Source organism: Saccopteryx bilineata, chromosome 4 (genome assembly GCF_036850765.1).
Source record: "Saccopteryx bilineata isolate mSacBil1 chromosome 4, mSacBil1_pri_phased_curated, whole genome shotgun sequence".
Taxonomy (NCBI): domain Eukaryota; kingdom Metazoa; phylum Chordata; class Mammalia; order Chiroptera; family Emballonuridae; genus Saccopteryx; species Saccopteryx bilineata.
In genome coordinates, this window is record NC_089493.1 from 47,904,931 (window position 1) to 48,049,109 (window position 144,179).

Sequence of the window (144,179 nt, forward strand, 5' to 3'; positions counted from 1 at the left end):
TTGCATTACAAATATAAAACAAATTTTGAAATCTATTTTGCATTCAAATTTTAGTCATCTAGGCCTAATCAAAAGGATTCAAAGGATTGGCTTGATCAGTTTTAATTAACTAAGTGATTTTTGTCCCCTTTATTGATTGTTTTGTCTTTTAATGTGTTTATTCGGGTACAATAAAATGCATTAAATGGTATTATCAGACTCCATATTGACTGGCCCATAAATAGTCTAGGGCATTTTTATTATTATTAGAACTATTTTAGCCAACAAGTTTAGCTAAATTCACTAGCTTCTTGAATAACTTGAATAATTCAAGCTAAATTCACTAGCTTCTTGAATAACTTGAATAATTTGAATATATCAAATATTTTATTTGATATTGGGGCCATTGTCAGACATATATTATAGATCATACATTATAGTTCAGGAATCTTTATGTAAAAAAATGAAATTTACTATGTTGGACAACTCTTTGTCAGTTACTTTATAAAGAATAGCTTTGAATACTAGGAAAGACTAGATTACTTTGTTCAAGACCAGATCGCATTTTGGTATGGTGAGGACAAGAAGACTGTTTTATTGTTTAAGAAGAATAAACTCAAGGATATCCACTGAGGTGCTGTTTAATAAGGTGCTATTTAATATGTACTAACAGTCTGATCTCCTTTGGTTTAACTGTGAAGGAAATAAATCCCATCCCAGGGAGAGTTTAAAAAAATCATGCAATGATTCTTGCATAGCTTTACAGGAAAGCAATTGGGTCAGTTTGTATAATTAGTCACAGGTCTCCTTATTTTCTGATGACCTTGGGTCCCTTTGAAGCTCTAAAAAATAACAGTAACAGCAGCTAATTTGTTGGGGCCTAGAATCCCATTAAAGCCACAGTTAAATATATATTTTAGTGAGTGTTGAAGCTAATATTTAGAAAGTTTGTTGGTCACTGATATTCTTTGAAAGAGGTAAATTTAGGTCAGAGAATTTTATAGGGAAATATGCAATTGAGAAGAGAGCAAAAATGTAACAAAAAAGAAAGAAAGAAAGAGGAAACAAACAATAAATCTTAAGTCCAATGACAAGTCCTTTGCATTCAAATTTTAGTCACAAGTGTTCACCCAAAGGTACTGAAAGGAAACTGGCTGTACTTGATGTCACCTTTTTCATCCATAGGGCTGGGTATGAAGCTGATGACTTCCAGAAGTTGTCTGCTTCTGGAGGCCTTAAGGTGGCCTTGAGTCCCATGTATCATGGTGTAGACTCTGGGATCCAGACGGAGGACCCTAAGTGCATTTGCCAACAAGCATGTGTCTATGATGTACGCCTTAGAACTTAAGACAGTATTTGTAGTTAAGAGTTCCAGAAAAGGCGCTTTTCCATGTAGGGTTAAGGCTGATTTTCATTGGAATCAGTTTGAAGGTATTTGATCTTCTAAATCTATGTCATGTGGTGGTGAATTCAGCCATGTGCCTTTTGGAATTTCAGCTCACATCTGTTGGACCTAGGACAAATGTCAACCTGATAATTTCTGCTAAGACCAAGATGTTTCAAATGGCATCTGTCAGAGAAACAGTCAAGTCAAGACTCACAGGGCTTTATTTAACAGTTTTATACCATGTGAATTTATGAGGGTTTTGACAGATCCCACTGACATGGAAAACCAGGATAGTTTTCTTTTTTTTTTTCATTTTTCTGAAGCTGGAAACAGGGAGAGACAGTCAGACAGACTCCCGCATGCGCCCGACCGGGATCTACCTGGCACGCCCACCATGGGGCAATGCTCTGCCCACCAGGGGGCGATGTTCTGCCCATCCTGGGCGTCGCCATGTTGCGACCAGAGCCACTCTAGCTCCTGAGGCAGAGGCCACAGAGCCATCCCCAGCGCCCGGGCCATCTTTGCTCCAATGGAGCCTTGGCTGCAGGAGGGGAAGAGAGAGACAGAGAGGAAAGCGCGGCGGAGGGGCGGAGAAGCAAATGGGCGCTTCTCCTGTGTGCCCTGGCCGGGAATCGAACCCGGGTCCTCCGCACGCTAGGCCGACGCTCTACCGCTGAGCCAACCGACCAGGGCAGGATAGTTTTGATTATAAAATACCATTAGCTTATTTTATGTTCTTAGAGTTTCAAAAAAAGTATGTCACTGACATATATCTTTAAATATTTTCTTAAATTATTTTGACTGTAAAGTGAGGTTTTTAAAAAAATCACCCATTTTTTTCTGGGTTATGATAATCATAGATAAGGTAAGATTTGATCACCTGTTGAATATCTCAGGTAAGTTTTTTTCCACCCATAGTTTTCTAAAGTCTGAAACAGTTTGAACCTGCCACTATCCCTTGGGTTATTTTTTAGAGCATATAAATCTGTATAAAAACCTACAGATGTGGGTTAGAAAGACATCCAAGGATGTAAAAAGAAATTGAAATAGTCCCTATCTTTTCTTTCCAGTGGAGTAAATTGTTATATTTGACTAAGTCCATTTTATTCAGAAAGCAAATTGAACAATTGTCTTTTAATGATAATAACAGCAGTTGGAGTTATTTGTTTTGTATAATAGTTGACTATCTTTTTTTTTTTTCAGAATGAGCTTCAGTCTCAATTACTGAGATTTTCTTTAGATGTTGGATTATTCCAATAGACATTAATTTCCTTTTAAAAAATTTGATTGGGATGTCCAAAGAAGCTAGAAAAACCCATTTTAAAAATATGTCAAAATCACGAACAAAAATACAACATTAACAACATTTCTTAGACCTGTCTTAATTGAGGAGGACTCATGTCAGAACTATCTGAGGGGAATAAGCTATTGGTAACAGAATATTTAAATACAGCACAAAATATACATAGACTATTATTAATATGTGAGTAATTATCAAATAATATAATATTAAGATTTTTGTCAGGCCCCGGCCTGTTGGCTCAATGGTAGAGCGTCGGCCTGGCATGTGGATATACAGGGTTTGATTCCTGGTCAGGGCACACAGGAGAAGTGACCATCTTTTTCTCCATCCCTCCCCTTCTCGCTTCTCTTTCTCTCTTTTCCCCTCCTGTAGCCATGGCTTGATTGGAGCAAATTGGCCCAAGGCACTAAGGATGGCTCCATGGCCTCTACCTCAGGCACTAAGGAGAGCTCAGTTGCTGAACAATGGAGCAATGCCCCAGATGGGCAGAGCATCGCCTGCTAGTGGGCTATCTGGGTAGATCCCAGTTGGGGGACATGTGGGAGTCTGTCTCTGTGCCTCCCCTTTTCTCACTGAATAAAAATTAAATTAAATTAAATTTAAAAGATTGTAATCAGCATTGAGCATCAGTCAAATCATAACAGGGTACATTTACAGCAGCTCTTATATGTCATCAGTTTTGTTTATATTAGGAAGAGAAGATAGGATTACTGGGTCCAGATCAGAGCAGCACTTAATCAGCATGTGGAAAGCATACAGCATGAAGAGTTTCTGATGATAATCAACTGACCTAAAGGGTTGGCTATTGTTGGGCTGCCTACAGCAGATAAACAAGGTGAATAAACTTTAGATGAGGGGTTGAGAGAAACATAAGCAGTGGGCTTATGAGAAGCTCCTGGTGTTGAATAAGTACCATTAAAATATAACCTTGCCCTTAATGCAGATAGGGAGCAGGGGTTAGCATAAATCATAACATCCACAGTAGAGTTAGTCTAGTTTTTGCTTAAGAAAGGAAAAGTCTCATTTGACATCTGGATTCAAAAAGTGGGCATTGACACAATTCTTTCAGTCACTCGTATCATTGGTACAGCTAATTAAAATATGAAGAACATGAAACATACCTTATTATTTCAGTATCGCTCCTTTCATAAGGTAAAGGTATAAATGTTGTTTGGTTACTCAGGGACCACCTGGAAAACCTCAAAGATATTTTAGATGTAAAAGAATTTTAATTTGAATTTGGAGTTTAAATTTAGGAAAGACCAACAACATTTCTATGCATCAGACGAAGCTGTCAGATGCGTTAAGGGTGGAGAAGGTCTGCAGTCAAGGAATTTAGGAAAATATTGCAGTTGTATAGGCACGCGGTGATGAGGGCTATCTATCCCTGAGAGGGGAGAGGAAGAAACAGATCTGCGGCCGCAAATGAAGTGAGAACTGCCAACTTGCGATCACCTGAGAGAGAAGGAAAAGGAGCAGCCAGAGATGACATCCAGCTTTGATCCTGGGTCACTGGGATGAAGAAAGTTTCAGACAGAAATGAGTTGGTACTATGGTGGAACTGAAGTAAAAAAAGAAAAGAAAAGAAAGAAAAAAGCAAGTGTAACCTTGTAAAAGAAGAGATAGAAGGAAAGCTATAAGGACTTAACTTTCATTTATTCATTCATTTATTCATTCATTTATTCATTCATTCATTCATTCACTACATCACCTCATTCCACAAAGTTCTAAAACCATTTATAAAACTACGTACAATATAAGTAGATGAGGGAACTGGTAGATGAGAAAAATAAGCACAGGAAATATCAAATCCAGATGTGCTATTAGCACATAGGGTTGTACTCTATAGACAGTACACTAAATGTTACCAGGGTGATAGTGTGCATTTGGCTCCAAACTTCTTAATGACCTGTGCAGGTCCAGGAGCACTTCCAGTAGAGGGTTCCCAGTATCCCTGAAAGTGAATCTGCTGTTTAGTAGGAGCACAGCTTTTCATGATACTGACACTTGAATATTTTCCTGTTGTTCATAGAAAAAGGACACAACGATGCAAAAGATGATGTATTTTCCTGTCTATTCCCGTCAGGGATATAAATGGATCAAATGTATTAATATATATATGAACGCACCCAGCCTTTCCCTCTCTCCTGCTCCTTAGAGAGTATTTTGGCTTTGCTCACTCAGTTTTTTTCTCCTCCTTCAACTGTTTAAAGGCAGTGTTGCCTTTGCAGACTGTTTTTTTACCCCTGGATTTTGTTGCTCAATAATTGAGAGGAAAGAAAGAGGAATGGAAAGCCAAGATATGTGTGAACTAAGGTTGAGAGAGGACACTTGGAGAGAACACTTGAAAGAGTTTTGGGAGGAGAGGCTGGCTAAGAGGAGCCGCGAGGCATGAGTGAAGCACAGTGAGAACAAAACGGTTTTAAGGAACATTGCGGTTGATTATGTATCTCCTTCATACACTTGGAAAATACTAATCAGGCATGGTTTTATTTTGAAATCTTTGTTAGTTGTTGGAGATTTTTTTCCCTGGGTGTTGGCATCTTTCAGAAACTGTTTCATCACGGATAAATGTGGGGGCTGCCAAGCGAGACTTGTATTGCTGCACCCTAGCTGTGCACTAGACTAACTCATTATTGCACGTATGAGCTGAGAGCAGTTTCCTCTCTGATGGCTAGACAGAGATCTTGAATTGTTAGAACAGAGGCCAAACTTAAGACTTGATCCCCTTGGAGTTGCAGGTTAAGAGAGAGTCCCCTCACATGTGTTCATTAGCATTGTTTTATTAGAAACAAAACCAAACAAGAAGTCTCAAGAAATGGCCAACTTGAAATTGGTTTCTATGTCAATATATATGAATACCTACTTTCTTAAGAAAACTCCAAGAAGAGATCCATGCTCTGCACAGTTGAGATTGTTCTAATGGTCCTAATGGTACATTTAATGGTAAGACATTTCTTTGTGAGGGCTGCAAAAGCTGTGTGTTCCTAGCCTCTCCTTCCCATGTCTCCACCTCACCTCAGAGATGATTCTGGCTTTGGCTGACGAGTTGTTTTCCTCCTCCCCTGTTTTCTATACTGGGCCCTGCTTTTTGGTAGACCGTTCTTTCTGAAGTTCCTGTTGAAGAACTGATAGGAAAGAGTGAGATGGTGAAGGACAATGGGTAGGACTAGTCAGGAACTTTCCTGGTGATTTAGGAATTGAGAGGCTCTGTGGAAACTGTAGAGTATGGGGGTGGAACACAGCTGATGTTTCTTTCTGCTTTATTTATTACTTTTTACAACTTTTTTGAGTTATACTATATTTCATACATACAATAAACTCCACATATTTAAAGTGTACTATTTGATAGTTTTGATATATGTAGACACCCATGAAATCATCACCACAATCAAGATAATGTATTTATAGATGAGATTTTTTAAAATATTGCTGTGAACTGTGTATTGCCTTTGCTATGTTTAAAAAACACAAGTTAAGCCTCACCTGTGGTGGTGTAGCCGATAAAGTGTCAACCAAGAATACTGAATTCGCTGGTTCGAAACCCTGGGCTTGCCTGGTCAAGGCACATATGGGAGTTGATGCTTCCTACCCCTCCCCCCTTCTCTTTCTTTCTTTCTCTCTCTCTCTCTCTCTCCCATCTCTAAAATAAATAAATAAATAAATAATGTTTTTAAATAAATAAAAAAAAACACGAGTTAAGAACTTGAATTATTTTGAAGTTACTTTTAACTTGCTAGATTATGTTCCTTTGACTAGGGCTGCACTTGGATTCTGGGCTATTGTTTCAGTAGGATTATGTATAATATGGAATTTAGATGGTTGTTTCTTTAATATTCTTCAATTGAAAATGTAACAACAAATGTAATGTTACAGCTGACAAGCGACCGGGGAGAGGGAAGGAGGCACAGCGGTGCCGCCACGGTTGCTGCGCGGTCTGCTTGAGCCGAGGGCAAAGTGTTTCGTCTCCAGTAGAACAATGACTTATGTGCCTTCTGGCAACATTCTTATAACTGAGCTTTGGATAAATCTTAGACCACAAAGTTGAAAGTTGTAATATTTAGCAAAAACTTGGAGTGGAGGAGTCAGAGCTCCTAATGAATACCAGATCCAAATGCTTTGGCAATCAATAGAGCTGAGAATAAAATTTTGATCCTCTTACTGGAATTAAAGAGCATGATCAGGACGGTGGTCCGGACAGATGGCTTCCCACTCTTAGGTGGGAGAAGCAAAGCCTCCTCAGGAAACAATTTATTGTTCTAGGTCTATTCTACTTTAGAGATGACTCCCGGACTCTGAAGTTCTGTGGCGTGGAACAGATCGGGTCAGGTTTCAACATTTTTAAAGAAGATAATATTATTTTGACCACAAAAGTCATAGAAAAATCTAAATAAAGTTCCCATGGAACTTCTGCTTTTAAGCATACCTTTCTGGTTTGCTCCCAAGAGAAATTAAATGTAAATTGTATCCCCAGGTAAATCACTTAATTTGACTTGCTGTAATCAGGACACTTGCAACTTCAAATAACAGAGACCCTGATTCAACTGACCCAAACCTATGATGGGTTTATTATCCTATATAAAAAAAGTGCACAGGTTGGACAGCTCCAGAGTTCGTTAGTTTAGTTACTAAAAGACATCATCAACAATCCAGGCAGTGAGGTGTTTGGGCGCCAGCAAGTTGCTCCCGGGATGTAGAGCTGGTGCTGCCCATGGTGCGTCACACGCATCTGGGTGGGGTGGCAAGTGGCAGGGGGTGGGGGTCACTGGGGTAGCGGGAGAAGGGGGCAGTGGCAGTGAATCCTTAGAAATGGCGCCAAAGCAGGACCTGAAACCTCAATTCCAGGAGGGTGAGTGACAGCTGTGTTTTCATGGGCCTCTTCTTTATGAAGCAAAGCGTATAAAGGCTGCCTTCAAAGACAAACAAGTGAAATACTGTACGCACTACAGTGGTTGGAATAATAATTGGGATGAATGGGTTCCAGAAAGCAGAGTACTCAAATATGCGGACACTAATCTGCAGAAACAGTGAGAACATCAAAAAGCCGATCAGGAGCAACATGCAGAGGGCTCGATGAGAAGGGCTGCCCCGGAAAGAAGACATCTGGTCTGCAACAGCTAAGTGGCGGAGAGAAAAACAAAAAAGAATGAACAGAAAACACCTGGAAATGGAGATGGTGACAGTACCAGTGAGATACCCTCCTCACAAGAAATAACTGAGTAGATCCTGCTGTTGAAAGTGAGAAAACACCTGACTAGGCGGTGGTGCAGTGGATAAAGCGTTGGACTGGGATGCAGAGGACCCAGGCTTGAAACCCCAAGGTAGCTGCCTTCAGCATGGGGTCACTGGCTTGAGTGTGGGATCATAGACATGACCCGATGGTCACTGGCTTGAGGCCAAAAGTTGCTGGCTTCAAGCCCAAGGTTGCTGGCTTGAGCAAGGGGTCACTGGCTCAGCTGTAACCCCCCAGTCAAGGCACATATGAGAAAACAATCAATGAACAACTAAGGTGCTGCAACGAAGAATTGATGCTTCTCATCTCTCTCCCTTCCTGTCTGTCTGTCCCTATCTGTCTCTCTCTTTCTCTCTCTCTCTCTCTCTGTCAAAAAAAAGTTAGAAAACATTCATGAACAGAGTTCAAGTTGAAGATTCCTAAAGAACTCAAACCATGGCTTGTTGATGAGTGGGACTTTACCGGGCAGAAACGATCTTTTCTCTTCCTGCTGACTCGAGGGAAAGACAGATAAGATAATAAGGAGCTTACTTTTAATGAAGTTGTGATGGAGGTAAAAGAGTACTTCAGTGTAATGTTGGACACACAGTTACTCTACAATTGGAGAGCTTACAACATGCTGAAATCCTCGCAGATCACCCTGACGCATCATGTCCCAGGTGTGTGAAGTGCCCCATCTACTGAGATTATGTGTACAAATTGAAGTGATGTTGGCCTATCCACCTCTGAATGAGAAGAGCCTTGCTTTATTACTGAATTAACTTCATGATTTCCTAAAATGCCTGGCAAAGAATTCTGCAACTTTGTCTAGTGCCAGTGATAATGAACTGGATGTTTGGATCTCTGTAACACATTTCTGTTATTAATCTTTCTCTTGTACAGATGATATACTTTGAAAATGTTAATGTGTCACAGAATTGATGTTTGTTTCCTGTTTGATTTTTAAACCTAGAAAATAAGAGGTCCCAGCTCCTTTTTCTTTCCTTCTTTTTAATTTCAATTTCAAAGTTGCTACCAGTGCATTGATGGACAACAGAGAGACATACTATAAAGTGTTTTATTGTTTACTTGACAAAGCTGCTTTTGAATGCTGGTGACTCTATTCCTTTGACACTATGTAATTTTATAATATATGTTAATGCTATATAACAAAATGCTCTGATTTTTAGTGCCAAAGTTTCAGTTTAGTGCATATAGCTGATTACACTTATCCATCTGTGCTCTTCTATTATTATTATTACTATTAGTGCTTAAAGTAAAGAGCTTATCCTTCGCAAGCCATCCACATTGTTACTTAGGCATTTTATCTTTGCTCAGATTGTTGAAGAGTAGTACCTTTTTATGGCTTTTGTATCTGTGTCTAATGCACATTTTTTGTTGTTGTTTTTAAATTTTTATTTATTGATTTTGAAGAGAGAGGGAGAGAGAGAGAGAGAGAGAGAAACATTGATCTCCCGTATGTGCATGGACTGTGGATCAAACTGGCAAGTTCTGTGTTTCAGAGTGACACTCTAACCAAACAAGCTAATCTGCCAGGGTTCTAATGCATGTTTTAACATGATAGATGCAATGCATTGTGTAGCTACAGCTTCTGGAAAAGCCAACCTTTTAAGAATTGTTTTTCAGATCTTCAGTAAATTTTTTCTTTAAATAAATAGAAAAAAAGCTTTTCATCATTAGAGTGTCAGCTTCAATTTCAGGTTGATGTTGCTCCTATCACAAGATGGCTGCAGAAGTGCTAAGCATCCTAGTTTAATTTAACAACATCCGGTGGCAATAATACCATTCCTCATTGTTTATCTTTTTAAGATCCTGCAAGATGTTTCCCCAAAGCTCCTCAGCTGGATCCCATCAATATCACACTGACCAGAATGGTAGCACGGATCCTCACCTAAATGAACTACGAGCAAGCTGAATGGAACCACCTTGAGAGCCTTAGACCAATCAGGACCAAAGACTGAGCCATTGGGGCAGAGGTGGCTCCTGAAACAAAATCAGCATTCTGCTAACGAGAAAGAAGGGGGAGCAAGCACATCTGTCATGCAGAATTATGGATATATAAGCTGATTGAATATTGGAAACATATGCCAAAGTTGATTATTTTCATTGGGATTTATTCTTAAACCATTGTTTCTGGCAAAATTTTATTAGCAAGACTAATAGTCTATAAAGCTCAGTCCTAGTATGCTGCAGTAATACCATATTTCTATTTTTTTTAAAAGATTTTATTTATTGATTTTACAGATAGAGGAGGGAGGGCAGCGAGAAGTATCAAGTCATAGTTGCTTACTGTAGCTGTTCATTGCTTGCTTGTCATATACACCTTGACTGGGCAAGCCCAGGGTTTTGAACCAGCGACCTCAGCATTCCAGGTCGACACTATATCCACTGCACCACCATAGGCCAGGCAAACTATATCCTTTGCATAGAGAGTATGTGTTTTGATTCTTAATTGCAACCATTTAGCCATTAAAATTCAAGTTCAAAAGAAGGAGGCATGGAACACCTGTCTTTACAAGGTAGCAAATTGGTTATCTGATCAATTAGAAGATTAGTCTTGTCAACCCTAACCCTCAGGAGCTATTAAGGTATAAGTTTTCTATGAATATGATTACCCAGAGGCTCAGTATTCAGCTTCATGACTATAGAAACACAGGTCAAAGAAAAGTCAATGACAATTGCTAATAACTTTTGTCATTCCTGTCTTTATAAGGAAACAGAGAGCAGACACATGTGCACAGTAGTTGTATCCTACACCTGTAGCAGCTCTCACCTGGTCTCGTTCGAGCCCCCCTGTGGGAACCAGCCCTGGTGTGGGCACAGACAAACATTTTGTACAGCGGCACTCTGACAGGGCCTCACCTTCTCTAGTGTGGTGCTTCTCCTGTCTCCAGCCCACAGCTTCCCTGCTGATGCTGAGCTGGGGGACAGACCCCTATCTGGGACTCACATGTGAACAACCTGAAAGTGCAGAAGGCAGTATGGCTCCAGGGGCAAACTTTTGACCAATAGAAGAAGGGAATTGATAGATAAATTCTTCCTTCCCCAGACACAGTTTATATCATTGGCTTTTTAAAGGACAGTACCAACAATATCAAGGCATCGCTTGAGTTTAATGGCAGAAAACTCTTATCGAGTATCCTTATGTTGGCTTTCCTTCCTGCTTGCCTTACTCCCCTTGTCTCTCATGGCTGCGACCTGAGATTGCACGCTCTAATAAAATAGCAACACATAAAAAGCACCCTCAGGCTCTGTTTGCTGGGGAACTCTGGTTAAATCAGTAGAATAGCTAGACCTGAAATATAATCGCTCCTTGTGTAAAATATGAGGTTGAGAAGCCCAGCCTCATAATTATGGAGAACACTGCCAGTGTTCAGAGGGTAAAGTAATTAACACACATATTTAATACATGTAATAAATAAAAATGTAATTTGAAAGGGAAAACTGCCTTGTTTAAAATAAGACAGTCCTGGCTGGGTAGCTCAGTTGACTGGAGCATCGTCCCAACATGCCAAAGTTACAGGTTCAATCTTCGGTCAGAACACATACAAGAATCAACCAATGAGTACGTACATAAGTGGTAAAACAAATTGATGTTTCTCTCTCTCCCTTCCTTTCTCTCTAAAAATCAATACATTAAAAAAAAATAATAAAACAAGAACCTGACCTGGGTGGAATAGAGCAGGGGTCCCCAAACTTTTTACACAGGGGGCTAGTTCACTGTCCCTCAGACCGTTGAAGCGCCGGACTATAAAAAAAACTATGAACAAATCCCTATGCACTCTGCATATATCTTATTTTAAAGTAAAAAAAAAAAAAAAAAAAAACAGGAACAAATACAATATTTAAAATAAAGAACAAGTAAATTTAAATCAACAAACTGATCAGTATTTCAATGGGAACTATGGACCTGCTTTTGGCTAATGAGATGGTCAATGTGCTCCTCTCACTGACCACCAATGAAAGAGGTGCCCCTTCCGGAAGTGCGGCGGGGGCCAGATAAATGGCCTCAGGGGGCCGCATGTGGCCCGCGGGCTGTAGTTTGGGGACCCCTGGAGTAGAGGATAAGGCAATGACCTGGAATGCTGAGCTTGCCGGTTTGATCCCCAGGCTTGCCTGGTTAAGGCACATAGAAGAACCAACCACAAGTTAATGATTCTCGCTCCTTCCCTTCCCCTACCCACTGCCTTTCCCTCTTTCTCTGTCCTCTTTTTAAAATCAATACATAAATGCTTCAAACCAATAGGATAGGCTAAACTCTGGATTCTTCTAGGAAGAGATGTAGATTTAGGAGAATGGGGTTTGTTCTGTTCATCCTTTTAGCTGTTGCACCTCCTTTATGCTGACTATATAGTAGGTGCTCACTTGACACTTGTTGAATGAAAAGAAGAGAGAAAATAACAGGGATATTTTTAAATGGTGAAGGGGATGTACCATTAGAGAGCAACTTGAAGATGGGGAGTCATGAGGAAGGGGGCATTGCTCTGAACTCCTGGCTGGGTCTATGATGTTCAGCAAATCTCATTATTATCTCTGAATCTCTAACAGGGAGATGACATTTTATTTACCTGCCTGAAGGTAAGGTGTAGGCCAGATAGGTGCCTTGAAGTACGGAGTCCTTGGGTTATGACAGTCTCGACATACGACAGTTCAAGTTTATGACGCTCACTCCCATAAAAACTTAAAAAATTTGATGTGTATTTCAGCTTACACTGTTAATGCCATACTTACAGACTACGTGGGCAAACTAGTTTGGTCTCACGTGGCAGAAGAATACACAGTAATGTGGCATATGAGTGAGGGAGCTGGCATCTCCCAGTGCGCTTACCTACGCCATTTTGGACTGTTAAAAGTGCGAGTGTTCTGTTCTGTTAGGCTAGGGTGTGTTTCAACTTACACCAAAATTTGGGTTATGTCACTGTCGTAGGAACGAAACTGCGTCATAACCCGAGGACCCTGGTACTCATTATTTCTGAGTATCAGTGATCATGAATCCTTCTCTGTAGAATGAGAGTATTGAGGCCTGACCTGTGGTGGCGCAGTGGATAAAGCATCGACCTGGAAATGCTGAGATAGCTGGTTCGAAACCCTGGGCTTGCCTGGTCAAGGCACATATGGGAGTTGATGCTTCCAGCTCCTCTCTCTTCTCTCTCTCTCTCTCTCCTCTCTCTCCCTCTCTGTCTCTCTCCTCTCTAAAAATGAATAAATAAAATAAAATTTAAAAATAAAATAAAATAAAAAGAATGAGAGTATTGAATGGCATACTCTTTGGTGCAGCTACTCATATAGTATGCTGTGGTTCAGAAGTTCTCCAGCAAAGACCTGGCGTAGTCTCAGTGTGAATGTTGGAGGAGGGCACAAACAGGGTTTTTAGTCACATTTAAGACCCGGCTAAGGTCGTATGAATCCAGCCAAGCCCAGCGCCTTGAGACTGCCAGTGGAAAAAGTCAAGGTCTGAAGAAACCCCGACAAAGTCAATAACACTTGGGAGACCTATGAAGCCAAACTCAGGGGGCCTAGCCTCTGCCCGGGGAGAAGTGAATCCAGAAGGAAGCTGGTGTTCATAGAAAATGCAAGGGGAGGGGTCTCACTGTATGGGAATTTGGTTCAAGTTTAGCTTGAAGAACTAGAATTCAGAAAATCAGTTCAGAGAAGGAGACTTGAAGTTGGAAGTCTTGGAGGTGAAAAGTTGCAGTCACTATGTGGACTGGGAAAATTGCACTTGGAAGGGGGTAGGAAAAAAATCTGCGCTCTAGACACACAGCCAATGAATAAGCTGTGCAAGCTCAGGGAAAGGATTCTACCTCTTGGGGTCCTCCCCGTGGAACAAAGTACAATTCAATGGTCCTGTTTGTCTTTCAGATTCCACGGTAGTGGGGCCGTGGTGGTTCAGCTCAAGGCGTGGTTGTGCCAGGGAATTTCTGTATAAGGTTCAAGAGGCAGTCGTTCATATAACATCTCGGTTTTACCCTGCTGGAGGGTGCCTAAGTGCATCGTGTGCTCCAGACAGTCCCTCCAGCAAAAGGAGGAGGCAGATGACAAGATAAAGAGGAAGTGATAGCACTTCCCTAGAATGTTGGAGGACCTGCAAAAAAACATCATTTCCACATTCTCCCTTCCTGAGCTTACGGGGTGCGGCTTCTGGGGCTCCACTCGTGCCCTTCAGTCACGTCTGCTCTCTTCTTTTCCTGCCCCACCCCTGCATGCCCTCGCAGCAGAGTGAAAAATGACTGAAGAGGCCCTGGCCGTGTAGCTCAGTTGGTTAGAGCATCATCCAATACACCAAGATTGTGGGTTTGATCCCCTGTCAGGGCACATACAAGAGTCAACCAATGAATGCATGGATAAGTAGAAAAATAAATTGACTTTCTTTTCTTGCTCTCTCTCTTCCTTTCTCCTTCTAAAATCAATCAATAATTTTTTTTTTTTAACTGACTGAATGGTTCTTCAACCAGCTGCCCAATTGGACTGCCGTGAGCCACTGCAGCAGGCGTCTGCCGAGGGCATCCATAGGAGGGTGACCAGCTACTTCCTCAGTGATGAAGAAACTGAGGGTGAGGCTTGGGAAGGGACCGGGAATCCCGCCCTGTGTTTGAGCCACTCCTGCAGCCTGGCAAGAAGGACCTTAGGGCCAAACCCTTAACCACATGCCTCCAAACTACAGATTTTAATATCTTGAATATTTCTTTCTCTGGGCTCTGTGCATTTGGATATTTGAAGCCTTTTATAAAATGCCAAGTTTTTAAGCCTTTTTTTTTTTTTTTAACAAAAGGTTGAAAGTCTAGGATAGTCTAAGGAGGAAGATTCTCTTGTTGGCATTGTATCAGATTATTTTCTCTGGGGGAGGCCTGCTGAGAAGGTGGGTGGGGTGGATTCATAAAGGTTGTAGCATGTTCTGGTTTGAGACCCAACATTGTTAAAAAATGCTCAGAGGAGACTCAGAGCACTTACATTTTTGGCTTTAAAACTGTCTTTGTTTAGATATTCATGTTTGTTTAAATATTTTCTCAAACAGAAACAATAAAAGAACTTAAATAGAATTTTTTTCCATGGAACAAATTTTTTCCTAACCCAGGCCGACAAGGTCACTCTAAAATCACACTGATGTTTAATATATAAGTATCATGAAAAATAAGTGAACAATATAGGACCCAGCTGAGCTTAAAAATACTCCAGACTCTTTACAATAATAGTAACAACCCCTTTCAGCCACTGTTTGAGGTTAGGTCCCAGGTCCTATTCTAAGTATTTCATATACCTCATCTCACTTAGTCAACAGTCTTTAAAATTGTTTGTTTGTTTTTAATCTTTTCTTTTTTTTTTTTTTTTTACAGAGACAGAGAGAGAGTCAGAGAGAGGGATAGACAGGGACAGACAGAAAGAGAGAGAGATGAGAAGCATCAATCATTAGTTTTTCTTTGTGGATTGTGACACCTTAGCTGTTCATTGATTGCTTTCTTATATGTGCCTTGACCGTGGGCCTTCAGCAGACCGAGTAACCCCTTGCTCGAGCCAGCGACCTTGGGTCCAAGCTGGTGAGCTTTTGCTCAAACCAGATGAGCCAGCGCTCAAGCTGGCGACCTTGGGGTCTCGAACCTGGGTCTTCAGCATCCCAGTCTGACACTCTATCCACAGTGCTACCACCTGGTCTGGCTAAAATTGTTTTTTTTTTTTTTAATTTATTGATTTTAGAGAGAGAGAGAGAAACATTGATTTGTTGTTCCACTTATTTATGCATTTATTGGTTAACTCTCATAGGTGTCCTGATCAGGGATAGAACTGTAACGTTGGCATATGGGTATGAAGCTCCAACCAACTGAGCTACCTGGTCAGGGTCAACAGCCTTTAAATGGTGTACTATTACCCCCATCTTAAAGGCAAGAAACCAAAGCCTCAGGGCTCAAGGAGCTTGCCTAGGGCACACTAGTAAGTGTCAGAGTTCCATTTTGGGTTTTTTTGTTTTTTTGTGTGTTTTTTTTTATTTATTCATTTTTAGAGAGGAGAGAGAGAGGGAGAGAGAGGTGAGAGAGACAGAGAGAGAGAAGGGGGAAGAGCTGGAAGCATCAACTCCCATATGTGCCTTGACCAGGCAAGCCCAGGGTTTTGAACCGGCGACCTCAGCATTTCCAGGTCGACGCTTTATCTACTGCGCCACCACAGGTCAGACCAGAGTTCCATTTTGTATCCACACCTAGATCTGTCTGACTTTAAAGCCCGATGTCTATCAGAGGTATGTTGGTGAATGTTCAACAACCAGTTCTCTGGTGGGGGAGAGGAAGACTGCTTTATATATAGAGTTTGCCAATTTCCCGTAGTATAAATAGTCTCACCGTGGCTGACTTCAAGCTACCAACTTGACCTCACTGAACACAGGGTTGAGAAGAAATACACAAAACCCAGTCTCGCTGGTATCAGCTGACTACAGCACACCATCGCTTAACTTGTATATCATGTTGTCATTAAATACATCCTGAGGCCTGGGGCAAACTTGTGTCACCCACCATTTAATATTATAAAAAGGTCCACAGTCTTTCTAGTCTTTTTATTCACGTACACTTAAAGCAGGGTTCCTTCTTGGCACACAGCCGCGGAGTCCTTGATCTGGCCAGGCACAGCCATAAAGGCTTCATGTGCGTTTGCTCGCCCCGTTTTCCCAACAGCCATTTTGAGGAGACCGCTGTTGTTTTCCTTATTTCACAGAGTGAGGAAAGAGAGGTTCAAAGAGTTTGTTGAAGGTCACACAGTTTACGAGTGAGTGAGGTGTGGCTAGGCTAAGACTAGACCCGAGTCTGGGAATCTTGTAAATGGCAACCTTTTCAGAAGGAACTGGGAAATAAATAAGGAGCTGGAGAGACATAATGTTAACCAAGTAAGATTGGACATAGATCAAGTTCTATCTATACAATGCCAAAAGAAGGGTATTTATTGGTCACTTATACTTGGATGATAAAAAAAACATCAGAATGATTAGCTGTGTTTTTAATTTTGTAAATATGGATAGTTGAGGGGAAACAACTGTGGTAGAGAAACGAATGTGGAGGAATCAAAGAGCCTGGCTTGAGTCCACCCTCACACAGGCAATGGATAGCTGCTTGATCTTGAATGTGTCCCTTGACCCTTCCTAGCTTTGATGATCTCACCTTCAAAGTGGTTGAATAGGCACTAACTGAGATCATTTAAGTCAGTGGTCCCCAACCTTTTTGGGGCCACGGACCGGTTTAATGTCAGAAAATATTTTCACGGACTGGCCTTCAGGGTGGAACGAATAAATGCACAAAATAAAATTATGTGACCAGCGTAAAAGCTGTGGTATTTTTAAATATAATTGTCGAACTTCGAGACAAGCGTTAAGAGTGAGTCTTAGACGGATGTAACAGAGGGAATCTGGTCATTTTTTAAAAATAAAACATCGTTCAGACTTAAATATAAATAAAACAGAAATAATGTAGTTATTTATTCTTTCTCTGCGGACCGGTACCAAATGGCCCACAGACCCATACTGGTCCGCAGCCTGGGGTTTGGGGACCACTGATTTAAGTGAATGATGTTTAGGACCCAAATGTTTATTTAATATTAAATTTGGCGGTTGAACAGACACAGCTGAACAAAAGGAACTTCTTTTTGTTCAGTCTTTTAGCTTTCAGGAAAAATGTTAAAGTTAAGAATTAGCACAGTTACTGTGAAATTTGGGACTGGATGATTTAAAAAAATGATACACATTTTTTCATCTTTAGTTCCATGAAACTAAAATGTTGCAAATTTATGGATGAATATTTGGAGTCACTCTTCTCCAGAAGGACTTGGTCCAATCATTTTATTTGGTTTCATAGACCTCCTGGTTCTAGCTGATTTTAAGGTTAGGATAGAAAACCACCTGAATCCAGATAGAGTGAACTGTGGCTCTAGGTCCTTGTTAGGGCTGTCTCTCTCGACTCACTCTGCACGGAAATGGTAGGTGTATCTAGCCACAAGCTTAGGAAAGTTTTCTTATGCATGCAAGTCCCAAACAGTATTAAGTTAAGGCTTGCTTACGGAATGAAATCCTCTACATTTTCCTTTGACCAGAAGGAATGTTGAGAAAGAAAGAAGTATGGCTGTTTCCCCATGAATGTGATAAAGTCTGAGACTTGCAAAAGAGCTTAAGTAGTACAACTTGTGTAAGAAGAATTCTTTGGGTGCAGTTAGTATAAACAAAGGGTCCTTGGCACGAACAGAGAACTAAGCAGCTGCAAGAGATTTGCTTAGAAAACCAAAAGATTAAATACTCATAAGAGAGAGAGAAAGAGAGAGAGGAAATACCCACTAAGTTCTCTGACGCTGCCTTTTCCTTTGCTAGTTTTATACAGCTTTCTAGGATGAAATATGCCGATCTGTGGCTAGAAATCTAAAAGAATTTTCTACTTAAGAATGACCATATCATCAGCATCTTCTCTACATCTCCCTGAATTTAAGCAACCATACAGGTTTAAAATTAAATCACAAGAAATAAATTATTTACATTCCCTTGTCAGGATATCCATTCCCTATGAGATCATCAATAAAAGGACACTGATAGTAATTTAACTCCCATGAGAATATTATGAGTTAGTGGGAATCATTGAGGCAGAAAGGAACTGCCTTGAAATGAAATAAAAGTACATACCAGAATCAGTTTGATTATTATGGAAAAACCCGGGTGATACATTGTAATAAATTTCTTTGTAGCCTTGCTATTCCTTGTGATACAGCAGCTACCCCTATGCCAAATTTCTTAACACATAAACATGAAATGAACTGGACTCTGTTTCATATTTTCCCATCATTCAACTGGGCGCCTTTTTTCTAAACTAGTCCTTATTGCGGCAACACAATCATTTCAAAGCTGGGAAATATGCAACATATAATTTCATCAGAGAGTCTGTACAACTTAAAATTTTTACTCAAATACTAGAAATACAATTGCTATTGTGTTGAAACATACAGAATTGTCAAAATGTGACTTTTTACCTAAAAGACAAAATTTCTGTTTTGTTAAAATATACATTACAGCAGATAATTGAATAGAGCATACAATTGAATACCATGACATAAAAAGCTATCCAAACTTATTGTTAAGTGATAAAAGCAAGTTTCCAAACAGTATTATAAAAGGCCACCATTTTTGCACTTGTTTAAATACTGCGTATATTACCATATACATGTGAACTATATGGAGAAATATATACTAAGCTGTTAACAGTAGTTATAACTAGGAAGTATGTTTTTTTTGAGAGAGAGAAAGAGGAAAGGAAAGGAGAGAGGAGAGAAAGAAGCATCAACTCATTGCTCCACTTTAGTTGTATGCCCATTGATTGCTTCTTATGTGCCTTGACTGAGGATCAAACTGAAGACCTTAAACTTGAGCCGCCGATCCCCAGGATTGAGCCAATGACCTTGGGTTTTGAACCAGTAACCTTAATGCTGTGGGTTGACACTTGATCCACTGAGCCACCACTGGCCAGGCAAAAGTTAAATTATTAAAGGTAACTTTTGTATTCAATATAACATTCTTGTAAACATTTTTATTTTTATAACAAGCATATATCTCATTTGAAATCAGATAAAAACAATTTTTAAAAATCTGTACATATAGATGGCAAATGAAAACATGCTGAACATCATTAATAATTAGAGAAATACAAATTAAAACCACAATAAGCTACCAAAACACATCTATCATAACAGCTTTAGGAAAAAACAGTGGCAACATCAAATGCTGGAGAGGATACAGAAAACCCAGATTATCATCATCATCATCATCATCATCATCATGACTGTTATTATTAAACCTAATCATTTATATATTGCTGGTAGGAAGGTAAAATGGTACAGCCACTGGGTAAAACGACTGAGCAGTTTCTCATTAAGTTAAACATACACTCAGCAAATGACCCAGCAATTCCACTCCTAGGACAAGAGAAAGAAAACTTATTTTCACACGGACACCTGTACATTAATGTTTATAGCTGTTTTGTTCATAATCATCAACATCTGGAAACAGCTCAATGTCCTTCAGCTGGTGAGTGGATACATACACTGTCATACACCCATGAAACAGAATCCTACTCAGCAGTGGAAGAAAAAACCCCCATGATGCATACAACAGAGATGAGGCTGAAATGCATTGTGCATGTGAAAGAAGTCTGACACATAACTGTAGGATTTGGTTTCTATGACATTCTGGAAAAGGCACAGCTCTAGGGTTGGAGAACAGATTAGTGGTATCCAGGGATTGGTGGTGGGGTTGAGGAAAGTGGGGGCAATGTTTTGGGGGGATGGAACTATTCTGTGTCTTGGTTATGGTGGTTGTTATACAACTCTAAGCATTTGTCAAAGCTCCTAGAACTATACACCAAAAAAAAAAAAGTGAATTTTACTGTATGTAAATTTAAAAATAACTTTAAAAAATAGTATTGGACATAGGTGGGACATAATAGTGAAACTAAGAGACATTGATAAGAGTGTGGTGGTTATGGGGGGGAGGGGGGAATGGGAGAGGGATAGAGGGTGACAGAGGACAATCTGACTTTGGGTGGTGGGTATGCAACATAATTGAATGACAAGATAACCTGGACTTGTTATCTTTGAATATATGTATCCTGATTTATTGATGTCACCCCATTAAAATAATAAAATTATTAAAAAAAATAGTATTGGATAAAAAATCTATTTAATGTTTTATTAAGATAAAATCTCTCCACAAGTCTTAATGCATCCTGTAACTTTTCTGGGTAGAATTAAGAAAAAGCAACTGGCCTGACCAGGCGGTGGCACAGTGGCTGGAGCCTCGAACTGGGATGCAGAGGACCCAGGTTCGAGTACCCGAAGTTGCTGGCTTGAGCGCGGACTCATCTAGCTTGAGCGTGGGCTCACCAGCTTGAGTGCAGGGTCACTGGCTTGAGCATGGGATCATAGACATGACCCCATGATCTCTGGCTTGAAGCCCAGGGTTGCTGGCTTGAAACCCTGGGTCACTGCCTTGAGTCCAAGGTCACTGGCTTGAGCAAGGGGTCATTCACTCTGCTGGAGCCCCCTAGTCAAGGCACATACAAGAAAGCAATCAATGAACAACTAAGGTGCTGCAACAAAGAATTGATGCTTCTCATCTCTCTCCCTTTCTGCTTGTCTGTCCCTCTCTCTGTCCCTGTCTCTCTTGCTAAAAAAAGAAAAAAAAGAAAAAAAAAGAAAAAGAAACTGCTTTTAAATTGACAAAGGTGGTTGCCAAGTATAAATCAACCGTGATATTTTTCCTACTGGAAGAGAGATTGGAGTTCAGAGCCAGAGCTCACAAACTCTCCATATAAATGCCAACTCTCCGAAGTGTAGATGAATGCTCGGTTACTTATGAGTGCACAATAAAGATTGTTGATGATGTCCATTAGGCTTTAACACCAGGCAGCTTCCCCCTCACCCTTGAGGCTTGCTTTTCCTTACCTATCAACTAAGCAGATGCCAAAGATTATTTGATCAGGCTTGTATTAAATTCCTATGCTCCTCTTCTTTTTATTAAAACTATGAGTAAATAAGGCCCTTGAGGGTCAGAGAAGCAAGGCTCTGTCTCTTCTGAGAGCCCTGTGGACCCTAATTGCATATACACCCTCTTGGGCTCCAAAATATAAATTGTACAACCTAGCTGGGCGGCATGAGGCTAATCGCTTTAGCAGCTAGCATGGTATTTGGCAAATGAAAGCGGTGTTTCCAATTATATTATTTTCTTTCAGTTTGCTTGTCTTATGGAGGGGCAATTTTTTTTACTTTAAAAATTTTTTTTTTATTATTTTATTTATTCATTTTAGAGAGGAGAGAGAGAGAGATAGAGAGAGAGAGAGAGAGAGAGAGAGAGAGGAGAGAGAGAGAGGAGAGAGAGACAGGGGGGAGGAGCTGGAAGCATCAACTCCCATATGTGCCTTGACCAGGCAAGCCCAGGGTTTCAAACCAGCCACCTCAGCATTTCCAGGTCGACGCTTTATCCACTGCGCCACCACAGCTCAGTGGAGGGGCAATTTTTAAAAGGAGAAGAAGGAGGATGATGGGGAGAAGGCCGAAGAGGAGGAGAAGGAGGAGAAAACAATAACACAACAAAATCTGGGGCCTGAGGCCAGAAGACTGGGTGTTTTTGGGTATGTCTATTTCCCAGCTCAGCTTAGAAATGAGGTCTCCCCTATTCACGTGGGCTACTAATGAGTCAGGCCTGACAAATTTGGGTTTGTAAATAGAAGAGGCTGAAACAGATTGTTCTGTGTAAATAAGTCTGTAAAGTGGCACCATAAGTAATAGTTATGATGTACCAGATGTCCTTAATGAAGTGACCACTTCACATAACAGCACACCCGAGGGTCTACACTAGGGAAGCTCCCCTAATTGCCTATCTATCATTTTCCTTCCCTTCTTGTAATAGAATACCTTCTCCCCCTGTCACAAAACAACACTGGGGAGCTAGCTTGATACTTATTTGATTCTGTCTGTTACTGTTTACTGTGACGGCCAGACGCTTCAAGTACAGGCTACAAGGTTTTTTCAACCCAAACTACCGTATTTCCCCATGTATAAGACGCGCCTTAATTTTGGGGCCCGAAATTTGCAAAGAAATGTATTAAATAAAGTTATTGAACTCAAGTTGTATTCATCATAAAATTCATACAACTCCTCATCACTGTCAAAACTCCCATCCATTAGCTTATCCTCATCTGTGTCTGATGACAAATTATGTCCTCAACAATGAGCACAGCCTGACCAGGTGGTGGCGCAGTGGATAGAGTGTCAGACTGGGATGCAGAGGACCCAGGTTTGAGACCCCAAATTTTTTTTTAATGTGCGTCTTATACATGGGGAAATACGGTATCACATTAATGCTGCCATATCTAAGTCAAGTGAACAGGGTCTATTCAGCCTGTCCTAGATACTTTGTGTTTGAAGAGATAATAGCCAGAAGGCTCAGGAGAGAGTGCATCACTAGTGCTTTGAACTGATCTGAGAGAGAGAGCTTCCTCTCATCGTCTGTTTATCTCTGCCATGACATGCAACAGAAGGGGCAGGAACTTTTGTTTCAATGATCCCGAGCCCAGGAACTGGGAGACTTGATTCTGGTGCTATGATGCTTGAATGTGTGACTGAATCTTTCTGAGGCAGGGTTGGTCACATTAAAGCCAGGGGATTACATTACAGAATTCCTCCGGCCCCTTCCAGTTCTTAAAGGCCACGAGTCTATGAAATAAGGGGGAAGAGTATATGAAAGCCAAATAGATTAAATCAGTAACAGAGCTCAAGTATACATAATGCTCAGGATTCTTCCTGAGTCATTAAACTCACCTGTTTATCAGTACGCTGCTCATTCAATATCCAGAATAAAAGTGAAAGAAGTGGCAAGGGGACATGGCACTGTTACAGGAGGACAATTTAGAAAGACTGTTTCTAAAGTTTTAGGGCATATAGCATAATGATGTTAAAGACTCAGGTTTTTGAGTTAGCCTGCCACGTTCGAATTTCAGCCTCACTGCCACGTTCGAATTTCAGCCTCACCACCTGGTACCTGTAAATCCTTAGCTAAATTTCTTCTCCAGACCTCAGTTCATCGGACGTTAAAAACCATAATAATATTATTTATCCCAGGGAGCTACTGCAAGGATTTAATGAAATAACGTATGCTTGTCTAGAGTATGAAACATTTGATAAATATTATATTTATATATTGCCATTCCTAGTGCGGCTGCTGCTACCGCTACATATAGTATAGCGAGAATGACGCACTCCAGACCTGCGTAGGACAGTGGACGGTGCTGGGGAGAAGGGACAGCTGTGGTGGAGTGACTAATGCACCAGATTGGCACCAAAGTCTAGGGTTTTAGCTCCAGATAACACCAAGATAAAGAGTTTTCCCACAAACAAACCCACGGTGTGAATCACATTAGGCACATACAGCCTCTTACTAGCTGGGCGACTTTGGGCATGTCACCCAACCTCTCTGAGTTTTGGTCTCCCCGCGAGGATACTAATGCTTATCTCCCAGAGATATTAGAATAAGCTGCATGAGATACTGCATGTGTAAGCATGCATTGGAAACCATAAACCCCTCTGCAAATGCAAGGATAGCTATGAACTAGTAAAATTATGAAGAAAACCTATGACAGTTTTTCTGAAATGAGATATTCATTCTCCTGACATGCTGAAATACTTTGCATTCCTCTTGTTGACTCAAGGGATATCTTCGCGAACAACCTAAAAGGTGCATGGGCTTTTTGTCCCCATTGCGATCCTGTCCCTTAGTTCTAATCAGTGTCTTCCTTCCCAGCTGCCATGGTCTGGCTTCTTATCCCACTTCTCTTTATTTACAGAGTTATTATTGGAAGCAGATGTAAGAATAATTCAAATGCTCAACTAGAATGCCAGGTGAAGGAAGAACTGGAGCAAGAAAGGAGCATAGTCAGGTGTTTTTAAAAACTTACTTTGCATCAGTTGAACTCAGATAGACTGGAACATATGGGCTGCAGTCAGGACAGATAGAGTGTTATTTAGTGACAAGGAAAGGTGGTAAGAGCTTGTACTTATGATGGTAAGGGAGATGGAAATAAACCCAAAGACTAAGAGATAAAGAAGTAAATCTTTCTAATGCTTTAATTTGTTCAATAGTTATTGAACACTTGCCATGTATTGCACTAGGGGCTGGGAGCACATATTAGTCAGACAAAATCTTCATCTGTGTATTTATGGTCTGTGGCATTTGTCCCATAATTGAATGTCAAATAGAGGTGACTGGGGTTTCCAGCTTGAGTGTCTGGGGAAATGGTGTCATTGAAGAGCAATGGGAGGCAGGAGGAGGTCTGCACAGGTGTGAAAAGTGACACATTAGTGTTCCTCACAATGACTTTGAGAACTGATATCTAATTTAAATGCTTTTCTGAAATAGAATGAGCTCTGGGTGTAACTTTTGGGCTTTGTGGCTGGCACCATGTGATCTGTGTCAAGTTGTGCAGTTTCTCAGTGTTTAATTAATGACACAACCAGGTTGAACTGGAGACATTTTTTCCTGGCCCCAAACATTAAGAGGCATTTTTCTTGTAACCTTTTTTCAGAAAACACATTAAAATAAACAATATCTTTGAATATAGTTTTATGGAAAGATACTGAAATGTGTATCAAGTTGATTTATTTCATAAAGACCTCGTATAAAAGTTGAAAGCACCTGACCTGTGGTGGCACAGTGGATAAATTACTGACGGGGAATGCTGGGGTTGTTGGTTCGAAACCCCAGGGTTATCTGGTCAAGGCACATGTGGGAGTTGATGCTTCCTGCTCCTCCCCCCTTCTCTCTCTCTCTTTCTTCTCTCTGAAATGAATAAATAAAATCTTAAAAAAAAAATAAAGTTGAAAGCAGGCCTGGCCAGGTGACTCAGTGGATAAAGCAGTGGCCCGGCACACCAATGGTCATGGGTTCGAGCCCTGGAGAAGCAATCAATGAGTACACAACTAAATGGAACAATTAAGCGGAACAACAAGTTGATGCTTTTCTCTCTCTCTCTTTCTCTTCCCCCACCCTTAAACCAATGAGAAAAAAGTGTTTTTTTTTTAAGTTGAAAGTATAAGATTAAATTTTAATTCAGTCAGGGTAATTTTTTGAAGGCAGGATAAAATAATCCAAGTACACGTATTTCTGATGATATAACAATATAGGGATGGCATGTAGAGAATATATCCTGTAGGCTGTGTTTGGGAAACTATTGCCTAGGGCTAGATTTTGATTAATTTCTGATTAACTTCTCTGCCTGGTACCTGACACAGTGACATTCAGTGTGGCTCACCGAGGAAAGCTCGCAGGCCATAGGTGCACACTGACAGAGCTGACATGCTACTGGGAAATTTAGAAGCTTTACTTTTTATTCTTTCCCAGGCCAGCGATCATTCCACTTCCCTGTAGAAGTGGGCCACAGAGATGGGAAGATCATTTTTTGCCCCCAAAGTATATTAATTCTCCTCAGACTTTTAAAGGATTTGTTAAAACCTTACTGCTTTGTACCATAAGCTCTAGAAGAGACCATTGTATTTTGAAAAAAATATTCAGAGCAGATTCAAATAATTGGTCACCTATAAACGGACTTTTCTTACGTGAGAGTGGCGAAATAGCATAAGCTATCATATATTGAAGGTGTCAGTAGAACAGTGGCTTTTAACCCTGTCTATATTTTGAATCATCTTGAGAACTTTAAAATATACTGATTCCTGAGTCTGACCCCCAAGGGTTCTGGGTATGTTCTGGGTGTGTGTGTGTGTGTGAGAGAGAGAGAGAGAGAGAGAGTGTGTGTGTGTGTGTGTGTGTGTGTGTGTGAGAGAGAGAGAGAGAGAGAGAGAGAGACAGAGAGAGAGAGACAGAGAGACAGGAAGAGAGAGAGATGAGAAGCATCAATTCTTCATTGTGGCTTATTAGTCTCCTTAGTTGTTCATTGATTGCTTTCTCATATGTGCCTTGACCGGGGAGCTACTGCAGAGCCAGTGACCCCTTGCTCAAGCCAGCGACCTTGGGAATCAAGCCAGTGATCTTTGAGCTCATGCCAGTGACCATGGGGTCATGTCTATGATACCACGCTCAAACCAGCAACGCCGCACTCAAGGTGGTGAGCCTGTGCTCAAGCTGGAGACCTCAGGGTTTTGAACCTGGGTCCTCTGTGTGCCAGTCTGATGCTTTATCCACTGCACCACTGCCTGGTCAGGCCCAAGGGTTCTGTTTTAATTTGTCTTTGAGAGTTTAGAATTTTCCCAGGGGATTTTGATGGGAAGCAGTTATTGAGGATCCTGGCTGCAGAGCACCCAATCTGGAGTAAGGCCACATCCCAGAGGTCCTTGTCAACATAAGCTAGCTGAAAAATTAAAGTCCAAAGAAGCTGACTGACCTACTAGAGATACTTGTTTACTATAACCACATGCTAACGTGGTCCTTTCACTGGCCATCCTTGCCATCACCTGTGCCAGGGCTTTTCCAGAGATCGTTTCTGAGGTCTGTTCCAGCCTTTTGCTAATAAAGCCATGCCATCAATGTGGAGCAGGGGGCTCCTTTTCCTCTTTACCTTGGCCATGGAAATGCACTCTAGCCAATTCACATAGTGTCTTTATCAGGTTATATGTCCTTGGTAAGAAAAATAGTGGGGAGGGGCAGCCATGATACATAGACCAATAGCCCACTTTACATCATTCAGAATTTGAGAGCTTGTTCTTACCCATGCTAATCTTGGCAGTAATATTCCAATACGAAGAAACATGAGTAGTGTCTGCTATGGGCATTCCACTGTTTAAGGATATATATATATATATATATATATATATATATATATATATATATTAGCAAGAGAGAGGGACAGAAAGGGACAGATAGACAGGAAGGGAGAGAGATGAGAAGCATCAACTCATCATTGCGGCACCTTAGTTGGTCATTGATTGCTTTCTCAAAGGTGCCTTGACTGGGGAACTCCAGCCAAGCCAGTAACTCTTTGCTCAAGCCAATGACCTTGGGCTTCAAGCTAGTGACCGTGGGGTCATGTCTATAATGCCACATTCAAACCAGCAACCCTGTGCTCAAGCTGGTGAACCTGCGCTCAAGCCGGCAACCTCAGGGTTTCGAACATGGGTCTTCAGCATCCATCCACTGTGCCACCACCAGTCAGGCAAAGATCTATCAATATATCAATGGGACCAAAGACTGAGGAGATTTTGTAGGCTTCACAGTTCTGTCTTTTCTTCATTTATTTGTTGTTGTTTTTGTTGTTATTTCTGATGTTCACATTTGGAGGATTTCTGGATCATTTTGGAGCTCATATCATTCCAGATGGCTTATGGACCAGGTTTCTATCAACAAATGCATGAAGCATAACTTTTTTTGATGTGCATCAGATCCTAGTTTAGCTACTAATAGCTGTTGTAGCCTGAGCATGTCAGTTAAATTCTCAGAATTTTATTTTCCTTACCTTGTAGTGTTGTTGCAGGGATTATGAATAATATGTTACTGTGTCTACTGCATAATAAGTGCTCAAAAAAATAGCTATTACTATCCCCAAATCTAGATTGCAAACTCCTTAAGGGCCATGTTTTCTTTACCAAGTTTAGATGTCTATAATTCTCAAGCATATATGAGGTGGTGCTCAAAAAAGATAACATAATTCCAACTTTATAAATGACAGAAATATTAGAACTAATTGTGTTTATCAGGCTTGCCAAATTAGAGGTACAGTTTACAACCATGTTACTGGCAATATAACTGGTCCTCCAGAGAATCAGATCCATAGTCTTGGGAAGTTAAAGCTCGGGTCCTAACATCAGATTGCCTGAATTTTTGATCGAGTTACTTTATCCTGCTCAGCTAAGTTTTTTTATCTACAGCCTGGGCATGTTCAATAGATTAATGAATTAATACATATACAGCTCTTAACTAGAACTTGGTACATTACAAAGGTTTAATAAACGCTTGTGGTGATTATTTTTGGCTTCATTAGCTTTGTTCTGATTTATGCACTAACTTCTAGAGGAAGCAGCAGTGGTCAGCATGTTACATGCAAGAGAAACAAGGTGACTTAATTTGGTTAGAAGAACAGGATGTCTAGGAAAGAAGTACAGATGAAGCCAAGGACAACAGCCTCTGGAAACACAGCCACAGCCACTACCCAATGGAGACAGCACACACTGAGGTCACTCTTGGGCAGTCACTCAATTCAATAGAAGTTGACCAGCCTTTATTTATTCAACATTGTGTTAGATAGCTGTGGGAGCCCTAAAGGAAGTGAAAAGTAGAACCTTTGAGGAACTTGGAGTCTGGGCAGGGAGAGAAGTCTTTGTGAAGATGACAGAGACTGATGTTATATAATTAAGTGCTATCTTGGTAGCTCAGCATGTGCTTGCTGTAGTACTTAGAAGAGGAGAGAGAGCAATACTGGCCTGTCAACCCTGTCTACACCATTCTTTCTAGAGGAAAATAATGCCATTAGTAATAACTCCTTCAAATATAATCAACAGTGAAGGTATCTTATCTACCAACATAAAAGCCACACTTTTTTTTTTGTATTTTTCTGAAGTAAGAAGCAAGGCGGCAGAGAGACCAACTCCCGCATATGCCTGACCAAGATCCACCCAGCATGTCCACTAGGGAGCGATGCTCTGCCCATGTAGGATGTCACTCCATTATGGGCAGAGCCATTCCAGTGCCTGAGGCAGAGGCCATGGAGCCATCCTCAGTGCCCAGGCCAACTTTGCTCCAATGGAGCCTTGGCTGTGGGAGGGGAAGAGAGAGATAGAGAGAAAGGAGAGGGGGAGGATGGAGAAGCAGATGGGCGCTTCTCCTGTGTGCCCTGGCTGGGAATCGAACCTGGGACTTCCACATGCCAGGCTGACACTCTATCACTGAGCCAACCAGCCAGGGAAAAAGCCACACTCTTTAATTTCTCATTTTCCAGAAACAATCCAGAATATATCACATATGTGAAGAGTCAGGAAGCAGATTATTTAGGAAAAAGTACAGGAGTTATGAAAGCTTTCTTTACAACACTTTCCCCAATTCAAATCAACAATGGTTTATTAGACAGCCCAGAAGGTTGTACCAGGTACTGTGTTAGACCCATGTAATTTAGAATGAAAAAGATATGCTTCTGCCCTCAAGGGTTGGTTCACATTCTCAAGGTCATGTGGGACTATCAGGGGCTGTCTCTTACCGTGCTTGGGCTTGCAGTAGAAATAGCCTAAAACAGAGATCCTGGGGAGATAAGAGTGCATAAGAAAAATGAAGACCAAAGGGTGCCATTACAGGAAAACTAGCCCGAGGCCTGTTAACCAGGTGAAGGGACATACAGAAATAGGCCATTCCATGTGTTTGGTGAGGAGCTAAGATGAGGGTGTGCCCAGCTGTGCCGGCAGCACAGCTGTTGAGGTGGTACAGTTCTCTGGCAGAGCTTGGGGTGGCTGCCACTGTGCTGTGCCATCTGAAATGAGCGCTGCAGAGAATGAGAGATCATCAGGCATGGGCCAGGCTGTTCCAGGCAAGGAACAGCAGAAACAGAGGAACACTGGAGTCAAGCTACTGTGTGGATGGCGAACTACAAACAGTTCAGTACTGCTAAAGGTGTGAGTAGGACAGGATCGGAGATGACAGGTGGAGGTCAACCAAGAAGACCTTTGTAGCCCTACTGGACAGCTTAAATTTCACCCTAAAGGCGAGGGAGATCCACCAAAGAGTCTTAGGAACAAGTGATGGCAAGGTTTGTGGTTTAGACACATGTAGAGAAAAGACTTAGCAAAGTATTAGTTAAGACTGAGTACTGCTACATGGAACAGTGGCTTAAGCCAACTGGAAGTTTTCTCACAAAACAGGAAGTCTGGATGTAGGCAGTTACTCACTGGCTCAGACATGCGTGCATCTTTGCTCATCCCTTTCTGTCTTTTTGCTTTGCTGTGCTTTTGTCCTCACAGTTGTCACGTCATGTTCAGAAGTTGGCTGTCTGAACTTAAAGCATCATATCCATATTGAAAGCAGCAAGGATGGTGAACTATTCCCTTTAATCACCAGTGTAAGAAGCTTCCCAGGGCCCTGACCGGTTGGCTCAGCGGTGGAGCGTCGGCCTGGCGTGCAGGAGTCCCAGGTTTGATTCCCGGCCAGGGCACACAGGAGAAACGCCCATCTGCTTCTCCACCCCTCCCCCTCTCCTTCCTCTCTGTCTCTCTCTTTCCCTCCCGCAGCCGAGGCTCCATTGGAGCAAAGTTGGCCCCGGGCGCTGAGGATGGCTCTGTGGCCTCTGCCTCAGGCGCTGGAATGGCTCTGGATGCAACAAAGCGATGCCCCAGAGGGGCAGAACATCGCCCCCTGGTGGGCATGCTGGGTGGATCCCGGTTGGGCGCATGTGGGAGTCTGTCTGACTGCCTCCCCGTTTCCAGCTTCGGAAAAATGAAAAAAAAAAAAGAAGCTTCCCCGAAACCATCAGCCTTTCAGCAGGCTGCTGATGGTTAGGTCAGGACTATACTAGAGGGCCTCCTCTAGCTGCAAGAGAAGCTAAGAAAGCAATCCTCTTCTTACTTCTAGAGTAGATTTCAGTGGGGAAGAAGGAGGTTGGGAATAAATGTTGGCTAGGTTAGCTTCTTAATAAAGAAGTAGATATTGTTGCCATGAACAGAAACTAAAACCTCATAAACTCTGAGTGGTGCGTGTGGTTCTCCTAGATGTGGATTTGAGGTGTCATTCCAAGGGGATATTCAGCACGGAGTTGGATATAAATTAAAAAGTCAAGTGAAGGCTTAGGGCTTGGGATATATTTGGAGGTGATTAGAATGTAGGTGGGATATAGGGGGGAATGCCCTACATTCTAATGACTCCCAAATATATCCCAAGCACTATTCAGAATTTCTGAGGAGTGCATGGCTTTTCATCCTCCTAACATAATTTCAGTTTTGCCCAAGTTTGTGGGAACATGCTAATTTACACAACTATTTTTTTCTACATGCTCACACACCCACCCTGGAATTTAAAGGATAGTAAAGTTATGCAAAGAATCACTGTGTGAAACAAAAACCAGAACTTTTTCTGCCAAGCCTACCTCCAATGCAAACATGTGCACGCACCAGTCAGTGCTATACCTGGAACCGGCTCTTAACCACCCACATGTATTTGCCACACCGTGGAGCAAATGCAGAGAATGTTTTCATTCTCTTGATTAAAATAACAGGAACTATCATCACACTGGAAGGCTTAGTATTTGTTGCAGAAATATAACCATACAAAAAATACAACTGCGGAGACTCTTGCTGAGGTCTACTGGCAAAGTGTCTGGTGCCATCCCCGGCTTGGGATAAAAATCCTGCACCTAAATAACCTTACCTTTCAAGCAATGCTCAGCTCTACTGTGAAGACCCGGTCCAAGAGGACTACTGAAGAAGTTCTCTATAACCTTTAGTCCGAAAGGGGCCTCTGCCTCTTTAGCCAGTCTGGCTGGTCATGGAAATTCTACTCTGGAACTGTGGATACAAGAGAAGTATTTCTTCAGTATTTACTTTGACCAGTGAAATAGCTATGACAAATTTTTTCTTTTCCCCAAGACACAAAGTGACATTTTAAAGGAGAAACCACTCTTTTAGTGCCATAGACTCTTTTTTAAAAATATTAAAATAAGAGCTCAAAGGAATGCCTGCTCAAGCACAGCTGTCCAAAGCCTCATATTTCAAGAAGAATGCAGCCATTTTATGCAGACAGGGAGCCAGGACTGTTCATTTCAGCCTCTTCCCTGTTGGATCTACTTTGTACTCAGCATCAGATTCAAAACTAGGAACATTTTGGTTCACGGGCCCTTTTTTTCCCCGTTTTGCTGCTAAATCCATGCTACCTTGCAGCATTGCTACCCCCCACCTCCACCCCAATATTTATACTTTTTTCCTGAATCATGAGCTCCTTAAGGTTAGGGGTCATAGTTTGTATTCGGTCAGTTCTTGCAGAGCTATGTCTGTCATGGTAAACCTGCAGGAAATAGTTGTTAAATGAATGAATGAAAGAAAGGAGAGCTGTGGTAGGTGAGTTGCTAGGCAGCCTGGTAAAGAGGATTAGAAAAATCAGGTCAGGTTAGCAGGAAAGGTGGTGCAGGGGAAAGAATGTTTTCCTGAGCCAGCAGACATGGATCCTAGCCTCTGGCTGGCTTGCTTACCTTCACGCATTCAACAAACATTTCTTTAAGCTTCTTCCAAGGAGCCAGGCAGGCATTGCGGCAGACCATGAATAAGACAAGGTCCCTGTGTGGTGTTGGTGGTAAGAAACATGCGTAACAATAAGGAATTATAGAGATATGTGTGATACGATCTGGCCAGCACAAAGCACATGGAATAAGGATAAGGGGCTTCTAAGTCAGACTGTGCTTTCCAGAAGAGTATCCTGAACGAGAAGGATTTTGATTAATGTCTTAAAGGATGAGTGAATGTTGACTAAATGAGATTGATTGGGAAAAGCATCCTAAGTAGAGGGACTAGCATGGAAGAATGTTCCAAACCATAAAATAGGAGGTTGTAATTGAGAACTGAAGTCTCAGCTGAAAGACTGGCTATGGTTAGAGCTGAAGTTAGATAGGTGGGCTGGAGTTACATTTCAAAGGGCCATGTGGCAATCTGATCTAGTGCTTTAGAGCAAAGGTTTAGAAATCAAACAGAACCGAGTTCAAATCTCAGCTCTGTTACTTACCAGTCATGTAACAACTGACTTTTTTTTACCCTTCTAAGTCTTAGTTACCTTAGCATAATATCTAGATGTATCACTTATCTATCACTGTGTAACAAATTATCCTAAACCATATACCTTGAAACAATACACATTTATTAAATTCTCAGTTTTGGTGGGTCTGAAATCTGGCCCCTGCTTATCAGGGTCCTCTGCTTTAGGGTCTCTCATAGGCTGCAAGCTAAGTGTCAGACAGAGGCTAAGGTATCATCTCAAGACATGATTGGGGAAGGATCCGCTGTCAAGTTCCCTTATATGTTTATTGGCAGAATTCAGTGCCTTGCTTAATGTTGTTGGCTATATGCTGCTGCGGTTCCTTGCCATGTTGACCTTCCCAGCATAACAGTTTCCTTCATCAAGGCCAATGAGAAAGAGTCTGCTATTAAGACAGCTGTAGCCTAATCACTGAAGTGACCTCTCATCACTCTGTCTACTTTGTATGGGTTAGAAGTCACTAAGCAAGCCCACACCCCAGGGGAGAGGCTTACACAAGGATATGAACACCAGGAATGGGGATCTTTGGAGGCCATCTTAGGGTCTACCTGACCCACTAGCCTATAGCTTCTCACCACTAAATAAATGTTAGCTATTTTTATTATGTTCAGTTGAGAGTTGGAAAAGCTAGAGAACTAGTGAAGGATTTCATATTGAGGCATAACTTTAGGTGACCTTGAGCAAGTCAAGTTCCCTCATATCATTGAGCCTTCATTTCCTGAATACACTAAAAAAAAAAACTAGCCCCCAAAGAAATGAGAACATTTATATGCAAGCACAGATACATTTTGTAACATCAAATATACAACTTTCCATAGTCTGTGGAAGCAAACTGCTTTGGGCCAGTTTTCCATTTTGTGTTGATTCTGTGACTCTCACAGTCTGATATCCTCAAAGTTTTTAGGGCTTGGCCCTGTGGGCCCAAGAAGATTTGTACAACTGGAATAAACATCCACAAAAAGATATCTATCTTTTGAGCATCCCTTAAGGCAATTCCAAAGGTTTGCTTTTTACCTTCTTTTTACATACTTTCTGCTCCCAAGGACCCCATTGGGAACCGGACAGAGAAAACAGACTATCTGGGAAATTTCAATCTCTTGATAATAAAAATGGTAATAAAATCTTGTCCGGCTCCTGATGCAGAGGGAACGTTTATGGTGTATGGGGTTCCCCCACACCCTCGCAGCTGGTTTGTGCGGGGTTCCAATCTCGCGGAGCCTCTTTGGCCCCAACTCTGTCTGCGGGTGAAAGCAGCACCGACAGGCAGCGGGTGGGGAAACCCAGGGTCCCCTCTCCCCCCCCACCCCGCCCTCTTCACCCTTGCTGCTTGGTGCGCAAACGGGATGCCTCATCCCACGCCCCAAACGGAGCCGATCAGACACAGTCGCTTTTCATGTTCTTCCCGGGTGCGGTTATCCCCGGGGAAGGTAAACAGCGCTCTTGACCCGGACGGAACTTAGGAGTCAGTCCCCCCCTGGCTTCATACAAAGACGCGCTTCTCGACAGGGCGTCTCTGGGTGGAGCAAAGCGGTCAAGGAGGGTGCGACTGTGACAAATCCCCTTTGCTTCTCGGCCCGAGGAACTAGCCTCGGGTACAGGGGGCGCCTGGGACCCCAGCACACATCCTCGCCCTGCCAGCAGGGTGGGGGAGGGCACACGCCACCGTGGGGTCCTCCCTTCGCCCTGGGGTCATCTCCTGCAGCGCCGCTGCCTTCGGACCTCGCGCACCCTTGGGTCCCGGGGGCGGGGCTCTTGGGGACCGCGGCGCAGACCGGACGGGAGGGAGGGAGCGCCCCCGGGAGGCCTCGGGGAGCGGAGGCGGCGGAGAAGGAGCAAATCCGGGCAGCCCCGGCCGGGGGCTTTTACCTCGCCCGGGGTAAAAGCGGGGCCGCTTCCGCGACCCCTGCCTTAGAAAACTTTTAACGAGAACCAGATGTGGTGGCTGCTGTCGAACTTTCTCAGAGCCGGGGATTGGTCCCCCATGTGGGGCCGCAGCCAGTCAGCGCGCGGGGAGGGCGGGGAGGTCCGCCCCGCCCGCACCCGCGGGGATTCAGGTCGGAGGGCCGCGCCGCGCCGCTAGTGGGCTGGCTGGCGGGACGCGCTGCGCGGCAGGGCAGCCCCGGGGCCGAGCGAGCATGCCGGGGGAACGCGCGGCCGGGCTGCGGGCGCGGTGGGCGCCACCGCCGCGGCTGCTGCTGCTGCCGTTGCTGCTGCTGTCCCGGGCCGCGGCGCTGCACCCGGGCGACCTCTTCCCCTACGGGCAGTTGCGGGGGGACCAGCTTCTGAAGGAAGGGGACGACGAAAGCTCAGCCGCAGTGAAGCTGGCGCGTCCCCTGCGCTTCTACGAAGCCCTGTTCAGCTACCTCTACGTAAGTTGGGCCACCTCTGGGCACGGGACTGGGCAGATTTCTCGCAGCTTCTTCCTAGGGTTTCATGTAGCGTGGATCTCACCGAACCCCGGTCTTCTGAGGGGAGGAAATAGTGCGCACGCTTTGCTGTCCCAGAGCGCCCCTGGGGTGAGACCTGGCTTTGCAGTGATGTTGCTGCTGCACTAACCGCTTTTCCTTACCTCGAATGAAAGGGCAAGGGCTGTTTGCGGCTACATATGCATCCTGGGCAGAAAAGATGGTGTTGCTAGGGCAGCCAGTTAGGGCCGTGAGAAGGCAGTGCACGTCTGCAGAGCTGGGGTGCTACCTCCTCGGACCTGGAGGTACCCAGGGTGGTGCGGGTAGTGAGAAAAATATGCGAACGAGTTTTAGGGCAGCTGGACCTATTGCGTTGCGCTGTAGGGTAGGAGTGGGCGGCTGAGGTTGCGCTGGTTGCCCTGAACCGGGAGTCAACCTCCCAGGCTATTCTGAAGGAGAAGCTTCACGCCTGGGGCGGTTCCCTTCCCTCCAGGAGGGGCAGGATGGGCGCGCTAGTCTGAACTTGTGGTAGCTGCCCTTGGGCTTGCAGAGTAAGCGACCGTCACTTTTTGTCCCCCTCCTCTTCCAGGTTGGCACCAATGGCATCATCTCCACCCAGGACTTCCCTAGGGAGACTCAGTATGTGGACGACGGTTTTCCCACGGACTTCCCGGCCATTGCTCCCTTTCTGGCCGACATCGACACGAGCCAGCACAGGGGCCGGATCCTGTACCGCGAGGACATGTCTCTGGAGGTGCTGGGTCTGGCCGCCAGCTATGTGCGCGCAGGCTTCCCGCGCACCGCCGCGGACTTCACCCCCACCCACACCTTCTTGGCCACCTGGGAACAGGTGGGAGCCTACCAGGAGGCCAGGCTCGGGATCCCGCCTTCGGGAGATGTAAGTGACAAGGGATGCTTGGCTGCTGAGCCAGTTGAAGGACAGGCTTGAATTTTGGGCTGGAACCCAGGACTGGCTTAGGGTTTTTTTTGTTTTTTGTTGTTTTTTTTTTCTGAGTCTGCTCTTGGGCTGCACCTGATGTATCGTTTGGTGGCACCAGGACTCAAGTGGCTTAGAAGTCTTCAGGCTTCCACTGAGGATCTGAGAGGTAGTCCCTTCCAGCAAGGAAAAGTGATTGGGGGATGAGGGCCTAGTGCAGATGGGAAGGCCCTCAGAACACAAGAGTGTTTACTGTTTGGTTGTTTATTTTTAGAATCACCTCTGAATATACAAGAATTACTTCTAATTATATGTTCATTGAAAGAAAAACATAAGCAAATACAGGCAATTTAAAAAAGAACAACCTCTCATTTTCCTACCACTCAAAGATAACCACTGTTAAACATTTTCCTGTGTATCTTCCAGACTTTTTTTTGCCTCTATCAATATCTGTATTTATCTGTCAATTTCTATTAACAACGATGGATTCAGAGTGTACATGCTGTTTTGTAGTCTCCTTCCCCCCACTAACTAGTATATTGTGAATATGTTTCAATGTCAGTAAATCTTTTTCTACAACGTTATTTATAAAGTCTGTGTAATATTCCATCCAGGGCATTTACCAGTCTACCAGTGATCATTAAGGTTATTTCTAATTTTTTTTTTTTCTTTTTTTTTTTTTTTTTTTTTTTTTTTTACAGAGGCAGAGATAGACAGGGACAGACAGACAGGAATGGAGAGAGATGAGAAGCATCAATCATTAGTTTCTCGTTGCGCGTTGCGACTTCTTAGTTGTTCATTGATTGCTTTCTCATATGTGCCTTGACTGTGGGCCTTCAGCAGACCGAGTAACCCCTTGCTCAAGCCAGCAACCTTGGATCCAAGCCAGGGAGCTTTTTGCTCAAACCAGATGAGCCCGCGCTCAAGCTGGCGACCTTGGGGTCTCGAACCTGGATCCTTCCTCATCCCAGTCCGACACTCTATCTACTGTGCCACCACCTGGTCAGGCTCTAATTTTTTGTCATTATAAATAATTTTGTGAGGCACTTCTTTAAAGCTAAATCTTTGCACATGTCTTAGTTGACATTCCAGGATTTGGAGTCGGTGGGCCAGAGGGGATGCACTCTTATTAAGGTTCTTGAGCCAACTTGCCTTCCAGCTTTACATGCCCCCTAGTTTACAGGAGACTGTCCTCAAATTGTTGTACAGTCTCTACCTGAGAAACCAGCCAAGCTCCCAGTCTTTAGGCTTGGCAGCAACATTTTTAAAGTACTCCAAATGGACCTCGGGTGGGGCCAGGGTGGCTTGGCAAATGGTGAACTGCCTCATTCTTGGAGTAGGTGAGGACTTCCTCCCATGAAATTAGATCTGAAACACAGTTTATCTCTATTTTAAATCATCGAAGTGTTTCTTAGCTACAGAAAGATGGCACATCTCATCCCTTAGAGATTAAGTCACTGTCACTGAGTAGTTCAAGATGGTGGCCATTCTTATGTGTTCTGAAAAGAAATATTTCCCAAAGGCTGGACTCAGCATAGAAGATTTATAAATAAAAATTGTTTGAATTGATGATTTTTTTTTGCCACTTATTATTTTTGTCAGGCAACATCTAGTTTTGTTCATTGAATTTTTTTAAAAAAAAATACATGGTTTGATGTTTTAATCAATTCAACAGAATACATTCAATTCAAACAGATATATTGAACAGGGCATTGGACTAGGTCATTGGTTGGCAAACTCATTAGTCAACAGAGTCAAGTATCAACAGTACAATGATTGAAATTTCTTTTGAGAGCCAAGTTTTTTAAACTTAAACTAAATAGGTAGGTACATTGTTATTAACTTAATTAGCATACTCCTAAACTGGCCTTTGAGCCACACTCAAGGGGCCAAAGAGCCGCATGTGGCTCTTGAGCTGCTGTTTGCCGACCACTGGACTAGGTGGAGAGTTGGAGAAAGTTGAGTAATATAAGGCCCCCACCAGTATGTTTCATTCATTCATTCATTCATTTTTGTTTCTAAGTTTGAAAAACTTAAAATTAAGTATAATATACCTATAATAAAACATTTGGAAAAGAAAATAAACCTTATTTATAATTTCACTAATCAGAGGTCACCACTGCTAATAGTATATTTCCTTTCAGTATTTTTCTAAACATTTATCTTTTATGTGTCATATTGATATATGTGTGTGTAAGTAATTTATACTTAAACATAGTTGAGATGTCTTTATCCAAGAAACCATTTTTGCAAACTTACTGTATGTCAGGACTGATACAGACACCATGAAAGGACTCCTAAGGATCTCATAGTTTAGTAGGGACATTGATTATTGTTCAATATAATAAGTGTAGTAGCATTTTGATTAAAGGAGACTAGCTCTGCTCCTCCCTGGTTAGGGGACTTAATCAGGGAATGTTTCATTGACGAAGTAGCTTTGAATTTGAGTTGAGCACAGTGGAACATTCCCAAAAGAAGGTTATCGTATGACATCACCCATGTGCTGTAAAGTAGATGTGTTTGGGCATTGTGTGTGGCACATTATTACTGAAGAGGAACGTCGGTGGGATAGGAGGCTGGAAAGGCCATGGGGTGAGAGTTTGGATGGACTCTGTTCTTTGGCAGTAGGCAGCCTTTGAAGGATTTAAAGCAGGGGATTGATATTTTTTTTGGGGGGGGGATAGATATTTTTTGTTAAGAGCTCTTTCTGACAGTATTCAGAAGATGAGGGTACAAAGGAAAGATTGACTACTTAGATACTTATGATATAGGCTGTTTAAGCTATCTTGATAACAATATTTCATCATACTGTCTTCCTACAGCAGTCCTGCACGATAAGTATCACATGACCTATTGTTTGCACTTCACAGATAATGACAAATAGAAGTCAAAGCTATTTTCCAGAATTCCGCTCTTAGTGGGGCAAAAGTAGGTTTAGAATATAGAGATCATGGTTCTTAGTTCTTTTGTGTGTTTTTTTTCTGTCGCTGTTGCTTTTATCTAGACTTTTTTCATTCAAGACCCATTTCCTTGGCACAAGCGATGAAGGTAGACCCAACAACAGTTGTGCCTTTTCTTAAGACTACCAGTAGATAAGGCTGGAGTTTTATTGTCTTGATGTGTGATCTTAGTACCAGAAGAGTCATTGGAACCATATTGCATTCAAAGGAAGAGTGAACTTGGAATGAAATCTTCTGCTAAGGACACTATTGATACACATTAATATTCTAATACTCAAGAGAGAATCGGCTGTCTCTGTCTTACTTTTTCAACACAGAATAGAAAGACAGAGTTGAGTGAGATGGATAGGGGAGATGGGCAGTTGCTCAGAAGCTCCCGAGTGCTGAAACCATGCAATAGCTTTAAGTTTCAATTTTGTTAAGACTAATTTGAAACCAAAAGTTACAATACAAACAAAGTGATTTTAATTTTCTCCACTTTTTAAAAGATTTTTAAAATTGATTTTTAGAGAGAGAGAGAGAGTTTGAGAGAGGGCAAGAAGCATCAACTCATTGTTGCTTCACTTTAGCTATTCATTGATTGTCCCTTGTATGTATGTGCCTTGACCAGGCAAGCCCAAGGTTTAGAACTGGTGACCTCAGCATTCCAGGTCAACGCTCTATCCACTGCGCTACCACAGGTCAGACATTTTTGTCCATTTCATATATAACATGGGAATAATGCTTGTCTTACCCAACTTTTCAGGTGGCTGTGAAGACAATGACAATAAAGATAAAGAAGAGAAAAAGTGTTTTTGAAAGGTTACTAGTGATTTTAGAAACGATGACTCAGTCTCAGCCTTGGTTTCTTAAGCTGTAAAATGGAGTAGCAGTGTCTGCCTTCCAAGATTGTTGTAAGAATTAACTCAAGTGACATTTTTTACATAGCTGTTGTAACCCCTTAGACTTAGCTGCTGGGTGCTCAGCCAGCCTGTGTTCTCCTTGTTGGCTTGATGGGACCAGGTTCTGGTTCTTTTATTTCTCTATCTTGTAAGGACGCTGTGACAAAAGTCCTTCACGCAAGGACTCTTTAAATACAAAGTTTTCCAAATTGCAATTTCCGTCCGGGCTTTTTTGGGGTGGGGAGCATAGGAAGATTTGTAGATTCTAGCTCTCTTTCACTTTTCTAATTAAAATCAATCTGCAGACATTGCCATATGCTGAGTTGGCTTCAGAGTTTGTTTCATTTAGAAAAAAAGATGAGGATTCTGTTTAGAGAGAATGTTTTTTTAATTACCCGTGTTGAAGGTTGTTCTGAAAATACTTTATAAAGAGCTATGACTTGAGTTCTTGTTTTAATAGTTGTTTGGAGGTAGATTTTGGCAAGTTGTCTACTTTGCTTGAAGGGGTTCTACATGGCTTTCTTAAACCTTGGCATATTAACCTTATGTTGCAAAGTTACTGGAAACTTGAAGATATCAGAGGAATGGCATCTTCACCAGTTAAAACAATCTCAGTTGTTGCCCTTTCTCTCTGTGGATATTTATAGTGGGTGTGACAGGATGTTGTAGCTGATATTGCAGGGATGTCAAGGTATATCTGCATCTAAAAATTTGAGGCCCTGGCCGGTTGGCTCAGCGGTAGAGCGTCAGCCTGGCGTGCGGGGGACCCGGGTTCGGTTCCCAGCCAGGGCACATAGGAGAAGCGCCCATTTGCTTCTCCACCCCCCTCCTTCCTCTCTGTCTCTCTCTTCCCCTCCTGCAGCCAAGGCTCCATTGGAGCAAAGATGGCCCGGGCACTGGGGATGGCTCCTTGGCCTCTGCCCCAGGCGCTAGAGTGGCTCTGGTCGCGGCAGAACGACGCCCCGGAGGGGCAGAGCATCGCCCCCTGGTGGGCAGAGCATTGCCCCTGGTGGGCGTGCGGGGTGGATCCTGGTTGGGCGCATGCGGGAGTCTGTCTGACTGTCTCTCCCCGTTTCCAGCTTCAGAAAAATACAAAATAAATAAATAAATAAATAAATAAATAAATAAAAAATTTGAACAAATAATGTTTATCAATTTAATTAATCTGAGATTCCTTGGGCTGTCATAGATACTTCACATAGCAAAGAAGTCACGGTATTGACATTCAAAGAACTTAATTGACAAGAGACATAAAAATGACTGGTGTTTATTTTAACTGTGTTCTTTTGGGAAGGGGGTATTATTTTGTTGTTGTTCGAGGCAGGGGGATTATAGAGAATTAGTTACACAGATCTCTGTGTATGGAGAATGTTTAGTTGATCTGGAATTTAAGTTGGGCTGAAAGAATGGATTTTGAGAATGAGGCAGCAGGAGAGATTGTTCTGAGCTAAGGCGTGGGAGAAGGCTGGGAGAGCTGAGGCTGGAGAAATGGACGAAGGAGTCACGGGGCAGTAACATAAGATGAGCGAAAAGTTGCCCATTGGAGGACTCAGTGTAGGTACTGAGGTATGTTGACTTGTTTCAAAGGTTGATAATCATCGATGGAGGGCGTTGGGTCCACAGAGAATGAGAGTTAAGGCAGGACTTTGTTGTAGCTTTTTGACTTCTGGAGCTGACATCCAGAAGAGAGGGCATCTGCATCTATCCAGAAGGGTTTAACCTGAATCTGAGACGTGGCTATAAAGACATACAGAATGAGACAGATAAGGAAATTGGTTAAAGAAATGCTGAAGTTTTGCTAAAGACTAAGGGTCAGGAAGGATGTGATAGCACTGAGCATTCATCTTTAAATATTGGGAAGGATCTGTAGCATTTAGGGCAGAAGATGAATGAGGGAAAACTTATTCATGTGACAGTATCATACCGGTAATGGGAGATGGGGAATTATAGCCAGGGATGGAGGTTAGTGTCGACACCAGATACTGGAGGTCAGAAGTCAGTGATGCCACAGAAGTAGGGTTACTAGTTGTAACCCCAAGGAAGAGAGAAAAGAGAACTTTATGACCCTGTAGGGATCACTCTACTGATTAAATTTCATTGTAACTTTTGTAAGCCACTATATGTAAATCCCTTTCGGACAGGGATGGCACTGTTCTGATTTTTTTTTTTTTTGCCAGATGATGAAATGAATTAAGTGAATTGCAATAATTAGAAACTCATATATGGGCATGTTTTATATCCGTCACTGGGTTCTGCTGAGCGTCAAGGCGACATTGACTGGCGCTATCCTATACATGGAAGGGACAGTCAGACGGACTCCTTTTGCCTGCTCTCTGCTGAGGGCTCTGGCTTTTCTCTCTTTCTGATTACAGGGTGGCAGAAACCTTGAAGCTCGGCAGCCACTGGCCCTGATCATCTCTGTGCTGCTCCTCTGCCCGTGGAGGCCCCTCTCCCCTCTCTGGGATCCTGGGGGAGCTGGGAGCCTGTGACCCTTTTGTGGGGGTTGGCAGCCCATCTGAGGGTTTCCCTTCAGAGGCAGAGCGTGTGGGGTTCTTGCAAAGGCTTGCTCTAGGAATGTGAAGACCTTTCCGGTCTGGAAACCAGTCAAGGAGTGCTTTGGGAGGAGGAGCAGCTTTTCAGGGCTTGTGAGGGCCACTCTTTAGCAATTAGGTGTAGAATTTTATGGAACTGAGTGTGAGCGAGAACTTTAGAAGCAATCATTTGGTGTGTGGGTGGTTTTTAAGTAGCCAAACTTTTGGCATGTACTTTGGATCCTAAATTCTATTTAAAATTCTTCTTTTATTTCCCTTAGCGGAGACAAGTAGATTAAATGCTTGCCATCTATAATAAGCTCTTGTCACGAGGATGGCTTGTAAAAGACACTGAGTAAATTTTCATTGAAATGAACTTGTTGACTGATTAAAAGAATGAATAAAATAAAGTGCTAAATGCCCAGACCCCACAGTAAGAAGCCAGGCTCTCCCCTTCCCATCTCTGTTTCCTTTTCCCCTCCCATCCTCCCCCATCTTCTTCAGTTCCTTCACAATCTATAGGTCCTCCTTATCTCATAGAATTTCTCTAAACTTAGAACCAGAATTTCTTCCTATCTCACATTTATTGTGGGCAATCAATGCCAGGAGCTTTGAAAGCCTAGCTCTTTGAAACAGGTTCTTTGTCCTTCTTTGAGTATTTTCTTCCCCCCACCCCAGTTGAACTTTATTGATTCTGACTAAAGTAAAACTCGGAAGTTATTGATCAGCATTAATTAATGGTGTAGTATCTATTAGGTATAGACATGTTGCAGAATGGTCTTGTTTATATTTGCCAGAAATACTGGCTTCCCAGCTTTCTAGGAAACATCTCTTGCCCCCATCCCCATTTTAAACTCAGGCTTAGCTGAAGAAACAATTAACAACTACAACAATAACAAATATACTAGCCCCTCCCCGCCCCTTAACTCTATACATTTGCAAACTTAAAGCAAAGCAAAGAGCAAAGCCAAGCAAGGTGACCTTTTTAGTGTTAGAGAACAGAAGGAAAGGTTGTGGATCACTTTGGGTTTTTTTTCTTGAAAAGTATTTAAACACCTGTGTGTCTTTGTCCTATGAGCAAGACCTCTACACTATACTTTGAAATTAAACATTGAGAGGAAGAATTAACATTAAGAGGGAGCTTGAGCACAGTATGAAGAAGGATGTGGGACAGAATGGAATGCAGGCCCATTAATCTTGTTTGTTGATGTTTATTTAGTAAACTGTCATGTTCTTGTCTGGTCCTAATTCTGACGGTCTAGCAAGGTGGGGAGATAACACTATCGTAAGTGATGTTTCTGGGAGTCACATTATTTCAGAAGCAGTGGTATTTATAAATCCCTCCTCAGAGCCCTACTAAATTGTAAAAGGAGTGGGATTTAGTGAGAGAGGTGTTCTCAGAGTCCTAAATATAACATCTTTTTAAGATAATCAGGCACCATTAACAACAGATCATTTTGCTGGGGTGAGAGGAGATAACTGGATGTAGGTAAAGGCAAAAAATGTCTAACAAAATCTGAGAGTAAATTGAACTTTAAGGGGTGATGCTGTAAGGACCCGCCCAGGTGTTGAGTTTGTGGCTAATTCAGCTCTTGGCCTCTCTTTCTGGTCTGCTTGGGCTACTGCTGTGTTTTTTAATGTCCCTAGGCCTTCTCTGCCCTGCCTCCCTCCCCCTACCCTGAGGTCTTGGGCACATGTCCTCTTCTGTAGCCTCTACTCTGTCCTTCAGTAACTCTCCCAGAACTCCAGTCATGGCAGAGGCTGTCCTGGGCACAGTTCTCAGCTCTTTGCTCCTTTTCTTCTTTGGCACCAAACACAGTATCTGGTGCTTAATAGGCACTTGGCTATTTGCGTTACTGTACAAATGAATTAATAAATTGGGTTTATAAACACATAAATGGCTAACCACACACAATGAGGTGAATGCTAACTAGAAATACAAAGGTCTTATGGAGGGTCAGAGGACAGAAATAAACCTACACAGAATCACAAAGCCCCCTCCTAGAGGGGCGGCACTAGAAGGTTAGGAGGGGTTTTAGGCACAGGGGAACAGGAGCAAAAAAAGTATAGGAGCACCACAGTCCGCGGGGCAGGTGGGGACGGTTCAGTAGTCTCATGGAGAAACCGCCCGTCTGACCTGGAGGGAAGTTCAGGGCACATCACCCTGAATGGCATGCTAAGGAGTAGTTAGGGTGGCCTAGTGGTACAGGACACGGACTCTGAGCTGGCCAGTCTGCCGCCAGGTACCAGCTACCTGACTTTAGGCAGATTTGTTAGCCCCTCCGTCTCCTTATCTGTAACTCGGGTGCAGTATGAAAAAATCTAAGGAAGAGAAAAGGGAGCGAACAGCCAGGAGGCCTATTGATCATCAGCCTAACACTGTGCCTGCCCACAATGGCCATTTGATACATGGGTGAATGAGTGAATGACCGGGATGAGTGCCCGGGGCAGTAAACGAGGGTAGTGACAGTGGAAATGTACAGGTAAGTTTGCTACTTGCTCTCAGCTCTAAAAGAAGTTTGGCTGAAGGAAGTTTAAAACCTTGAAAGTTATTATCTTTTTAACCTGTGATTTTTACCTATGCCTCTTTCAACTATTAGTCTAAATTGATAAAAGATGATTACAATAACATAGCTTATAAAATTATGTTGTAACTTGAAGAGGAAATGTAAAAGAACAATTTGGAGAAATCCTAAGAAGGGGGAAAACCCTTTGTACTTTATGATGCTTTGCTTGCATTGTATTTTTGTTTGCTTGTTTTATTTATTTATTTGTTTGTTTATTTTATAGTGAGAGAGTGGGAGAGAGAGACAGAGACAGACAGGAAGGGAGAGAGATGAGAAGCATCAGCTCAGTTGCGGCACCTTAGCTGTACATTGATTGCTTTCTCATACATGCCTTGACGGTGGGGGTGGGGGGCTCCAGCTGAGCCAGTGACCCCTTGCTCAAGCTAGTGACCATGGGTTCATGTCTATGATCCCACGCTCAAGCCAGCAATTCTGCACTCTAGCCAGAGAAGCCTGCACTCAAGCAGCCAACCTTGGGGTTTTGAACCTGGGTCCTCAGTGTCCCAGGTCAATGCTGTATCCACTGCGCCAGCACCTGGTCAGGCTGTTTGCTTGTTTTATTAAGAATATTTTTTTTTCCCACAGCTGAATACTTTCCAGGCAGTTTTGGCATCTGATGAGTCTGATACCTACGCCTTATTTCTGTATCCTGCCAATGGCCTTCAGTTCTTTGGAACCCGCCCCAAAGAGTCCTACAATGTCCAGCTTGAGCTTCCTGCTCGGGTGGGCTTCTGCCGAGGGGAGACTGATGACTTGAAGAGAGAGGGACCGTATTTTAGTTTGACTAACACTGAACAATCTGTGAAAAATCTCTACCAGTAAGTACTGTAGGGCTTAAGCCCTTTCCTGTTGGAGTATAAGGACCCTTATGAGCTACCCAAACCTGAGTGGCCATGTGATCATTAAATAGTATGTTGGTGGTTTCTAAATAAGGCATCAGGTCAAAACCAGGACTTGGCTAGACCCTGGGAAGAGCAAGTTCACCAAATATAAAAGGTCCTTTATTTTTCTTGTCCTATTGGCTAAGGATACCTGAAGCAGAACTGTGTGTGTGTGTTTGAAGAGCCACTGAGGCTTGCTATAGAAAACATTGCTCTTGGAACTGCATGAAAATACCAGTAATATAACTGCCCAGATTGAAGTTTTTCCAGGTTAATTATTTCACAGAAGGAGTTGTGATTTTTAGACAGATAACATGTTACTATTAAAATAAGAGTAATATAGTGTGGGAAAGAAACAAACAGACTGGTAGATGTTTAGAAGTCTCAAGATTTCCCTATGGCTTTATCACCTGAAATCGCACGGACTTCTTTGCCACCGGGTATGAGCACAGCCCTCGGCGCCCCCAGCGCCTACTCTGCTCCTGCAATCCTAAACCCACATCACACCATGATGGGGGTGCGCACCGATTGATATTTGTTAGTTTCGGGGTTTTTAAAAAGATATCCTTGCTTTTATTGCTGTCCTGATTACTGATCTAGAAGCCAGACGGAGCGCATTGGCTGCTTGGCCTCCCCTCCTGCCTCTCGGTTTCACTAGGTTGTTCCTGGGCCCTGTAGCACCTTGCTCATTTGCATGCCATCTGCTCTGCTCAGCTACTGGAGAGCAGGCCCTACAACCAAAGAGGCTTACTTGAGCTAACAATTATGGAGAGCTTGCTGTTTGCCAAACATGGTGCTAAACGCTTTCTAGAAACTGTCTTAATTAAAACTCACAAGAATTCTAGGAGGTAAGTTATACTCTTGTCTCTATTTGACAGATGAGCTTAGGGAAGTTAAGTTGCCCATAATCTCAGTTATTAAGTGGCAAAGCCAAAACTGAAGGACAAGGCTATACACGTATGCTGATTCCTAGTTTTCTTTTTCACTTTATGACTCTTGTTGGGCATCTTGTAGGTCTCCATCTAGGCTGCCTTTTAGTGGGAAAGACTTAGTTCCTTGCTTTTTCTTTCTGGGCTCCACCTGCCTCTTTGACCCTGGAGGCCACAGAGTCTCTGTTCCACAAATATTATGGAGACCTCACATGGGGCCAAGCACTTGAAAGACAATGATGTCTAAGGCACAGGCCCTGCGCTAGCAACTTGCTCTGGATTAGAGTTGACAGACAAATGGATTAACAAATCCAGATCATTAGAATAAAAATCAACATCTACATGGGGGCAGGAGGTGGTGGGGGCCAGAAAGCCTGTAAGAAAAGCAGCTGTGCTTTCCTACCACAATCATGAAGACCCCTAAGAAGGTACGCGCGGGCGCGCGCACACGCACGCACGCAGGCACGCACGCAGGCACGCATGCAGGCACGCGTGCCCACGCACAGTTCCTTCCCATGCCTTCCTCATTTTTATCTTTGATGCTTCCCAGAAACCTCTGAGTTACTTGATGCGAGTTTAATAGTTATGGGGCTAAAGTGATTATCAGAGGCATTTTTCTTTAAGTGAGACTAATGCTCACTGTGAAAAAATAAATAAATTGCAAACAATACAGCATAATGTGAAATAAAAGTAAAAATTATTCAGTATTACTACTTTAAGTGATAAGCAGTGTTAGTAGTCCTTCCAGAATCTTTAGGTATATATTAAAAAATTTTAAAGCCTTTCACTATATATGTGCCATTTTCCCATTTATCACTGTCTGATAGGCCTCTTTCAGTGCAATATCTATTTATATTATTCTTTTAAGGCTATAAAACAGGGCATCACATATATTTTATATTATACATTATTAAGGCAATAAGTTATCGATGAACATTTAATTTGTTTCTGGTTTTTTCTTTTGTAATTATCATTGCAGTAAGTAGCATAATATACAGAGTGGGCCAAAAGTACGTTTACAGTTGTGAGTACGCAAAACACAGAGTTTATTCTTGAATTATTATTTATTCATTATTGTATTATTTTTCCATACAAACAACTCTAAATCTCCCCCCCCCCCACCTACGTTGCTCAGATTCACATTTCTCTTCAAAGTAAAATTGCTGAGAAATGGCATATTATGTTTAGCATATTGATGTGTGTTAACAAACTGCCCTTCAGGAACATTGCACCAACTAACATCCTCACCAGTAACGTAGGGCAGTGATTGACAGTGCTTGTTCCCTGTAAGTTTCCATCCTTTTTAATCTCTGAATCTGATAGCTATAAAAATTTTATATTTTCACTCTAATTTCTTTGATTACTATCTGAAACACCTTTTCATATGTTTACTAGCCATTTACCAATCTTTCTTTGTGACTTATCTGTCCACACCCTTTGCTATTTTCTACTAGGGTGTTTACAAATAACTCTTTTCCATAAGAAAAAAATACGGTATCGCTCTCAGTCTTCTTACATGTGTTGTGAATATTTTTATCTAGTTGTTCATTTTTTATTTTTATTTTTTGTATTTTTCTGAAGCTGGAAACGGGGAGAAACAGTCAGACAGACTCCCGCATGCGCCCGACCGGGATCCACCCGGCACGCCCACCAGGGGCGATGCTCTGCCCACCAGGGGGCAATGCTCTGCTCCTCGGGGGCGTCGCTCTGTTGCGACCAGAGCCACTCTAGCACCTGGGGCAGAGGCCAAGGAGCCATCCCCAGCGCCCGGGCCATCTTTGCTCCAATGGAGCCTCGGCTGCGGGAGGGGAAGAGACAGACAGAGAGGAAGGAGAGGGGGAGGGGTGGAGAAGCAGATGGGCGCTTCTCCTGTGTGCCCTGGCCGGGAATCGAACCGGGACTTCCACACACCAGGCTGACGCTCTACCACTGAGCCAATCGGCCAGTGCTCTAGTTGTTCATTTTTAAAGTTACTTATGATCTAGAAGTTATTTTCCTTTATGATTTCAAGTCTTGGGGTTATTCTCAGAAAGGCCTTCTCTGATTCCAGATTATAGAAATGTTCCTTAATTGAATCTTCTATTTTACTTTCATTATTTAAATTTTCAAAACTACAGAAAAGTGGCAAGAATAGTTAAAGGAACATCTAAATGCTCATAATATAAGTTGACGTTTTGTCATGTTCGTCAACTTTTTTTCTTTTTTGCTTACATATTTTAAAGTAAGTCTCACACATCATGCCATTCACTCCTAAGTACTCCAGAATACAACTCTGAAGAACTCTTACTTTCCTAGTCAGTGGAATCTTTTTTGTCTTCCTCAATCCTGTTTCATTATTATAAGCTCAAAGGTCATAAATTATATAATTCATTCTGTGTCATAAATCTTCTGAAAATTTAAATATGAATGTACATGTTTGCATTTTTGAGATTATACTTTTCTAACTCCTGGAAGACAGTAGTTGTTAAGTACTTATGTGCAAGGCCCCATGCTAGACATTTGATGTGGTTTTCTCACTTAATCTTCCTAATACTCAGGGAAGATGACCCTGTTGTCGCATTTTGTAGTCTTGTTTTCTTTTCTAGGAAATAAATGCTATCACTCCGCTTTTCAAATGACCTTGGATTTTAGAATAAACTCAAATTGGTTACTTTCTCATTGTGCACAAAGACAAAAGCCAAGATAGTGGTTTATATTTAATTAGGTTATTTTATTTAGCTTTTATCTGCTATAATTTATATTTTTCTACTCTGAAGCTTTTATAGTTTTCTGTTTCTAACATCAAGAAAAAATTTCACAGCTGCAACACCTCTGGTGTGATAATAAACTCAGTCTCCTCAGATCTTCAGGGTTCTCTTATCTTCCTTAGTGTTCCTTATTTCCTTGCCAAGAAATACCAGCATTAATTCTTAGCACTTACCAACAATACGTAGCATATTGCACAAAGGCTCACCGTTTTGCTTACTATAGTCCTCCATCCCTAAGTTAATTACAATAGCAGCAACAGCAACCACCACAATAACAATAACACACACACACACACACACACACACACACGGGGGGGGAGATTAAGAGTCATTCTCAGAATTGTATGAAAAATATTATTGCTATAGACATCCATATGAATATGTTGAGTACCTAGCCAATGAGTGAAGTTCTCTGGTCATTATATGAATCAATGAATTTTTTATTAACTTATTAATTCATTAACTCATTCCCCATTGGCTGATTTTTGAGGAAATGCTGGGAGATACTGAGCTTGGTATTTTGTACATATGTCAGAGGACCACACAAACTGATATATTCAAGGTAGCCAGACCCACGTTTGTCTAGCTTTTTCCTTATGTTTAGAAATCTTACATGTAGTTGTTTACTTCAGAATGTATCATTGGCTCTAAAATAGTGGACCATTAGGAAATTTGGGAGACTGACTAGTCCACGTTCTTTTCTAGTGGAGAAGGCAAGTGAGCTCTTGGTTTCCAGATATTTCTAAATACTTCTCGCCTATGTCCCGTGGCATTTTGATTAAACTACTTTCTTATTTTCCCCTTAACTTTGTTTTGCATTTACTCAACCTATTAGACCTGTGCACTTATATTTCTTTGATTTTTTTTTTTTACATTGACTCACCATTCTCTGTGAATTAGTTAATTCAGTGGTCCCCAACCTTTTTTGGGCCACGGACCGGTTTAATGTCAGAAAATATTTTCACGGCCCGGCCTTTAGGGTGGGATGGATAAATGTATCACGTGACCGAGACAAGTGTCAAGAGTGAGTCTTAGATGGATGTAACAGAGGGAATCTGGTCATTTTTAAAAAATAAAACATCGGCCCTGGCCGGTTGGCTCAGCGGTAGAGCGTCGGCCTGGAGTGTGGGGGACTCAGGTTCGATTCCCGGCCAGGGCACATAGGAGAAGCGCCCATTTGCTTCTCCACCCCCCCCTCCTTCCTCTCTGTCTCTCTCTTCCCCTCCTGCAGCCAAGGCTCCATTGGAGCAAAGATGGCCCGGGCGCTGGGGATGGCTCCTTGGCCACTGCCCCAGGCGCTAGAGTGGCTCTGGTCGTGGCAGAGCGACGCCCTGGAGGGGCAGAGCATCGCCTCCTGGTGGGCAGAGCGTCGCCCCTGGTGGGCGTGCCGGGTGGATCCCGGTCGGGCGCATGCGGGAGTCTGTCTGACTATCTCTTCCCGTTTCCAGCTTCAGAAAAATACAAAAAAAAATAAAAATAAAAATAAATAAAACATCATTCAGACGTGAATATAAAAAAATGAAAATAATATAAGTTATTTATTCTTTCTCTGCGGACCAGTACCAAATGGCCCATGGACTGGTACTGGTCCACGGCCCGGAGGTTGGGGGCCACTGAGTTAAATGATTAATCTATGTGAGTAAACAGTGAATTGTCTTAACATTATTGAGTTTTGCTAATTCAAATGCTGATTGATTATGGTATATTGGTTTTCTGACATAAAATACTTCTTATTTTATGATAATGTAAAGCCCAGTCTAGAGCATAGATTTTGGTGTTAGTGCTGAGTCCAGGCTCTGTCAATCATTAAGAAGATTAGTTAGCCTCACAAACCTATTTTCTCCTCTGAAGTTGGGCATGGTCACTGCTCCACCCTTGCAGATTGTATTGAAGAATGTTAAGCACTTGGCACCTAACTAACTCTTAAAATCTTGTAGTAGTCAGTATTTTTTAAGTGTTTGGCAAACATTTTTCAACATGTATTTTCTTAAAAAGTGGAAGATAAAATATTCCTGCATTCCCTCTTTGTTCTCAATCAGCGAGATTTTGGATAAAGCATGTGGATAGTAGAGCAGATTGTAACTCGAGAGTCTAGCATTCTGTGCTAGTCACAACCTTTGAAAGTGAACATTAAATAAGGAATAGTTTCTATCAAAATCCCAGTAAACTCCTTTCAGTTAACATGCAACTGTCATTTTATTTGTTTTTTCTCCACCAGTGAAAACTCTAAATCTGATCTTTTTAAATACTTTATTCATTTTTTAGAAAGGAGAGGGGGAGAGAGAGAGAGAGAGAGATAGGGGAGGAGCAGGAAGCAAAGCATCAACTCCTATATATGCCTTGACCAGGCAAGCCCAGGGTTTCGAACCAGCGACCTCAGTGTTCCAGGTCGATGCTCTATCCACTGTGCCACCACAGATCAGGCCGAATCTGATCTTAATAGCCTTTCAGTTTTAAAATAGACTCCTCACCTTTGTAGGAAGACGGCTGAATGACCATGTTTATTACGATGCACTGTTCTTTTTTATGCAGACACAGCAACATGGGCATTCCTGGAGTGTGGGCCTTTCTTATCGGCAGCGCCCTCCCATTGGACAATGTCAGGCCAGCAGCAGTTACAGGATTCCTTCCCAGAGCCCGCTCTTCAGCTTCCCTGGAACAGCCCTTCAGCCACGCTGCAGACCTGGAGAGCAACTACAGTCAGGACAACTTGGATTATTACGATGAGAAGGAGGAGGAAGTTGAATACCCTCCGAGTAAACCAGAGGAAGTGTTGAAAGACCGCAGCAGGTTGGACGTTTCCTTCCAATCAAGAGCTGATTCGAGTCCTGTAGGAGGTGGTGGCTCTCCTCCAGAGTCTGAACTGACCTCCCCTCTGCATTCAACACCTAGAAATGGACCATTCCACCCTGAAACAGAATCTGCCACCTTGGACCCTCAAACCAAAGAGGGGAGACCTGGAAAGGAGATAGACACCCCACATATGAGAGGCCCAGGTGCATCTTCTGTACAGCCGGGGACCAGAGGCCTGGCTCCGTCAGAAGTAGAACAAAATCCCCCGGATCCTCCCCAGGGAGCCCTGTCTCCCTACCCTGGAAACAGAAGCATCCGGCCCGACCCCGACCGAGGGGCAGCGCCGCCTTCAGAGAGGGAGGCCCCTCCAGCCCACCCTGGAGGGCAGGTGGTTCTGCTCAGTTACGCCTTGCCACACCGCACAACCCCCTGGGACCACGGGAGGCGCGTGGAGGGAGTGGACGACCACAACAATTTTAACACTAGGGGTAAGTGGGTTAGAAACTGGGTACTGAGATTCCATTTTTTTTTTTTTTTTAAATGCCAGCTTTGCAGAAAGTCATAATTTTTTTTCTCAAGCAAGTACGTGGAAAGTTGAGCAAAAAGAAGATTGGAACTGATTTTTAAATGCATGTTTCAGGAGATGGAGTATCTTTCCTTTGCCAAATACATCTTGGCAGGCAAATTCAGTTTGGAATCTCTTGACGATTAATAATGTTTTTTTTTTTTAAAAAAATGGCCTCATGAAGCGAGTGAGGAAGAAGAACGAGGTTGCTCATGCCAGCTACGCTCTCAAGTGTAATGAAGTATTTCAGTTTGAAAGTTCAGCAAAGGTAACACATTCTGGGGCTTCGTACACATTACCGTGATGGAGGGCAGAAGACTTGAGCTTTAAGTGGCTAACATTCCAGCTTCTTACTCTGTTCTGGGACAACCCTTGTGTTCCCCCTGCTTCGAGCTGGTTGGTAGTGCGTGGGAGAGGAGACCCGGGGGGAAGGACGTTGCTAACCACCTGTGTCTTGTCATTTCTGGTTCATGGCTCTGCAGCTGTGGTATTCCCCTCCCTGGAGCCTCGTCCTCATTTCATGACTCACTTGACCCGCGTGAGGGGCCGGGAGAGACATGCCGAGAGGAGGCAGTGGTTAATTAATACAGACATGGAGTCCATGTCGCCTTCTCTTCCTAGTTGAGACTTGTCGTGTCAGCTCTTTCTTCCCAGTCAGGGATGTAAACATGTGAATGGGAAACTGACCACAGAGTCATTCCATTTGTTCCAGGGCCTGCTCATCTGACCTCTAATGGGAGGACAGAGGTCAGAGGGGAAGGCATTCTTCAGGACCTCCTACTTTTTTCCCACCTTCTCTGTATCCCATCCCTTTTGTGATAAAAACATGTTGACCTAGCAAGGAGGATCTTCTGGGTTTTTCTGCTTCTCTGTTGAATTTGCACGAAGGAGTGCTTGTTTCGGGGGAGAAGAAACTATTTTGTGATGAACGTGGCATTGCGTAATGATTAGAGGGGGACTGTTGGTGTCCGACTTAGGTTTGAATCCTGGCTGCCACATTCCTTGTTGGATCACATGAGGCAACTTATGTAACCCTCAGGCCTCTGATTTCTCCTAAATTTGTTGAGAGGGTTAAATGAGATAATGAAGTACTTAACTTAGTTGTCTGCATTAGTTGGTGCCTCCCAAATGGTGGCTGCTGTTACTAATTATAGAAAATTAATAGCCAATGGGAACGGGATGGGGGATGAAGAGAGAATGAAGCATGGGCTTGTGAAATGGTTGTGCCTTAATTTGAGCCCAAGGGCTATGTTTCTGTCCAGCTAAAGATGTGAATGTTAGTGGAAGGCTTCAGGACTGCCAGACCCTCTTGACAATTTCCTGACTTTCAGCGTAAGTTTCATAGAGCCAAAGAAAATGTAAAGCTGAGTAGCAAAGATTTTTAGCAAAGAAATTCGGAGGTAAAGATGTATTTCTAAATGCTGTTTTCACTTGTGAGTTCCTGCCCTGGAAAAGAGGTTGGAATATTAAAAAGTGGCCCCATGGAGGGATTTATTAAAGAGGGAGGACGGGGCTGCACCCCCTGCATTGAGCTGTGAGAGGCTGAGACCACTGGCGTAGCTGTGGAAGAAGCTCGGGCAATGGAGGCAGTCGCCATAACCCTGCTGGGCTGTGAACTGTGGTATTTGTCAGCTGCTGGATGGCGTCTACTGCTGACATCTTGGAAATGGCAAGATGCATATGAAAATGCTGGTTCATATACCGAGACATTTACAATAGAAAAAAAAAATCCAACTAGAAGGTTTTGAACCCAAGAGAAAAAAATCAGCAACCACTGTGTTAAAGAGCAAGAGGGAAAATAAGGGGAGCCCCTGTTTTCACCTCAGATTTTAGGAAGACTGTGTGAAGTATAGAACCATGCAGTTGTTAGATACTTTTTCTTTTTGGTCAGTGAACATTTTTTTCCCCCAAATGAAACATTGGCACCCCAGAGATCTAGCTGGCAAAAGTGGACTTCCCCTGGGAAAGCTGGTGGGTAGCAGAAGCGGGTTAAGGTTGGTTGAGGGCCCTGGGCGCAGAAGAAAATATTGGTCCCCTCACATTAGAAAAAAAGTATAAAGTTGGGGTTTTGCAGGGCCCTTCAGAAGTCGGGGCCCAGGGTGCCTGCCCGGTGCGCCTGCCGTTAAATCCACCTCTGGTGGGTAGGGATAGCAAAGACAGAGGTCATTGCCTCCTAACTGCCCAGCCATGACCCGTCCTGCCTGGCTTTTTCTACCCATGGAGGGAGGAGTATGGATTTTAGTGTTAAGTGGACTTGAGCTTGATTTCCAGCTCTTCTGTGTGGTTCGGGGTAAGACACATGCTCTGTTGGCCGCCATTTTCCTCATGTCTAAAAAATGGAGAGGTTGTAGACCTCACTAAGTCATTGTGAACATTAAAACTGGGCATCGGGGGCACCGTGCCCAATGAATTTTAGTTTCTCCTCCAAGCTTCAGAGTAGTCATCTTGCTAAAACAAGAATTTAAGTTAGTATTTAATTAAAACCCCCTCACCCCCATCTCTTCCTGCTCTTTAATTTTTTTTCTCTTAGAGACTCTTTATATACTTTTCTTTTTGTTGAGAAATCTAGATTCTTTTCAGGTCATGTCTAGACCAGGCAACAATGGCCCAATCATAAGCTGGTTCTGGCCTCCCATATATTATTTACTTTGTTATTTTTTCTCTCCCTCTGTCCCTCCACTCTGTCCTCCAGCAAACCCTGTCCACTCAACCTTTAAAGATTCTGGGTCTGGTCCCTTCTCCTCCTCCCCACCAACACTTCTTGCTGCCCAGGCACCGGCTCGTCCCTGAGGTCCCCGAGTTGGATCCTATATCTCCCGCTGCAAACCCTCCGTCAGCTCGCCAGCTCTCTCGACTCAAGTCCGGATCTTCCCTGTGACCCGAAGGTCCTAGGAGAGCTACAGGGCTACCTCTGCCCTCTCTCCTCTGTCCTCACTCGAGCCCTCCCTGCCAGCCTTCTTCCGAGGCCTGAAATTTAAAGGAGAAGATTCCCCTGCCCCTTCTCGTCCTTTCCTGGGTTAGATTTCTGCACAGCTCTTGACACAATCCTCCATACCAAATAATTTACCTGTCCGTCGACCCCTGCCTAGGGGACAGGAAGCTTCAGGACCGGAATAAATTGTCTTTTGTTCCCTGCTGTAGCCCTGATTCCTAAACCAGCACCCTGCCCTTAGCGAGAGCTCAGTAAATATTTGTTGAATTATTGAATGAATGAAAGAAAATTGCAACAGGCCATTTACTTTTCGCCTAACAAGCCGACACTGTGTTAAGTGAGCACATCTGTTCGTGAAGGTAGGCATGGAAAAGAGGTCTCCAAAGGAAGCCTTGTGTTCGCTCTGATTAGGAGCAAACCTACCCCCGTGCCTGATGTGGCTGTCCTGGGGCTGAAGCCTGAGCTTGTGTTCCTGGCTCAGTAAGTTCCACCCTGAGATTACAATGTTACACACATATACACTGCCAGCCACCACCACCCCAGCTTTAAAAAAGATCCCCAGACCAGCATACCAATAGCTAATTTTACTTACAATTTGTCTCATAATAGCATCTTGTGGGAGCCTAACCGTTATTTTTCATTGTTAGAAAAATGTAGTCTGCGTGCCAGTCAGCTTCAACTCTCACACAGTTGCATTTGCGAGTCCCCGGCTGCACGGTTTTGTCTCTCTTTTTCCCTGTAATGAAAGCTGTGCTTGCACCTACTTTGTCAGTTAAGCTAACCTCATTTTCTATGTCTGTCGTCCTCCTCCATCCCATCTCTCCCTGTTTCCTAATCTACTCTTAGAATGGGAATTGAGTCAGAGAACAAATCTTCACAAAAATAACGAATAGGATATAATACAAATCCATCATTTCCTTAATTTGGGGCAGAACAGTGTTAGAGTTTGGTTTTATTTTTACCTAAATTTCCTGAAAATGACTACCTTTTAGATCTGCATGAGATTGCTTTTTTTTTTATCTTGGTGTTCAGAGTGTATGTATTAAGAAACAACATGATTTCTGGCAGTGAGGGGAGAGGAGGTGTCACCTGGATTTTAGAGATGAGAAAACTGAGAATTGTGCATTTCTGCAGTTCTTGCTGAGCCACCTGAGCCATGTTGTGGTCAAGTTCTAGAGCTTGGGGTCCTCTGCCCCTCCCCCATCACCGCCCTTGCCTTTTGTTCTAGAGGGGTAGTCCTGACAGCAGCCACAAATGTGTCCATCCAGGTGCCACTTTGCATTTTGTGACTTTGAGCTGGAGAAAACTGAGACTTTGACACAAGTTACATTCATTTCTTTTTACTTGAACTGAGTCTTATTTTTCCTCTTTCTTTTATGTTTTTTATTTAGTGAGAGGAGGGGAGACAGAGACAGACTCCTGCATGTACCCTGACTGGGATCCACCCAGCAAGTCCACTAGGGGGCGATGCTCTGCCCATCTGAGGCGTTGCTCTGTTGTAAACGGAGTCATTTTTAGTTCCTGAGGTGAAGGCCATGAAGTCATCCTCAGCAACTGGGGCCAACTTGCTCTAATCAAGCTATGGCTGCAAGAGGAGAGAGAGAGAGAGAGAAGCGAGAGGAGAATGGGTGAAGAAGTAGGTTGGTGCTTCTCCTGTGTGCCCTGACTGGGATTCGAGCCTGGGATATCGGGCCAACACTCTTACTACTGAGCCAACCGGCCAGGGCCTTCCTCTCTCTTAAACCAAAGGTAGACAGTGATAGATTGCTTTCTTCACAGGAACCTTTTGTAATATTTTTTATCACCCATTCTGTTTTGAGTTTTTGTCACTTTTCTGTTTGAGAAAAAGTTCAGGGTTACGCCTCCTTTTCTATTTTTATCAAACTGCAATTTCTCAGCCGTGTCACCAAGGCCCAGTATGAAATCTTGAGTCACCAACTTTATTCTCACTCTATTCTCAGTCAGATGTTCCACTTGAGTCAAGATAATTCGTCCTGCCAACCTCTCAGCTTGCTGCTTTCTCAAGAATCCGTCAGCACACTCAAGTACTGTCCAAAAGTTAGTGTTACTCCTGCTGCTACTCTCGCTTCCTTTTACCTGCGTCTTTCCCCAGAGTTCTATAATATTCAGCTGGGTAATCTCTACTGTCTTCTACCGTGAAGCCTCATTTATAAACTATGACTCAACTCTTCCTTGCTGAGGCCTCTGCTGATGAATCCCAGACACCTGATCATATCCTCAACCTGCTTTCATGATGTATGGATGTGGGTTTCCCAGGAGCGCGGCTGGGAAGAATCTGGAGCCAGAGTTCTTGAGTTCAAATCCCAACTCTCACATTACTCTGCACCTCAGTTTGTTTACCTGTACAACAGGGATCAAAATAGTCCCCTGCTCTTTGGAATTTAAGAATTAAAGTTCATAAGATAGCATCTGGCATATATTAAGCACCATTTCAGTATCGACTCTGTTTTTCCTTGTTGAAACAAGTCTTTGTGGGGCTGTGTTGTGGCATTTGTAGTGCTACCCCCCCCCCCCGTTGGTTTCTTTGTTTCTGTTCTCTCCTGGAATACTGGGTAAATATTCATTTTTCATTGTCTTTTTTCCTATATTTCTTCCTTTTTGGACCTAGACGTGGGTCACAGCTACCACCTCGCTTTTCCTAAGACAGGCTATCTGTCTTCCTCGGGAGCTGGTTCCTCACAGCAGCACGAGCCTACCCCCAGAGCCCTGTGCCAACCCTGCCAGTCAGTGCGCTTCTGGGGTCTCTTCCCGGCTCCAGCTCCGGGTGTGCACAGCCCCTTTGCCTCCGGGTGGCTATTCTTAGGATCAGCATTGTCCCCTCTGCGCCCACGCCGGTCACGTCCCACCCACTTGGCCATTTCCTTTAGGGTCGATGGTATCTGCTCCAATTCCCTTATTTCTTGGTAGCACAGATGGCCCTCTTTCTCTTTCTTTTTCCTTTTCCTAAGTGGAGATGGAAGAAACGGGAGTGTTGCTCTGACTGTGGCTTCCTAGAAGCCCTGAGGCTGTGGCCAGGCTTCTGCGCTGAGTGGAAATCCTGCTTGTGCCCCCCCCCCCCCCCCCAGGAGCCTTGCAAAGGCATGGAGCCTCTAACAGCCGGTTGATTCCCCGGGCTTTCCCCCTCCTGCACCCCCTCAACGTTCTCCCCACACTTTCCTAAAGGGGTGTGTGTTCTTCAAAGCCCTTCTCTCAGAAACAAACAAACAAACAAACAAACAAAAAGAAACAAACAAAAAAGCATTATTCTGGGTAATGAGACAAGCTATAGGTTATTCTCTAAGTTCAGGGTCACCTGAAAAAAAAAAAGAGTAGAATGAATGGTTAGACGTAAAATGACATTTGTTTCTCTCTTTTGTCTTCCTCTCAGAGGGTCATTACTATCAGGTTGAACCAAAATCGCTGGTCTTTTGCCATTTTTTACCCACAAGATGGCAGTTTGGTGCAGTTCAGCCTGACACGTTCTTACTGGTCGCTCTCCTGTCCTGCACTCAAAGGGGAGTGGCCCACCTCATCTTAGTTCAGCACCCCGGCTGTGGGACCAGATGGGAGCAGTCAGCAGTTGTTCTTGCCAGAAGACCAAGCAACTTCATTCCCCGGGGCTGAATGTCATTCCTGTCTTTTAAACTTCAAAAAGCCATGTGTTTATATCATCTAAACTGATTTCATGAAGCAGATGCGGTGTCCACGACAAAGTTGGCAGCATCCAGGATGCTGGAATCGCTCAGTCCTTTTAATGCAAGTTTGTTTTACTTTCCAGGCCTCGTGCATCAATCTTCCAACAAGGAGACCTGTGAACACAACCACAGACAGTGCTCCCAGCACGCCTTCTGTACCGACTATGCCACCGGCTTCTGCTGCCACTGCCAGTCCAGGTTTTATGGAAACGGGAAGCACTGCCTGCCAGCAGGTGGGGCATGCCAACCTGATTGGGGCCAGGGCTGCTCCCTGTCTCTTTCTGCTGCTTGCTTCATTCTAGCTGCCCCTGTGAGCTCTGCTTGTCATGTCTCTGTTGCTTGAATCAAAGCCCTAGCAACTTGTATGTCCTCAATTCATGTTTGAGGCATGAACACATTTGGGCTGATTTCCCAATTTGAGGATTAACCAGAAATGTTTCCTCCTTTTTGCCAGCTCATTAGAATCCAAGTGGATGGGACAGAGGGTGGATGGGAGAACAGAGATCGAAGACAGGAGTATTTTGTACTCAGATGGAAATCTGGTGGGTGAAGGAGTTGTGAAATTAGCTAAAGGTTGAGTCTGGTGGGTTGCAGTGGAGTTATTTTTTCTGTGGGCCCACCCCCAGCCTGGGTGACGGTCAAGGCTGACTGGCTTTGCTGTTTTTCAGGGGCACCCCATCGAGTCAATGGCAAAGTGAGTGGCCACCTCCGTGTGGGCCACACGCCCGTGACCTTCTCCGACGTGGACCTGCATGCTTACATTGTGAGCAACGACGGCAGAGCCTACACGGCCATCAGTCACATCCCGCAGCCCGCGGCCCAGGCCCTTCTCCCCCTCACGCCGATCGGAGGACTGTTCGGCTGGCTCTTTGCTCTAGAGAAACCAGGCTGGGAGAACGGCTTCAGCTTCACAGGTGAGCAGGGCCTCTGAGGGGGCGGACGTCACCACGGCCTGGTGGCCTTGCTCCTTGGATTTTTATTCAGTAGAAGGTTTGCTTCTTTGGTGTTCCAGAGCCACAGGAGTCATTTTCTTTCTGGAGGGAGTTGGGAAGGGCTTGGCTTAGCAGGACTGTTTTTGAAGGACAGTGATTTTATTTCTAAGTGGCATCTGCTCCGATTCCTTTGTGTTTTGGTAGCACAAATGGCTCTCTTGTTTCAAAGGGCAGAAAACGTGGGAGATGGAAGGAACCACTGGGACATGGAGCTAACTTGGGCCACTAGGCTTCCTCCAAGTTGTCCTGAGAAATAGCATGATTTTATTTGGAGCATTTGTATCTTCTCACCTCAATGTGTTGAAGCTGGTTTGTCAGACTTTATTTAATTGAGTTGTTATGCACAGATCTGTCCAATAGGCATGCACAAGTGGTAACGATAGGTCACCTGGAGATGATGGTACTCTGTGGGGAAGGGCCTGCCTTTCCACCCCACCACTCTGACCCATAAGAGTACAGACCAGTGCTTCTCAGACTTATCCAGCACACAATCACCTGGGGTCCTTGTGAACATGCAGATTCTCATTCAGTAAGCCTAGGGTGGGATCTGTGATTCCCTTCTCCTAGCAAGCTCCCAGGAGATACTCATGCTTATGTAAGGACCACCTTTTTTTTATTTTTTGTATTTTTCCAAAGTGAGAAGCAGGGGGAGGCAGACACAGACTCCTGCATATACCCGACCGGGATCCACGTGGCATGCCCACCAGGGGACGATGCTTGGCCCATCTGGAACATTGCTCCACTGCAATCAGAGCCATTCTAGCACCTGAGGCAGAGGCCATGGAGCTGTCCTCAGCGCTTGGGCTAACTTTTGCTCCAATGGAGCCTTGGCAGCGGGAGGGGAAGAGAGAGATAGAGAGGAAGGAGAGAGGGAAGGGTGGAGAAGCAGATGGGTGCTTCTCCTGTGTGCCCTGGCCAGGAATCAAACCCAGGACTTCCACACACCGGGCCTATGATGCTCTACTGCTGAACCAACCAGCCAGGGCCAACCACCCTTTGATAGCAAGAATGTAGAGACTAACTTTTGACTTTTCACCTCCCTACCTGAGAAAGCTTGTTTTCCCTTGGATTTACCTTTATTGCACAGAAAGAGCTGAGGGAAAAGTTCTTCCCCCACATCCAGCTGCCTGGTTCAACAGCTGTTGTAGGATCTGGCTCTTAATCAAGTTTAAATAAAACCTTGAGTCAAAAAGTAGGTAAATAAAGTACAGTATACCCATGAATTTCAGATAAACAATGAATAATTTGAATAATTTAGTATGAACATACCCTAAATATTGTATGAGATATACTTATACTAAAAACACATTCATTCTCTGAAAATGAAATGTAATAGGGTATCCTGTTTTTGTTGGTTTTTGCTAAGTCCGGCACCTTTGGGGGGAAAAAAAGGTCATTGGTGTTCCCTGGAGTTTATTTCTTCACAGAAAACAAGCTCCTACAAAGAGAAGCGGTGAGAGATGTGGCAGGATAAAACCAGACTCTAATAGAAAATTTGAGGAAGTGATATAATGAGCTGCTGGTAGCACTTCGTCTTAGATATCAGATGACCTCCTTAGGCGCCGTCTCCATCAGCTGTAGAAACTGGGAGGTGGACATATACACGGGAAATTATTACTAGAAGATGCAAGATCTCTTTTCATCTCTGTCCTGATTTTTCTCCCCACTCCAGGAGCTACATTTACCCATGACATGGAAATCACTTTCCACCCAGGAAAGGAGAGGGTTCGAATCACTCAAACTGCTGAGGGGCTTGACCCAGAGAACTATCTGACCATGAAGACCAACATTGAAGGCCAGGTGCCTTATATCCCAGAAAATTTCACAGCCCACATGGCTCCCTACAAGGAGATCTATCACTTCTCAGACTCAGGTATGGTAACCAGTCTTCAGATCTGTAAAATGGGAATAGTACGTATCTCCCAAGACAGTCATGAGGCTAGAATGTTACTATGTGGAATGTCCTTCAACTAGTGTGTGGCACATAAAATAAGCTCAATATCAAATATAAGTGAGCAGAGGGCCAGCTACTAGACGCAAGAATCTTAATATTTCTACCCAATACTTTCAAATAATAATAATAATAATGTAATCAGTAAACTTGTTTTCAAGGGTAGGTAGGGATGCTATAATTTTTTAAATTTATTTATTCATTTTTATTAAAGAGAAAGGAGAGAGAGAGAGAGAGAGAAAGAGATAGAGAGAGAACAGGGGGAGGAGCAGGAAGCATCAACTCCTATATGTGCCTTAACCAGGCAAGCCCAGGGTTTTAAACCGGCGACCTCAGCATTCCAGGTCGACGCTTTATTCACTGCGCCACCACAGGTCAGGCAGGGATGCTATAATTATAAATAGTTTTTGACCATCTGTTCTCTGGGACATGTCATAATATTGATTATTGGAATTTATATTTTTTTCTATAACCTTATTTCAACCAGCTTTAAAATCACAGAAAGAGATACTGCACAGCATTGTAAAATTAATGCTAGCTTTGGAGTCAGAAGATAGAAAGTCATATCCTGGAGTTGCCGCTTAAAATATGTGGGGAAAAGGTCACTCGCCTGAGAGCCAATTGTCTCATCTTTATAATGAGAATAATAACACCTTTTCCGTCTGCCTGATATGGCTGAGATGTGTAAAATGATGTGTTTTGTAAAACACCACCTGAGTGCAGGATGTGATTTCAGTCACAGCTGCTATCCTGCAGCATGGCGTCAGTTCTGCTCCGCACCTGCATCTGCGTCTGCCTCTTCTTGGCCCTTGCTTCTCCTGCTGTGTGAGGATTGGAAGCCGGCAGGAGGTGTAGGGAGCAGAATGGCTGCTAAGACCTGCCTATACACTGAGTAACAGTGGATGGCCAGATGACTGGCCCTCACTCCCGACCCCAGACTTAGACTGAGAGAAATGACCCCGTTCTTTCCCTGGAAGCCTTAAGACTTACTCAAATGCAGGGTGTTGGGAGCCATCACATCTGTGTGTTTCCAGCCCTGCGTCTTGGACTACTACTTTTTTTTTTTTTTTGTATTTTTCTGAAGCTGGAAATGGGGAGAGACAGTCAGACAGACTCCCGCATGCGCCCGACTGGGATCCACCCGGCACGCCCACTAGGGGCGATGCTCTGCCCACCAGGGGGCGATGGCTCTGCCCCTCCGGGGCATCGCTCTGCTGCGACCAGAGCCACTCTAGCGCCTGGGGCAGAGGCCAAGGAGCCATCCCCAGCACCCGGGCCATCTTTGCTCCAATGGAGCCTTGGCTGTGGGAGGGGAAGAGAGAGACAGAGAGGAAGGAGAAGGGGGGGTGGAGAAGCAAATGGGCGCTTCTCCTATGTGCCCTGGCAGGGAATCGAACCCGGGCCCCCTGCATGCCAGGCCGACGCTCTACCGCTGAGCCAACCGGCCAGGGCCTTGGACTACTTCTTAACCTCTGTGAGGCTCTGTGCCACAACCACGGGGACGGGGCTCCTCAGGGGCTGTTGTGAGGAATCAACAAGGCAGCGCGTAGAGAGCCCTTGATGTGGCGGGCACATAGTAGCATTTATCCTTCACCAGCAGTGATTTAGACCTCCTCCCTCTCAGCACGTGGGCTTTGTGTCAGCTCAGGTTCTTGGGACTGCCTTGCAGGTTTCCATGTAAATTCAGAAACTGCCCAAGGGAATGTATTCCAGGGATTCCATGAAAAGTTTCCTGCAGAAAAACCTACTCTACATGAAAAATCTCTGCATTGAATATTTTTCAAATTTACCGGTTTGCCTGTGTACCGTGTCTCTTGCAGCTGTGACTTCCACAAGTTCCAGAGACTACTCTCTCACCTCTGGTGCCATCAACCAAACATTGTCCTACCGCATCCACCAGAACATCACTTACCAGCCCTGCAGGCATGCCCCCAGAGCCCGGGGCATCCCCACCACCCAGCAGCTGACTGTGGACCGGGTGTTTGCCTTGTACAGCGTTGAAGAAAGAGTGCTTAGATTTGCTGTAACCAATCAAATTGGCCCTGTTGAAGGTACAGTTATTTTTTGTTATTCTTGGACACAATTACATGTACCCTTAATTCTTTTTTTGAATAGCCTAAGAATGATTCACAGCAGTTACTAAAGGTTACTGTGTCAAGCTGTATGTTATGTGCAGGGTATAAAGATGAATAAAGCATGGTCCTGTCCTTGAGGTAGAGACAGAGGCAGAAATGGAACTTTTAGAACAGGATCCTTGCCAAGCTCAGGAATAGAGCATCATCCAAAGGCTAGTTTGCAGCAACAATTATGAGGGCCAGTCTGTATTGGTGATATAACTGTGAACTAGGTGGGGCCAAATTAGGAAGGAGAATGATGCTGACATGTAGTTGTTATGATTGTGATAAGCACAGGGTGCTATGAACCTAGCCTGCAGAGTCAGGGAAGATGTCCTGTCCCTAAGGCAGTGATATCTTACTTAAAACTTGAAAGAGGAAAAGGATTTCTCAAATCAAAGTAGGACAAAAATCCACTGCCTAAGAAAACAAAACAAAATGGAATTGACACAAGTGAAAAACCCACAGGTAACATCACACTTAATAAGGAAAGACGGGCTACTTTTTTTTTTTTTTTTAAGTCGGAAACAAGACACAGATTTGTGATCTTCCATTCAACACTGTACTGTAGTTCTAGCCAGAGCTATTGGGCAAGGAAATAAGATAAAAGGCCCTGGAAAAGAAGTAGTAAAATTATCTCTGTTCTCATATGACATGTTCTTATATATAGAAAATCTAAGGAACTCACATTAAAAAGACTATTAGAACCAATAAACAAGTTCAGCAAGGTTGCAGGATATAAGATCCATATACAAAAATTAATTGTATTACTATATAGTAAGTAGCAATGAGCAAACTGAAAAGAAAATTAAAAAACAATTTCATTTCAAAAAGAATAAAATATTTAGGAATAAATTCTAAATTTTTAAAAAGAAGTGTAATATGCTTACACTATAAAACACTTTTGAAAAAAAAATTAAAGAAGGCCTAAATAAATGGGAAACCATTCCATATTCATAAATTTAAGAACTTAATATTGTAAATATTGAAGTACTTCCTAAATTGAGCTATAAATTTAACAATCCTGTCAGTGGTTTTTTAAAATTCATACAGAAATTTAAGGAATCCACAAGAGGCAAAATCATCTTCAAAAAGAACAACAAAGTGGAGAACTCATAATTCCTAATTTCAGAAGTTAGAGTAGTCAAGACTATAGAGTCCTGGCATTAAGGATAGACATACAAATCAATGGAACCAAAGTGAAAATCCAGAAATACACACTTACATTTACTGTCAGTTGATTGTGACAAGGAAGCCAAAACAATGTGACAAGAAGAAAAACTAGTCATTTTTAACAAATAGTGTTGGACAACTACTGGATTTTCACATGTAAAAGAATGAAGTGGACCTCTACTTCCACCATTTACAAAAATTAACTCACAATGGGTCAAATACCTTAATGTAAGAGCTAACATTTTAGAAAAAGACATGGAGTGAATTTTTGTGACCTTGAATTTGGCTATGGCTTCTAAGATAATGATGTTAAAAGCACAAGCAACAAAAGAAAAAAATAGATAAATTGGATGTCATCAAAATTAAAAACTTTTGTGCTTCAGAGGACATTATCAAAAAAGAGAAAATAGCCTGACCAGGTGGTGGCACAGTAGATAGAGCGTTGGACTGGGATGCCCAGGACCCAGGTTCAAGATCCTGAGGTTGCCAGCTTGAGCGCAGGCTCATCTGGTTTGAGCAAAAGCTCACCAACTTGGACCTAAGGTCACTGGCTCGAGCAAGGGGTTACTCAATCTGCTGAAGGCCCGTGGTCAAGGCACATTTGAGAAAGCAATCAATGAACAACTAAGGTGTCACAATGCGCAACAAAAAACTAATGATTGATGCTTCTCATCTCTCCGTTCCTGTCTGTCTGTCCCTGTCTATCCCTCTCTCTGACTCTCTCTCTGTCTCTGTAAAAAAAAAAAAAATTTACAAAACATGTTTAGTAAGGGATTTGAATCTAGACTATATGAAGCCCTCTTATAGCTTAATAAAAAGAAATAATCCAAGAAAAAGATAGGTAAGAATTATGGATAGATATTTCTCTGATTCTTCATGCAAATGTCCAGTGAGCACATAAAAATGATGCTTAACATCATTAATTATCAGGGAGACGAAAGTCAGATCCACAGTGAGATACTACTTTACATGCATGTGGGTAGATAAAATTAAAAAGAAAAACAGGTAAGTGTTAGGAAGGATGTGGAGAAATTGAAAGCCTCCTACATTACTGGTGTGAGTGTAAAATGATATAGCTACTGTGGAAAACAGTCCAGCAATTTTCTCAAAAAGTTTAACACAGAATTACAATTGGAGCAATTCTATTTCTAGCTATATACTCAAGAGAAATGAAAACTTACATCCCCACAAAAACTTGGATGTGAATATGCATAGCAGCATTATTCATAATAGCCAAAAGGTGGGAAAAACCTAAATGTCCATCAGTTGATTAATGGATTTTTAAAATGTCATATATTCACACAGTGGAATATTATTAAACGTAAAGAGGGGATGAAGACTAGTACATGTTACAATGTGGATGAACTTTGAAAACATGCCGAGTGAAGGTAACTAGTCATAAAAGACAAGATATTGCATGATTCCATTTATATAAAATGTCTGGAATAGGCAAACCTACAGAGACAGACATAGATTAGTGGTTGCCTAGGGCTGAGGAAATGATAGGGGAATAGGCAATTGATAACTAAAGGGTTCAAGGTTTCTTTTTTGGGGGAGGGAGATTAAAATGTTCTAAAATTGATTGTGCTGGCAGATGAGTGCACAACTCTGTGACTATACTAGAAACCATTTAATTGTGCATTTTTTATTTTTAAAAATTTCCATTTGTATGGAATGTGCACTACAGATGGGTGAATTGTATGTTATATGAATAATATCTTAATTTTTAAAAAGTATACAGGAAAAACCCTAACTCTAAAGCAGTGGTTCTTATACTTCAGTCAGCAGTAGCCTCACCTGTGTCGCTTGATAAAAATGCAAATAAGCCTGACCTGTATAGTGGTGCAGTGAATAAAGTGCTGACTTGGAATGCTGAGGTTGCCGGTTTGAAACCCCGGGCTTGCCTGGTCAAAGCACATACAAGAAGCAACTACTAGGAATTGATGCTTTCCACTCTCCTCCACCCCTTTCTCTCTCTCTAAAATCAATAAATAAAATCTTTAAAATAAATACATAAATAATGCAAATAAAAATATTAGACCTATCAAGGCATCAAAGGACATGAGGAACCTTACCTGCATGTTGCTAAGAAGCAGTCTGAAAAGGCTACATAGTGCATGATTCAAACTATATGACCTTCTAGAAGTGGCAAAACGATACAGACAGTAGAAAGATCAGTGGTTGCCAGGTGTTCAAGGAGGGGAGGGAGGAGAGGGATGAATTGGTGGAAAACACAGGATTTTGGGGGCAGTGAAGCTATTCTGTACTATTCTGTAATGGTGGATACATGTCATTATACATTTCTCAAAACCTACAGAATGTATAACAACACAGTCAGCCTAATGTACACTAATAATAACGTTCCAGTGTTGGTTTAGCAGTTACAACAGAGGTACAAGTATATGAAATGTTAATGAAAGGAAACTATGCAAATTAGAGCAGAAGGGGGGATGGAATATGTACTTTCTGCTTAGTTCTTTTTTGTAAACCTAAAAATGTTCTAAAAAATAAAGTATATTCATTAAAAATAATATTCTAGGCAAGCCAGTGGATGAGCCTGTGAAGTCAGGGAACTCTACAGATAGGAAATGATATTGTCAAATCAAGGGGACATTTTCATTCTGAAAACCAATGGTAGAGCTTTATTCTAGAATGCAAGAGGTTCGTGAGGAGAGAGATAATGTCTCCCTCATTCAGCTCCATGTTGAGACTGTTGAGCCCAGAATTGGTTTCTGGGGCGATTATTATAGAAATGACAAATGATTATGTGATTTATCACTGGAGGGGAGGGCTCCGTGAGCCTCCTCCATCTTTGTCTGCAAGTGTCACTTCGGCAATGTAACAGGAGATTAAGGTCAGAGGACTAGACTCTTATAGGATGACTTGTAGAGGTGACTTAAAATGAGGACCCCGAGTTTGCCGGTTTGGGAAGGAGGTTGGTTTGGTTTTAGGGAACTTGGATGGGGCCTGGGCATTGGGTGTCCAAAGGTAGGACTCTAAGGTAGTGAATTAAGAGCATGAAAGTGTCACTTGATATTAGAGAAACAAGCACATCAGAAGGTTGGAAAAGATTGTTATTGCCGATTTCTCAAGGAGAGATTTAAACAAAAACAACCAGGGAAAACATTCTTCACCTCTGAATGTGCAGTCCAGCCCAGCCCTTCCCTGAGTGTAGGTGTTGGATCTGTGGAAACGGCGATGAACAGAAAGAGCCTCCCAGGCTGCAGTCCTGTTCTGATTCCAGAGTCGTAGGGAAGAGATAGACCTCTGGGTGTATTTTTCCTCGAGACCTACCCCATGGGAGCAACAAAAGGTCAGAGAAAACCAGCCAGCTGGCAGATACCAAGTGGCTAATTTGTCTTTAGGATTTTATATGATTTTCCCTTCCACTACAAGTTTAATAATAACAATAATAATAGCAAAGGATGGTTTACTTGGTGCCAAACACGAAGTGCCTTCATGAATCAACTCAATCTCCACAACAACTTCGACCCTGTAGGGAGATTATTACCCCATTTTACAGAGACTGAGTTGCAGACGTGAAGAAGTTTGCCCAGTCACAGCTGGAGGGTGGCGAGTGGGACTCAAACCCGGGCACTGGCTGCGGAGCCCACTCTTAACGCCTCCTGGACTCCGCTGCGCTAGGGGCTGCTCATAATTTAGACTGAATTTTACAAGAGGGAACATGTATTTTAACCCTGTGTGTTTGTATCCTGCTTCACCCACCCCTACAGAAAACAGCAGCACTGTTCAGCCTCCCTGAATAAGAGAAAACGCGGAGGGGGTGTGCGGACGGGGAGGGGCGGGGCGGGGGTAGACAAAAGAAAATCTAAAATAAAAAGGACAAAAAGAAAACCTCTTTTTCTTTCCCCTCTCAGTACCTAGCAGTATCTTCTTAAGAATTTCTCACTTTTTCTGGAGGGAGCGGTTATCTGGTTGGAATGTGTGTGAAACAGCACAGTTGCCCCTCCCCCATGTGGGAACTCCTGGCTTCCCAGGGGTTGGGGGTGCTGCCGTCTTCCCAGCGAGTGCTCCCAGCCTCCCAGTGCCCCCAGTCCCCAGCCCTCCCGCCCAGGGTCAGAGCTGCAGTATGGGCCAGCGGACTCCTGCCCTCGCTCCCACTTTGCTGCTCCTTGGGGTGAGTTGAGGAGACTTTGGGCAGAGGGCCCCCCCCCCCCGGCACTGAAGCTGAACGGGCTGTTCCTTTAAGGAAAACCGCTCTTCTCTTCTTGATTAAATGAGTAAATTAGTTCCAGACCTACTGTCAGAGAGTCAAGCTGTTTAAGAGAGTGAGGGTGAAATTGAAAATGTCTTAAGAAGGATACTGCTATTCTTTGCTTACTATAATAGGAGAAAAGCTAACAAGCCATAGAGAATGAATAGGCACATGGTTTTAGAAATGTATTTTTAAAATAGTGGCTTTGAAAAACAGATTCAGTAAACAGGGCCCTGTGCTCAGAAGGGCTTTAACACTTGGTTTAATGCCCTGCTGTTGTCTTCTTGAAACAGTTAATTTGGACAAAGGGTTTGACGTTTTTCTTTTGTGCTGGGCTCTGCATATTATGTGGCTGGTCCTGTCAGTGAAGGGGATTTAGATCAGTATCATGTAATTGGGGACCTTTTTTCCTGAACTTCAGGTAAGCCGATGTATCCTGTCCAAGTTTGCAAAACAACTTTTGTGCTGCATTTTTCTTTCTATGCCTGGCAGGGTGCTAAGCTCTTAGATGTTCACTAATCTCTGCTGGCATGTGCCAAGGTGAAAAATTGGTGTCAGCAAGTACTGAACAGGAAGGCTAAGTAATAGTATTCATAAATTAAAACATTTCAGAGCTCACGTGCCCCTTTGGCTAGGCAGGCCAGGCACATTGTACAGAACCCTCTCCTAAAATGGAGAAATAATAATGGGGGAGAATCAGGCTCTTGTTTTACATGGGGCCTCCAGCGAGGACATGACCCTGCTGTTGTTAACTGTAACACAGGCGGGGGACTGACTCACGAGCTTGGTCTCCACTAGTAAGTTAACCCGGTGACCACAGCCTCAGTGCTGCGCGCTCTGTCCTGTCTGCCAAGAGGGAGGGATGAGGGGCGTCCAAGGGGGTCTGCGTGATTTGGGGGGCTGGGCTTACGCTGGCATGCTTAAAGTTCATTAGGTTTGGAAGGTGCTGGAGCCATTTGGTGGTCCTCTTCTCTTGGCAAGGATGCTATTACTCCAGCCAGTGTCATTGAGGTGAACCAAGGATAAATCCATGGCCTTCCTTTAAAAAAAAATTTTTTTTTTTAGGCCATAATATGGGACTCAATACCCTGAGAATATTCTACTATGGGAACACACTGTGATGCTTCTTATAAAGCAGATGAAAGGAGTTCCCCAGAAAGCAAGGCTGCCCCATCAGGGACACAGCCAAAGCATCCCAGTTCACAGCAGAAAGCTGGGAGAGTCCTGGTGCGGGCCATGGGGCAGGGCCTGGGGAGGTGGCCAGGTGTCCTGAAGGTCTGAGAGGAAGTCCATTCTGTGGGGCAGGCGACAGCAGCATGCAACTGGGTCCAGACAAGGCGTTAATTAGGGCGGGCGGGCCCACCCACACGAGGCAAGGCAGGTGAGGAGACGTGGGGGAGATAGAAATGACAGGGAATCCAGAAGGAGCTTGGAAGTGAAAGCAGGCGGTACAGCCGCAGTCTGTCTACAGAAGCCCACATGCTAGTTTCTGGGGAAGTGAGGGAGCTGCTGACAGCCAGGCAGGACTTGGAGTGCACTAAGCTGGCTGTCAAGACAGGAGTCAGGCACAGAAATCTAAGGCAGAAGCCCAAGTTGTCATGACGTAGATGGAGCCCCCTTGGTAGCAGAGATGGCTGGGTATAGAGCCTGGTGGGGCTCCTGAAGTCTTTCCAGTGTAAGATCAGAATTAATTCTAGGGATTGAAACAAAGATAAAACCTCAAGTGGGGAGGAAGAAGGATCACAGTCACTGGGTAGGCCTGCCCGGGGGAATCGCTTTTCATATACATTGTGTTGGGTTTTCTTTATTCTTTTCAACAATTCTAGAGACATAAGCATTATTTGTACTCTTATTTTATACCTGAGGAAGCAGAGAAGTAATGGATGTACCCATGGTTCATGGATTTATCCCATTTAGGCATTTGGGGCTTGTTCCAACACCGTCATCTCTGTACCCTTGGCTTAGACTAGATAACTCGATGACGTTCCTTCGGTTGTGGTTGTAGCAAAGTGCTGGAGAGCATGGTCTCTGGAGCAGACTGCCCGGCTTTCGTCCCAGCTCCACCCATCTCTTCTGGCTGCAGTAAAAATGAAGATGATGATGATACCTTCCTCACAGTGTAGTCATGAGGATTTAATGGGATGGTACATAAAGGGTTTAGAACAGTGCCTGGTACATAGCTCAATAAGCATAACTTATACTCTATCTAGACATAAAATTATTATTATTTTTTTTTTTTTGAGAGAGAGAGAGAGACAGGATGGGAGAGAGAGGGTGAGAAGCATCAACTCGTAATTGCTTTCACTTTAGTTGTACATTCTCCTGTGTGCCTTGACCAGGGCCGTGCCAGTGTCCTCTTGCTCATGCCAGCACCTCGGGCTTTTCCCTGCCAGCAACCTTTGAGCACAAGCAGGCGAGGTTTGGGATCATGTGGACGATTCCCCTGCTCAAGCCAGTGACCCCACATTGACGAGCCTGCGCTCAGGGCCAGCGACCTTAGCATTCCAGGTCGCCGCTTTATCCATTGTGCCACCACGGGTCAGGCTAGAAATAAAATTATTAAGGGAAGATTTCACATGTTAACAGTCATCACTACCCAGTGGATGGATGGGCCCATGGTAAGGTTGATCCTAAAAAATAAACACTGCAAAAGTCATTCCCCTCTGTTTTGTAAAAGTAGGATATTCTCATGAATTGAATTTCGACTTACAGTGGATTTAGTGAGAGACTGATCAATTTAGAAGCAGAAATTTTGGGTCTGAGTTCTTGCTGCACCATTTCCTGGCTTTGTGAGCTCAGGCAGTTTTTCCCAAATCTCTCACTTACTTTCCTTACCTGTGAAAATTACTGATAATGGGGATGACAGCCCATCTCATAAAATTACCCTAAGAATCACATGAAATAATAGCCCAAACATTTTAAAATAAAAGATTGTCATGTATTGGATATTTTCATTCCCTGGACACAAACCTACCATAAGCGAGAAAAGGCTAGTTGAATGTAGAGTAGACAAGAGGAAGCCATTCTGGGACTTTCAGCTGCAACGTGGATCATCCCTGCTAGCACTGGGCATTAATAATTTAGCAAGGTTGCCATGTGGGCCCCAAATACAGACAGGTGTACAGTTAGTTCTAGCAACTCTTGATCTCCTTCCTTTTGTGCCATTCTCTTAGCAACAGCTGAATTGTGCTTTTTGTTTCTATTTCCTCTCTACCCACACAGAGGACTCAGGCCCCACACCAGTGAATCCTTGCTACGATGGGAGCCACGCATGTGACACGACAGCTCAGTGCCATCCAGGGTCAGGTGTAGACTACACCTGCAAATGCGCCTCTGGGTACCAGGGAGATGGACAGAGTTGTGTGGGTAAGAGCCAGACTCTGTGTTCTTTCATGGGGTTCTTCAGCACTGTGTTTATAGAAGACAAATGTCTGTCTTCTTAATGATCTCCCTTGATCATGAGGTGGTTTGAAACCTAAGGTGTATTCTGGTTAGGTTTGAGACGACAGTTTGGAAGTGGGTTTTGGGATGGGAGTGTGAAAAGAAGACCCCTATTGCAATTCCTGCATAGTTTGAGTTTTTAAGTTTTATCATTTTAAGCCTGTATTAAGCATTTCTGACGTTTGCTAAAAAGTGCATTTTTTTTTTCTGAAGTGAGAAGAGGGGAGGCAGAGACAGATTCTCACATGCACTCAACTGGGATACACCTGGCAAGCCCACTAGGGGGCAATGCTCTGCCCATCTGGGGTGTTGCTCCATTGCAACCCGAACCATTCTAGTGCCTGAGGCAGAGGCCATGGAGCCATCCTCAGTGCCTGGGCCAACTTTGCTCCAATGGAGCCTTGGCTGTGGGAGGGGAAGAGAGAGATAGAAAGGAGAGGGGGAAGGGTATGAGTGCTTCTCCTGTGTGCCCTAGTCAGGAATTGAACCTGGGACTTCCACATTCCATGCCAAAACTCTACCACTGAGCCGACCAGCCAGGACAAAAGTACATTTTTTTAAACATATTATATCCCCCAAAGCAGCAGTAGGAATTTCTTGACATTTTAAAAGAAACATTGTCTCAGTGTATTTTTCTTCTAAATGTTCAGTATCTTTTAAACATTTTAAAAAGTTTTCAAAATATTTTTTCAAAATACATTTCATAGCTCATACTTGAAACATTATTTGTAATGATCAGCAACATGCATCCATATCTGGTGCTTGGAAATCCTGCATTTTGACTCCTGTTTAGTCCTTCAGCTGTTAGTCCCATTGAGACCTCATCGTGATGAGAAAACATTGAGTTTTCAGATCTTCTGCTGTGTTAAGCACTCTTGAGTTAAGAAGCATTTTTATGTTCTTATTTCTTCCTAGATGTAAATGAATGTGCAACTAGCTTCCATCACTGTGGCCCCAACTCTGTGTGCATCAACTTGCCGGGGAGCTACATGTGTGAGTGTCGAAGCGGTTACAGGTTTGCAGAAGACCAGCACACTTGCATCTGTAAGTGCCAAAATCATTTCTTTTTTTGGCCAAAATGGCGCTGAACCTAGTTCTTTGATTCAGTGATGTTTCCACGTCTGCTACACAGAAGCTCTGCTCTATGGTTTTTCTAGAAATTATATACTTTTCATTCAAATAACCCAAAGCGATGGCTCAGTTCAGCCCTGAAGGTTTTTTTTTGGAGGGGGAGGGGGAAGAGGTTGTTTGTTTTTTTGTTCCTTTATTTGTTTTTCTCTATGAAGATACTTTTGGTTTGGAGATATTGAGGGATGATCGCCTCAGTTGGGATTCCTGTGTGTCTTGATATTTGGTTTAATTATGTAACAAGACTATGGATCTCCTTAATAAATAACAACAGCTCTAGATAGAAGTCAAATATTTCTCAAGTTAGGATGAAATAGATTTGTAATTGAAAGATGCTTTTCCCAATTGACTAGCCAAAGAGCCCCATCTATAACAAAATACCCTTGTCTAGCATTGCCCCCCCCCCAAAGCAGTAGATCCAAAAGAGCTAGAATTCCACATTCATCCATTGGTAGAGTTAGATGATATTGGGGAAAGCACACTTGTCAGTCCAGTGGGGTGAAGCAGCAGCAGCGATTACAGAGAGCACGCGTGTTTAACGATTGTTCTGGGAAGTTAGCAACTTGAATCAGGACTGTTTGGATCAGGGGTAGTCAACCTTTTTATACCTAACACCCACTGTTGTATCTCTGTTAGTAGTAAAATTTTCTAACCACTCACTGGTTCCACAGTAATGGTGATTTATAAAGTTGGGAAGTAACTTTACTTTATAAAATTTATAAAGCAGAGTTACAGCAAGTTAAAGCATAAAATAATAATTACTTACCAAGTGCTTTATGTCGGATTTTCACGAAGTTTGGCAGAATAAATCTTTATAAAACAACTTACTATAGTTAAATCTATCTTTTTATTTATACTCTGGTTGCTCCGCTACCACCCACCATGAAAGCTGGAACGCCCACTATTGGGCGGTAGGGACCAGGTTGTCTACCACTGGTTTGGATGATCTTCTTGCCTCCTGTTTTAACCACAAACCCAGACTGGCATTTCTTGAATTATATTGTGCACACAAGCCACTAGTGATCTTGCTAAAATTCAGCTTCTGACTCCCTGGCTCTGGAATGGGGCCTGAGAACCTGCATTCTGGTGCTCCAGTACTGTTGGTACGCAGGTCACGCTGTGAAGAGCAAAGCTCACCCACTGGCAGCCTGAACTTTTGGACATCCTTGCCTTCTTCTCTTTTTAGTGATTGCCCCGCCCCGTAACCCCTGTGAGGATGGCAGCCACACCTGTGCTCCCGCTGGCCAGGCCCGGTGCGTTCACCATGGAGGCGGCACCTTCAGCTGCGTCTGCCTGCCTGGCTATGCTGGCAGCGGGCACCAGTGTGCTGGTGAGTACCAGTGGCTCAGCTGCAGCAGCGATGGGACGTCACCTCGGGTGGGACCTGGTTTAGAGGGGGCCTCTCCCTGCCTGTGACTCACATAGCTTCGGAATTGCAAAAAGAGAAAGAGGAAAGGTGTCCTTTGAGTCAAAAGAGGCGCTTAGGGAGAGCTCCCTTGGACTAGAACGTTGTTGTGCATCTGTGGTTGTTCTTGATGGGGACGTGCCTGGCGCGCTGGGGAGCCACACCAGCTGGTAACCTTCTGAAGGTCCTCGGAGCCTCGAATAGGCTGGAGGAGCTTTGGGAAAGTCATATATTCTCCTGGTAGAATGTCTTCTTCTTTTCATCTCTTTAGTTAATGGTTTAATCTAACACTTTCAGTTGTGCCTAGTTTTTAGTTGTTTTCCCCCTCCTTGAAGTAGTATTTTAAGCAATATCTAAACACTCGTATAATTCTTTGTCTCTAATTTTTTCCCACTTTTCTCTCTCTATAGAGATCGATAGATGATAGATAGATAGATAGATAGATAGATAGATAAACTCCATAGGTATAAAAGAATGTTAACACATACCTAAGTATTCAAAACTTTTCTCTCAGAAATCTACCTTTAAGACTTAATACTGTATTTTATAAAATCACTACACCAGAACACAGCACTAACTGTTCAGATTTAACTTAGAAATAATGTGTGAGGTAGTTTCTAAAAAACGAGGCATAACACTATGGGTATAAATGTTCTTAAAACTGGGATTGGTAGTAGTTTAATCTAAGGATTATTCAATGTAAATCTACGTAATCCACTGAAGGTTTTCAAAATATACCCAAGAGCATGTGATTGAATTGAAACTCAACTTCATGCTGTCTGTTCATTAGTATTATATAATATACACAGATTATGGCACAAGCAGACACTGAGAGTGAGAGAGTGGTGGGAAGAGGATCGGAATGGAGGAGTGCCTCTCCTGGGAACATAAACCTGAAAGGCAGGCCGTTCCCCGCTCCTTGAATGGCTGCTTGTGTCTGCCACTGTGCACCTGGGCTCACTGAGTCACGTGCTAAGAACAGACTTGTAACTCCTATAGCTCTGTAACAGGTCCAGACACCCGGGCTCCCTCCCTCCTCACCAGAGGTTTGATTCTCATCCTTCTCCCACTCCTTTCCCTTTGGTTCAGCAGGACTGACTGACTGGACCCGAAAACTGAAGCCATATGTTACTGACAGACCAGATGTGTCAGGGCAGCCCCGCCCTCCTCTCCTCCCCAGATGTGGACGACTATTTGGTCTCGTCTGAATCTCGCTCTTTAACCAATTAATGTTTCCCCTTCTGTACAGAAGCTCTGCTTATGGTTTTCTTAAACACACAGTTTATGTTGGAATGGCCTAAAGCTGTGTCTCCGTTCAGGCCTGCTTCCTCCTATCCCCTCCCCCCCCCCCCAAAAAAAACACCCCAGCTTTAGACAGAGCTCTAGTGTTTCTCAAATTAGAATGAGGTAGATTTGTAATTCACAGATGCTTGTCCCACTTGACCAACCAAAGACCTCTGTCTATAATAGAGGGGCTCTTTATGGATGGGGGTGCCCTGTACAGGTGTGGAGGGTCGGGGTGAGGAGCACAGACTCCTTGCTGAGGCTGAGCGCCGCAGTGGGAATAATGCTTTTTCTGTCCTTGTGGAACTTGTCATTCAGTTCAATTTAACACACCACTGGTTTTGAGAAATGAGACTGCATAGAGAAAAAATCTTGTCAGTAGAATTTCATATTCAAACATCCGGCTGCTCAGGTCAACAGAGATGGTGCTTGTCAAGTATTTAGTTTCTCAGGTCTTTGGTTTAAAGCAAAGTGGTTGAAGCTAATTGCAGCCTAGATGTGATGAGTGTTTATCCACAGAATGTTAATTGAAGTTAGATGCTTCTTTGCTGTAATCCTTCTCTTCTCCTTCTTTTATCTTCTAGTCTGTCCTGTAAGACTTGACTTACTTCTCTTGTTCTCTGCTTTTAGAATTCTCTCAGGCACCCACAAATTTAAAAATACGCCAGACCTATCATTTGCTTTTCCAGTGTGTTAATTATCTATTGCTGTATAACAGAGCACCCCCAAAATATGGCTACTTAGAACAGTGCACGCTTATCTGTAGGTCAGGGGCCTGGCTTAGGTGGGTCTTCTGCTTAGGACCCTCACAAAGCTGCAGTCAGGGGGTCTGGCAGGCTTGAGGTATCATCTGAAGGACCAGCTGCGGAAGGAGCCACACATGGTTATTGGCAGGATTCAGTTCCTTGAGGGACTGTTGGAATGAGAGCCTGAGGTCCTTGCTGGCTGCTGCCTGGAGGTGGCCGTCAGGTTATTGCCACATGGACCTCTCGGACAAGGAAGCTGACTTCATCAAAACCAAGGGCAGAAACTCTGCTAGCCAGATGGAAGTTATAGTCACAAAAATGCCATCCTTTCAAAATTATTTTTGTGTATCGGTTAGAAGCAAATTACTCAAGGGAAGGGGGAATCACACAAGGCTGTGAACCAGGAGGGAGGAGGGAATCTTTGGGGCCACCTGGGAGTCTGCCTCTCACAGTCAGCTGCCATGTGGTTGCCTTCCAAACTTTCAGACTGTGGCCGTGGAGAGCGAATAGTCAGTTTCCTAAAGACCTAGGCTATGCGTAAATCAGACTGGGCTAACCATGAAGGTGACTTGCAGCACAAGGAAGTGTGTGTGTGTCTGTGTGTCTATTTGTGTCTGTGTGTGTCCCAGTGATAATAGAGAAAATAGAGAACAATGGAGATGAAAGCTTTATTTCTTTTTAATTCCACAGAACTAGCAATAAATGGGTGCATGGGTTTTTCTCCAGCTAGTTTGTTTAAAACTTGGTTCCCTGGAGAGGCTGCACTTGGCTTTAGGTTCTCAATCTAGCCTGAGCCACTAGCAGGAACTACTTTCCCCAAGCAGAGTTGGAGTGTGCCTCGCTTCCTTCAGTCTAGATTGAGTTCAGCCCTGTATTGGTAAGAGCTGGCTATTTTTCAGGTACGGTTGTCCCTATAGATCTGTGGAGACTTTGCTGGGCATAAAAACAGATTTCTTGAGTTGGAATATTTCCAGGGAGGAGCAAGTGTGAGTTGAGGAGCTGGGTTCCAAGTGGCCCATTACCCAGAGCCATTGTCGCTCAGGAGCAACATGAGGGGAAGGTGCTTGGTTTTCTGTTCTAAGGACATGATATTGAGTAAGGTATGGAAAGTTGGTGCAGCCACAGGAGGAGAAGAGAACAAGACTGAAAAGGAAGAAGTTTGTTATTCTCCTAAGTCCCAGAGAGGAGTTCATTGTGTGCTGTGCAGGGCCACAACCAGCAGAGTGCTTGACCAGATGGGTGGGGAGTGGGAACAGTGGGCTGAAGCCTTTATTGGGTCCTGAGTGGGAGGGAGGTTAATTGGCACCAGGAGATTTCACAGCATGGTTTGACAGAGCAGACAGGGAGGGGAAGGGGGGAGCTAGAGTCCATTGGTTGGGTTTGTTTTGAAGCGATTACAGCTGGTTTTGGGTGTAGGCTCCGAATTAGAGAAGTCACAAGAATGTTGAAGCACCAAGACATGAACTCAAAAAGTGGAGGATTTTTAACACTTTTCCCAAACAGGTTTTTTTGCCCACTTAACAGATGGTAGAAAGGAGAACTATGCTGAGATTGTGCCATCCTTTGTTATCCGAGTAGTGAAGGAGCTCGCCTGTGCCTTGACCATCGTTGTCTCCACCTCAGTGTTCCAACAGCCCCTGAGGACCCCTGACAGTGATTGTTAAGCATAAACGCACCCCGCTCCCCTAGGATACAAGCAGAGCTCCTCCCTGGGCAAGGGACCAAAAGTCTTTCCATACTTTCTCTCCTGGCACCTGACCTCCTGTGAAGTAAGGAAGAGTCCTTCGCTACAGAAAAGCTCCTATTCCCCCTGGACCCGCAGTGGCTGTGCTCCTGAGGGGGATTGCCTGCTCTGAGCTTGGCCCCTGGGGTGGCTGACCGCACCCCAGTTTTCTCTGGTGGTTTGAGGTCCTCCAAGGAGGTGTGAGGGACAGCGCTTCAGGGAGCTTTAACCCTCTCCAGCTCTGGGGGGACAGGGTTTTCTCACTTGTGATGCTTTGGGTCTCTTCAGGGGATTTCTCCCTATTGGTCACTAGGACAGTTACCGTCTTCCCACGACTGCGGTGTCTGTCAGCAGGCTGGCTGCTCTTTTTGGTCTGATCAGACTTCTAGGCCACAGGCTTGAAGAACCTGAGTAACTTGGGAGCTCTGGGGAGTCCCCTCTCAGTTCAAAAATAATCACAAGGAGCTGACCCAGGGGTTCTAGAAATAGGCCCTGTGTCTCAGGAATTCCTGCTTCCTGTCATGGTCCGCTTGCTGTTAACCATGAGAAGTACTGTTAGCGTATGTGTATTATGAATAGCTTTAATTTCCGGCATTTAGCTGGATGTTAATTTTTACAGATTTGGTTTTATAGCCTCTTCCAGGCCCAAGGAACTGGATGGTCTCACCAGCTTTGCCCAACTGAGAATTTGAGTTGGGCTTTAGAAGAGACATGAGTGCCAACGTCTGGGATAATTAAATAGGACAATAGAGAACTCACATTCATTAGATTGGAGATAAGATGTTTGTTGTCATTGTTTTCATTTGGTTTATTTTGGGATAACTGAAGAGCTAACCAGAAAACCTTGTTTGTAATCTTGCAGGTGAATTTATACTATATTTCTGCCTTTGACATTAAACTTGATTGTGTTGAGCATTCAGAAATTTTTTGGACTTAAGGGAACTAATTTATGTTGACTCACCTCCCCAAAGACTGGGGGTAAGCAGATTATCAATTTGCTAACTGTAATGTAAGAGATTCCTCTCCTCTGAAGAGGAACTCTGTGTCAAATGTCCAGTGCGTCTGCTTCCGGGTGCCAGGGGCCCCTTGGTCATGGGAAAGTGGCTCAGTGAGAGTGTGGTCACAGCCAGGGCACTGATAACCCTGGGCGAGGTTCTGTCTGGGTCGTGGGAAACTGGGCAAGGAGCCACGTGTGTCCTTAGCCAACTCACATCCAAGTCTCTAGCGTCCCAGGTTGGATGTGGCCTGGCTATGGGCAGTGCCAAATTGTTGCAATTCGCTTCTTCTAGGCTGTTCTCTAGGTTTCATACTGATCACCCCGTCCACATCTTTTCCTGTTAACACATTTTGAAAACAGTTTTTGGATGTCATTGCGGATGTGACTATTTTCAGTGGCGCCTTGATCAGACCTACACCCTTATCCTCCCCTTAACTCTGGAAGGCTTCCTGTCCCTGAAGACAGCTTGTTTCACCTGCTGGACACTGGTTTTAACAGTGACTCTCAGAGATGGTTTTATTTTTTTCTTTGTTTTTGTTGGCGGGGGGAGGGGGGATGCCTTGCTATTGCCAGCATGTGCTGATTTTACAAAAAAAAAAAAAAAGAATATAAGTTGGCTTTTGTTTGAAGTGTAAGAAAACTGTAGTTTTTGGAACTATGAAAATTCTCCTGGTACTGGGTAGAGAGCGTATGTATGTGGTGGGAGGTGGGGGGCATCCTGAATTGTTCGTACTTTATAAGCCAGAGAAATTTAAATTTTTAAAAATGTGTTGTTTCAAAACCTGTGATAATATTTTTCTTATTCTTTTTCTTCTGAAAGTGGGAAGCAAAGGAGATTTTTGATGAACTGGGCACACTAAACAGTAGGACTCTTTTTTTTTCTTCTTTTGACAGAGTCAGAGAGAGAGTCAGAGAGATGGACAGATAGGGACAGACAGACAGGAAGGGAGAGAGATGAGAAGCATCAGTTCTTTTGCGGCATCTTAGTTGTTCATTGATTGCTTTCTCATATGTGCTTTGACTGGGGGGTGGACTACAGCAGAGCTTGTTGACCCCTTGCTCAAGCCAGTGACCTTTGGGCTTAAGCTAGTGACCAAGGGATCGTATCTATGTTTCCACACTTAAGCTGGTGAACCCATGCTCAAGCCGGCAACCTTGGGGTTTCAAACCTGAGTCCTCCACGTCCCAGTCCAATGCTCTATCCACTGCACCACTGCCTGGTCAGGCAGTAGGACTCTTGATTAACCAAGTTTTAACTAACTTAGAAGTTGACAAAGCAACTGGGGCCCCCTGACCTCTCTGCATCTATATAGCTCAGTGCCACAGGAAAGTGGTACCAACAGCCAGAGGGAAAAACCACTATTACATGTATTTATTGTAGTCTTACTGAAAGGAAATGAATGATTTATAGTCTAAAGGTTAGTTCACGGGTACTAACTTCCTGGACTTTGCTAGAGAGGAAAGCTGCTCTAGAACTATACGGCAGGATCTGCTTTTCTGAGAGACCTCACGTTTGATTTTTACACTGAACATTCTAGTGGACCAACTCACATAGTCCTCCCTCCTCTCCCCTCCCTTTTTCTTTTTTGGCTTGCCTTTCAATGTCAGGATATTTCTGTTCATGCCCAGAGGTCTTCGGGAGTTGACCCCCATGGTTGATCCTCCTGTACTAAAGGCCAGGTAGTAGCACTGATTGAATGCAGTGATGTCATCCTGTCTCCCCCACCACCCTGTCCCTGTTCTCACCTCTGCAGATGTTGATGAATGCTCGGAAAACAGATGCCACCCCTCGGCTACCTGCTACAATACCCCTGGCTCCTTCTCCTGCCGCTGCCAACCTGGCTATCGTGGGGATGGGCTTCAGTGCACACCCGGTAAGGTTTGGAGGCCAGATTAGGTGCAGAGAGTTCCCAGCTCCTGCGGTGCTGTTTTCTACGGCACTTCAGCACCCCCTCAATTTATGCAGGTCTGACCTGCAGTTAGTGGATCTCAGGCTCTGGATTTTTTCATCAGTTACTTCCAGCTGCTCGGTTTACTGGGTAGTTCAGAGTATGACCCTTCAAATGTCCTACCTAGTAGCAGTTCTGGTTAACTTCCCTAGTGATCTATTTTGCTTTGATAAGTGTGATTTAGAAAAAGTATTGACGTCGGCCTAGCGTGCGGAGGACCTGGGTTCGATTCCCGGCCAGGGCACATAGGAGAAGCGCCCATTTGCTTCTCCACCCCTCCGCCGCGCCTTCCTCTCTGTCTCTCTCTTCCCCTCCCGCAGCCAGGGCTCCATTGGAGCAGAGATGGCCCGGGTGCTGGGGATGGCTCTGTGGCCTGTGCCTCAGGCGCTAGAGTGGCTCTGGTCGCAACATGGCGACGCCCAGGATGGGCAGAGCATCGCCCCCTGGTGGGCAGAGCGTCGCCCCTGGTGGGCGTGCCGGGTGGATCCTGGTCGGGCGCATGCGGGAGTCTGACTGTCTCTCCCTGTTTCCAGCTTCAGAAAAATGCAAAAAAAAAAAAAAAAAAAAAAAAAAAAAAAGAAAAAGTATTGAGATTAAGTTTCCTAAACAGGAGTCCTACGGGCTAGAGAGCTGGAAGCGAGCTTCCATGTGGCTCCTCTAGTACTTGGCCAGCAGGGTGCAATCTGGTGATAGCCACTGACCAGGAGCTTCACAGACTCCAACTCCGGACCTCAGGGGATGAACAGAGCTTTACTTATTTCTCCAGTCTCTTGGGATGTTTGGACAGAAGCCATGGTTGCTCTTCATTTTATCCAGACAGCAGTAGGGGCTGGCGGGTGGAGGAGGAGGGGCCATATTACAGTGTAGCCTGCCTAGGGACCTCTAGGGTGAGCTGCGAGAGTCGGGATAGTAAGTAGTTGGTGGCAGAGCTAAAAGAAAAGTTTGGGACTCTGAAATCCCAGTAACTTGCTATTTTTCACGCATCATGCTGCCTTCCAATTACAATCTAGAACAGGGGTAGTCAACCTTTTTATACCTACCGCCCACTTTTGTATCTCTGTTAGTAGTAAAATTTTCTAACTGCCCACCGGTTCCACAGTAATGGTGATTTATAAAGTAGGGAAGTAACTTTACTTTATAAAATTTACTAAAGCAGAGTTACAGCAAGTTAAAGCATATAATAATAATTACTTACCAAGTACTTTATGTTGGATTTTCGCTAAGTTTGGCAGAATAAATCTTTATAGAACAACTTACTATAGTTAAATCTGTCTTTTTATTTATACTTTGGTTGCTCCGCTACCTCCCACCATGAAAGCTGGAACGCCCACTAGTGGGCGGTAGGGACCAGGTTGACTACCACTGACCTAGAAGAAAAACCTCAGACAAGAGACCTTGAGGTTGGCTCATAAAACCAGCTGGCTTGCAGTGCCTCTGATTCCTCCTTTATCTCGTCTGCTCCCTCCCGGAAGACACCAACTCAGGACTGAAAACCTGTGAACGTCAGCAGCAAGACGCCCAGGCTCAGCACGCCTATCCCGGCACCAGGATCCACATCCCCCAGTGCGACGAGCAGGGCCACTTCATGCCGCTGCAGTGTCATGGCAGCACTGGCTTCTGCTGGTGTGTGACCCCTGATGGCCATGAAGTCCCTGGTACCCGGACTCCGCCCGGCTCGCACCCGCCTCGCTGTGCACCACCAGGTGAGCCAACCTGGAAAGAAACCTGGGGCCTGGGGAGGCCTGGGGCTTGAGAAGCAGAGTGCACTGGTGGGGGGTAGATTGTAACCCTGGCCCAGACCGTGCAGACTCAGGGCTGCTCCCCCTCCTGTGTGAGCGCCACCCTCTGGCCTAGGAACACGTGAGCGCCACCCTCTGGCCTCCACACACATTCACGTTACAGGGACATAGAGGCATGCCCGTGTGACATGTGATCGCTGTCATGCATTGCACTCCAGCCTCCTAGATCCTTGTCTAGTACAAGACGAGAAGTTGAGATTGTGTAGTCAAGCTGAGGCCACTAGATCTGTTATGGCAGCTCAGAGCTGTTGAGTTAGAGCAGCAATTCTCAACCTGTGGGTCGCAACCCCGGCCGGGGTCGCGACCCACAGGTTGAGAACCGCTGAGTTAGAGGATCTTGCCAGACCAGCCTTTTATCCAAAAGAAAAGCTGCCTTCCCATCTGACTTTATATCGCTTAACTTTGCCTTCTGAATTGTAGGAAACTGTCTGAAGGCTGTTTTAATAGCATTAGGAAAAATAAGTATGTCACTCGTGGATGGGTGCAGCTAGTTAGCTGTCAGCTAATAACCCCAGCCCTCTCAAGCCAGCCCAGCACGTCTGTGGGGAATCACTCTTGTCCAGCTGCCTTCAGAAGAGAGGCAGGACCCTGCTTTGCTAGCCCGCGTGATCTGAGCTGCTGACGGTAGACATGTCTGTCAACATCCGAGTGCTCCCCATCTGGGCGGGGCCTGGCTGTCCAGTGCTCACAGCACATGCCAACCACAGGTTGCTAAGGCAGGTTTCTGTTCCTTGCTGAACTGGTCAGAGATGGGAAGAACTTCAAAACACACACACACAGAGAAGACCTTTATGAAGGAATATAGGATTTGTATGATACTGTTTTAGCCAAAATAATTCCTGTATCAATGAACTTGCTATTCAAAGATCCATTTTTGGTATTCAAAAGGGTTCTATAAATACTAATCTTGGTTTTTAATGTATATCAGTATGAAGAGCTGGAGACTTACTCCAAATTTTGATCCTTTTAGTAATATTAATTGTTATGACCAAGGGCATTAGTGATTTAAAGATACATAGAGGTAAAAACGGGTAATGCTTCATCTAGCTGTTACCTCTTATTTCTCCAGTGATTCTCCTAGATCCTCTTTTCTGTCCTTATTTTTAGGAAAAGATTTTTCAGCCCTCTCCCCTCTAGAAAAAAAAATACAGAGAAATCCTGTTTGACTCATGTCTACTGTTTAAAAAGCCTTGGTTCTAACTCAACTCTAGCTGGAATTTGAAGAAATCAGATGGTTGGGAGTTCCGTAGGGTTCAGAATTCTATTAAATTTATCAAGACAAACATGTAGTAAGGACAGCAATTCGAAAGGGAGTCAAGAGAATGAGAAGCGAATGAGTAAGAGGAGCATGTTCTTGTGGGCAGGCTCTCTACCGTGGCCCAGACTTACCCCTTGGCGCTGGTTTGGCCCTGGCTGCCAATTCTGACTAGTCTTATCTGCATAATGGGGTCAGCTTGAAGGGGGAGAGAACACTTTCTGCCCACGATTTCAAAATATTTAAAAACCCTGCCAACCAGAAACGGAAGAAAAATAAAATCCGTGGTTGGATTGAGAAGTAGCTACAAATAGTAAGGAATGAGAAGGATGCCCATGTGTGAGGTGTGGGGCTGTATCCTTATTCCAGACAGAGAGATGTTCACCCTTGGGTGGTCCCCTGAACCAAGAACGGGCCCTCTGCATTTGGAATGTGGACCTGTGGCAGTATTGGAAACTTCTCCACACGCCCCCTTATGAATGGATGGCAAGTGTTTGAGGAAGTGGCATTTCTCTCTCTGGGTTCATTGAGACACATCTGGGTGAGGAAGTCAGAGTCTTTCCTTGTCTATGAGGTCTTAACAAGAGCTCAGCTTTCCCTGGGTTGTGAGCTGTGGAGACAACCTGAAGGGCACCCTCTGTCCCCCACCTGGTGAGTCTTATAGCTGAGCTGGTTGAGTTTGACCCCTGAGGATTTTGTTCACCATCCCCCTGCTTTCCTAGAGGAATTGTAAGCGCTGGAGCCCAAATGTACTGTTTCTGACATTGCTCTGTGAAGCTGTTGGAGGTTTTGATCTAAAGACTGACATAAAATGACTTGGTTTAAAAGGACTCTTTCTGGTTGAGTTTACAGTGAGGGGCGGGAAGGAGGGTAGAAGCAGGGAAACTGGTAAGAAGGCTATATGGTAGGACCCTGGCACGAGGCGATGGGGCTTGGACCAGGGCAATAGGGGTGGATGTGCTGAGAAGTGGAGGCATCCTGAGTGTGTATTGAAGGCACAGCTGACATTTCTGGACATGCGATGAGAGAGAGAAAGCAAGCAGTCCAGGGCGATTGAACCTGAGCAATGGAAAGGCAATTTACTAATAAGGAAAAGTCCAGGAACCCAGTTTTTATTTGTTCTCCTCTGAGATTTGTTCTACATCCGTATAGTGGTATCAGGAAGTTGACCAAATGATTCTTCACACCGTAGGCTCCGAGTTTCAGGAAATAAAGCAGGACCAGCACTTTCTCTTCTAGTTCCTGTAGGTAATCCTCCCCTAGCTGGCCGTGCAAGTTATCTCGGCAGCTGTAGCGCAGCCCTCTCAGACTGCCTCGATGGTCCTGTGGGGGCAGCCTAGGAGTGTTGCAGGCGGTGAAACTGCTCTGCCAGAGAAGCTAACAGGACTTTAAACGTGGTGGTGAGCTGGGAGGGAGGGAGGAGAGGGGTGGATGCTGGAGAGGGGACACAGAACAACACGGTGGGAAGCCGGAGCCTGCAGAAAAAAGGTTCCGCTTTGAGACAAGCCTGGGAGTAGTATGACCAGGGGACTTCTGGGAACTGGAAGGTTGGAACAGTCAGTATTGAGTTGTTTGCCACACACCACCTCTGCTGTGCTCCCATAAATAAGGTGACTATTTTACAATGAAAAGGAGGACAAAAATAAATAGAAGAAAAAATATCATAAATAAAAGAAACATTTTATTCATTGCAACAATACACTATGATAAATGCATAATAAAAACATTTGTAGCCCTGGCCGGTTGGCTCAGTGGTAGAGCGTCGGCCTAGCGTGCGGAGGACCCGGGTTCGATTCCCGGCCAGGGCACACAGGAGAAGCTCCCATTTGCTTCTCCACCCCTCCGCCGCACTTTCCTCTCTGTCTCTCTCTTCCCCTCCCGCAGCCAAGGCTCCATTGGAGCAAAGATGGTCCGGGCGCTGGGGATGGCTCTGTGGCCTCTGCCTCAGGCGCTAGAGTGGCTCTGGTCGCAACATGGCGACGCCCAGGATGGGCAGAGCGTCGCCCCATGGTGGGCGTGCCGGGTGGATCCCGGTCGGGCGCATGCGGGAGTCTGTCTGACTGTCTCTCCCTGTTTCCAGCTTCAGAAAAAAAAAAAAAAAAAAATTTGTAATATTTTATATTGTAATCGTGCTTACATGCCTATTAATTTTTAATAATTGTAAGAAAAAAGTACTCATTTAGATACAAATATGTCACATCACATGCAATGGATTGACTCTGTATTGATCGAATACGGACATTTACAGATTAGTCTTCTAGTATCAAAAAGGAGGACATGTAGGACACTTTTCGAGGGAGGACGGAACTTAACAAAAGGACTAGCCTCCCTAAGGGAGGACGATTGGTCACCTTACCATATACCAGTTATGGTAAGTTAAGACTTTCACTCGATATGGTCTTCAATGGACAGATACTGAGGGCCACACAAGTTAGATGTTCAGTAATGCTATCTAAGACAAACACTAGTCAGCTGGTCTGAAGTTAACCCTCTCAGATGCAGGCCCTAGAGTTTGAAGCAAGTGGGAAGGAATAAATATTGGCTTTAAGCATCATATAAGCCACTGAGCCACACACGTGTTCTGTTAGCAGAGGCCCTGGGCCTGGTGGAGCGGTCTGCGTGGGCCTCTCCTGTCCGGAGAGAGATCTTCCCCCTGCCCAGGCTGAGTGAGCTGTGCAGCCCTGACCTTAACCTCTTTTTCTTTCCTGATGTGGCGGGGCCTCGTGGGAAGACAGGAGTGTCAAGACCACCGCCCCCCCCCCCTCCCCGATTCCCGTGGAGAACTTCTTAGAGCACTTGACTGCTCTGGTCCAGCCTTCAGAGGCTTGGCCACGGCCTCGCTAATGCACACCAGGAGGAGGGAGGCCAGGAGGCCAGGCATGGGGATCTTGAGCTATACATACTGCCCTCTGTCCTTGGCTTACAAAGGTTTTTCTGTCCCATTTGCTCAGCGCCCACCCGGAGGCCCCGGACCGTCTGTGAGCGCTGGAAGGAAAGCCTGCTGGAGCACTATGGCGGCGTGCCCAGGGACGACCAGTATGTGCCCCAGTGTGATGACCTGGGCCACTTCACCCCCATGCAGTGCCATGGGAAGAGTGACTTCTGCTGGTGTGTGGACAGAGACGGCAGAGAGGTGCCGGGCACCCGCTCCCAGCCAGGCATCGCCCCGGCGTGTAAGCACTCAGGGACAGCCCTCACTCACCTCAGCTGCACCTGAGGCTTCTCAGTGGGGGCTGGGGGGCCTGTCGGCTGTGCCCGAAGGTGGGCAGACAAGGGGTCAACAGATCCAGTGAAGAAAGTCACTGCCATGCTGTGTGGATTTATAATCTGATCCACCCAACATCCCAATTTGGATTCACTGTTTGGTTTTGTCACTAGCAGTTTCTGTAATTAGCACATCTGGACCTCAGGTCAGCATGCAGCTGCTCCCCTGCCCCAGCCCATGGTGAAAGGGGACACATGTCACCCTAGGGCCCCAAAGAGAAGCTGACACAACACTGGCTCTGGTTTTTTTTTTCCCCCTTAAAAAGAAGAAAAAGCCCTGCTTTGATCTGAGGGAAATGTGTTGTTGTCTTCTTCCCTAGTAATTGGCAGTGATTTACATAATTGATCCTTGAAAAAAAAAAACACCCCAAGAAATTAGAATTTCTTTAAAGGAACATCTGGATCACATCTGTCTAGGTTTAAGAACTTTTGCTGGTTTTGGAGCCTCTGGTCTATAGGAAAGTAACTTGTCTTCTCTCTCTCCAACCACCGTTTCCTTTCCTCTCCCACCTCACACCGTTCTCCTCTGTCTCATGGCAGGTATACCCACGGTGGCTCCACCTGCGTTCCGGCCCTCGCCCCGGCCTGATGTGACCCCGCCATCTGTGGGCACCTTCCTGCTCTATGCCCAGGGCCAGCAGATTGGCTACTTGCCCCTCAATGGGACCCGGCTTCAGAAAGACGCGGCCAAGACCCTGCTGTCACTGCATGTAACGTGGACTCCTGTGGGGCAGAGCTGCACGGGGCTCTCAGAGCTGGGGAGGGGCCTGAGATGGAGCAAGGTCTGGGTGATTTCTGGGCTGCAGTCTGTCTTCATGGGCCTGACACCAGCACCACAGAAAGTGGGGCTCTCTGTTGCCGGGAGTCGTGTATGACTGACCAAGGCTGCCGCCCCATTGGTTCCTGTGGTGTCAGATACGTGGGGACAGGCCATTTCAGAGCTGCCAGGGTCCTGAAGCAGCATGATGACCCGAGGGAAAACCGACAGCTTCTTTTTTTTTTAATTCATTTTAGAGGAGAGTGAGAGACGGGGAGGGGGGGGGGGGAGCAGGAAACATCAACTCCCATATGTACCTTGACTAGACAAGTGCCTGGTTTTTTGTTTTTTACAGGGACAGAGAGTCAGAGAGAGGGATAGATAGGGACAGACAGATAGGAACGGAGAGAGATGAGAAGCATTAATCATCAGTTTTTCATTGTGACACCTTAGTTGTTCATTGATTGCTCTCATATGTGCCTTGACCGGGGGCCTTCAGCAGACCGAGTAACTCCTTGCTGGAGCCAGCAACCTTGGGTCCAAGCTGGTGAGCTTTTTGCTCAAGCCAGATGAGCCCGTGCTCAAGCTGGCGACCTCAGAGTCTCGAACCTGGGTCCTTCCGCATCCCAGTCCGACGCTCTATCCACTGTGCCACTGCCTGGTCAGGCAAGTGCCTGGTTTTGAACCGGCAACCTCAGCGTTCCAGGTCGATGCTTTATCCACTGTGCCACCACAGGTCAGGCCTGACAGCTTCTTAGCCCCAGTCCCCAGGGTTTTTCATGCCCCAGACACTTCCAGAGATCTAGAAATCAGAAGGGCAGGCATGGCTACAGGGTGTGGTTTCCGTGGTCAGTGGGGAATCCCAGGTGGAAACCCCGTAAGTCTGCCTCACTGTTGCAGCCCCGTCCCTTCCCATTTTGGTTCTTTTTTCACCTTCTCCTGGGTCCATCATAGATGACCTGAGGAGAGTGTGGTGCTGGAAGAGGCACGGACTGGGCTTTCCCTCAGGGAGGCCGCAGCCCCTGGGCAGCCTCTCTGTTGTCAAGGCACTCCCTTTCTGAGGAGGGATTTCTTCTCTGAAGTGGAGGAGAAGGGAGTTCACCAGAAAGGCAGTGACCCTGAGAATGGGAAATGGTCCGATTCCATTTCTAAACTTCACGCCCCAGGTACTGGCTCATCTATGAAGAATGGGCCAGTGTCCATGTTTACATTTACTTCTGCTGAACTAACTCCTTATCTGGTTCTAAAGTAGTGTAGAAGCAGCTAGTATTCAGAAAAAGATGTGGGTTTTTTTTTCTTTCCCTCCTTTTTAAGATTTAAGTCTTTATGTGTGTTTTTTGGCAAACACTAGCATGCTCTTTTGTTACAGTTTCTCTAAGAGGTAGAAACTCAAGTTCTCTCTCACAAGCGCGCCACCTGTTGATGCTAGCCATGCCGAATGGCTTCGCTGCGTCTCTGAGCTGGCCCCTGACGAGGGCAGGGCGGTGGTTGTGGTGATGGTGGCGGAACTGAAACGGAAATGGAACATGGGTTATAAGCACAAATTGGGGAAATTTACTTAAAACTGAGACTTTCCCCCCAAACACCTTTGAAGTCATTGCATGGGTTAATGGAAGCCCAAATGGATGTGTACTCTTGCCTGAGACAGATGACTTTTTAGCTCCGAGATAAAATTATATTTGACCTTCAGCGCCCCGCCCCGCTCCCATGTAAGATATTCACCTTTCCACAGGAGCCAAACCTGCTGGTAGTGTTTCTTGTACTGACTCCTCTCCCGGAGACACAGGGCAGGCCAGCCCCAGGCTTTGTTAGGCAAGCAGGAGCTGGTGTGACCTCAGGGATGGCCAGATGGCCCCTAGATGCTGGCTTTGCACAACTGCTGGGCTTCTCAAAGCAGGAATCTGGGTCGGAAATGGAATGAAGCAAGTACTGTGCAGACTTTTGGAAAGAAACCCACAGACTCAGCATTTTAAAAAAGATTTTGTAATTTATTTAGCAATAAGGAAGGAGGGGAGACCTCTCTAGCCAGAAGCTGGATGACCACCATTCCCCCAGTTCCTGAATCCAGACTTTTCCCCCCTAAGAGTATAACCAGAGAATTGCGTTACAGTGAGTGGCAGAGTTGGGGCGGGGGGTCAGGGTATTTGCACTTCAGCTAAGGAGAGATTTCATATCACTGGGTAGGGGAGAGTAGGTTTTGCTGATGGTGGCAACTTTTAGAATGTCTTATTCAAAAAATGCTGATATCATTTGAAAGGAGTAACAGATTTTGCCCAGTAAAATATTAAGACCTTACTTTGCTGAGACTAACGATTGTCCTCTAATCACTGAATGGGCCGATTTTTTTTTCATGAAGTCACTTTTGTTTTTACTACCAACAGGAGTAGTGTAATTGAGCTTACTGCATATGAATTACTGATTAAGACACTTTGCAAGCATTTATGGCATTGATTTTTGTAGCAGCCACAAGAAGCATAGGTACTGTTTTCATTTTGGAAATGAGGAAACCAAGACACAGAAAGCTTAAGCACCAAGATCGCACAGCTATGAAGTGGCCAAGCTTGGCTTTAACTCCAAGAAGTTGACCTCCATCACCCATGTCTAACCACTCTGCTTCGCTGCCCTTCAGACTACAGTGTAGAGTTGTTCACTGTAGTCATATCATGCATGAGTGAGACAACCGAGAATGAACTCGGGAAATTAAAGGAGTCGTAATTCTTCCAACTCTGTGTTTGGTCCACACAGGGCTCCATAGTTGTGGGAATTGACTATGACTGCCGGGAGAGGATGCTGTACTGGACAGATGTCGCTGGACGGACCATTAGCCGTGCCAGTCTGGAACCAGGAGCAGAGCCCCAGACAATCATTAACTCAGGTGAGCAGCTTCATCCAGAAGACACTGCGCATTTCATTTGATTCTACGAAGTCCAAGTTATTTGCCTGTTTTATGCCACAGTCTCCCTTCTGTTTTCATCCAGTGGAGGATGTTAGGATCACTTTTTCTGAGCTAAAGAATAAAACTCTGTAAACAAACATGCTCATAAGTAAGGATGAGAAGTGATTCTCACTGTGGGCCCTAGTTATTGAGAAACGGGGCTCTCATTGGAAAGGGCTCATGCTGAGTTCAGGGTGTGGCCACAGTCATGGCTGCCCGGTGCCCGGAGGCTGGTGGTCTGTTAGTCTAAGGAAACTAGAGGTGACCAGTTACAGGAAAAGTACAAAGGCCCCCTTCCTCACCTGACTCTTCCGACTTAAGAGGCCCTCAGGACTTTCTTTTTTAACTGTTCAAACATAAATCTCTCTGCTTTAGGTTTACCTACTCCAGTCCTACCTTTGTTTTATTTTCAGGTCTGATAAGCCCTGAAGGACTTGCCATTGACCACTTTCGTAGAATGATGTACTGGACAGACAGTGGTCTGGACAAGATAGAGAGGGCCAAGCTGGATGGTTCTGAACGCAAGGTTCTCTTCCACACGGACCTGGTGAACCCCCGAGCCATCGCTGTGGATCCAATCCGAGGGTCAGCTGGGCTGCCTAATTCTCCCTTCCCTGTAGCTCCCGATTAGAAGCCCCTGGATTTAAATGGAGTGTGGGGAGGGTCAGAACAAGAGCAGAAAAGCTCCAATGCCTTAATTTAACAGTATTTATTGACGATCTACTAGGGGCCAGGCACTGTTCTCCTTTTGCTCAGATGACTGGGTAAGGTCTGAGAACCCACTGCAGTGACATGGGTCTCCCTCAATAACATATTAGGAAGTCAGTGTTAAAACCACAGGAGGCTTTATGATCATGGTGAGGGTCACCAAAACTCACACACCTGGCATTTTACTTCTCATGCCTCCCTTTCATTGTAGCAAAAATCAAAAATGAAATTTTCCCTCTCCGTAACTGCTAAGGTCATCCATCACCTGGGGCATATGAGTTGGTCAGTTTCAGGACTTGTTAGAACCAGGGAGGATTTCTGTACCTTGAGAAACTCTTGCCATATTTAATGGGACTTCTACCAAATGAAATTCCAGAGGAAACCCTTCAATCAGTAAAGAAAACATTCAACTTTAAATTTCAGCCAAGTGTCTTTGACACACAAATAGTGAAACACCTCAGACAGTCCTGAAATTTGAGTTGTACACACTGAGGAAGGTGTTTCTTTCTCTATCCCATTTATCCACAGCAACTTATACTGGACAGACTGGAATCGAGAGGCTCCTAAAATTGAAACATCATCTTTAAGTGGAGAACACAGAAGAATTCTGGTGAATAAAGACATTGGACTCCCCAATGGTCTGACCTTTGACCACTTGTCCAAACTGCTCTGCTGGGCAGATGCAGGTACGACACGGGCTGCAGACACAGAGTACTCATGGGAGGGGTGCCGGCACACGGACAGATTCTACCACAAAACCAAATCCCATCTTTTCGATCTTTTGGCTTAAATTTATAACAGTACAGTACATATAATCTACTCCTTTGGTGTCAACTTTTAAAGAACACTTTATAATCTTGCCGATAAGAACTTCCCAGGGTTTGGGGGCGTGTGAATGTGAATCAGGCAGTTCGGTTTCAGGGCGAGTCTGATGTCCAGCTCGTTTCTGTGCTGCTGCCCCCCCGCCCCCTCCTCCACGAGAACTCGGCATACTTGTTCAGTTAAATGGAAATATTCCCACCGTTAGAATGACAGACTTAGATAAAGGAACAAGAGGTTTAGGTGGTTTTTTTCTTTATTATAAACTTATAAACAGCTGTGTAACAGTCAGTATGCTGTCATGCTGAGGACACGGTCTGAAAAGTGCGTGGCAGCATGGCTTCTCTGGTGTCAGCTCGGGTCGCCAACGGCCGGGTCAGCCCTCCGTTGTGTGACTTCATTATCAGCACAACTGAGAAGATGCTAGGTCTAGTCATATACTAAAGAATATGGAAAAAACCATTCTTAACTTATTTGTAATCTAATAAAAGGGACTATAATGCACATGGGTCACTATTATAACCCAGTTGTCCAAACAGGTTACATTTATAAAAAATATTTAAAATTTAAATCTGGGATCCATTAAGAAATGTGAAACTTTGACATTTTTAACTGGTTTACCTACTGCAAAATTTTCACAATTGACTTCCTTTATAATGAAAATATAAGCCATGTTGCCACTTTACTTTTTATTCCTCCCTAGAAACCAATACAGTCTTTAAAAACAACTTGAGTTTAGTTAAAAGGCAGCTTTGGCTATTAGACATTACTTACAAAGGGCAAATATTTATCCAAATGTTATGTTTACAATTTATGAGCTAACACTTGAAATTATATCAATTATAATAAAGCTTATCTCTAATGCCCTACTTTGGGAGAAACTTGGCCAGATGTCTCTAAATGCAATCCTTTCTTCCAAAAAAGGATTTAAAAAGTTTAAACTCTATAAAAAACTAAAATTCTATTAAACAAACTAAAGACTGGTAATTGAACGGAAATTTTCAGTTTCTAATTCGTTTCACTGTAATGGGAATAAAATATTTCTTACTGTACCTTTAAGATGGAATCTAACCGCCAGTGTTATTCTGGGGAAGAAGTCCCCTGTCCTATCCCTGTCCCCCTCCCCCAGGGTATGAAAGGGTCTCATTTTCTCTCTCTGATGTTTGTAAAGGCACGAAGAAACTGGAGTGCACACTGCCTGACGGAAGTGGACGGCGTGTCATTCACAACAACCTCAACTACCCCTTCAGCGTTGTGAGCTACGCCGACCACTTCTACCACACAGACTGGAGGAGGTGAGCCGACATACCCTGGGTGGGCCTGAAAAGGCACCCTCTTCGGGAGGACACACCATTGGTGTTACCAAATGTCAATAAGTGACCTGAGAAATTAAAGCCTCTCCTGGAGTTTTCATTTTGCTACCTCTGCATTAGTAGAGAACTCACTCAAATGTTACCCAGAAATTTAACTGTATTGCTTACAAGTAGCTTAAAAGTGGCAGAGCATTATAGATAATCAACTATCCAAAAAGGAAAGTGCTTTAATCTAAATCTGAGTCCAGAGAATAAGACTAGCTTAAAGGGCACCATGAAGTATATTAGGTATATGACTTAAATTTTATTTATTTAAATGACATTATAGACTTATTAGTTGTCTACCAGTTCTCCAAGGAGGAACTGGGACCATTAAATGTATATGCGGTTGGCAAAAGTAGGTTTACAGTTGTTTGTGTGGAAGACATGCTGATTATGATTATTACACTAGTTTTAACTCAAGACTGTCATAATGGCACAGTAAACCTACTTTTGCCCACCCCTGGATAGTGTCTAAGCCCTTCTACCCTATCCCTGCAATTATTATTTAATTGGTCTGGCAAGAGGCCCAGGCATGAATATTTTAACAGATCCTCATGTGATTCCAACCTGCAGCCAGGGTGAGAGCCACTGGAGTGGAGGGGTAGTTCTCACACTTCCTTGTGACATCAGAATCACCCTGAGGGCTGTTAAAACATGATGGGATCCTAGCCCAAAATTTCTAATTCAGTAGGCGTGAGGAAGGGCCCAAAATTCGCATTTCTACCAAGTTCCCAGATGCTGCTGGTCTGAAGACCACTTTGAGAACCACTGGTAGACACACCTTCAGACTTGAAACAGGCCAACATGCATTGTCATATTAACTTAAAATATGTATTCTAGAAGGCCGCAGAGATTTTTTTCTCTATTGAAATCAACTTTTTCTATCCAGCCTTAAGTCCCCATGACTTCACACTCCCATTCTCTTACCAGGGATGGTGTTATATCAGTCAGTAGAGACAGTGGCCAGCTTACTGACGAGTACCTTCCGGAGCAGCGCTCTCACCTCTACGGGATAACAGCAGTCTACCCCTACTGCCCAGCAGGTAAACCAGCACCTCAGGCTGCTCCTCTGGGTCAGCAGGGGAGACAAGGGTATCTGGAAACTGATGACCTTTGGCCCAGACATTGGCTGCTGCTTTAAATTGGAAAAGTTAATGGTGAATACATTGGGGTGACCAGTGTTTACTACCTAAGTCTATCTAGCTTAACTATACAAAACAAGGTCAGCCAATTAGGATATTTTCCCTTTAAAAGATCTGCTGTTGCAACTCAGTTATAAAATACTCACCCACTGTCCCCTCCCCCCCCACTTACAGGAAGAAAGTAAATACAGCATCGTAAAGGACTTGAGTTTACAATCAGAATTGGAACCCTAAAGAACACTTATAGCAAACAAAGGTGAAGACAGTGATAAAGGAATTGGCCATTAGAAGTTCCTGGACAAAGAAGATGGACATTTTCAGTGCCAAAAGACAGTATATTTTGTGAAAAGTTTATACCTCAATCTTTACTACTGTATTTTTAAAAACAAAAGTTATTGCAAGTTTAAAAGAGGTAATAGAATTTTAATTGTTGCTTTAAAGCAACTGTTTATAAACATCATTATTTAAAAGGTCAAATTCATTCAACTAAGAACAATTAGAAATATGTTAAGACCCTAAATCTGATTTTTATACTAGGGTTTCTCTTTGGCCATGAAATTAAAGCACACATGATGAGTATAAAAATAAAATCCTAAAGATATTAACCTTGACATAGTTAGAGAAGGCTATGTAGAACTAATGGGAAAGAACCCAATTTATTTATAGTTTCCCAACAAAATTCTAAGATTTTTTTTTACCTCTGCATCAGTGCATTTCTATTTATATTAAAAGGTGCTAGAATGTTTCAATTTTTATTTTCTGATCCTGTAAGTCCTTCTATAGAATAACCCACAGAAATTACATTTATAAATGCCAAAGATGTATCAGTTCCCAAATTTCATAGATTACTCCAATAAAATATTTTAAGTTTTCCTATGACTTCTGAGGCTCTGTACTGTTTCTACAATAAAATTGGGAGTTGACATGTACCTTAATCACAAAGGAAGCAGCAGATTAATTATACATAAACACAACACATAGTCAAAAAAAAAATCCACTTTCCCGAACTTTATTAAAGAAAAATCAATGATGGTAAATCTCTAGAACATACTCAATTTTCTGAGATTCTTCCCATGAAAATGTGACGTTAGATTTCGAAACATACACCAGGGTGTACATGGTTCCCAACTGTACTACGTAGGTGAGAGGCTGAAATACTCAAATGTTCATCTTCCAACTTTCCCCAGTCTGTGGTCTGTCTTTGGATCGGCAATAATTGCCTGAACAGCTACTATGGCTTCGTTAATTTTTGTCTGTAGCTCTCTGAGCTCTTCTATATGCAGCAATCGCAGGATTTGAGCAGCTTCATTAAGAACTGCATCTATTTATAAGAAACATGGCATTAATCAGTAACCTGTATTTAAGACCATTTACTCATTTCCCCCAAATGTTCACCTAGTCTCTAAAAGTAGTTTGAAGTAATCAAAACAAGATCACTTACCTCCTGTGTCAAAACCAAGAGTATGCTTGTCTAAAGCAACAGGCAATCCCTTAAAAAAAAATGGACAAAATGAGACTATAGTCAAGTATCACGTTCCTTTCTCATCTAAAACTGAAAAGTATCTAGTTATTGTTTTTTTTTTAACCCTTTTAGTCACAGTAGCAAGAGGACTGAGATTCTCTTTAAATTTGCTTTTGAGGTTTTTTCCTACTATATATAACCAGTTGGGAAAGAATGGCCTTTGAAAGCCGTGGGAAGCTAGTTCCATAACCCATCCAAGCCTGGAAGACGGGGCATCTCGACAGCTCCTTTCTGCTACAGTGCTGTCCTGCTGCAGGGCACTCCTATCCCATCTCACCTACGGCAGCAACAGTGTGCGAGCCAAATGCAACAGGACTACTTTTAATATTCCTTTCCTCAAGCAGGTTTATTTCTGAGCACAGTCTATAAATTACACACATCTAAAATATACATATCTTTTCAGCCAGTGTTTTTACCAGATTATCTATATGTATTATTTAACTTACAATAATTGTTCATTTTGAAGTTACTTTGAAATAATCTAGGTCAGCGGTTCTCAACCTGGGGGTCGCGACCCCCAGGTTGAGAACCGCTGATCTAGGTAAATGAATAGAATCTAAACCATTTAGCTAACCAGTAAGCATCTATATCTAAATATACCAAAGATCGTGAATTATGATGATGCCAAACTACATGGAGTTCACAAAACTAGCAAGTAAAAATGACAGGCCGTTTACACTTTCTGCTGACTACACTGTATAAAAAAATCATTAACAGTAAAGAAAAAAAGTTGCTAAATTTCAATGCTACAAATGCTAAGCCGTCACTACTCAATTCTTGCCTAATCGATTAATGAAAATCTACCAAAGGCCTTACCAGGTGGTGGCACAGTGGATAGAGCGTCAACCTGGGATGTTGAGGACCCAGGTTAGAAACCCTGAGGTCGCTTATCTGGCTTTAGTGTGGGATCACAGACATGATCCCCAAGGTCACTGGCTCAGCTGGAGCCCCCTGGTCAAGGCACATGAAAAGCAATCAATGAATAACTAAAGCACCGCAACAAGAAGTTGATGCTTCTCATCTCTCTCCCTTAATGTCTGTCCCAGTTTGTCTGTCTCTATCTTGCTAAAAAGAAAAAAGAAGATCTACCTAGGCGCCATCTGCTTCAAAATAGCTAATAATAAAGCCATAGAAACAAATGGGTATGACAATTCGGTGAGCAAAGCTGAAGAGTAGAATGTGCTGAGTGGTGTTCTATGTTAGTCTGGTACCAGAGGCTCCATTTTCCCTTTGTCTGCCGAAAGACCAAGGAACAGCTACGGCTAAAGATGACCACATGCTAGTTATGATCGGTTACAAACAAGACCACAACTATAAAACTTCTCCACTGTATTATAGCATGGTATCTTTTGAGATGACATTGAAACTAAGGTTAATTTGGATCACTGAAAACAAAACTAAATAATACTTTGCAAATAGCAGCAGTGATTTGCTCTGCCCTTATCTGCACTGCCTTTCAAACCAAAGGCACAGTTTTACTGAATGCATGATTTTATTATGCCAGAACAATTTACTGTCTGTTCTATAGTGTGAGAAAAATAGGCTGATCTTTAACCAATTACCAGTGGCTGGATTCATACATAATTAATAAGCCAATAAGAACCTTTAAAAGAAATAGTGTCTTTCAGAGGGGACTACACTTCCCTGGAATTAATAACCTTTTAACGTTACTGGGCCTTGCTAAAGATGGAGTCAAAGAACAAATGACATTGAGGAACTGGAGGAAGCAAAAAGGACCAAGGACCAGAATGGTGGCTACACCAAAGGCATTCACTGCAACATCTATATAGCAGGAAGCGGTATTATCAGACACCTGCTGCAGCTGCTGCTGACCCATGAGGACATTCTCTGTACTGCTCCATAGGCAACAACACATTAGGGACATTTAGATTTCTGGTACAGTTCATCTAAAAAGTCTCAGAATTATTACAGGATAGTTATGGTACAGTTTTCTCATTCTAAACAGAAGGACTGAAAGATGAGTTTCAGTCACCTGTACCCTGAACCTTACACTCTGATAGCCCCTATAAATCTCCCCATCACCTGGGACACCAATTAGTTCCTGTAACCCACCACACAGTCCCTTGTCCCCACCCACCATGACAGCACAGGCTCTGAATTAGATTGCCTGAGCTCAACCACTTATCAACTAGGTGACTTTATGCAAGTAACTTAGGTTTCATGTTAGGAAATACAAACGATAAAAGAAGAAGAGATTTCTCTGAAGAAACAAAAGAGGACAGGATTTAGGTTGAAAAGAAAATTATTAACAGAGGAAGTATGTCCTGTTTCCCATCAATTAATCAAAATAATCCAGTAGCCTGACCAGGCAGTGATGCAGTGGATGGAGCACTGGGACTGGGACACAGAGGACCCAGGTTCCAGACCCCGAGGTCGCCAGCTTGAACGTGGGCTCATCTGGTTTGAGCAAGGCTCACCAGCTTGAGCCCAAGGTCGCTGGAATGAGCAAGGGGTTACTCACTCTGCTACATTCCCCTGGTCAAGGCACATATGAGAAAGCAATCAATGAACAACTAAGGTGCCGCAATGAAGAATTGATGCTTCTCATCTCTCTCCCTTTCTGTCTATCCCTATCTGTCCCTCTGTCTCTCCCTCACACACACACAAAAAATCCAGCAAATTTCACAAGGGCACACATTCTTTTAAATGAACTTCGATTACGCACATGCAGTGGCTTGTACTGGATGTGCTACTGATAGCTTCTCTAAGGTATTAAGGGAGACAAACATGAATTTATTTTTCAATGACAATGACTAGATACAATTTGCTTAGGGAATGAATTCAGTACCCTTGAAGTAAGCTATCATTTCTCTGGGCAGTTCTAACATAGAATGGATATCTTAAACAGATACACACAGTTTAAATACATGACAATACCAGAAGAAACTTTCATTAATAATTTAGACTTTACTAAAAAACAATGAAAAAACCCACATACCTCTTTTGATTGATTTGCTTTAGCAATTGCATCCTGTGTCAGACGTTCCTGGACCAAAATGCGAATTGCCTAAGAAACCCAAAAATACTGACTTTAGTTTTTAGTGGCTGATTGGTTAGCTTTTCTTCTCTGAGTCTAGATAATAAGGATGCTCAGTTTGATAAAGTTAACAGTTCATTAACAAACTCCCCATTAAAGAAAAAAAACTCTGATACTGTAATAAGTTTTCATATTTAATATTTAATAATGTAAAATGATGCTTAAAACAATTTAAAATAGCTTGACCAGGTGGTGGCGCCATGGACAGAGCGTCAACCTGGGACGCTGAGGACCCAGGTTCAAAACCCTGAGGTTGCCAGCTTAAGTGCGGGATCACAGACATTACCCCATGGTTGCTGGCTTGAGCAAGGGCATCAGTGGCTTGGCTGGAGCCCCGCCCCAATCAAGGCACATTATGAGAAAACAATCAATGAACAACTAAGGTGCTGCAACTATGAGTTGATGCTTCTCATCTCTCCCCCCTTCCTGTCTGTCCCTCTAAAAAAAAGAATTACAACATTTTTTGAATAACTCATGTGCATGTTAAAAAAATTATTTTTATAAAAGATACAAGGTAAAAAGTAGGTTCTCTTACAGGCTTCAGCCATCCCTCCAGAAGACAAGCATTGTTAACAGATCCTTGTGAACCCTTACCTGGACTCTGACTAAATTACAATCATATTCAGGAAAACACACGCCATCTCTGACACAAAGGGTAGCATATCATACATTGTCCTTGCTTTTCTCATTTAATTATAGTAAAATGTTTTCAGATCTTTCATAGAACAGTGTTTTTGTCCCCAAGCCATTTTATTATGGCAGACTCTAGCACAAACTCCAAAACAAACAAACAAACAAAAAGATTTCTTAATGGAATTTTAATTAATGAATGACAAAACTCAAAAATAACTGAAAATGGGCAAAAAAAATTTAAATTTTTTCCACTGATTTGAGAGGGAGAGGGAGAGAAGCATCAACTTGTTCCACTTTAGTTGTTCCATTTAGTTGTGCATTCATTGATTGCTTCTTGTACGTACGTTCCCTGACCAAGGATCGAACCTGTGATCTCAGCATGCTGGGATGACTTTTTTTTTTAAGTGAGAGGTGGGGAGGCAGGGAGGCAGAGACAAACTCCCATATGTGCCCTGACCAGGATCCACCCAGCAAGCCCACTAGGGGGCAATGCTCTGCTAATCTCAGGCTGCTCCTCTGCTCTGAACAAAGCTGTTTTAGAGTCTGAGGGGAGGCCTTAGAGCAGAGGTCCCCAAACTTTTTACACAGGGGGCCAGTTCACTGTCCCTCAGACCGTTGGAGGGCCACCACATATAGTGCTCCTCTCACTGACCACCAATGAAAGAGGTGCCCCTTCCGGGAGTGGGGTGGGGTGGTGGGGATAAATGGCCTCAGGGGGCCACATGCGGCCCGAGGGCCGTAGTTTGGGGACACCTGCCATAGAGCCATCCTCAGTGCCTGGGGCCAAACTGCTTGAACCATTCTAGCCATGGCTGCAGGAGGGGATGAGAGAAAGAGAGAGAGAAAAAGAGAGAAAAAGAGAAAACGGGGAGGGATAGAAAAGCAGATGGTTGCTTCTCCTGTGTTCCCTGACTGGAAATCAAACCTGGGGCTTCCACACACTGGGCCTTTTTTTTTTTCTTTTCTTAATAAAAAACCAAACCTTTCTGACCTGTGGTGCTGCAGTGGATAAAGTGTCGACCTGGAACACTGAAGTCGCCAGTTTGAAACCCTAGGCTTGCCTGGTCAAGGCACATATGAGAAGCAACTACAAGTTGATGCTTCCCGCACCCCCTCCACCTTTCTCTCTCTCTCCTCTAAAATCAATAAATAAATCTTTAAAAAAAAAACTGCTATATTTGAAAAGAATCATCAAACCAATCTTTCACAGTGACTGCAAATGCAAAGTCCGGTCATCAAACAGTTAATATACTGATGCTCACACTTGGCAAACCTATGATGATGTTTCCCACATCATTATGTATTGTTTGAATGCTTCTTAAAATAACTCAAAAGAACACTCATGCGCCAAGATTAGAATTTTATTAAGTTTATGATCATTTAAAATTTTCCTATTGGGTGTTTACAGTTTAACAAAAATACCCTCAAAATGCTAACATTGTCTGTTTCTCCCCATTTATGATTAAAGCTGATGTGAATACTTTGAATTGTTCCAAAGCAATTTACATAATTGCCTCGGTAAAGAACAAGCCTTTGAAAAAGCTGTAATTTCACAAAAAACAACTTTTTGTCTCTTGGCATCCAATCTGAGTTGAGGAAATCCAAGTTGCCATTCAGATTCAACACACAGAATTACAATAATTTAGAAACAGGACAGTCTTTCCCTTATTATAACTGCTGTTTAATACATACAATTCTGAAAAGTAGAATAAATTATGGCTTAGTCTCTTGTGGGTAAAGTGAAATTTAATTATTTAACTTACTAACAAAGTAGTTTAAAAGTAATTTACATGCACAAAGTGTAGATTTTTATGAGAACCTAAACCTTTGATTTCTGATAAAAATCTGTAATTTCTAAAATAATTTCCAAGTCTGGTATCTTAAATACCATTCACCTGCCCCCCTCCCCCCACACACACACTGTACCATCACAATTACTTGGCATCAATCTTCTGAAGTGTGAGTATGTTTTTCCTCTCAGAAATAAGAGACCTCTTTCAGACCCCCGGGTTCCCTGAAGTGAAGGTGTGAACTGAGAGCCTATCTAGGATGGGTGACTTAGAAGACAGAAATACTTGTCGTTCTCTTAAAGATTTTGGAGTATGTATTTTTGACCAAATTCATCATTACTAATTTGGCATTTCCTACTATCTTAATGAATATAGATCATGAATCTTTTTAAAGGATTGATTAAACATAAGTAGGGTGATACAGGAAAAAGAATGAACCACAAGGTCAGTGCCTTCATTAAAATTCTGGCTTGATCATTTTTTATCTTCTTAAATATTTTTTCTAAGTCTGTTTCTTCGTATATATATTAAAAAGGAAGATATTAACATCTATGTGGGACTGCTGGGAAGACTGAATGGAATCATCTTACAAAGGATGTAAGCACAGTGGCAGGCACACAGTAAACCCTCTATTTAGTTGTTATTAGAAAATCTAAAACAGATGAAATCTGCTTTATGTCCCACATTCCTCCACATTTTAGTCATTCAACCATAAATTTCAATATCAAAAACAGTTAACTTTTTGAAAATAAAAGTTTCTAAAATAGATATAGTTTCTGTCAAGAATCAAGAATATGAAGCTGACCTTAAGCATCACCAGGTAATCGTCATGACGCTGAATCTGAAGGAGGTTAGCCAAAGCCATGACACCAGCCTTGAAATCAGGGTTATTTACTAGAAAGGATTAAAATGGAAACTGAGAGCTCTGCAAACATAATTAGACATATAATGTAAACATATAAACTTACAAGTAACATTCTGAATTCCCCAGTAACAACAAACCTCAATTTTTAACTCTGCTGCTGAGGAGCAGTGCAGGGGCATCAGCAACCAGGCAAAGTGATGAGATCAATGATCTTCTTATTAACCAGCCAAAGCATAAGTGATTAAATTAACTAACATTAAATCTGTCCTAGGACTTTTCCTACATGGCCCATTTTGCAGCACTTTTAATTAACATTTCTTCCCAAAGCTATTAATTTTAATACATGGATCCTTTCAATAAATCATTTTCCCAAAACCTTTTCTCTAAGCAGCAGCTCTAAAATGTCCAAACAGCTTATTAATTCACAGGGATAACTCAAATTTAAGTCACATGGAATCAGTGAAAGAATTATTTAACATATTATAATCTAAGTAATTAGACTCTATACTTTTAAAAGAATTACTAAAAGATGGGACTTAATGAAAAATGTTACCACTTTCACAGTGTCAGATTAGAAAAAATGTTACCCAGGAAGGCAAATAATCATCACCAAAATTAATTACAAATAAAAACCTCTACATTACCGCAGATCAGAGGACAGCATTTTAACATTCTAATACTCAATTATAAGAGGAAGAAGAAAGCACATTGTTACTGACAACAAAACACATCAGAGAATAAAGCATCCTTGAAAATGTCTGCATAAAGCATTCTTACTTTAATAAAACCAAATACACCCAGATTTCATTCTAGGAAGTAAGCATTTAAGAAACCAAAAATGTTGATCATTTTTCTGTATTTACATAGTCATCTCATTTCCAGATCCCCAGTGGATGCCTAACTGGAATAGTATAGAACCCTAAAGATACTATATTTTTTTCCCTCTTACATACATATCTTTTCATGTAAAAAAGAAGCACTTTATGGCTTCTCTTTGGCATATCCAAATTACCAGCATCATGACTCTCATGTTTTGGTGACATTAAGTAAAGTAAGTTACCTGAACACAAGCACTGGATAGCACGACAGTTGATTTGGTAACTCAGCCAGCTAAGTGACTAGACTGCAGGGGTCCCCAAATGTTTTACACAGGGGGCCAGTTCACTGTCCCTCAGACAGTTGGAGGGCCGCCACATACAGTGCTCCTCTCACTGACCACCAATGAAAGAGGTGCCCCTTCCGGAAGTACGGGCAGGGGGGGGGAGGGCGGATAAACGGCCTCAGGGGGCCGCAGTTTGGGGACACCTGGACTAGAGCATGGATATGCAGAACAAAGCCATGATTCACGGACCAGGCAGGGCGGCACAGGACTTCATCATGCCACTCAGAACAGTGTGCAATTTAAATGAATTGTTCGTGTCTGAAATTTTCCATTTAAGACTTTTGGATAGCAGTTGACCACAGGTAACTAAAAGCATGGGGAATGAAAGTGTGAATAAAGGGGTCTACTATACTTACCATCCAAATTGATCAATGGCTCTGCATTTTTGGCTGCACTGTCAGCATTTTTTGTATTATCCAACACTGAGTCCTTGTATTTTTCAGCTGTAAAAATAGGCAAAGATGCAATTTGTAAACTGCAACTTAAGGTAAACAAACTGCTTATTTACTGAATTTGAGCCAAACTGGTTATAAGACAACTCATCCAATCAAAATTATTTTTGCTATTAAAAAAACCTAACAGAAGATAAGCCCTGGCAGGTTGGCTCAGTGGTAGAGCGTCAGCCTGGCGTGTGGATGTCCTGGGTTTGATTCCTGGTCAAGGCACACAGGAGAAGTGATCATCTGCTTCTCCACCCTTCCTCCTCCCCTTCTATCTGTCTCTTCCCTTCTCTTCCCACAGCCAAGGCTCCATTGGAGCAAGTTGGCCCAGGTACTGGAATGGCTCCGGTTGCAACAGAGCAATGCCCCAGATGGGCAGAGCATCGCCCCCTGGTGGGCATGCCGAGTGGATCCTGGTCAGGTGCATGCAGGAGTCTGTCTCTCTGCCTCCCCACTTCTCACTTAAGAAAAATACAAAAAAACAAAAACAAACAAACAACAACAGAAGAAAATGTTATTATAGAGTTTTGATTAAGCTAAAATGTTCCTTACACAAGTATCTTTTCATCAATATCATTTAAATAAGTAATACACAATATTTTAAACATTATCTAAATGTTAGCAGAGAAAGTCTTTCATAACTTCCTCTGAAAGGTAGTAGGGCTAGAAGAATGAGAAGAGGCTAAAGAGGTTAAAGGAGATTAAATGCAAATTCACTAAAAAGTTTCTTCTCAAATATTTTTGAGCACTGTACACAGAACCCAAAAACTTTGCTTTCTAAGAAAATTATCACCTCAAATAATACATTATCATGTACAAACCTAAATACAAATCTATATCTATTTCATGGAGACTCAAAAGCCAGAATTCCGGAGGTAGACTTTTATAAATTTTACTTGAAAAATATTTAATAATAAACTTAATGTCCAAAATGCCATCTTTGGCTATAGTGCTTACATGATTTGCTAATGAAACGAGAGAAAACAAAAGCATTAAAATTTAAATCAGGTGTTACCTTCAAGGATCAAAATCTGTAATAGTGGAAACATCGAAATACACCATGACAAAAAGATTGTGACCCATTGAGTAAAATAAGAATCCACATATCTACACTGATTTAAATAAACAAACTGGAAAGGCAGGAAAGTGCCTCCGTAAGGTAGAAAGCCAACAAATAAATGTATACAGAATGATGGAATTATAAAAACATTATTATTTGGCTATCATCAGCAACATAACTGACTCAGGTGAGAATCATCAAATGGGTGCTAAAGCAGGGGAGGTTGTTTGAGGAGCAAAGGCATACTGACATCATCTCAAATTCCCTCCCAACAATAGAAGTATTTATTACAAAGGGGAAATAGTAACTTTAGAAAGAAGAAACCTTAACCAAATGACTAGAGTAACAGGACCAGTAATTGGACATATCACTAACACATGCCTCCTGATACCCTGCATTAAAAAAAAAACGCAGCCCTGGCCAGTTGGCTCAGTGGTAGAGCGTCGGCCTGGCGTGCAGAAGTCCCGGGTTGGATTCCTGGCCAGGGCACACAGGAGAAGCGCCCATCTGCTTCTCCACCCCTCCCCCTCTCCTTCCTCTCTGTCTCTCTCTTCCCCCCCCACAGCCGAGACTCCATTGGAGCAAAGATGGCCCGGGCGCTGGGGATGGCTCCTTGGCCTCTGCCCCAGGCGCTGGAGTGGCTCTGGTCGCAACAGAGCAACGCCCCAGAGGGGCAGAGCATCGCCCCCTGGTGGGCAGAGCATCGCCCCTGGAGGGCGTGCCGGGTGGATCCCAGTCGGGCGCATGCGGGAGTCTGTCTGACTGTCTCTCCCCGTTTCCAGCTTCAGAAAAATACAAAACAAAACACAAAAAAAACCAAAACAAAACACAATGTCATTTCTGTGTTATTCTTAACGGAAGTACAAACCCTAAATCTAATCATGAGGAAACATCAGACAAACCCAAACCAAGGGACATTCTATAAATTATGTCACTGTCATGAAGCACAAGAAAAGATTCTGGAACTTTTCCAGATTTAAGAGACTTAAGAGACTAACAACTAAATGCAACACATGACCAAGGAGTGCATTTTTGATTTGGTATCAAAAATGGTATTAAGACAATTGGTAAAATGTGAATAACAGCTATAGAGAAGAGTACTGAACTAAAGTTAATTTCCTGATTTTGATAACTGTCCTATATTTATGTACAGTTAAGAAATGCACATTAAAATACTTTCTGGTAAAAGAGAATTACTTACAACTTAGTATCAAGTGGTTTAGAAAAAATTATGTAGGTATATTATGTATGGAGAGAAGCATAAGACAAATTAATTAAATGTTAACATTTGCAGAATACAGGTATGAGAAAATTCATTGTAGTATTCTTACAATTTTTCTATAAATCTGAAATTATGTCAAAAAAGTTAAATTTTAAGTCAGATTTTAACCACCTTATCAACAATCTAGCAAGATGCTTTAAAAATATTAAAGTACAATAAAAATTCACAATGGTTTCATCAAATAAGAATAAAAATTGTAAATAACTTAAAAGCCAAGGAGAGTGCAACATGTTAATGTAAAACCAAAAAAGAACAACAGCGCCTCCTACTAATAAGGGACAGTATTACTACTTTAGCCTTTTCCCCTAAAGGTCTGTTCTTAAAACTGATTTTAAGATTATAAAAAAAACTTGTTTTCTAGTTTAGACTTTATATGTACTTTTAATATCATTTACCTTTTAACTGTAATTCAACTAAAATTTCAAATGAAGTTCAACTCTAATTATCAATATCAAAAAGTTTATTTCAGATATAACATCAGTCCACTTATTTTATTAATTAAAAACATCATGCTATTACTGAGAAATAACTGTACTTAAGAGTTATAGTCAACTGTAGGGATACGTAACCACATGGTACCTACAGTTATTGGTACCCAGCTAACCTAAGATGCAGTATTATAAAAATGAGATAAATGGAATAAATAAAACAAATAAATTGAGATGTGACTACAATTTCATTTGAGAATAACTGAAAAATACTTTGAAGTATTTACCAAGTCAAACCAGACAAAAGACTTTCCTAAAGGTCCTAAGCTATCAAGGCTTACGATTACATTTATTCATAAGTATTTTCTTTCTAAACTAAAATTCAAAAAAAAAAAAAAAAAAAAAAAAAAGAGCATGAAGCTTTTCTTAACATTTCTGCCATAACATTTCTGAAATTTAAGTATGAAGCTGGTTGGTGCTCTATATTAGAATATGTGAATATTCACATACTGTATTTGCCAAGTTTAGTGCAAAACTTTTCTTTTTACTACAGTTGTTAATACCCAAAAGCTTCCAATAATAAAAGTATCTGACGCTGGTCCATTAGCTCAATGCTAGTGTCGGCATGGCATGTGAATGTCCTGGGTTCGATTCCTAGTCAGAGCACACAAGAGAAATGACCATCTGCTTCTGCAGCACCCCCAACCCCCTACCCTGCTTTCCCTTCCTGCAGCCATAGCCTGACTGGTTCATTGGCCCTGAGTGCTGAGGATGGCTCTCTGGAGCCTCCGCATCAGGTGCTAAAAATAGCTCAGTTGCAAGCATGACCCCAGATGGGCAAAGCATTGGCCTCAGATGGAGGTTGCTGGGTAGATCCCAGTCGTGGTGCATGCAGGAGTCAGTCTATCTCCCCTCCTCTCACTTGGAAAAGAAAAAATAAAAATAAATAAATAAAAGGATCTGTAATAAAATGACACTACACATAAATAATAAATATATTTTGGCCTACCCGGCGCTGGGGATGGCTCCTCGGCCTCTGCCCCAGGCGCTAGAGTGGCTCTGGTCGCAACAGAGCGACGCCCCGGAGGGGCAGAGCATCGCCCCCTGGTGGGCAGAGCGTTGCCCCCGGTGGCGTGCCGGGTGGATCCCGGTCGGGCGCATGCGGGAGTCTGACTGTCTATCCCCGTTTCCAGCTTCAGAAAAATACAGGGGGAAAAAAAAAAAAAATATATATATATATAAAAAAAATATATATATATATATATATATATATAGGCGTATAGTATATTTCAGTCTCTTGTGAAACTACCTGTTGCAACCAAAATTCTGAAATCCTATTAATTCTGGGTTGCTAATAATTTAACCTAAAAGGCTAAAGTGCAGACTGTGTAAGATAGCAAATTTACCAAAGTAATAATACTTTGTGAGAAGGCATTCAATTAGCCTTCTTCAGAAGACATCATTTCTAAATTCTAAAAAGAAACCCTAAATACCAATGAATTGACAGTGCTTTTAACTTCTTATGATAATAGAGACTCTAATTTTAGAAAAGAAAATTCTTTCCCAGACAATTTGGGAATTTGGGGGTGAGTACTAGACACAGAAGAATGGTTACTAAAAATGTAAATTTTTAAATAGATGCTAAAAAGGAACAGGAGGATATATAAAACTTAAAATTAACCACAAGTAAAGTAAGACAAAGAAACAGAAACTGGTGTTCCCTACAGTTTTACACTCCTTCCCACCTTTTCTCTCCTTTCTTTAAAACACATATTTCCCACAAAACATACCATTATCTCCATATTCAAGTCTAACAGCTAAACCAAGAAGCCAGTCAATTGCTTCTTGTCGATCTTGAATCTTGAAAGGACAGTTAACATCTGTGAGATACTGTGAGGGGAAAAAAATTCAGTTTCATTATTACTAGTCAAAGAATCAAAAAATTGTGAAGTTGAAAGATACCTAGTTTGGATCTCAAAGAATTTCTTCTAACATTTACAAATATAATTATTTACATTACTAAAATTTTGATGCAATTATACAAACCAGAGGAAGGAAACACTTAACTGTCAACCACCATAAATGAAATATTTCCATCATGCTTTTTAGTACTATCTTTCTTTTGCAGATTCCAGATAAGGCACCTGGAATCTAGAACTGATCTAGAACAACTTCCTCGTTTTATCCGTAAGAAAACTGAGGCCTAGACAGATTAACACTTGTCTACTGTTACACAACTTACATCTGGGACCTGAATCTAAACTTTTTGATTCCAGGTCTCAACACACAAAGAGCAATTCAATAAAAAGGACTCTAAAAAGGAGGATATAAACTAAAACAATTATCAACTTAACCTTCACTTTCATATTATGAAAATGCTGCTGAAGAGAGTAAGTCGTGTAACATACATGTTCAATGTAAGCAAACATTTTAAATAAATGTCAGAAACTATATATTGAAATCAGTATTATCCGTTAAATGAGTCTCTTAGGAGCTTAAAATCTAATTCTAGCAACAATACCATTACTCAGAACTTCTGGAACTCCCTTTTAGGGATAATTAATCAGCACTTTTAAGTCATAACTAGTTTTCTAACCAAAAATTTTATGCCCTGACTTAAAAAAAAAGCAAAACCTCATTCAAAAGATTTGGTCATAATCTAAAAAGTAAATCCACCTTCAAAGTTTAAAAACTGTTAAGACTCAGGATATGCAAAAGATGTCTCATGATCTAAAAGTAATTCCAAAAGAAGTTACAAATGGGCTTTAAGCAGTGACACCATCATTTCAAACAGACCAAGGCGAAGGATATCTGTCTGGATGAGTTAAGTTCCAACATCTCTGTCTTTCCGTTAATTCTGAGTGTTTTCAACAGATGTGTTTTTATATAGTAGTCCCCCATTATCCGCAGGGGGTATGTTCCAAGGCTCTCCGTGGATGTCTGAATTCTTGGATAATATATATTATCCTATCTACCCTATGTATACTACATTTTCCCCCATACATACCTATGACAGAGTTTAACTTATAAATTAGGTAGAGTAAGAGATTAATAAATAAAATAGAACAATTATAACAATATACTGTAATGAAAGTTATGTGAATGTGGTCTCACTCTCAAAATGTTAACCTGTACTCACCCTCTTCTCATGAGGATGTGAAGTGATACAATGCTATGAGATGAAGTGAGATGAAGGATAAAGTCCAAGTGTGCTTTTATGGTAATTAAATAATAAATATAACAAAATTAAATTTATTCTGACATTAAAAATATTTTGTTACATTTTTTAAGTTATGCTTTTTAGAATTCATAAAAAAGGGGTTAAAAATTTAAAAAACGACAAAAATGTTATCTTTATATATCTATATGTAGATACATTCTTAGTAAGATTTAGTAAAGTCAGCAGGTCTCAGCACGAATGTGTTGTTTTTTCATTCTTGTGTTTACATTTCCTCCTCAATACACTGAAGAATTCCTCTGTTTTTACTCTGAATTGTGTTGAGTACAGAAAACCCCCACCATACGTATCATCTTAACTTTACACCAAACAAAGGACAGAAGAAACTTGCCTCCAGTCTTTCCGGGGAACATGAAGGGTAGTGTAAACAATCCAGCACTACAGGCCCTGGCCAGTTTGCTCAGTGGTAGAGCATTGGCCTGGCGTGCAGGAGTCCGGGGTTCAATTCCCGGCCAGGGCACACAGAAGAAGCGCCCATCTGCTTCTCCACCCCTCCCCCTCTCCTTCCTCTCTCTCTCTTCCCCTCCCTCAGCCAAGACTCCATTGAAGCAAAGTTTGCCCGGGCGCTGAGGATAGCTCTGTGGCCTCTACCTCAGGCACTAGAATGGCTCTGGGTTGCAGCAGAGCAACACCCATGGGCAGAGCATCGCCCCCTGGTGGGCATGCCGGGTGGATCCCGGTTGGGCGCATGCAGGAGTTTGTCTGACTGCCTCCCTGTTTTCAGCTTCAGAAAAATACAAAAAAAAACACCCCCAAAACAAAAACAAAACAATCCAGTACTACAGCTTAACAGCTTTCTGCAACCTAATCAGGCAAGTAAGGTTGGGGGTTGGGCAGACTATCAGCTTACAGCCAATTCCTTACACCTCCGTCCCCCCAAAATCTAAACTGCAAAAACCCTGTTGGTTTTTTGGTCTTCAAAAGGCACATATTTCTAAGGAATACCATAGGGTGCACTTGGAAATCTTCTAGGGTGCACTGGTGCACCCTGGCGCACACTTTGAGAACCACTGCCCTGAATCATAAAATCTCTAATTCTAAGGAGAAAGGTATCTAATCACTTTGCTACAGCCAATGAAAAATTTAGTCTTTTTCATATTTGTAAAGGTAAATACTTTACTCAGTGAGGTAATATAACCAATGAAAATGTTTAATGTAAGTAATGATACTGTAAAATGTAATTTTTATTCTAATTTGGAAATAATACTTTCTGCTAAAGTGTAATTAAAATTAAACTAAGTCAATATAAAAATTATTCTCGCCACAAAAGTAAGATATACATACAGGTTCTTTTAGGATTACTTCTATTGTTCTATTGTACACAACAAGGGACACGTGTGTACCTTCATTACAAGCATAAAGAAGACATTCTACATTTTCAAGCATATCAATGGCTTATTTTGATGTATTATTGCTGCATTTTTAGTCTAATATAAAATTTTTTATTTTGGCCATATTTACCATTTATAGAATATATGTATGTCACTGTTTATTTGAGAAACCTAATTGTTTCCAGACAAAAATATTTCTAATACCAAAATCTTGGGAGGAGAAAAGAATAAAATTTACTCTAAAAACAAAAGAAAGTTAAACTCTGAAATCCAGCTCTTCCAACACCGATCATTATTTTTATTTTTAAGCTTGTCTGTCTTCATATAATTTTTAGAAAAGCTCTCTATACTTTTATTTTACTTTCCAACTTATTACCTTTTCAAAGAACTTGGACCAATCACTGCTGTGGATGTTTCTTAAATTACCCCTATCTTCAATCTTGTAGTGTCTGATTTTCTGGTCTTCAAGCCAAACAATAAAGTTTCTAAATTCTGTTTCATCTGTAACAAAAATACCAGATAAATTACTGGAAGCCATTCCTTCACCACAAATAAATGGTGAATATTTTAAACTCCAAAATAAGTTAACTGAGCTGTTCAAAGTAGGAGTTAAAAGTGCAGACTTTGGCCCTGGCCGGTTGGCTCAGCGGTAGAGCGTCGGCCTGGCATGCGGGGGACCCGGGTTCGATTCCCGGCCAGGGCACATAGGAGAAGCACCCATTTGCTCCCCCCCCCCCCCCATCCTTCCTCTCTGTCTCTCTCTTCCCCTCCCGCAGCCAAGGCTCCATTGGAGCAAAGATGGCCCGGGCGCTGGGGATGGCTCCTTGGCCTCTGCCCCAGAGACGCCCCGGAGGGGCAGAGCATCGCCCCCTGGTGGGCAGAGCGTCCTGCCCCTGGTGGGCGTACAGGGTGGATCCAGTGGGGCGCATGCGGGAGTCTGTCTGACTGTCTCTCCCCGTTTCCAGCTTCAGAAAAATACAAAAAAAAAAAAAAAAAGTGCAGACTTTGGATCAACAAATTGTTCTGCTCATATCCTGGTCTAAATTCAAATTCTGGTTCCAGACACTCAGTGGTTGTGTAAACTTGGGCTAATCACCTAAATTTGCTGTGCTTCAGATTCTTCAATTACAAAATGGGGGTGATAACAGGACTTACCTTATAGGGTTGTTATGAAGATTAAGTGAAATACATAATATTAAAAACAGTGTCTGCCAGACAGTTTTGCTATGTAAGTGTTATTCCAATTATTTTGGAAAGAGGGACAGGGGCAGGGTTAAATGTATAGCAAAGTAATAATGAAGTAGAAAAATTAAATGACAAAAGAGAAGAAACATGCTATTGTCACTGTTACAGTACATTATGTGCACACATGAAAAAGTACGTTATTTCATTTAACCATCTATACGCTTTTGAGGTAGGTAATATCACCCTTTCACAAATGAGAAAAACTGAAGCTCAAAGATTCAAATCCCAATCTCAGTTCTATTGGCACTGACCCTTTTTTTGTTCAATAAAAGGCAAAGGCAGAAAAACAAGATTCTATAACTTGACATGCTTTTACAGGAGATAACAAAACACTGTTATCCTACTTATAAATTATGTCCACTTTCAAATGCAAGCTTCCATTATTGAAGTCTTGAGAATTACACAATGATCTAAGTATCCCAGGTTGTACCTGGATCACTTTCAAACTTACTAACCTATCACAGGCTAAGAACTTTGAAAGATAATACGCAGTGGTGAATAGTAGTCAAGTAACAACGGGTAGCAATGTCAACACATTAAAAAATCTTTAAAAGTTGTAAAATCCCAATAGCTTTGTACTTACAATTCAAACATTCCGTTCATCCGCTATCAACTTTTTTTTTTTCTTTTTTTTTGCACGACCCACACAAAGTAATCAGCCCGTTACTATATCGCGTATAGGTCTGGGGCTTCATTAGGAACTGTCTTGATCTCAAACTGCTGGATGGCTCCCGGTGCCTCCCCCCTCACCCATTAGTTCCTGGCGGGCAAAATACCACTCTACAAATTACTCAGCATCTTCCTCTCTTTCCAGCTTAGCGCTGGCTCACAGCAGGTGCTCAAAGTATCACCCATTTACCCAGGAAACCATGGAGTTGAAGGAATAAGTCAGAAGCCGAATACTTTGTGCTGGGGGTTGGGTGTCTGGAGTTTAACAAGTGCAGAAAGTAACGGTGCGAGGCAGGAGGGGGCGAGGGGGGTCCGCAGCCCGGGCGTGGCCGGCGGTGGGGGTAGGGGCGGGGGCTGCGGAAAGCAGAGGTGATTGGAAGCCAGGAGGAGAGCACGGCCCAGGGGCCCCCGGGGGAGACAGGGCCGCGGAGGGTCCGGGTAAGGAGCCTGGGTGGGGACGCTGAAACGGCGGCCGGCCCGGGACCACCGCCTCACCTTTGCAGTTGAAGCCGGCAGGGTTGTGGTAGTCGAGGGCCGTCAGCTTGCGTCGGAACATGATCCCGGCTTCTCGCTCTGGTCCCCCCGGCTTCGGCCGGAGAGAGGCGAGGAGCGGCGGGCGGCGTAAGCACCGGCGACGCGGCGAGAGGGTGGCGAGGCGCCTTGACGCTCCGAAATGACGGCGGCCTGCACCAATCGTGGCTTAGGAAAGGCGGCTTCCTGGGAATGCCAACCAATTGCGGCTTCGACTGGGGAGGCGGAGCCACGTCAGGGCACGTCGACGCTCAAATAAACTTTATTGTCAGCTTCCTAGTTTACAATAGAAATGAAGCACCTGGAGAGACAGTTTCCTCCTGTTTTCTTAGCCTTCTTGATACAGCATGTAGAGAAGAGTATACATACATAGAATTTCTACTATCGGCCATACCGCTGATCTGATCATAGAATTACTCTTTAGTATTTTCAGTGTGTTAATTCATTCTTTCATTCATTGAATGCCTCCTACATAATAGGTACTCTTCTAATACTGCTAGTCCAAAGACTTTTAGCAAGGTCCCTTTCAGACTAGTTGGGAGTGATCCACAGATAAAGATATAACTATAATACGATGTGATAGTTACAAACATCGCCAGCTATGTATTTCATTTCATTTCAACAGATTGTAATTAAACACTTAGCATTTGTGGGTCATACAGATTAGTAAGATATTTTCAGGAAGTTTAATAGCAAAAATAGACATGTAAATAGACACAATCTAGTTAGAAAATGATAAATTATGAGAAGTACAAAATGTGCTGTAATATCAGAATACAGCTTTAAGGAGGCACTGGTGAGACAATGTATTTTCCAGTTACGGTGCTTACAGACTGACTCAAGAAAACCAGCTTCTCAAACAAAATTTGATCAAAGCTGCAGCTACAATCACAAACTGTGGTATACACTGGTTGTATAATTAATGAAATATTAGCCAAAAAAATAAAAACAAAAATAAATCTGTCGAGGAAGGGGAAATAATAATGCAATCACTTATATGCACTTGCAGAGAATACTTTTTTTTTTAAGGGGAGAAAATCAGCTCTTAAAATTTATTTTCTGGAATTGACCCTTTAATGCAAAAGCTAAGTTGTTTGCTCCTAAATGTCTTTCTATTTCAGAAACGTAAGTTGTCAGCCCTGGCCACCCCCAGGTGCTGTGGGAAGGTTAGAAGAGGATTCAGGCACACAGAGGGCTGAAGGGACCTACCAGACTTGAGGAGAGGATAAAGCTACTTTTGGAAAAGTGGTATTACAGATTATAAACTGTAGGAAAATGGCTGAGAGATAAAACTGCAGTCCACAAGTCTTTGGTGTGGACTTCAGAACGCCAAGTCCTGCAGGGACAGAATGCTGCTCCAGCGAGCACTACTGTGATTGTTTATAGGAAGCAGCTGATCCCTATCGCCATTTTTCTGTATACCTGGGGCATCGGTTGGTCATCTTTCTTTGCATCTGAATCTATTGTAGACTAATTTGACCCAGGCTCTGCTCATTTGCTTGATGAGCAAAGAGACCAATAAATACGATGAGGCTGCAGAGATTTGGGCTCTCAGTTCTAAAGCCTGGGAGTCCCCTGTACCCATCTTTTCTACTATATGTTGTGTCTTGTGTGTTTTTCTGAAGTCCTGCAGTGCCTTCCTTTTGTGCACACCCACAGCTGAGCTGGTCTTGGCAATAAACATTCAACCTCTTTTTTGTATTTTAAAATAACAAACCTTTTTCCTCCTGCATTTGAAGAAGTCCCCTAGTCTATCTTGAATGAAATGTCCAACAAGAAGTGAATCAGACAATTCTATTTCTGAAGACTAAGCCCTCCATATGTTTCGAGAAGGGGAAACCAACATTAATTATCATCCAGTCAAATGGTTGATCAGAGGTTTTAGAGATCATTAATTCATCTGTGTAATCATTTAACAAAGTTAAGTGTCATCAGCATGCCAGGCAGTCTTCTAGGTACTTTAGATGCATCTGTGAACTCCGACACAAAAACACCTGCCTTTGAAGAGCTTGCCACATGGCAGGGGAAGACAAACAATATAATTATAAGCAAGTAAATTATTTAGTATTATAGAAGGTGAAAAGTCCTGTGGGAAAATTATAAGATAAAAGGAATGAGGAGTGGGGACAATGGAAAATGATACAGGTTGCAATTTTAAATGGGATGGTCAAGTTAGGTGTCTCATTCAGAAGGTGAAATGCTAAAATTTGAAGAAGTAAGGGAGTTAGCCACATGAATAAATGGGAAAGACAGTTCTAGATATAACACTCAGTGCCAACAAGAGATAAGAATGGTTTACATATTTTTAAATAGTTGAAAAACCAAAAGGAGAACATTTCATGATGTATGGAAATTATATGAAATTCAAATTTTATTGTCTATAAACAAAGTAGTATTGGAACATAGCCATGCCCACTTGCTTATTGATAAGGTGACCAACTTTTTTACAATGAAAAGGAGGACAAAAATAAATCAAAGGAAACAATATTGTAAATAAAAGAAACATTTTATTCATTGCAACAATAATACACTATATGATAAATGCATAATAAAAACACTTATATTTTATATTGTAATTATGCTTACATGCCTATTAATTTTTAATAATAATTGTAAGAAAAAAGTACTCATTTAAATATTATCTGCAGCTAGAGTATCAACATTGAATCCGATTTCTCACTTGTCCAAAAATCATTAGCAATTGAAAAAACTCTTTCAACTGCTGCATTAGTTCTAGGGCAGCACAATGTAAATTGACCAAGAATAAATAAATTTTCATATAGAATATGTTCATTTTTGAAATGGCTGAATATTTCCACCCATCTTTTATCAGTTTCAATGTGTTTACTTTCCTATTGTATTAATTTTTCAGAATTTAAATATACATTCAGTCTTCTAATTTCTTCAAAGAGACAATTGTTGTCTATTTTGATGTCTGGCATTTCTTTAGATAAAAACTCAGGACAAGATTCAATATCTGTCCAATATACCTGTGATGAAGTAAAAAAACACCATTGAAAACTGTTATTTCCCATGATGTTTGTTTCAGATCATTCTTCAATATATTGAAAACATGTCTGGTGAAAATTCTGCACTTTTTTAATAAACTTTTCTGTTATGGTCTGATTTGATTCCTCTAAGTCTGACAATTTTCTTTTTATAATTAAAGGAAGAAAATTTTCTTCAAAATGAGATTTATATTGAAGGATAAAGTCATTCAAAATAAGACTAACTTCTGTAGCTGAAATGTGTTCACCTTCAATCTTTTGAATCGTTTTGTAAAAGGTAGAGGCTTGATTATGTACAAAATACATTAATATCTCAGATATTTTATTATTGAAAAATGATTCCAGGATTTTAGGACATTTGTCTAAACTAAAAAAATATGACAGAGAGGCTCAAATAATTGTAGAACATGCTCTATAGCAGGTGTTAGAGGAAGCCATCTAACTTTTGAATATCCTAAAAGTTTTTTGTATTCAACATTTGCTTCTTCGCAAAATTGTTTTAAAGTAGCAACACAAATGGTAAAACAACTAAAATGCAAATAAAATTGTAGTTATTATTACTTCTTCATCAATTGGCATGGCACATGATGCAGTGTTGACTGCATCTGAAAACATAGGCAGTAAGCTTTCTGACATCTTTCGCAGGAATATATTTGCCGATTTCTCTCCATGGGCAAGTGAAATAAAAGACAGGATAAACAAATGGGACTACATCAAACTAAAAAGCTGCACAGCTAAAGACAATAAGAACAGAATAAAAAGACAAACTACACAATGGGAAAATATATTTGACAATACGTCTGATAAGGGGTTAATAATCAAAATTTAGAAAGAACTTGTAAAACTTAATTCCAGGAAGACAAACAATCCAATCCAAAAATGGGCGAAAGAAATGAATAGACACTTCTCCAAAGAGGACATACAGATGGCCAATAGGCATATGAAAAAATGCTCAACATGCCCTGGCCGGTTGGCTCAGCGGTAGAGCGTCGGCCTAGCGTGCGGAGGACCCGGGTTCGATTCCCGGCCAGGGCACATAGGAGAAGCACCCATTTGCTTCTCCACCCCTCTGCTGCGCTTTCCTCTCTGTCTCTCTCTTCCCCTCCCGCAGCCAAGGCTCCATTGGAGCCAAGATGGCCCGTGCGCTGGGCATGGCTCTGTGGCCTCTGCCTCAGGCGCTAGAGTGGCTCTGGTCGCAATATGGCGACGCCCAGGATGGGCAGAGCATCGCCCCCTGGGGGGCAGAGCACCGCCCCTGGTGGGCGTGCCAGGTGGATCCCGGTCGGGCGCATGCGGGAGTCTGTCTGACTGTCTCTCCCTGTTTCCAGCTTCAGAAAAATGAAAAAAAAAAAAATGCTCAACATCACTAATCATTAGAGAAATGCAAATTAAAACCACAATGAGATATCACCTCACACCAGTCAGAATGGCACTCATCAACAAAACAACACAGAATAAGTGCTGGCGAGGATGTGGAGAAAAGGGAACCCTCCTGCACTGCTGGTGGGAATGCAGAATGGTGCAGCCACTGTGGAAAACAGTATGGAGATTCCTCAAGAAATTAGAAATCGGACTGCCTTTTGACCCAGCTATACCACTGTTAGGAATATACCCCAAGAACACCATAGCACTGTTTGAAAAGAAGAAATGCACCCCCATGTTTATGGTAGCATTGTTCACAATAGTGAAGATCCGGAAACAGCCCAGGTGTCTGTCAGTGGATGAGTGGATTAAAAAGCTTTGGTACATATATACTATGGAATACTACTCAGCCATAAGAAATGATGACATCGGATCATTTACAACAAAATGGATGGACCTTGATAACATTATACTGAGCGAAATAAGTAAATCAGAAAAAACTAAGAGCTATATAATTCCATACATAGGTGGGTCATAAAAATGAGACTCAGAGACATGGACAAGAGTGTGGGAGTTAAGAATAGGGGGAGGAGGAGAGGGATGGGGTGGAAAGGAGAGGGAGGGCATTGGGGGAGGGTAGGGGCACAAAGAAAACCAGTTAGAAGGTGATGGAAGACAGTTGGACTTTGGGTGATGGGGAAAAAAAAGTTGTTGGCAGAAAGGGAGTGATATGGTGGAAGTGAAGGCAGGCCAGAGTAGCAGGAGGGCAGTGAGCAAGGTAAGGAGGCAGGGGCGTGTTAAGTGAGTAGGAAGTGATGGTAAGGGAAGGGCAGGGGACAAGATTCTCTCCATGACCAAACTCTAGCCAGGCTTCTCTGAACCCTCTTCTAAACTAGGTCTTGATCTTGGTCAATAAAGACTTGAACAACCACAAACAGAGTTTTAAGGCTGCATCCCTAAGACCTCTAGCCCCCTTGAAAGTGCCTACCTGAGAAAACTCAAGGTTATAAGGAAAAATTTACTCTTTGTTCTAGCCATCACCCTAAGGATAGGGGCAGTCTCTCATCTCTGCAGGAAGACAGAATCCTAACTTTGATAGTTGCTAGCCTGCAGACACAGCTGGCCCACCCATTTATACTGACTAGCCCTTTGTGATTTTTCACTTTCCTAACTGTACTAACCCCTTGTTTGTCCCCTCTCCCTACTCTCTCATTTGCCCTTAAAAACACCCATTCAGCCTGACCAAGCGGTGGTGCAGTAGATAGAGCATCGGACTGGGATGTGGAAGAACCAGGTTCGAGACCCCGAGGTCGCCAGCTTGAGTGTGGGCTCATCTGGCTTGAGCAAGGCTCACCAGCTTGGACCCAAGGTCGCTCGCTGGCTTGAGCAAGGAGTTACTCTGTCTGTTGAAGGCTCGCAGTCAAGGCACATATGAGAAAGCAATCAATGAACAACTAAGGTGTTGCAACAAAAAACTGATGATTGATGCTTCTCATCTCTCTCCATTCCTGTCTGTCTGTCCCTATCTATTCCTCTCTCTGACTCTGTCTCTGTAAAAAACAAACAAACAAACACCCATTCACCTCTACAAATCCAGATTGAGTTCAGCTCACAATGGGTGGACTCCTTTGTCTATTGCAATAGTTATTACTGATTAAAATCTGTTCTTCCCAGCTTTGTTTATATTTGATACAGGTCATCAGGGCCTTAAAAGTTATGGCAAAAAGTCTGAGTTTTATTTTAAGTGCAACAGAAAGCCATCGAAGGTTTTAAACAAGGGTGACAAGCAGTGACCTGGCATTTCAGATCCTTCTGGCTACTGTGTGGAGGACAGAATGTAGCAGGTAAAGAGTAAGAAGCTGGGAGGCCAGCTGAGAGGCTGCTGCAGTGGTCAGGTCTCGCATTAGACCAGGGGTCGGGAACCTATGGCTTGTGAGCCAGATGTGGCTCTTTTGATGGCTGCATCTGGATCGCAGACAAATCTTTAATAAAAAAAAATAATGTTAAAATATAAAACATTCTCATGTATTACAATCCATTCATTTCCTACCGCTCATGTTCATGGTTGCGGGTGGCTGGAGCCAATCACAGCTGTCCTCCGGGACAACACCAAATTTTTATTGGATAATGCATAATGTACACGGGTTGTTGTATGGCTCTCATGGAATTACATTTTAAAATATGTGGTGTTCATGGCTCTCTCAGCCAAAAAGTTTCCTGAACCCTGCATTAGACTATTACAATGGCTACGAGAGGGATTAGCTGCTGCAAATGACCGTTTAGTCTCTTTCAGCCACTGCTGCGGGTGATTGAGAGTCACCCCCATGCACTATTCACCTTCCTACTTCCCTTGTACTACTTGGCACTACTGGAAGAGCTGGATAGCCATTTGGATAATTTTTCAATTACAGAAAAATAAATTCTAAGGCTGAAAGAGCCCATTTAAAGAAAGGGAGAAATAATAGCTATTATCAGTCAGGATACGTATTTCCCAGCTCTCCCATTGTGACTCTTAACTCAAATAGATTTTCCTATTTTCCAGTGAGATGCTGGCCCCCACACCTCTCCTGGGCTCCTGAATATACAATACTTTCCTTATATGCTTTCTCTCTTACAAAGCTCCCTAGAAAGCATTGTAAATGTGCTGCTGCATTGGAAGTTAGTAATGAGAAAAAATTTGGCTCTTTTACTAACACATGAACACTTTGTTTCTTGTAGTTTTCCATATTTGCTGGGTCATTCTGACTTCAGCTTTGGCAAATGAGAGCGGCAGCAGCCTCCTGAGGACTGAGTGTTCAGTAGCTCAGTAGCTAACATTCAGTTCTGGGCACAAGTGTCGCAATGCCCAGGATGAGCCACCTCTCTCATTCTTTCCTTTTCAGCCCTAATCACACCGGCTCCCTGATGGCTTTGCTGGAACCTGAGGCCTGACCTCCTTGGTCGCACTAACAACTGTGTAGGAATAAATCAGTTGGATTGTTAATGAGGGGCTGAGCTGTCCCCCAAGGAGCCCACCTTTCTGGCAGCTTTAGCCTTCAGGGCTCAGTGCAGTGTGTGTCTCCTAAGCGGCTGCCGTGTTCATCCTCTTTCCTCACAGTCAGGAGACATTTGGAATTTGGTTTTCAAAAACAAAGTATAGATCTGCTTCTGATAATGGGGCTTTTTGATAGCACCCCTGGGAAATCAAGTCTGTCTATTTCTAGCATTGCTGGAGAAAGTGATATATTATAGAACAGTCCACAAACAGGCCCCTAATTTCTGCTTTGAACCTCCCTTCTCTACAGGATAGAAGCTAAATCACAGTTGATTTATAATATGATGAATCCATTTTGATCTCTTTTTCTAGGACGTGCACCTAAATTTGGGGGATCTTCTGAAATGCCGAGGAGTGGGCGGCAGGTGTCCCCCTTGACATCCCTAAGGACAGCCTCATTCATTCAGTCCTTTGGTTGTTGGTGCAGGAGTCACTGCTGCCCGCTCTCCAGGTTCTCTCTGCTCTGCGGTTCTCAGCTGTTCGGGACCATCCCACTGCCCCTGCACCGTCGGTGCGCCAGGAACTTCATTTCCATGGCCTCTGGGACCCGTAGGCCCACAGCAATGCTCAGCAGCTGCAGCCTCTGAAACTGAGTAAGCCAGCCTCATCTACCTGCATCAGAGGTTGCAAACTGCTGGCCCACAGGGGCCCTCAGATGTGTTTTGTTTGATCTGTACTAATAAGTTAAAAATATCAAAACTTAGAGCCAACACATAAATCAGAAGATTTCATATATTTCAGAGCCTCCTCTCAGCCTTTCCTGTCTCCTTGCTTTCTTTGAGCCGACCAATAGGCTTATACCACCTTAAAAAAAATCCCCCACAGTTGGCTTCAACCTTCCACTTCAAGTTCACTTTTCCCAGTTAGCTTCTCATCCGACACTGTGTGAAGCTCGGAACTTGACATTCTGAACCCCAGTGATTCTCGAACTATATGCGATGAAAGACCAATTTTAAAATTTCCAATCTATTACAGACTGATATTTTTTTAAAATATAATTTAAAAAATGTAACACCTAAAAAATGAAAGGAAAACTAAATACAAGCTTAATTTTATTATTCTTAGTTTGAACAGAAATAGAATTATTCCATCAATTTTCTATGTTTTTTTAAATGCTTACTCTCACTTTCCGTACTTCACTATGACTCAGTAACAACTATAAGCATGGCCTGAAACAGTTCTCAGACTTCTCTGCTTCTGTGCCTATGCTTATGCTGTTCCCTCCATCAGGAATGCTGTGCCTACTGCAGTCCACCCTTCCCTGCTTGCCTCCCCCTCATCATCTTCCACGAACCTCCTGATCCTTCAAGGTGCTTTCAAATGCCACTTCTGCTAGGAGGCATCTTTCTTGCTATATGGGCCCCCCATGGAGCACAGACTGACTGTCGTCCTCTTGCCACTGTACTATGATCATTGTGTACTGTGTCATCACACCTCCTACATGCCTCTACCTGATATTAATCTTCTGGAACTCTAAGACTTTCTTTCCCGTGGCATAACGAAGAGCCTTGCATGTAGTAAGCTTTCAACACACACAGTACATATAAATTTATATGCATCAAACATATATTACATATACCTACTTGCTATACACATATGTATACCTGTACAGTATAATGAGTCATATACATATATATACATATACATGCATAAATATACAAAGAATTTATGTATGTATATAGGGTGCTTCTAATGCTGGGCACATAGCATGCTGTGTGTTATTTTCTTATCACTTCCTCTCACACTCAGTGCTTAGCCACACTGGACCAACATTGGTTTCTGCAGTGCACAGAGACCTCTCTTCTCTGTCCCTTTGCACTCACTCCTCTCTCGGTCTAGAATAGCCACATGTCCTCCCTCTTCTTGGGTACAGTTTCCTGACCTTCAGGGCCCAGGTCAGGTTGTCACCTTTGGGGTGCCTTGAACCTGCCTCTCTTAGCTAGTGGCCTTAGGTGTCCCTCCATAGGTAGAGTGTCCCTCACCACATCACCACTCCATGTAATTATTTTCTATCTGTCCCTAACACTGGACCATGAGCTCCTTGAGGGTAGTTTGTGTCTTACTGCTTTGTGTCCTTACTATCTAGAACAGTGTCCCAGCACAGAGTAGTGCTTAAGAAATATTTGTCAAACAAATGCAATCAAATTTATAGGCAGGGCTTGTGTATACATGCGTATGTGTGGGCCAGTGACCTGTGGGGAGGGCCTGGGCTGTCTCAGACTCTGGGAGAGGAGGGAGGGCCCCATGTAGGACCATGGGACATGGGAGAGGCCCCACAATTTCTCATGAGGGTGGTGGAAGGGCCCAGGCAGTGGTGGCACTCAGCTGGTTCGCACCAGTTCAGCAGAACCAAGACCTAATTTTCTGTTGAGTTTGGTGAACCGATTGTTAAAATGGCACTTGTAATCAGAGTTCTCTCTGAGGTGGGGTTTTTCAAAGATGAACATAATATGTTTAGAGAAGAGAAGTCGCCTGTTTCTAATATATCAAACACAGTGACTGTTAGTCTAATTGGCTTACCTCTAAGGGAATGGAACCCTACTCCTACAGTGAAGATGGTTAAGGATAAAGCACAAAGCCAATGATGCTTGGATAAAAGTGAAGAAAATTGCAAGTGAGGATGTCAATCAAGAAGCAATATGGATGTCAAAGAAATGGTGGCGTGAGAGATACTCCCGATCTCTCACCTTGAAATTTCAACAAATTCTACAACTATACATAGACGAAACCCCCCAGATGAACCCGGAATATACACAGACCAGATAGACAAAGGCATGATTGCACGAGAAGGTGGGCCAAAGATAGAATCTGCTCACAGAAGAAAAAAATGCCAGAAGACTGAGTCTTTCTCCTTCCTCACAGACCTGAGGGAGGGAGGCACTGTTGGTGCAGGTTTTGTCTCAGAGCTAGAGCTGGGAAAAGATGAGAGTCTGGGGGCAAGGAGCTGAGATAGGGGCGATGAACAAGAATGGGGAACAGGGCCATTTCCTGATGTCTGCTGCATCTGTGATTGCAGGCGCTTGGTGCACACAAAGCCCGTGGTGTTTTCTCCCAAGAACTGTGTGTGAATAACTTGTGGAGATCAGCTCACAGGGCACTGGGGCATGCTTGATCTGCCGGCAGAGTTTAGCCTTGTGACGCCAGATGCACTTGATCTGGGATCTGTGCCCACCTGCTCCAAAGCTTGGGCACCAACTTGTCGGGCAGAATTTAGTGTGTTGGCGGGATGCCCCTGATCTGAAATCTCTGCCACACTGCTCTTGAAGCTCAGACACTGGCTTGTGGCACACAGCCCCTGCCATGCTCAGGGCTGAGCTTTGAGTGCTTAGAGTGGTATCAGAAGAGGGACTGGACTGTGTCACCCCGGCCTCTTGGTCCCACATTGCTCCCCTTCCTCCAGGGGAGGAAGTAGATCCCCCTTAGCTGGGTCTCCAGGCTGCTCTTTCCTGTGAGAGGTGGGGGTGCCAGGGTGCCTGATCCCCTGCTCTGTTGGGACGTGGGGGAGGACCCCTGGTTGGCCATTGCTAGAGCCATAAAATTGCAAAGCCCTAACAACAAGCCCCTTCTACCAATGCAAAGACCCTGCCTGCATCATTATGACAGTGATGCCTCAGCAGAACTCCACTCAAGAATCTAGTAGAGGCAAATCTTGTAGTACAGTGCTTCCTATCAGAAAAAGAAATGATTATCTCTTGTTGGGGCTGTTAACAATACCACTCACAAATGCCATCAAGGAAAAGGAAATCAAATATGGATATACAAGACAGAGATGTAGCTCAGATAGATAATGAAAAATCTCCAGGAAAAAAATTTCAATTACATGAAAACCTGGGAGCTTAATGACAGAGAATTTAAAATTGAAGTTCTAAAAATACTGAATAAGATACAAGAAAATACTGAAAGGCAATTTAGTGAGCTCAAAAAACAACTTAATGAACAAAAAGAGTACTTTATCAAGGAAATTGAAACTATAATAAAGAACCAAGCAGAGATGAAAACTCAATATACAAACTGAAAAATGAAGTAACAAGCTTAGCTAATAGAACAGGCCAGATAGAGGAGAGAATCAGTGACATTGAAGACAGGCAACTAGAGATACTACAGAGAGAAGAAGAGAGAGACTCATGAATTTTTAAAAAATGAGAAAACCCTACAAGAATTGTCTGACTTTATCAGGAAGAGCAATATAAGAATAATGGGTATATTATAAGAAGAAGAGAGGAAAAAGGGAATTGAGAACATATTGAAACAAATAATTGATGAGAACTTCCCAAGCCTGTGGAAAGAGTTAGAGCCTTGAATCCAAGAAGCAAACAGAATGCCAAGTTATGTCAACTCAAATGGATCTACTCCAAGGCACATAATAATAAAATTATCATAAATCAATGACAAAGAAAGAATCCTCAGGGCAGCTAGGGAGAAGAATATAACATATAAAGGAAGGCCCATTAGGCTATCATCAGATTTCTCAGCAGAAACTCTACAAGCCAGAAGAGAGTGGCCCCCAACATTTAAATTACTGAAAGAGAGGAACTACCAGCCAAGAATACTATATCCATCAAAGCTATCCTTCAAATATGAAGGGGAAATGAAAATATTTACAGACATATAGAAGCTGAATGAATTTATCACCAGAAAACCCCCACTACAGGAAATACTAAAGGGGGTAATCCAACCAGATACAAAGAACAAAACAAAACAAAATTACAAGTAAAAATGTTAACAAAACCATAATAAAAACAAGGATAATCTGTGACAACAATAACATAAAAGAGGAGAGGATAAAGATCAGCAGTAGCGAAGGAGGATGGAGTGCAGAAGCACTCATGAAATAATGGACTCTAATAAATAGGATAATTTTTCTTTTAATAACCTAATGGTAACCACCCCTGAAAATGCCACTACTGAAACACATAGCTTAAAGAAAGCAGAAACAGAAGATAGAAGAATGGATTACCACCAAACAAAAACAAATGACAGAAAAACAAAAAAAGAAGAACCAAACAAGACACAAAGCTATTAGAAGGCAGTATATAAAATGGCAATAGAAAATCCTCAAGTGTCAATAATTACAGTAAATGTAAATAGATTGAACTCACCAATAAAGAGGCACAGAGTAGCAGATTGGATCAAGAAGCAAAACCCAACAGTATTCTGCCTTCAAGAGATACATCTAAGCTACAAGGATAAAAATAGATTCAAAGTGAAAGATTGGAAAACAATTCTCTAAGCAAATAATATCCGAAGAAAAGCAAGTATAGCCATACTCATATCTGACAATGCTGACTATAAGACAACAAAGGTAACCAGAGACAAAGATGAACATTTCATAATGATAAAGGGGACAGTGTATCAAGAAGACATAACACTTCTTAATATATAAGCACCAAACCAGGGAGTACCAAAATATATAAGACATCTACTAGCTGATCTAAAAGTACAAACTGAAAAAAATATAATCATACTTGGAGACCTCAGTACATCATTGATGGCTCTAGATCATTCATCCAAACAGAAAATCTATAAAGAAATATCGGCCTTAAATGAAACACTAGAACAAATGGACATAATAGACATCTATAGGACATTTTATCTCAAAATGTCAGAGTATATATTTTTCTCCAGTGTACATGGAACATTCTCAAGAATAGACCATATGCTGGGCCATAAAACTAACATCAACAAGTTCAGAAAGATTAAAATTATACCAAGCATATTCTCTGACCATAAGGCTTTGAAACTAGAATTCAGCTGCAAAAAGGAAGTAAACACACCCACAAAAATGTGGAAATTAAACAACATACTTCTAAAAAATGACTGGGTCAAAGAACAAGTAAAAGAAGAGATCAAAAGATATATACAGACAAACAAAAATGACAACACAACATATCAGAATCTCTGGGATGCAGCAAAAGCAGTAATAAGAGGAAAATTCATATTATTACAGGCTTATATGAAAAAACAAGAGAGAGCCCAAGTAAACAACCTAATATCACATCTTAAGAAACTAGAAAAAGAAGAATAAAGGCAACCCAAAACCATCAGAAGAAAGGAAATAATATAAAAATTAGAGCAGAAATAAATGAAATAGAGAACAAAAAAACTATAGAAAAAATTAATACAACAAAGAGCTGGTTTCTTGAAAAGATCAACAAAATTGACAAACCCCTGGCAAGATTCACTAAGGAAAAAAGAGAAAGGACTCATATAAACAAAATCCAAAATGAAAGAGGAGAAATTACCACAGATATCATAGATATACAAAGGATTATTGCAGAATACTATGAAAAACTATATGCCACCAAATTCAACCATCTAGAATAAATGGATAAACTCCTAGAACAATACAATCTTCCTAGACTGAATCATGAAGAAGTAGGAAGCCTAAATAGACTGATAAGCAGGGAGGAAATATAAACAACTATCAAAAACCTCCCCCAAAATAAAAGTCTGGGGCCAGATGCCTATACTAGTGAATTCTACCAAACATTCAAAGAAGATTTAGTTCCTGTCCTTCTCAAAGTCTTCTAAAAAAATGAAGAAGTAATACTTCCAAATATACTGTATTTTTCACTCTATAAGATGCACTTGACCATAAGACACATCTGACCATAAGATGCACCTAGGGTTTTAAGGAGTAAAATAAGAAAAAAAATATTCTGAACCAAATGGTGTATTAAAATATTTAATAAAATATACCACAATAATATTTCAACAATGTAAACTCAACAGCAGTATTGACAACCATTAACACTGTTATTAACAAATGAGAAGAAACTTTAATGTTCAGATACTCTTCTAGTTGTCCAGGAACATGCAGCAGCTAAAAAAAATGAACATTCGCTCCATAAGACCCATGGGCATTTTCCCCTCCACTTCTGGGGGGAAAAAAGTGCATCTTATGGAGTGAAAAATATGGTATTTTATGAGGCCAAAATAACCCTCATACCAAAATCTGGTAAGGACAACACAAAAAAGAAAACTACAGACTAATATCTCTAATGAATACAGATGCAAAAATCCTAAACAAAATACTAGCAAATTGAATATAACAATGCATTAAAAAATAATTCACCATGATCAAGTGGGATTCATCTCAGAAACACAAGGATGTTTCAACATATGTAATAAAACAATTAATGTAACATACCATATCAACAAAACAAAGAACAAAAACCACATAATCTTATCAGCAGATGCAGAAAAGTCATTTGATAAAATACAACATCCTTTTATGTTTAAAACAATCAACAAAATGGGTATAGGAGGAAAATACCTCAACATAATAAAGACCATTTACAACAAACCATCATCTAACATCATACTAAATGGTAAAAACCTGAAAACTTTTCCTCTAAAATCAGGAACAAGACAAGGTTGCCCTCTCTCTCCATTCCTATTCAACACAGTGCTGGAAGTTCTAGCCAGAGCAATCAGACAAGAGAAAGAAATAAAAGGCATTTATATTGAGAAAGAAGAAGGAAAGGTTTCACTTTTTGCAGATGATCTAATCCTGTATATAGAAAACTTCAAAGACTCCACAGAAAGGCTATTAGAAACAATAAACCAATACAGTAAGGTCTCAGGATACAAAATTAATATACAGAAGTCTATTGCTTTCTTATATGCTAACAATGAAACTTCAGAAAAAGAACTAAAAAAAATCCCCTTTACAGTTGCAACAAAAAATAAATAAAATACCTAGGAATAAACATAACAAAGAATGTAAAGGACTGATATACTGAAAACTATAAAGTATTATTAAAGAAAATTGAAAAAGACACAATGAAATGGAAAAACATTCCTTGTTTGTGGATAGGAAGAATAAATATAGTTAAAATGGCTATATTACCCAAAGCAATATACAAATTTAATGCAATTCCTCTCAAAATTCCAATGTCATTTTTTAAAGAAATGGAACAAAAAATCAGCAGGTTATACAGAACCATAAAAAACTCCAAATAACCAAAGTAATCCTAAGAACAAAAAAGGAAGCTGGAGGCATTACAATACCTGATTTCAAATTATACTACAGAGCCACAATAATCAAAACAGCATGATACTGGCAGAAAAATAGACACACAGACTAAATGGAACAGAATAGAGAGCCCAGAAATAAAACCACATAAATATGGTCAAATCATCTTTGATAAAAGGGCCAAAAACACACAATGGAGAAAAGAAAGCCTCTTCAATAAATGGTGCTGGGAAAATTGAAAAGCCACATGCAAAAGAATGAAACTTGACTACAGTTTGTCTCCTTGCACAAAAATTAATTCAAAATGGATCAAAGACCTAAACATAAGGTCTGAAACAATAAATTACATAGAAGAAAACATAGGTACTAAACTCATGGACCTTGGCCATAAAGAACATTTTATGAATTTGACCCCAAAGGCAAGGGAAGTAAAGGCAAAGATAAATGAATGGGACTACATCAAACTAAGAAGCTTCTGCACAGCAAAAGAAACTGTCAATAAAACAAAGAGTCAACTAAATGGGAGATGATATTTTCAAATAACAGCTCAGATAAGGGGCTAATATCCAAAATATACAAAGAACTCATAAAACTCAACAACAAACAAGCAAACAATCCAATTAAAAAACGGGAAGCGGACATGAACAAACACTTCTCCCAAGAAGAAATACAAATGGCCAACAGATATATGAAAAAATGCTCATCTTCATTAACTATTAGGGAAATGCAAATCAAAACTACAATGAGATACCACCTCACACCTGTTAGATTAGCTATTATCAACAAGACAGGTAATAACAAGTGCTGGAGAGGCTGTGGAGAAAAACAAACCCTCATTAACTGTTGGTGGAAATGTAAATTAGTACAACCATTATGGAATAAAGTATGGTGGTTTCTCAAAAAATTAAGAATAGAACTATCATATGACCCAGCAATCCCTCTACTGGGTATATACCCCCCAAACTTAATACCATGGGTATGTAAAGACACATGCACTCCCATGTTCATCACAGCATTGTTCACAGTGGCCAAGACATGGAAACAGCATAAATGCCCTTCAATAGAAGAATGGATAAAGAAGATGTGGTACATATATACTATGAAATACTACTCAGCCATAAGAAATGATGACATAGTATCATTCATAACAACATGGATGGACCTTGATAACATTACACTGAGTGAAATAAGTAAATCAGAAAAAGCTAAGAACTGTATGATTTCATACATAGGTGGGACACAAAATTGAGACTCATGGAGATAGATAAAAGTGCAGGGAGGAGAGGGAGGGGAGTGTGGGGAAGGGGAGGGGCTTAAAAAGAAATTAAATATAGGGTGACAGAGGATGATTTGACTTTGGGTGATGGGTATATAGCATAATCAACTGTCCAAATGATGTGGAGATGTTTTCTCTAAATCTATGTACTCTGGTTGACCAATGTCACCCTGTTAAATTTAATTGTTTAAATAAACAAATAAATTTAATAAAAAAGGAGCAATATCTCCTGACCAGGCAGTGGTGCAGTGGATGAAGCATCAGACTGGGATGTGAAGGAACCAGGTTCGAGACCCCGAGGTTGCCAGCTTGAGTGCAGGCTCATCTGGTTTGAGCAAGGTTCACCAGCTTGAGCCCAAGATCACTGGCTCGAGCAAGGGATCACCCGGTCTGCTGTAGCCCCCAGGTCAAGGCACATATGAGAAATCAATCAATGAACAACTAAGGAACCGCAATGAAGAATTAATGTTTCTCATCTCTCTCCCTTCCTGTCTGTCTGTCCCTATCTCTCCCTCTCTCTGACTGTGTCTCTGCCACACACAAAAAAAGTGATATTAAAAAGGCAATATGGAAATATCTTAACAGTTTTATTGTGTTTTTTTATGGTCAGGTATTTTTTTTTCATTAATATTTTAAAACTCTTATAACATCTAGTTTCGTGTACCTCTTTTATTGTTCTTATTTAAATATTAAATGCATGAAATAATAAACTACCTTTCAGTATATATTTTTTATACTTAAAACAGTCATTAGGTTGTTAAATGATTTATACTGGTTGTTAATGATTTGAATCCTGCCTGACCAGGTGGTGGTACAGTGAATAGAGCATTGGCTTGGGACACTAAGGACTCAGAGTCAAAACCCCAAGGTCACTGGCTTGAGCACAGGCTCACCAGCTTGAGTGTGGGGTCACTGCCTTGAGCATGGAATCATAGACATGACCCCATGGCTGCTGGCTTGAGCCCAAAGGTTGCTGGCTTCAAGCCCAAGGTTGCTGGCTTGAGCCCAAGGTCATTGGCTTGAGCAAGGGGTCATTGGCTTGGCTGGAGCCCCCCGGTGAAGGTACATATGACAAGCAATCAGTGAACAACTAAGGTGCCACGACTGTGAGTTGATGCTTCTCATCTCTCTCCCTTCCTATCTGTCTGTCCCATGCTGTCTCTCTCTCTCTAAAAAAAAAAAAAAAAAAATTATTTGAATTTCACCAGCAGGCCCAGGATTAACAGATTAGAGATAAGAGGAGCATGTCCAACTTTCCATGTGAGTGTCCTGGGCACATTCTGTTGTTCTTGTTTCTGCAATGCTATAGCTTCTAGTCATGGCTTTGCTCTTAATTTGACTGTGATCTTGATCTCTCTTAACTTCAGTTTCCTCATCTATAAAGCAGGACCCAGTTAACTGCCCTAACTAGGATATTTTGCTGTATTCACCTCCATTGCAAAACTGACTGCTTGGTGTGTCTGTTCTGGCTGGATAGAGTCCATGCCTTTCTGTGGTGAATTTGGAACACCCTGATTCTGCCTACATAGTAAGTACAGATGTAAGGTTGTTTCCTTTTTATGCTCATAGTTGCTATTTACTATTAGTCATTGGCATGCCACTCTCTGGTTTTCCTAACTTCACATTTTACCTACAGTACTTTTTTCTTAATATTTTTATTTAAATTGACTCACTTTTTATTTATGCCCACTCTAGCCCTGTCCTAGACATGAACATTCTTAAAATCATGAATTTGATATGCAAGTGGTACTTTTGACCACACAGGCAAATATATATATATATGTAATTGTCACAAAGAGGAATTTTCACCTGTGAGTTTCTATATTTATCCTGGGGATCTCACAGACCGACCTGTGGTTCTCAATGTATGACCCCTGGGCCAGCAGCCTCAGCATCCCCTGGGCACTTGTGGAAAAGAACGCTCTCCAGCTCCCAGACTTACTGAATTTAAGGCTCAGGGTGGGGCCAGCAAGCCCTCTAGGTGATGTTCTCAAGACTGACAATAGCTGCCAGAGAACATGGAGGGGGGCTCCCATGAGCTGACCACTAGCACACAGAAGAGCTCCCAGCCCAGACCCTTTCCTGAGCCTCTGGCTCAGCCCTGCCTCCCTTCAGGACTACACACTTGTTGCACTACGGAGACCCCAGAGCCAGGCTGGTGCACACCTGTGCTTCCTGCATTGCTCAGGGCTGGATTTGCAGAGGCAGCCTTTGTTTGGAACAATTTTCTTCCTGCTTCTATTGTTTCCCAACCTTTTCAGGCAGTGAGTTGATTAAATTCAGAGGAAGAAATAGGTCAAATCCTCTGTTCCATAAAAACTAATTACCTTCTCTGTTCTCTTGGTTTCTCTTATGAGGTGAGGGAGTTCTTTCCTTTTTCTTTTTTTTTCTGAGCATAGTCGTCTGTGTCCATGGCCCTGTCCACCGGGCAGGTGGCACGAGGCCCCCAGGGGTCTTTGCTTTTCTCAGATGCTTTCTGGTCCTCTGAAAAGAACCTCTGCCCCTGGAGGGGGAAGCGTGGGAATTTGCAAGGCATCTCACTTTGCTCAGCCTTTGATACCGCTGCATAAGTATCGCCATTTCCTTTGGGGTGTTTCTTCTTCTGTGTTCTTCTCTCTCGCATTTGCTGATTTCAGCTATAGACACACCTCGTTTCACTGCACTTCCTTTTATTAAGCTTCCCAGATGTTGCATCTTTACAAACTGAAGGCAAGAACCTCCTGTAAGGTCGGTGGATAATGGGGGATGGTCACGTGGGGAACCCAGACCCGCGAACTTTGGCTAGGACCGCCCACAACCAAGCACACCAAAAGAAACTTCCCTGGAGCCCTTTGGAAAACAGCAACTGTCTGCCAGCCAGTGAGATTTCACCACGTCATATTAGCTCGACCACCCTAGGGACCCTTTAAATATCTCTCACACGGGTCACCACTTGCGACTTCCCTGGCCTCCATCTTTCCTCGGGGCCGGGGAACCTTACCTGCGGGATGCGCGCTCTGTACTCAATAAAGCCTTTTATTATTCCACGCTTTGTGGCTCTGGCCCCTTCCTTCCTTCTCAGCGGGGAAAAGTACCTTACACCTCCCACCAGCAAAGAGATGACGGTTTGCCTTGTTGCAGTGATCTGGGACTGAACCCACCTTATCTCTGAAATATGCCTGTATTTCATGGCTTCAGCTGTCTACCTGCCAGTGAAGCCTAAATCTGTCTGTTCAGTCCCCACCTCTTCGGGAAGCTCTAATTCTGCAATTCCTGGGCTGGCCTCATCCTCTACCTCACAGCCCATGTGTCCAAATTATGGATATATATATCATCTTTGAGAAAAGGAACAAAAGCATTTCCCGCTACCCTGTAAGTTTTCAGCTGGGGTTGCTATTACAAAAGACAGATAGATTAACAAGAGAAAAACAGAGTAGTTTATTAACATGTATCACTCATGTATACATGAGACACCCAGGGAAAAATCAGTGACTCTTTCAAGAGAAAGCTTAGAATTCAGGCTGAAATATCATCTTTAACTAAAAATAAAAAAAAGGGTGTCAGGAATACCAGTCCTGAGGAGATGACCAGGAAAATTAAGGTCAAGAAGAGTCAGGTTTGTTATGCAGATTTAATTTTGTGCCTTAGATTAAATGTCTCTGTTAATTAATTCATCTTTCTCTTTCTGGTAGAGAGGGGGACATACTCACAATGGAGATTTCCTTTTTAAATGTAAATTTCTCTTACAAAAGGGTAACTTCTATTCTGTTTTCTGAGTTTCTCCTGTGTCTGCTGTTTCTCAAAATAAAGCTTATACCAAAGGGGCATATTTTGGGGTGGCTTCTTTCCACAATAAACCCACTTGTTCTCTTGCATTTCCCATCTCAGCTAATTAAACGAACATCTATTGTATCATCCAAGCCAGAAACCTTCCTGCTTCCTCATGCCCAGCTGCAATGAGTCACCAGGCATAGTGATTCTATCTCTTCATTGTGAATCTTCCCTCCTCCCCATCCTCTCTGTGATGGCCCTAGGTCTGTTACTGCAACAGTAGCTTCTTGGCTGGTTAGTCCTTTATTGCACCCACCCACCAACCCATCCCACTCTGCAGCTGAAGCGGAATTCTAGAGAACAAGTCAAATCATTAGCACCTTTAGCACTTTGCTGCTCACACTTTTTCAGGGGCTCCTTAGGACTTCCTGGATGAAGTCTGATGCTTTGCAAATAAGGCCCTTGAGCGCTTGGCTCCATACTTCATTTCCTATGTGTATGGCCAGAGGCTGCCGCCATCATGGCCATTCACATGCAGGTTCCCATTAGATTTGGATAGACAGAAGAAAATAAGTGGAGCTGAAAACTGGTGGGCCATGCCTTTATTCTAGCCTCACCCTGGCTGGCGAATAAATACACACAGCAGGAAAACACTTCCCTTTCCATTCAGGGCTCCCAATGCCACTAACTTTCTCCCAGTTTTCCTAAAATCAAAGGCCCCACTAGCTCAGTCCCCTCTAGTTCCCATCTCCTTCTCTCTGCACAAACTGGTTTCTCCTTTAGCACCCCGCCATCTTGGCTGCCTCTCTTCTGCAAAAACGTGGCCCCCTCTTCCTCCTTCTTCACAAACATTTTGGCATGACAACCCCTCCTCCAGCATACATTAGCATAACAAAGCCCCTTCCCAAGCAGGAAGGTAATTAGCAGTATCACCTGGCAGCAGCCGTTTTTAACAATAAAAGTGAGCAAAATCAAATAACACAAATTTTACAAACTTATTTGCCCAACATTATGTTATTTTCAAAACACACTGGACTCTAGTCATACAGAACCACTTGCCATCTCCCAGAACATGCTTGAGAGGGTTTGGGCCTCTGGGCCTGGGATGCCTCCTGGTGGCCCCTCCTTTTCCAGATTGGTGAGTACCCATCATGCCTTGAATCCCAGCTCTAATGTCAATTCTGTGCCAGTTTCCCCGACTGCTCCCCTGGGCACTGTCCTCTGTGCATCTTCAGTAGCTCTTAAACGAGAGCCCTGCAAAGGAGCAGGTAGAGGTGATCTCTCACTCACTGGGGTCCTCTCAGGGCCCAATGCAGATACACATATCAACAGTTTACAAAGCTCAACCTCTTTTCTGCTAGGCCTAGGGGAGGAAAGAGTTTTTCTGGACCTACTCGGAGTCCCTGGCTAGGTCTGAAAATTAAACTAACAAAAACAGATTGAGAGGAGAAAGGCACACAAATTTTATAGTTTTTACATGTATGTGATGTCTTCACAAGAGAAGGAAGATTCGGAGAAGTGACCAGAGCAGGAAGTGACCAAAGCAGGAAGCTTTTGCAGGCATACTTTGGAGAAACTGTGGGTTTGGTTCCAGACCACTGTAATAAAGCAACTATTGCGATAAAGCAAATCAAATCTTTTTGCTGGTGGCATGTCTTGCCTTCAATTTGTAAAAAAAATGCAACATTTGTGACATACAATGAAGCGAAGCACAATAAAACAAGGCATGTCTATATACATTTAGACAAAGAAACAAATTTGTGAAGTAGTGACAAGACTAAGAGGTCTGGGCTAGGATACTCCAACTGGGGCTAGATAGTTGTAGAGCCAGTATCTGTGGCCACCATCAAAGCTGCCTGGCCAATGCAGGTTCAAGTTTGATTCAGATTGATCATAAGGAATCAACAGAGCCGAAAACTGGCGGTCCATTTTCCTTTATCTAGACTCGCACTTGGCAAGCGAGTAATACAAACACACTGGACTCCAAAACCCACTCATTCAGTGCTCACAAAGCTACTGACTCATCCGAGTTTCCTAGAATCAAAGGCTTCTACCTCACCAGTCTTATTCACCTCTGTTCCCCATCTCCTTCTCTTCCACGAACTGGCTTCTCCATCACTCATTCCGCCATTTTGGCTACCTCCTCCCTGTGGCTTCCCTGCCCTGCTCCAGCAGGGGCACTTCCTCCCTACAAAAATGTAACCACTCTCCCAAATGGCCTCCTAGCTCCTCCTTTTAAAACCTTTTGGCGTGAAAGCCCTCCCCCAACACACATTAGCATAACCATGCCCATCTCAAGCAAGAAGGCAACTAGCTGTATCACTGTGAGAACATCACCATGTGAGAGTAGTGCCCATCTTTAACAATAAGGGTGAGAAAATTAACTTTATCTGCCCAAGAATAGTCCTCATCTTCTTCAACTAGGAAGATAAGGGTTAGATTAACAAGGTTTGTGTTGCCAAATCCTCTGTTGCCCTGCCTACAGTAATATAATTTATTTCCTGCCTGTAAGCAAAAAAGGAGGAGCTTTTTCTGCATTTACTGCTTCTTATCTGTGCTTAGCTCAAAATAATTTTCATGTTTACTTTATAGCCACAGAATCCCCACATCCAAATGTGAAAGTTGTAAATGAAGTTCCATTCAGCCCTAACAAATCTGGAGCCCAGAAGAAGTCCAATATTTTGTTTCCAGTCATCAGGGCTATGCCCACATCCCATCCACATCGAGCCTCTTAGATCACAATAACTGCTTTTAAGAAGCTGAGAACCGCCCTGGCCAGTTGGTTCAGTGGTAGAGCATCGGCTTGGTGTGCAGGAGTCCCAGGTTTGATTACTGGTCAGGGTACACAGGAGAAGCACCCACCTGCTTCTCCACCCATCCCCCTCTCCTTCCTCTCTGTCTCTCTCTTCCCCTCCCGCAGCAAAGTTTGCCCGGGCGCTGGGGATGGCTCTGTGGCCTCTGCCTCAGGCACTAGAATGGCTCTGATGCCCCAAGATGGGCAGAGCATCGCCCCCTGGTAGGCATGCCGGGTGGATCCCGGTCAGGCACATGTGGGAGTCTGTCTGACTGCCATCCCATTTCCAACTTCGGAAAACTAAAAAAAAAAAAAAAAAAAAAAAAAAAAAAAGAAGCTGAGAACCAAAACCATCTATCTCCTAATTCCCATAATTTACTGTTTCCATGAACATATCCATACTATTCCATCCCCCTCATTAGCATAACTTCAGTATAACTTCACTAGTTCTGAGACTTCTACCCTGGAAAAGCAAGTTTACAAATCTTGGTTTCATTACATAAATTTTCAAAAAGTCTCACCAAATTATCAGCTGATGGCTTAGATTCCTAGATTCACCTTACTTGTGTCCACCAATCCTGAACGGCTATGCCAAAATCCTTACCCAATCCTAATCCCTCTCCCAACTAAAAGATCTGGTTTAAACCAGACCTCAAAGTCTTGGTAAATCAGACCTTGCCCTTCCCTTATCGAGACTCTCAGACTTCCTTTTGGTGATAAGCAATTAACTCAGCTTTGCCTTATTAACAGGCTGTTTGGGAACCGGCATTCAACAAGGCTTTGTGTTCCCCAGACCTCCTTTGCCTAACTTTAGGGGGATTGTTGCTTTGCATTCAAAGGGAGTTTTGTTCTCTCACCAAGTTAGACAATGAAAAAGTTCTGTATCTTTAGATGCCTATCCTCATATACTGTGAAAGACCAGGCATGGAGATGAGGAGCCACTGCGCCACCTCACCCGCAGGTGTTGTAAAGTACCAAAAGCTGCAGAATTAATATTAATATTTTAAGAGGCTTGAAGAACATTTTATTAATTTGGGTTAAGGTATGCAGAGAAATTTTGAGAATAATCTCTGTACTGTGTGATTGGCATAAAACCAGGATGGCCCTTGGCATTGTACTGTAAATGCAAAGGGAAGGAAAACATGGATTCCCTGACATTCCACCACACCTGTGGGGAAAGGGGTGAATGGCTAGCCAGGTGCAGGAAGAGAAAAGCCAAAATAAACCTTTTCTTCTAGTAATGAGCCATTTGCAGGCATTTGTCCCCATGGAAACTACCTCTTCTATGTGAATGCATGTGGTTAATGTGTGTGACTCTGGACAGAGAGATAGTGGATAAACATTAGAGAATATAGGGATGCCTTTTAATATGTAAAGAGACATCTTTCTATCATTGTGTTGACTTGTAAATTTTGTTTTCTCCAAAATGATGTATGGCTTGCAAATTGAACATGGTCCTATCATGTTAAAGGACATATGACTATAACCAATAGCGGTGAAGGGCACCTAATTGCAATTTTTGCTTCTGTACTTCCCACTTGCAAAACTATAAAAACTAGGTAGAACAAAGGGCCAGCGCGCTCTCCCTCAGATTTCTGTCGGAGTTGCCGCTGCTTGGCCAAGCTAGACAATAAAGCTTTGGTGTGGAATCGACGGATTTTGTTCGCGTCTTCAATGTTTCGAGTCCCTCCTGATAAGGCTTAACAGAGATAATACTTGTCTCTAGATCAAAATCAGTTTTTGGCTTCTCCCTGACAACAAAGCCCACCTGCACATGTAAACATGCTGACATGGTGCCTTCTGAGAAATGACCAGCAGAGGGTACCCTTGAGGAAAAAAAGAATCATTTGGAAGCTGCCTCTTGTCAGGGACTGGAAAATTCCCACACAGGAGGCACCACTTAATTTTAATTATTGTAATTAATGGTAAAGGCAAGCGGAGCTTCCATAGGACATAAACCAGAACGGCCACAGAGTGATAGAGGTGCCAACAGTGGGAAACCCAGCAGAGAACCTCCCCAGAGTGGTGCTCAGATGAGGAGTTCAAGCCTGCAGCGGGGTTTGCCTTCTTACTGAGACTCCTGCAATCATGGAATTTCCCCTAAGTAACTCTGAAACTTGACACATTTAGGTCAAGCCACGCTGAAATCTTCAGAATGACTTATTCTGGGGTTCCCGAGAAATTATTCTTAACATTCACGTAGAAATTTACTCCAAGCCAGAAGCTGGCAATTATTTTCTGGTAATAATAGATATTCTCACTTTTGCAGGCCACCTAGTTTCTGTCACAACTTCTCACATTTGTCCTTGTAGCTTGATACCGGGCTCAGAAAAATATATAACTAATGGGCCTGGCTGTATTCTAATTGAACTTCATTTATGGACCCTGAAATTTGAATTTCATATAATTTTCACAGATCACAAGATATCATTTATCTTTTGATTTTTTTCCAACCATTTAAAAAATGTAAAAATCATTTTTAGCTCGTAGGCTATTCAAAACCAGTTGGATTTGACCCATGGCCTGTGGTTTGCCAACTCCTGCTCAAGAGAACTGAAGGATCCAAAACATCTCTTTAAGGTCTTCCCATGTCTGTTATTGAGCAGAGAGCTATTGAAAATTTTGGACTGAGTTCAGGGGTTAATAAAAACTCATGATTCTCAAAGGTCAACATAATTAATGCTCTTTCTGGAGTGAATATTGACTACAAAATGCATGCTTTGCCAGAGAAGCTCTGCTGGATCAGCACGGAAATAGGGGAGAGAGTGAAAGTGAAACCAGTTAGAACAGGGTTTGAATCCAAACAGAACCTCAGTGATTGAGATCTTGGGCATGTATGTGACTTAACTTTTCCAGTTTCCCTTTCCTCATCTGTCAATGAGGAATTAACATTGTCTGTATGATGAGGATTTAAGGAGGATGTCAAGAACCCGAAACATAGTAGACACTAAATAAATGGCAGCTTTTGTTACCCAGAAGATGGACATGAACTCTGAGGAAGAGCTAGCTCATCTATGTATGAGAAACAGGATACATTCCAACATTAGTAATGGATTGCGTGGTATCTTAGCCCATAACAGAGAAGCATAAACTGGGTGAGTTACACACAGCAGAAATTTATTTCTCACAGGTCTGGAGGCTGGGAAGGTGCCAGCAGATTTGGTGTCTGGTGAGGGGCTGCTTCCTGGTCCATAAATGGCTGTCTTTTTGCTTTGTATTCATATGGTGGAAGAAAATGGATCTCTCTGGGGTCTGTTTTATAATGGCACTAATCCCATTCATGAGGGCCCCACCCTCAAGATCTAATCACCTCCAAAAGTTCCACCTCTAAATACTATCACATCGGGGGTTAGTATTTTGACACAGGACTCTTGAGGGGGCACAAACATTCTATCTCTAGCATATAGTAATAGGAAGGGCTTGTAAGATCCTTGAGAGCAGGGGGTACGCACCAAGTTCCTGTTTTTCTGAATTACTTGGCTAAGTTTGGTATCTGTCACCTAACTGGGGTCTCAACTGTAAGGAAAAACCTGTGCTGCAACAGGAAGCTATGCATTGCTCAGAGCACACTCTTCCAAGTTACCTGATCCTTATTGTGAGCGCTCTGTGCTTTTCCTCACCTTTGAGCAATTTGATAACTCTGAGTTGTAGATAACTGATAGAAGTGTGAAAGAGTTCTTGCTTTATTCATGCAACTAACTTCTGTCTAGTGGAGGTTCCATGACTTCTCTACCCCTTGGGGAAAGAAGGCAGTTTTGCATCTATTTGCAAATTCATTCCATTATTCCTGATTTTAAAATGTCTCTGCTCTTGACTTCTGTTTTAAACCAGTTGTAGCATCTGCCTGGTTTCCTTATTAATAGTGTGTTAAATAAAATTTTTGACATATGTTCATTTCACACCTGCATGAGAGTCAAGATTTTACTTCTGTGAAACATTATCTCTTCCATGCTATTTAATTGTAAAATTGAATTCCAGAATGTTTTCCAGAAAACATTTAAACAGCATCCTAGGGAATAATCTAAAGCATTTCTATCATGCCCTTTTTTAAATTATTTTTTAATATTTATTTATTAGTGAAAGAGACAGATAGACAGGAAGGGAGAGAGATGAGAAACATCAACTTGTAGTTGTGTCTCTTTAGTTGTTCACTGATTGCTTTCTCATATATGCCTTGACAGGGGGGCTCAAACTGAGCCAGTGACCCCTTGCTCAAGCCAACGACCTTGGACTCAAGCCAATGACTTTGGGTTTCAGGGCAGGAACCTTTGGGCTTAAGCTAGCAATCACAGGATCTTTTCGATGATCCTAGGCTCAAGTTAGCAACCCTGCGCTCAAGCTAGTGAGCCCATGCTCAGCCCAGTGACCTCAGGGTTTTAAACCTGGGTCCGCCCTGGCCGGTTGGCTCAGCGGTAGAGCGTCGGCCTAGCGTGCGGAGGACCCGGGTTCGATTCCCGGCCAGGGCACACAGGAGAAGCACCCATTTGCTTCTCCACCCCTCCGCCGCGCTTTCCTATCTGTCTCTTTCTTCCCCTCCCGCAGCCAAGGCTCCATTGGAGCAAAGATGGCCCAGGCGCTGGGGATGGCTCTGTGGCCTCTGCCTCAGGCGCTAGAGTG

The 144,179-nt window shown here is 42.8% G+C and overlaps 2 protein-coding genes across 3 annotated transcripts; one reads left to right on the forward strand and one right to left on the reverse strand.

Annotated features, from left to right (window-relative positions):
• The first annotated feature begins 35,162 nt into the window (after nt 1-35,162).
• NID2 (nidogen 2) lies at nt 35,163-97,945 on the forward strand. Of its 2 annotated transcripts, XM_066272395.1 has the most exons (21): nt 35,164-35,499; nt 36,125-36,433; nt 45,997-46,229; nt 52,501-53,249; nt 60,037-60,186; nt 60,622-60,867; nt 62,618-62,818; nt 64,717-64,947; nt 73,622-73,765; nt 74,756-74,884; nt 76,155-76,298; nt 82,878-82,997; nt 84,545-84,775; nt 89,078-89,299; nt 89,931-90,100; nt 92,893-93,022; nt 93,496-93,667; nt 94,319-94,476; nt 95,781-95,904; nt 96,895-97,007; nt 97,281-97,945. In XM_066272395.1, the coding sequence occupies exons 1-21, from the start codon at nt 35,266-35,268 to the stop codon at nt 97,289-97,291; spliced, it is 4,221 nt and encodes a 1,406-aa protein (XP_066128492.1). In that variant the 5' UTR covers nt 35,164-35,265; the 3' UTR covers nt 97,292-97,945. The 2 variants fall into 2 exon arrangements, with proteins under 2 accessions (XP_066128491.1, XP_066128492.1); XM_066272394.1 differs by lacking the exon at nt 97,281-97,945 and having other exon boundaries at nt 35,163-35,499; nt 96,895-97,274.
• Nucleotides 97,946-98,099: 154 nt separating this feature from the next.
• On the reverse strand, nt 98,100-116,483 carry RTRAF (RNA transcription, translation and transport factor). Its single transcript, XM_066272398.1, has 8 exons — nt 116,325-116,483; nt 114,292-114,416; nt 111,137-111,236; nt 106,493-106,579; nt 104,915-105,003; nt 101,588-101,656; nt 98,548-98,596; nt 98,100-98,427 (listed from the first exon to the last, which is right to left on the reverse strand). Exons 1-8 carry the CDS (start codon nt 116,383-116,385, stop codon nt 98,273-98,275), a joined length of 735 nt encoding a protein of 244 aa, XP_066128495.1. The 5' UTR covers nt 116,386-116,483; the 3' UTR covers nt 98,100-98,272.
• Between the last annotated feature and the right edge of the window lie 27,696 nt (nt 116,484-144,179).

Bases quoted from the DNA above. Each gene is read 5' to 3' on its own strand.
- NID2 (XM_066272394.1), top strand. From the start codon at position 35,266: ATGCCGGGGGAACGCGCGGCCGGGCTGCGGGCGCGGTGGGCGCCACCG. The intron at 46,230-52,500 runs GTAAGTACTGTA...TTTTTTATGCAG, and splicing joins TCTGTGAAAAATCTCTACCA to ACACAGCAACATGGGCATTC. The intron at 60,187-60,621 runs GTGGGGCATGCC...GCTGTTTTTCAG, and splicing joins GAAGCACTGCCTGCCAGCAG to GGGCACCCCATCGAGTCAAT.
- RTRAF (XM_066272398.1), bottom strand. From the start codon at position 116,385: ATGTTCCGACGCAAGCTGACGGCCCTCGACTACCACAACCCTGCCGGC. The intron at 114,417-116,324 runs GTGAGGCGGTGG...TTTTTGTTACAG, and splicing joins TGCCGGCTTCAACTGCAAAG to ATGAAACAGAATTTAGAAAC. The intron at 106,580-111,136 runs GTATGTTTTGTG...CTATTTTTACAG, and splicing joins ACTTGAATATGGAGATAATG to CTGAAAAATACAAGGACTCA.